General features: G+C 41.3%; 1 protein-coding gene and 1 long non-coding RNA gene across 2 annotated transcripts; both read right to left on the bottom strand.

Annotated features, from left to right (window-relative positions):
* Window positions 1–22,722: 22,722 nt before the first annotated feature.
* Window positions 22,723–117,571, bottom strand: LOC140701680 (uncharacterized). The gene is made up of 8 exons (XM_078386658.1): window positions 117,455–117,571; window positions 83,244–83,553; window positions 69,727–69,823; window positions 68,926–69,033; window positions 67,430–67,575; window positions 38,390–38,561; window positions 37,740–37,818; window positions 22,723–25,602 (listed from the first exon to the last, which is right to left on the bottom strand). The coding sequence occupies exons 1-8, from the start codon at window positions 117,569–117,571 to the stop codon at window positions 25,345–25,347; spliced, it is 1,287 nt and encodes a 428-aa protein (XP_078242784.1). The 3' UTR covers window positions 22,723–25,344.
* A 6,546-nt stretch (window positions 117,572–124,117) lies between these two features.
* On the bottom strand, window positions 124,118–125,728 carry LOC144586985 (uncharacterized). Its single transcript, XR_013542099.1, has 2 exons — window positions 125,520–125,728; window positions 124,118–125,483 (listed from the first exon to the last, which is right to left on the bottom strand). It is a non-coding gene; the product is annotated as an uncharacterized LOC144586985 (long non-coding RNA).
* Window positions 125,729–128,346: the final 2,618 nt, after the last annotated feature.

The raw sequence follows: 128,346 nt of genomic DNA, 5'->3' as shown, positions 1-128,346 counted from the left end.
AGACCATCATCCTCAATGTATACCTGGGCCATGTTTTTGTCTTCACCACTTTTTTAACCTGAGATGTGAGCAGGCAAACATCTTTATAAGGCTTTTCTCAATGTATTAGCAGGGGATATTGGCTTACATAAGCATCGTTATTGTCCCGTGCAATGCTAGTGCATCAAGACAACTTCATCAAAACAAGTTTGGTTTTTGAGAGAATATGAGGATGTGTCTATGAATATTGTAGTATCTTTGTAGACGTCACCGCTTAATGGGTTTGGCTGAATTCATTTTGTGTGATAAATGCTCACATAAAGTTCTCCAGCAAAAAAAGTATGAACAAGCTTCTCATTTGAGTACGTTGCACTGCCATGGCCACTACTTGTTCTGGGCTGACAACAGAAAATTGGGTACTAGATATGTGTCACAAGAATGTGATCGAGGTAAACTGGGAGACTGACATTCTTGGCTATGGTTTTTATTTTCACAAAACTGAAAACCAGAACCAAGGGAGACCTCAACTGCACTTTTCATGCAGCATGAGCGACTATTGCTATATTTGAGCATTCTCCCCCCACCCCCAACATAGTCCAGCATCACTGGGACTTATTAGTGAGGAATACATGCTTTGCTTCATAGCTTCAAGCATGTTGTTCTTTCTTGATAAAATATTAAAAATTGCAAGAGAATCATTTTACTTGGTTTAGTACTTTTTATTTGCAGAAGGAAGGAAGGAAGGAAGGAAGGAAGGAAGGAAGGAAGGAAGGAAGGAAGGAAGGAAGGAAGGAAGGAAGGAAGGAAGGAAGGAAGGAAGGAAGGAAGGAAGGAAGGAAGGAAGGAAGGAAAAATCATCCCCCGCACTCAATTGCCTGAGCTTTTAGCACTCCTGTTGATAGACTGCTAGAGGATAAATGACACAAGTGACACTCCACAAGTGTGGTTCCAAATAAAAGTGGATTGAACACACCAAGTAAGTGCAAAAACAAATATCTAAAGCAAAAAAAAAAAGTATTCTTGATAAGCCATATCTTCCACTGCCAGATGGAAACTTCATATATTACATACTGGGTGCATTAAGGGCAAACTTAAGTAAAACAAATGGCCATGTGCATATAGATTAACAGTTACATGCCATGAATTTTAATGACCCAAATTTCTCTAAATTGTGTTTACTGGGCTTAATATAGCACTGTTAGATGTGTTTTAAACCAATTTTTACATGTATATGCGAATGTGCAAATTGCATGAATGGTGATAGACAGAAAGTGAGCATGCGAGAGGTGTAAATCCACCTCTCTTCTCTTGCTTGCCTGCCATAATTCCTACATTGTTCGCACATCTCAGCTCCCAGAAACCTTTTAATTCCCAATGCACCTTTAGTAATCCTCATTTGGGATTATATGACTGTTATACAGTCGAATCCAAGTTTTACCTGGGTTTTTTATATGTGTAGTTTTGCGTCATAATCTCTGTTATGCTTACAACCAAAATGCACGGCGCATGACAATACCTTTATCCTCACCTTTCAAATAAAGTCCAATATATTTAGTTTCTTTTTAAATTATCGCACACAAGAATGGCAGATTAGAAATAAATTCAAAAATCATTAAATGTCACCTGCATGCAAGTTGCCCAGCAAGACAGTGGATAAAACTTGCTTTGTGTTTATCCATTCCAACAGAAAAGCCTAGCTGGTACTGGCAACAAAACAGTTTAACAAACTAAACAGTCCTTAAAGTCATTTCATTACTCCGGTAAGAGGAGAATATTTCCAAAAACTGATTTCAGAGACCAGTGGGGGAAAAACATTTTTGTTCAGAAAAAATGTGTTCAGAGATAGTACCTTTTCAATAAATATTTTCTGTTCAATTTTATTTTAGAAGACAGTTTTAGATAAGATTCAATACAGATAAAATGCAATGATAAATGCATATGTAGACCCTGGGTGGTTAGAGTTGTGGTCTGCAATGACCATGATTTTCACTATTAAAGATCTCCCAGAAAGAAGTTGCTGCTTTCCTTTATTATGAGACCCTCTACGATTGAGTGAGATATTTTCATCACATCCACTCAATGTGTAATGTGAGCCTTATGTTTTAAACTGGACACTGCATGGACTGCCACAAAGTATTTATTCTCATTTTTTGGGGGTCAAATCCTTCAAGCCATCACCAGATAACAGAACCAAGACCTATTTTTCCTTACTTATAACAATGGATGAAAGGCAGAAATTTAATCCAGATAGCTTTCTCTTTTTCACTTCATATAATCTGCCAACTACCTGGAAGTCTGGGGGCTGTACACCCCCAGCCCCATGCTCCCCCACTCTCAAATATTTCAACAAAAAAGAGAGAAATAATGGAAAATGGAAAATGAGAAAGAAGTTCTTTTAAAATGTTTAAAAATTGGAAAAGGCCACTTACAACCTCAAAGTGGCTGCCAAATATTTGATTTTCAAAAGGTGAAATGAGATGGGGCAGGGGGCTGAGAGGACCTCTGAACACTGCAAAACCCTTCTCCAGAAGGCATAAGAGTTCCTTTGCAGCAATTTTATTTTTGGGGGTCTCCCCAGACGTGATCAGGGACTAACCCATGCCTTGGGTTGTACTTGTGCCTGAAAAAAAAAATGGTCAGTTTGTGCCTACCATGAAATTGTTAATGTTTGAGAAGCTGTCTTGAAGAGTAGTGAACCACACAAGAGGACTCTTAAATTGAACAGACTGTCCAATTGATCCAAATAATTACTCTTTCAAAATCAAACAAATGTCCCCCTTTCTAATATCCTCTGCTAATAATGGGAATTTCATTTATTTTGGACAGCTAATTCTTTGAGAAGCTCCCTCAACAGAGCCTAATAGGTGGGAAAGACGACCTATCCTATGATCCTCTGACCCCCTGTCATTTCCAGGTACCACCAGGGGCAGGTCCCTTCTTCCTGAAATGGGAGCCATGGAAGGAGATGAGAAACGCTCTTCTTTAAACTGCTGTTTCTTGGGTGCATCCCCTTAGATTCTGCCCTGGGAGTTGTTGTCTAGAAGAAACACAAGCACTACGCCTGTCTTCTACTATAACTGTCTCTCTGAATATGCAGAAGTATTAGGTGAAGAACTAGTCTAATCCCTTGTGGTGGCAGTGAATTTGTAAGTTAATTGTCTATTGTTCAACTAAAACAGAAAGTTATCAGTTCCTGGCAGTATTTCCCTTGAAGCCACATCAAAAAACAGCTGTGCAATAGATTGTTTTCATATAGGGCTCTGCCATAATGTACACACAACTGATTTTCCCCTCATAAATGCTATCCATATTTGGGGTGACTTTTCTGGGGAATTTTTCTAGCTGTTTTCCTTTTCATCGCAAAGCCTAAGTGTCCCTCAGTTCACATTCAAGCAGCCCGTGTGTCCTTTGCATCTGGCATTCAAACAGTAGCTCTGCTGCTGGCTTTGCCGTGGCCTTGACCAGCCATGCCCCCTTTCCCATAAATCACCTTCCTTTTCTTCACAGCACTTAGGGTGTCACATTGCTAGTTCAGCTATGTGATGATGTCACTGAAAGAAAAGAAAACTAATTCAAAATAATGGCAGACCTCCTGAAGGGCCACTGCCCATATTACAATTAACCTTCTTTTGCCCCAGTGATATTTTCAAGAAGCTAAATCTGATTATCACTACATGATAATCTTACACTTACCTGGGAGTGGCAGGCAGGTGTGATTAAAATAAGACCTGGGGTTCATTCTGGAATCTTTTCAGCTACCCCTCCCCTCCGTTTCAAATAAAGATGCTTCTGCGCATGAATCATGCTAAAGGCTATAGATGAGTGGTTCCCAGCCTTGGGTAACTCAGACTGCAACTCCCAGAAACCCTGGCCAGCACAGCTACTGGTGAAGGCTACTGGGAGTTGCAGTCGAAGGACACCTGAGCTACCCAAAGTTAAGAAGCACTGCTATAGATTATATGGGTATACATGTAAGTGTTGTTTCCCTTTGTGACTGCTTGCCTGCACACAAGTAAGGCTAAAGTGTGTAGGACATGTGAGGATATACCTAAGCCTTGCATGTCAATATCCTTGTGCACCAAGTTGCTTTTATGTATTGCTCTGTGCAGCACAAGGATCTTTAAAGGGCTCTGTGAGTGCATTAAAAAGAACAAAGGAGTTGCAACAGGATCTTTGGAGAGGCAGAAGCCTCCACATGTGTGGAGATAAGGGGGAATTGGCTGAGGAGGTATGGGGAGTAGTGAATGCTTCCTTGCAGCAAGACCGAGTTAAAAGGATACCTAAAAGAGGCAGTAATACAACTGTTATGTCAAAAGCCATCCTTGGAGCCCACTCTAGTGGACCAGCCACTCTCCAACATTCCACATGGGGGGTAGTGGAGTGTGTGGTGGCTTTCCACCTTAAAGGGTTCTTGGATAAAGCAGATTATAGACACATCTGTATATGGCTTTAGGCCTGATTACAGAATGGAGAAAACTTTGGTCCCTTTGCTGGAGGACCTACATGAGAACCCAGGCAGAAGGAGCCTGCTCCTGGATTCAACTCGGACCCTCGATGGACAGGTCTGAGGGGTGACCAAAAGTGCAAATGCACAGCTACAGTACCTATTCCCCGAAATGTCCGTTTTGGTTATAGTGACACGCGCCTTCATTATTTCTTGTCTGGATTATTGCAACATGAGGCTGCCTTTGAAGAGTGTTCTGAAACTTCAGCTGGTTCAAAATGCTGCAGCTGGTTCAAAGACTGCTGACTGGCACTGGTTACAGGGAGTGTACAACTTCCCTATTGCAACAGCTTCACTTGGTGGCTAGTCTGTTTCTAGACTCAATTTAAAATGCTGGCTATGATCTATAAACCCCTGTACAACTGGGGTTCAAACTATCTGAAGGACTATATCCCTCCCTATGATCCTCTTTGGCTCTTAAGGTCTTCTGGAGAGGTTCGTCTCTCAGTTCCATCACTCTCACAGGTTGATTTAGTGAACAGTCACAAGAGGGCTTTTTAAGTAACTTCTGCCAGGCTGTGGAACACACGCCCTTGGGAATCCAGGTTGGACCTTCTCTCTTGCCCTTCCAATGTCAGCTAAAGACCCTTCTTTTCAGACCAGCTTTTAAGCAATGAGTATATTAGGAATGCTCCATCTATTGAATGTAGAGATTTTTGAAACATTTTAAAAATGTTATTAAAATGGTTTTTAATGATAGTTTTAATACAGCTACATGTTTAATGGTAGCTTTCCTATGGTGTTTTTTTAATGGTGATTACTGTACCATTTTAATCGATTGTGAGCTGCCTAGAGTCCCTTACAAAGGTGGCATATTAATAACATTATTAAATGAAATCAGTAAGTCAAGGTATGAGCATGCAGTAGTCTCAGACTTTGCTAGTTAGTCTTAGGTCACTGTTTCTTCAGGGAAAAGAACGGTACCTGGGAAATGTGCTTGTATACTGTAACAAGTCTGTTGAGTCACCACTGTTTGCGACCATATTAGAAGGAAAACATCTAGAAGCAGAGTAATATTTTTATCATGCTAAATGAATTGATTGGTCAACGTATGCTCTGACGATAGCATAACTAGGGCTGATAAAATATGGGATAATGGGATGCTGTGTACTTTTCACTCTGGAAGTTGCCTATTTCCACACATTTGCTCATTATTTACATTTTCCTGCCTGTTGTTTCCTTTATTGTAAGTATCAAATAGCATGCTGATAGCCTAAGGAATTGACAAAAAAAGAAAAGAATTTTGCAAGTAAGATTTGTCAAGGTTTCTGTGAAAGTATAGATCCAAATATACACCCGCCGTCACTCTTAGATATTACATAATTTTGAAGAGAGTCTCTCACAGTTCCCACAGGCTAAAAACCAACTCATGGAATCTTCTTACATAGTACAAAAAAAGCAGCTTCTGATGGTAAATAGTTGATAAATTAATTGCTTACTGAAGATGACAACAGCTGGAAAAGTATAACAGATTTAGCTAGATCTCAAAATAACAATGTATGACAAATATCAACAGCCAAAGTCTTTTGCTGTCCCAAAGCATGCGTTCACGCACGCACGCACGCACGCACGCACGCACACACACACACACACACCCCGACTTGTACAAAGCCAGAACAGACAACAGAACGCTACTTGTAACCTAAAACTGCCACACAAAACCACTCAAACCGCACCTGTGATCTATCTTCCATCCTGGCAATGAATAACATATTTTACTGTGTATACAAGGACACTTTCCCCAAAAATAATTAGGGGAACAATTGAGGGTTGTTTTATACGTGGAAGGCAGCAGCAGGAGGCAGAGACTGAGGCAAAGAAGCAGCCCGGCTCAGCCGCCTCTGGCTGCTGCCCATTGACTGCTGCCGCCACTGTCTGATTGCTCCCTCCAGCAATCGTCTCCTTGCGATCCGGTGGCGGCAGCAGTCAATGAGTAGCAGCCAGAGGTGACCGAGCCGGGATGCTTCTTTGCCTCAGTCTCGGCCTCCTCCTGCTGCTGCCTCTGCTGCTGGAGCCCTCTGACCACCTCTTTTTCCTTCCTTTTGCTAATCTCTGTGGCTTTGCAAAAGTCAGGGAAAAGCGGTGGTCACTTTGATAGCCGCTTTTCCCTGCCGTTTGTGAAGCCACAGGGCTTAGCAAGAAAGAAGGGAGGTGGCGGTCAAAGGGAGCCCTTTGATCCCTGCTTTTCCCTTCCTTTTGCTAAGCCACGGAGTTCCGTAGCTTAGCAAAAGGAAGGGAAAAGCAAGGATCAATTTTTCTAATCTGGGGTTAGAAAGGGGGGGTTGTCTTATACATTGGGTCATCTTATAAATGGAAAAATACAGTACTTCTCTTGGAAGTGAATGGAGGTCAGAGGCTTCTATGTGCATACAGAAAACTGCCAACTTGAAAAAAAACTACAAACTAGCAATAATAGGCCTTGCAACAGATACCAACAGAGTAATGAACTCTCCTGCAGACTCAGTTGTCAACATTGTCCCAATGTCTACATGAAAATCACTATTACAGGACCTAGTAATACAAGTAAGAATAATTAGGTATGCCACAAAATTCATTGCCAATGCTGATTTCTCAACATCTGGCAACTCACCACTGAAACTCTCACCAATGGAGTTAAGGTGACAAAAATAGGATTCCAATCAAATGATCCGCAGCATCAGAGTAGAGCTGCTTGTCTTCCAATGTGATCTATGCCAACAATGCCCCATGCTATCTTATACAGGATGAGTAGACCTGTCTCTATGCAGACAAACAAATGGACACTCACCTGAAATTAGAAGGGGCAATACTCAGAAACTAGTAAACACTTCAGTCTCCCTGGATGCACTGTCCCTGATATCAAGGTGTCCATCCTTAAACAAAAGAACTTCAAAGTCAAAGGGAAAAATCACTAAACTGTTCAGCTCTGTGTCCTTTGGCTTGAGAGCAGAAACAAAGGGTTTTTTAATCTCACTATGCATGAAAAGCAGCTCATCTGTGCAGATTTGTCCATAACATTACTCAGTAGTTATATGTTTTATGAGGATGGGTCAACATTTCTCTCTCCCTCTGATTTTGGCATTCCTAATCCCTTCTGCCTCTTCTTGATTTCAGCTCTGGACCAACTGTGTAATTCTAGAAGCCAAATTCTTCTGTTGCTCTTGACTGAGACCGAGATGTTGCTCCTCCTGTCATTTGTTAATTAAAGTATCTATGCTTCTGGGATCTCATCAGTCATCAGTGACCACTGAATAGCTCTTAACAGCTATCATTAAGAGCTACATTTGAGGTGGGGTTAAATGATTTGTAACAACGGCCATCCAGACTGTCACTCTGCTGCATCTTTTCCCTTTCCATTCCATTTCATAATCCCTCTTCTTCTGTGTGAATATAAATATCCATATTCAAAAATGTATTTTCAGTTCATCTGATCTGTTTTAAGGAGATAATCTCATCTCTAGTTTTAAGTCTGGATTCAGTTGGCCTATTTCATGAACAGCAAAGGAAAGTTTTACTTAGGAAAAAAACATAGCTTGAAAACATTTGCCCAAACTTCCCCAAATTTGGCATCAAGCGAGAGCAGACTTCTGCTGTGCCTGTGCCAAATTTGATGCTGATCAGAAGTCCAGTTTTCAAGTTACACATTCTTGTTTGGCCTGACATCCATTTGTAGAATGTGCTCTGCCGCAAAATATTATGGATGGTCTATTCTGCAGCTATAATTCCCTTCATCTAAAAGAGAGAGAAGCCAATGAAATCATATGCCATATAAAATTCTTTAAAGCATCGACATGTTATTTGCAAAGTGTTGCACATGCAGGGCAACTGCGTCCCCAGTTTCAGCACTATAACCTTCCACACATATTATGGCACCAAGCACAATCACTGAAGGCTTAGCAACCACTAGGAGTTGTACTCCTAGCCACCTACGTACTGGTGACAGCTCTCCAGAGAGGCATTATAGCAGCAAGGAAGATGACTAAGGAGTGGCCACTGCTTGCTTGGTGGGCAAATTATGGCAATGGTCACTGTGTTGACAGTTATAATTGGGCCATAGGGTTATACCATTATGGAGAGGGGAAATGATTTTATAACCCTTGGCCTCTGTGTGTGTGTGTGTGTGTGTGTGTGTGTGTGAGAGAGAGAGAGAGAGGGGGGGGGAGGGAGAGGGAGAGGGAGAGGGAGAGGGAGAGGGAGAGGGAGAGGAAGATGTCAGAAAGCACGTGTCATGGCCACAATCAAGCATTGTGATTATTTTAAGCCCTCTGAAAGCTGACTGATTCCAACAGAACTTAATAAAGGTGGACAATGTCCCTTGGATTGTGGTCACAGAATGCAGTTATCACTTGATGTGAACAAACTGATTTTTTTTAAAATTAAGGACTGCAAGGAACTGAGCTTACAAAGGCTGTATGTAGTGCAGACCAAGTGCTTCTACTCGCTGTTCTCCACTATATCATCAGCAGAGGAAAGAGAGTTATCCCAATGGGATTAGTTCCAAGATAAATGTATTAATTTGTAGCACAGTGGATCAGAAATCTCTCAGAGTGGGAAGTGACCTTTACCATTACCCTCTGCAGCTGTAGTTCAGCACAAGAATGAACTACCTCAGCTAAAGCCACTGAGAGCAAGAATGTTTTATGTAACTGCTACATTAATATATGCATTACAGGAGACTCTGGCTAAATTCTAAAAGAGTAAGTATTATGTCACACTGGGCATAAGAGTAGAATGACTAGAATTTGTAAAAATGCAAATAAATGTAGGCGTTTAACCTGTGGTGCCAATTTTGTGACAGAAAGAACCTTGTCCTGGTGTTCTGTCCTGCTCATATGGGAGGTGTGGATTTGATTTCTGGCCCACTCTTTAGCATGTCAAGAGGCTGTCAACCTACTGAATATCCATTGCCTTCACTGGCCAATAGAAAGGAAATGCAATTGGACTCTCACCATCCTCGGGAAATGTCTGGGGAAAATGAAATAAACAGGCAGCTCTCTGTGTTCTGGTTGCTAAGCACAGCAAACGTGTTTGCCTATACGTGTGTGGGGATGCAGTGCCTGGAGACTCAGTGGGTATCTGCAGCTAACAAGGTGAAAATGTGCCCATTTCCTTTTCACTGTGTTAACATTCTTTTCTTGTCCCACGTTTGACACTGGATTGTAAGCCGGGGCAACTCATGGTTCAGGTAGGGAAGCTCACTGAAATATTTTATAATATTTTCTGTTCATAAGTTGCCTACAGTTTCCTCCCCCCCACCTGCCATTCTTACAGTACAGAGCTTGGCACCAAAAGGATGATGATCCTGGGTCCAGGTGGGCAGCTTCTGGAGGGGATTCTATGGCTACAGAATGACAACTGAGAGGGTCTTCCACTCCTTCGAAATAACACCGGTTTAGGAAGGCAGGTCTCAAATGTTGATCTCGGGGTATGGACAGGTTCATGTTGAAAAACAAGGTGTCCCAAGACAATCCCGTGCTGAATAAAGCTTAATAGGTTAAATCCAGCATTCTGAATTAGAATATACTGAAGACCTGTCTTTGCCATCAATCTGGCTGCTGGAATTCTCCACTAGCTGCCTTTTCCGTATGGTCTGCAAAGGTAGCCTCACATACAGTCAATCTAACCTAAACACAGAGCAGGGAAACCAGTTGTTGTTGTTTTTCCCCCTAGCTAGAAAATTTTTGCAGTGTTACAAAAATCAGGCACACCTTTTGTAAAGTCAGTACATGTTCCACGCATGAAAGAAATAGGGATGTTTTCAGATTTCCTATCTAACAAAAATCTGTGTCTTTGTTCTCACAAAGCTTTTAATTCTTTTGCCACAAGCTATCCATGGTGTGAATGCTAAGTGATTCCATTCAGAGCAAACTCCATCAAATAAATTTATTTGAAAGGAACATATGAAAGCCCCCTAAGAGAAAGAGGGGGCTTCAACCTGCGAGACTGTGTCTATGTGTTACTGTTGTAAAGGGTGAAGAAAGTTCACAGAGAAGAACTTCTCATTACAACAACTACAGAAAGAGTTGCAACTTTATCTAAAAGGCCACGGTTACATCCATGTTATAACTGAATGGTAGTAGAGAATAAATTCAGTACCCCGCTAGGAAGGTGTTCAAGCTTCAGGCTTTCTGACCCGACAAGAACTTCAGCAATTCACTTTTCATATTTTTAATATATTATGAGTCCTTTGCTGCTCTGTGATTCTGATAGACAAAATACACATCGGTGCAATGAAGTGCACAGTAATGGATCTGTTGCATTCTGATGTCGACTTGCAGCACAAAGGAACAGTTCCCTAACAGAGATGGGAAAATCTAAAGCTGCACTGAAAATGACAAACTAGGATAACGGAGTGAATTTGGAAAAGCGGTATGTGCGTTCCAAAATGAAAAGGGTTGAGGAGACAAGATCCAGATCAGTACCATTCTGAATCTCCATTAGGATATCTGGGGAAAAAAGATGCCCACAGGAGCATTATAGCCACTGTCTTATATTAAGCATGGCTGTTGTAGAAAGAAAAAAGGATGCTCAAACACTGCACATGCTATTTTAAAGAGTGAATTGTAACTTTTTAAAAGAGAGCAAAGGAATTTTCCTTTTTTCAATGCATGGTTGCTATGATGGTATACTGTTTCCTCACGTGTATTAAAGGCATTAAAAATAGCTCTGTCCCCACCCCTTGAATTTAAGCCTGTGCAAAACAAAGAATTGAACTGTTCCACATTTTTCTACTGTACATCTGTAGCTTGAAATAACTGAGGGACTGTTCAATATACACTCTGGGTTCCGCAAATCCTCTCTATATCTCAGACTCCAAAACCTGACACAATATTTTAACTGCACTCATCCTCAAAAAAAAAAAGATAGCCCTCAGTTCACTGATGGAGAACTGAGGGTGAGAGTCAATAGGCTGAATGCAGAGATTAGTATGAATAATGGGGACGATAAAAGACGTTTCCCCTACGACTCTCCATGGCAGCCTCTCCACTGTCTTCTGAAAATGCATTGCTGGGGCACTTGCTAAATGAAATTAGACAGATGTAGCAGAAGAAATCATGGAGGATGCATGGGGAGGGGGGGGCTCCTGAAAATTAGGCTGTGGCACCATTTGTAAACTGTAGTGGGAACATGTTGGTTTTCTGTGGCTACTGATGCAACTGTATGAGTGAGATGCATCACTACACACCATCAATGGACTGTGGATAAACACCTACCTTCCTATTGCATCAGTTTTGATTGGCTATATCAAAACCAGTGGACTAGGGACTGTCTTTCCTATCTCACTACCTCCACCTATTTTCCTCTTAGTGAAGATGTTAAACCCACTGTATGCTGGCTTTGCAGAATTGCTACAAGGATTCCTGTGTGCAGAGGTGAAACCTTCCTGTATATCACATCTCTGAAATTGATTGCATCATGTAGCCCCTCCAGATCATCACTGTTTATTTTTTTCTTTCTTCATGGAAATGGGGTTTTGTTATGGAAATTAGAAAATATATTGATTCCTCTTTTCTTTTCCAATACTGTATTTCTCTAAAAGGCCTTCTTAACTTCAGAAACTCAGAATCAGCATTCTCTGAAAGTAATGCCTCCCAAAATATTAAGCATTGCAGCTCGGAATATTGTCTCATATAAAGGAGATAACACAATGAGCAAGGATGCAGGAAAGTCCTGGAACCTAAAGCTGGGAGTCTAAAGGCCAGCAAGGGGGAAATAACAATGCATCAGCATTCCAACACATTACACCAAATGTAATGTGAATATGGGGTGATCACATTCACAGTATGTCTTTGTCCTTTGTTAAAGATAACTATTGTCCAGAGTAATGTGAGAAGGGTTACAAGGCCATATTCCTGGCATCTCAAGGTAACAACAGTAACATCAGAACCCATAACATAACTCTAGGTCAGGATTGCTTATGGAAAACCAGGACTTGTTGTTCTGCTGTCACCAGCACCATATGATCAGCTTTGTTTTGGGAAGAACCCTATATGGTATGTATGTTCTTCTGTACCAAATTGAGCTGCTTGTATTTTTTTTCTCAGACTAAAGCACTCCGTCTTGCAAGACTATCTTTAAATATACCTCTTTTCCTATTTGCAAATTTATTGTGTGGGTTCTCTCCTGTTCTTTCCTCTTCCAGGTCCTTGCTAGAGGAACAAACAACTTAAATTAATTTTATTTATTCTTATTTACTGCGCTTTTACAAGAAGATCCGGAAGTACACAAATGGTAGCAGGGCCCCAGGCAAGGATAAAATTAAAATTTTACTAAAAAGTTATGGGACAGTGTTGACACCTATCTGTGTGCCCGTTTTTGAGCACAGCCAGCTCAGAAAACCACTACATATTACTCATTCAGTAAAACATGTTATTAACATGTTGCTATTAATGGTAGTGTTATTATTCAACCTCCAAATATTTCTTCCTCTCTTTTTTCCATTTCATTAATCCTTCTAGGTTTGGCCACTGAAAACCATGTGTGTTGTGTCATCCCACACAGTGTTGGTATAGTCTCCATCTCATAGTCACCCTGATAGGTGATTCTGTTGAATCCCTTGTTGATCTCTGGAATGTGGAAATGGCAAAAGCCATCAAAATGATTGCTTCTAAATGCCTCCTCCCTCAAAGTAGAGCCCAACTGGCCCCCTGGTTCACTGGGGAAGATGAAATGAGTGGGCCATAGACTTGAGTGAGAATGGTGGAAAAACTGGAGTGAATCATTTTTTTAAAAAAAGCTAGGGCCCATTGGAAGGCCTATTCCATGGCAGTGGTAGTGGTAAAGAAGTCATTCTTCTCTACATCTGCATGGAATCACCCAGTGGAGCTTCTCTGAATGGTCGAGGTCCTGCTAGCCCCCAAGTAGATAATGCAGATCACACTGTAGGTTGCTGTGAAGAATTTGCACAACACTTTGCAGGCAAAATTGCTTAGATCCGCTCTGACTTGGATGCTGTTGCTATTTCAGGTCCTGTGAATGAAACTGTGGTCCCTGCTTCCCTTGTGTTAATGGGTGAGTTTCAGTTTCTGCAGCTTGACGGTGTGGTCAGGATCCTCAGGGAGATGAGGGCTACCAAGTGCCTGCTGGATCTTTGCCCCTCCTGGCTCATAAAAGCCGCCAGAAAGGGGTTTCTCTGTTGCTTCTCCCAGACTTTTGAAGTCCCTCCTACAGGAGGCCAAACTGCCCTCATCTTTGTTATCCTTCCACAAGCTGGCAAAGATCCTTTTCTTCAGGCAAGCCTTCCTTCAGTAACCAGCTACTCGTGATTTTTCCCCATTTCTCTGAGTGGCATTTTTTAAAAAAATGTATACTTACTGATCTTTGCCTTAATATTGCCCGTTAATGATGCAAGATGCCTCTTTATTCCTTGTGCCTCCTTGGGTTCTTTTTAAAAGAAAGGTGGGATAAGCATATTTTAAATAAATAAATAAATAAATAAATAAATAAATAAATAAATAAATAAATAAATAAATGAATGAATGAATGAATGAATGAATGAATGAATGAATGAATGAATGAATGAATGAATGAATGAATAAATAAATAAATAAATAAATAAATAAATAAATAAATAAATAAATAATTCATTATTTGGAGTTTAAAATATTGTCTTTTAATGATGCTAACCACCATTGTATACTCATATAAATATTGTCTTTCATTGTTGTAAGCTGCCTTGGGTCCTTTACAAGGAGAAAGGTGGGGCAAAAATATTTTAAATCGGACAAATATATAAAAAATAATGAATAGTCAAGGGATAGCAACCGTCTCTTCCCTCTTTCCCAATCAAATCCTTCCAGCCTGCAAGAGGCTATGCTCCTTGCTGCTGATCTCCTCTCTTTAACATCACTCCACCAGAACCCCTGTCTTTATCCAAGGAGCACATATTCACCTGGTTTTGATGAGGTTACACTCACCCAAGGATCAGGTTCACAGCTTGGGGGTACTCTTGGACCTGGCACTCTCTATGGAGGCTCAAGTATCTGCTGTGGCTAAGAGTGCCTTTTATCCACTCTAGTTGATCATCCAGTTGTGCCTCTTGCTGGATAAGAAATGCTAGTAACAGTGGGTCACATATTGCTAATTAAAAAAAAGACTACTGTATAATCTAATGCTTTCTGCACAGGGCTGCCCTTGAAAACACTATGGATACTTGGTGGACCTTCATTGCCTCCCTGTTTGTTTCCATTAGAGATGGAATAAGAATATCCCCATGCAGCTGGAGTGAAGGAGGTTCCAGCCCCTGGGAGCCCCTGCCATGGCTTCTCTCTTCCTTCCAATTACTCTGAAGTACTCTGGAGCACTGCTCAGCACGCTACTTGGCAGCCTTGCATGGAGACTCATCCTCCCTCCCTCTGCCAGGAGCGGCTAGCTGACTGGGAAGAGAACAGCACTCAGGAGCAATTCAAATGATGAGCGGGACCACGAGAACATGTGGTTGTCTTTTTTCACCAGTTATGCAAGAGGCTCCCCCCTCTCCACTTCCATTGCGGCAATCTGCAGCTTGCTTAGCTGTGAACTAGAGATCGTCAGAACAATTATGGAGCATGCCACCCGCACAGCAGTTACATGATGCTGTTGCTAGTAGGGTTCTGCCCATTATGGTGCACATGGGACTGCCACCCAGACCAACTACTTACATGTCTCCTGTTTAACTTCCTGTAACATCTGGCCATATCCTGTGCATAATACAACATAATGTATCCAGGCCTAAAGAAGAAGGCCTAAAACTAAACACGGTTTGTCTCCCAATATTGAAAATTACAGCCTGTAAAAGGTCAACAAACTCTACCCAGCCACAAGGACCAGGGATCATTGCACAAAAAAGACCAGCTAACGACACCCATCAATCACAGTAACAGATAATCTCTCCCCCTTATCACAACAAAAAACACCCTGATCACCCTATCTCCTGAAAAAAAGACAAAAGCTGTTCCCACAGCTATAAATACTCAACTATCCAACAAACAGCAACAGAGCATGGACAGAGTTCCCACTCCAGTCCTCCGAAGATGCCGGCCACAGAGACTGGCGAAACGTCAGGAAGAACAACGTTCAGAACCCAAAAAACCCACAACAACCATCAGATCCCGGCCGTGAAAGCCTTCGAGAATATAATGTATCCAGCTTTGCATTAAGGGCACAGCAGGGAAGGAGATGCATGATTGTCACGGCAACAGTTTTATGTGACTGAGGTGTGTGACTGCAATGCCTTGTCATCACTGAAGTGACACGTAGGTTTCAATTGCAGTCTAATGCATTACTGAGAAGTGCCCCCAAAATGAGGGGGGTGTTGCACCCTCAGTTGATTCCCTTTCATAGAAAGAAATGCTCCTTTCTCCAGCAGTTCTTCTGCATGTTCAGTAGGGGCTCTTGAGAGCAAAATGTGCATCTCCCCTGCATCAGATCTTGGCTAGTGTGGGAAGGGAAGGAAGAAGGAATTGTCCAGAATTTATGGACTGTTCACCACCATGGCACTGAACTTAGGGGAATGTTTTCGGTTCCACTGCCCAAGAAACATTTGGGATAAGAAATTTTGCTTTACTGAAGGAAATCCATACCGAAAGCTTTTGCTTACTTAGGGGAATGTTTTCGGTTCCACTGCCCAAGAAACATTTGGGATAAGAAATTTTGCTTTACTGAAGGAAATCCATACCGAAAGCTTTTGCTTACTTGTTTTCTTAATCCTTTCCAGGGCATTCATGTTCTTTTACTTCATGTTTTCACAAGCTATAAACACAATTTGCATAAACAAAACCAGGGCAAAATCTAGCTGATGTTCTTTAAGTCAGGTGGCTTTCCATTGAGCAAAGCATAGTAGGTAAACTTCTTTTATTAATATTCATAAGCTTCCAGAGCATCAAAAGCCATGCATGTCTGCTAGCTCCTGATAGAACATTTCATTTCAGACATTTGGGGAAAATAGCTTTTATTCTCTTTCATATATTAGAGCAAAAATAAGGGGTGGAAGAGATGACTGTATCTACTGCTTTCTGATTTACGTCTGTTTTACCTTGCATGTTTCACTTGTCTTTTCTTAATTAATGTCTACCAAAACAGCATAATCTCTTTGTGATCCTGGGAGCTTAAATTAGGTTACTAAATTTGATGATATCTATATACAGTACACATGCAGGGGACCATTAGATTTGTTGTTTTAGCAATGGTATAATGACCACATATAATTATTTCTCAGTGTCGTTATTAGAATATAACTAGGAATTACAGGAGATTTTGAATATGCAGTATTCAAAAACAGAAAAAAAAATCAGAAAAAACAGGCAGCAAGTATTTAGTCTGACCTCCTGCACTAGCTGGCACGTGGCTCTCTTAAACCTAAATGGAATGGAACCCTAATTACTGTCATTGCTTACACTTGTATTTGTTCTCCTATTTCATGTCAAAATGACTGCCATGAAAATGTTCTATTACATCAGGTTTGTGCAAGACATGCTTGAGCATTACATATACATGTTGGAGGAATTTAATTCATTGGAAGGTTGCTAGTAAGACCAACTTTCGACCCCATCATTCCATCCCAAATGTCAAAGATCACATAATTTGATAGACATAGAATTGTACTTTTGCATCAGCAATGCAACTCTCAAAGGGAAATCAACAAACTGGATTTCAAGATGTGGTAGTCAAGCTGTTGTGAAGAATTCTGAAGAATCGGGAGGGTTCAAGAACAAAAACAAAAGGTCTGGAAGGCCAAGAAAACTTTCAAAATCTGAAGAGAAGTTCCTCACAGTTTCTTCTCTGAGAGACTGGAGGAAATCTGGCAAGGAACTGGCTCGGCATTTGGCAGCTTCATCGAGATGCCAAGTTGACCTTTTTTACAGTCCGAAGAAGCTTGATTGGGAATGGTCTTTGTGGAAGGGTAGCTGCCAAGAAACCACTTTTCAGAAGGGGAACAAGGTGAAAAGGCTAAGATATGTTAAAGCGGACAAAGATTGGAATGAAGATCAGCAGAAAAGAGCATTATGGAGTAATTAATCCAAGTTTGACATTTTTGGGTCCAGTCATCAGCAATATGTGAGAAGAACAGTTGGAGAGAGAGAGAGAGATATGAAGGAGCGCTTGTGGCTTTCAGTGTAACATAGTGGAGGGTCTGTCCTGGTTTAGGGCTGCATTTCTGCCAGAGATGTTGGCAATACTTTTCGTATTAATGGGTTCATGAATACTGAGAATACAGAAAGGTTTTAATTCATCATGCCATTCCTTCTGGAAAGCGCCTGATTGAGAATGATTTTATTTTCAGCATGAGAATCCCAAGCACACTGATAATGCAGGAAAATCATATTTGGCAAAACAAAACAAAACAAAACCCTGATAAAACACCAACAGTCACAGACTGGCCTCCACAGAGTACACGCCTGAATATTATAGAGGCAGTTTGGGATCACCTGGACTGAGAAATAAATAAAAGACAATCTAAATCTAAAGAAGAACTCTTGGGAGTGCTGAAAGAGATGTAGTAGAATATATCAGACAATTACTTCAGAAAACTTCCCTCCTCAAAAGAGTTCAAGATGTACTTAGTGCCCAGGCAGGTCACACTAAATACGGACTTTTGCCTGAAGAAGCCATTTTGTTCTGAAAATTCTATTTGTTTTTTTTTTAATTTTGTGTACTTATTTCCTGTAATTTCTCTTTGTATCTTAATAAAGAGACAAAAGGATAAATATGGATGGTCATTAAAACTTTGCTACAGCACAATACTGTAGTTCAATGCTGGCCTGCAGCTCTGAATATCTTCCTTGGCTCTGAGGGTTTTTTTTTCACTATTAAATTGTTGATTTCTGTAATGCTTCTCATGATGACAGCAAGTTGCTTTAATTAAAGAGATTAAAATACAAAACAAGGTAGGTGGGCTCCAGCGGGGAGACTGTTTTCCAAAGGTTTCTTCCAATGGCAATCTGCCCAGGATAGCACTGAATTACCGTTCCCAAGACACATCTCACTGTTAGCATAAGCTGAGATTTATGCTAGAGTTTGAGTCGCAGAAAAATGCTAGCGAATGAACAAGGTAAAACTCTGTCATATTCTTTCCCTTCGATTCCCTTTAAAGCTCTGTTGATGGCTTTTAAAGCTCCAAGGGGTAGTGTCGAACTGGGACCCAGAATCTCTGCTGGGCCATAGAAACCTGCCGGGGGAATAACAATTATAAACCACTCTTTGAACAGATCTCACACCTCAACAACTTCATTTCTGTGCTCCAAAATTAAAAGTTACTTGATGATACACAACAACATGATGTTAAACTTATAAAATATAGTTCTGCCCTAGAGAAAAAGAAGCTATGGATGTGTCTGTCACCATTAACCTCCACCCCTTGCTCTGTACACCTTGTCTGCTTAGCTGTGGGATCTGTTGGAACACCCCCATTAGGGCCCAATCATTTGTTTGGATTTGGCTTATTGTTACATAATCTAACAAATCTACCTGACCAATATGGGCTGTTTGCCTCACAGTGATAGCTTTATTTCCCCCAGAAACAGTGTATGATAGATTAAATAACAGGTTAAGGGTGAGATATAATAGCATTGCGTCTGCCCTGGAAGTCTGGCGTCCCAAATCCTCATCATAGATGGAAAGACAAGTGGAAAGTAAATTTGTGAGCAACAGAAAGGACATGAATTGGGGCAGAATGTGGGAGAAAAGAACAACTATGAATGGGGCAACAGTAGTGTGTAAACAATATGTATGTACCCACAGTTCTCTGGATGTAGTTTTGCCATAGCATTCAACAATGTAGAGGATATTCTTAGTTTAATATTTTCTTTACATAATCATGAATAACTTTATTTTACAGTGGAATGACACATATCTGAAGTGTCCAGAATAAAGAGTGCCTTACAGGATCTGCCCCTTTTAAAATCTCAGGTTACTTCTGCATGTATTTGCATTATTCAAAATTCTGTCCCACTATCTGCTTGTTCACTGTGGTAAAACATCCAAGGTAATGGAGTCATGTATCCATCTACAGAGGTCTTAGATAGAGGATTCTTTTTGTATCTTCTTTTCGTTGCTTGCTCAAATGATCTGTATGAGAGAGTATGTATTTCCTTTCATTTACTGTACATAGTCCATATGGATTATGAAAAACAAGAACATAACGTAATTCTGTCCATACTTTCAGGGAAAAGATTGGTTTAATAGCTTGCAATGTTGATGCTAGCTGTTACTGACCTTGCATCAAGAATTACCATAGAACACAATGATAATGGTGAGGTGAATATATCTCATATAAGAAGTTAAGAGGGGAAGTTAAGAGGGGGCAGCCAGGAAGACCTATAACTTATCACATGCTCACTTTCTTGTTTCATATTTATGATACTGTCAAACACTGAAATTTTGTGTGTCTGGAGTGCTAAAATTATTAAGGGGGGGTATAGAAAAAAGTAGCTCTGAAGATGAAAATATTTTTAAAAGCAACACTTGAAAACTATGTCTGATGAAGTGAGCTTGTCCACAAAGCTCACATTTAAAAAATATAAAAGTTAGTCTTTTTTGTCTTATTCAATTCTTTTTTCAACTTTATTTTCACCTATAAAGCCTGCACAGACTAACACGACTACCCCTTCTACAACTACTTCTTGAAAAATAGTTTACTATTGTCATTTCAAAACAACTAGGTAGCTCTCCAGCTGAGCAAGGTCACTGTACCATAACATCATGACAACATGTTTATGCTACAGCTTGTAAGTTACAAAGTTAATAAGTCCTGAGGATGTAGACAAGGCACTTGGATGCTATAAAGCTACAGTACTGCATCTTCTTCAGATCCTTGTTTGTCATGGTTATTAAAATCTGCCAAGGTTAAAATTGTAGAATGAATGAACCACATTATCAATGCTTCTCTTCAGGAAGGTCTTGTTTAAAATAAGCTATAATAAAGCCTATTCTTAAGAAAACAAATTTGGCAACAGATAATTTGAACAACTAAAGACACATCTCATATAATCCTATCTTGGGCAAGGTAATTGGGAGGGTGGTAGCTGATCAGGCATTCTTGAAAGATACTGATCACCTGGATACGTTTCAATCAGAGTTTAGGCTGCAGTACTGAATGGGACGTGGTGGTGCTGTGGGCTAAACCGCAGAAGCCTGTGCTGCAGGGTCAGAAGGCCAGCAGTCATAAGATCGAATCCATGCGACTGAGTGAGCTCCCGTCGCTTTGTCCCAGCTCCTCGCTAACCTAGCAGTTCAAAAGCATGCAAATGCAAGTAGATAAATAGGGACCACCTCACTGGGAAGGTAAAACGGTGTTCCCTAGTCACGCTGGCCACGTGACAACAGAAACTGTCTTTGGACAAGCGCTGGCTTTACGGCTTGAGAAACGGGATCAGCACCACCCCCTAGAGTCAGACACGATTGGACTAAAAATGTCAAGGGGAACCTTTAGCTTTACCTTTACCTTACTGAATGCTATACTGAAACAACATTGGTCACCCTGCAAAATGATCTCCAAAGGGAAACGGTTGGTCCTCCTGGATTCTTCTATGGTCTTTGATACTGTTGACCACTGAATCCAGATAAGACAAAGGTCCCTGGCTGTGGCCAAGATTTTTTCCTGGTGATCTATAGAGTTCTGTAAGATGTTCAGGGATATGTTCAAACATCAGAATCCCTGACCTGTGCCTGTAAGCTTAGGCAGATTTTTGAAGAGTTTTGGTATGATTGCACACAATATACATCACACAAATGTTCTTTCTTTAAAAGATTGTGCAGTATAAATTCGCTGATATAGACATGACAATTTCACTGACAAAAAATGAGTAAGAAACCAGTTTTTGTTTGTCAAACAATCAGAGCAGACAGTCAGGAGTTGAATGCAAATACAGTGGTGCATCGCAAGACGATGTTAATTCGTTCCGTGAAAATCGCTGTCTTGCGAAAACATCGTCTTGCGAAATGTGGTTCCCCAGTGAAATCTATTTAATGCGTTCCAATGGGGGGAAAATCATCATCTTGTGAAAATTGTCCATTGAAAACATCGTCTTACGAAATGCGGTTCCCTATTGGAATGCACTGAAATCTATTTAAAGCGTTCCAATGGGAAATAAACCGTCTTGCGAAGCATCGGTCTAAAAAAATCTTGTGAAGCATAGACCCAAACATAGTCTTGCAAAAATCGTCCATAGGAAAAACCGTCTTGCAAAGCGCAACAGCGATCGCAAAAACCGATCATCTTGCGGATTAATCGTCCCGCGAGGCAATCGTCTTGCGAGGCACCACTGTATATCAATGATCCAATATTGCCTCTAACTTCTATGCCATTATGTACAAACTTGAAAATCAACTTCAAGGAAAGATCAGTGTAGCATATTTGAGCCCTCCCATGAGATGAAATTAGGTGTCTCAAATATTCTCCAATTCCCTATGTCTGTTTTGAAAAGAAGCACATTTCAGTGTGACTAAATAATATATACCTTAAAAAAATGAACTTGTGATACATTCTTGGTGCGCTGTTGCTATTCAGAATATTTTTCATCCCTTGGCTGCTGTTCTCTTCTAACTTTGACTTCATTCTCCCAAGCTTCTTTCCCCATATGGCTGTTTAATTTGATTGGCAGAATTAACCCACATTGTTCTATTTGCAAGCAGTCATGATATAGTATCAGGAGTATGCCATCAGGCATTAACAAAATCACATTGATGACCATACCCAGAAGGAATAAGTAGCAATGTGGTGCAAGCAAAAGGATGCAAGGCCAAAGAAGGAGGGAAATGGCACAGAAAGGTACAGCATTTAACCAATATGAACAGTTACGGATTTTAAAAAATGCTGATTTTTAAATTAATCATGAAAACAAATGCAAAGCAAGATAAGGGATTTCTGGGTGAAATGGCTTACTTGCATCCTATTTAAACAACCCTCGGACCTGGTTATGAAACCTCTTTGGTAGCTTTGGTGAGTAATTTACACCCATTTGAAGCAGGAATATACTCTTTTTGGTTCTGCTGAACTTCATGGTGGTTTTGAGGATTATCAGCTATGATGGCCTTCTATCTTGCCAGTCTGCGATGGGTTGTCAAAGCCCCACTTCATGATGTCTCTTATTCTTCCTGAAGATCTGAATTCAGAAAGAGGTACTGGTGGATTCCTTTTCAATGCTTTCATTGTCGGTTTTCAAGGTTTCATCATTTTGTTTGCAACTGAGTTGCTTCTTTGTATCAATGTGGTTTTAAATTTTATATTTTAATTGAATTAATTGTTGGTGGATTTTTACTATAGATGGCTGCTTTGATTGTCATTTTTTTGGCAGAAGGCAAGATAGAAATTTAATAAAGGGAAAAATAAGCATTTCCTTTAGTTTAGGTTCATGTACAGGTTTTTGTATTTGTTAAAAAAAATAATGAAGACTACGCAAATGTATTAGAGTATTTACCAGACGTATTTTAGAGTTATAATCCACTAAGATACCATTGGCATTGTTCTCAATAATTATATGAAATAAAATTATTAACTCCTTTCAATTTTACTCCACACTTTCAACTGCAGAACAGATAATAGAACCTTGAAATACATGCTTTTAGAAGATTCTAGTATTTCACAAAGGAAATTGTCACAAAGGATTAGAATTCCTTTTTATAAAGCTTTTCAGTATGTGGGTAAGTCAAAGTGGAATCCTGCCTATTCTTTTTATACAAAAAGAATTTGATAAATGTCTTGAAGCAGCCTAGAGAATGTTAAAAGCTTTGTGTATATGAATGTTTTGATCCCTGTAAAGAATTAATTAATTCATCACCACCATTCACATCATGCTGAGCCCTTCCAAATGCACGCCTCTCTCCACTAGTTTTTGTTAAATCTAACTTCCTGCTGCTTCAGTTGAAGGATGTTATGTTTTTACTACTTATATATACAGTATATCCTTGTGTGTATTTCTCTCTTTCTCTCTGTTATATGTCATCGTATGTCATCTGGAATTGACTTATAGCAACTGTAACAGGATTTTCAAGGTTAGATATTTAACAATTGGTTTATTAGTTCCACACCCCCTGCACTGTGAGTTTCCATGACTGATCAGCGATTTGAGCCTAGCTCCCATAAAAGGTAGTCCACCACTCTATCCACACTGAATACCACATATTCTCAGAGTCCTCACTATGTTATTTTCAAAATCTTATGTTTTGAATATATACACATTTGGATGTAACCCTGTCTACCCTGCCTTTTCTCTATTTCTGTCAATGTGTGAATTGGATAGATGCACGGCAGTTACATGATACTCGCCACGCCAGAGAAAAGGGTTATTCTGAATGCTGTGTTTGTCGTGCATCCTGAAATTTTCTTGTGTAGATGATGTCAGATAAATACCTTATAACGTGGAGCTGAACTGATGTAATCCCTCACTGTGTCAATTTAGACAAAAAGTTAGTCCTCCATTGATATTATGATAAGAAGGTTGGTTAGCTTTGCACACTTTCCCTCCCCTCTTTTTCTCCAGAATGGTTGTCCACAAACAATCTGAAGACCCTACTTAGATTTGAGACTAAGTAAAGATTCTGTTATGCTCCAATGCAGGAAACTATTATTAATTAACCATTTGGGACCGCGAGTCACCACAAGCCAGAATTTACATGATGGCATATTATTATTATTCTGAAAGTATGTTTTATGAAACCAAAACAGACAAGCTACAATTCCACATAATCACACATTATAAGGCTCTGTGGTTACACAGAATGAGGGAGTAGATATTTCAGATGACTTTCATGTCCACCAAAGAGGAAAACCCAAAGAAGGGAGAACCCAAGTCCAATTTCCTCACAGCTCATACACAAAAGCCTAAACAATGGTTTAGCGTTATTTCTGTATAGGCCCTTAAGCATTACTCCAGCCACATCAGAGCTGCTTCTCCATGACCAACTCTTGCACTGCTGTGTTTCATGCGATATATTTTGATACTTATAATGATGATTTTATATGATTATATTTTATGATGTTTTATAACTGTTTGTAAGCCACCCCGAGTAGACTCTGTCTAGAGGGGCAGGGTAGAAGTCAAAAAACAAACAAACAAACAAACAAACAAATAAATAAATTTATATGACCCAATCTCTAGCTGGGTTGATTTAGTCAAGGATGTACACCTTTCTTTGTCTTGCTCTTGTGCACAAGCATGAGAATTGTACTTTTCTTATCTTCATTTGTGAAGTGGTGAGATACTTTCCGTTGATTTAAATGAAAGCTTTCACTTGTGCAAGATTTATATTTGCACATTTTGTGCCAGTATTGTAGCTACACTATGACCAAATGTGTTAATGTTTAAAAATTAGAAGCACTAGATGAATGATTTGTGTCTCAATTTGGATCAATCACCCAGCCCTTCTCTGCTTGCTGAGAGAATGTTCTTCATTTCAGAAAGGTGAAAAGCAGTTTTGCACAGATGACAGAGATCTCAACTGGAAAAAAACACACAACTGATTTTTGCACTGTAAGTGGGGAAATCTTGTCAGGGGCTAACAAGCTCTTGATAGACGATCTGCCTCATTAAGAACAAATGATCCAGTGAGATTTCATCCTGTCCCTCTCAGCCACATTGATGGGGAGCCGGAGCCTACTGCAATGATGTTAAGCATGGCATCATTCACTCTGTTGGGAGTGTCTTCGTGATTCCACAATCCTGCTTTCTACATCCATCAGGTGGTTTATTTAAGTGGTAATCCAAACACACAGGAGTTCCACATGGATGTCAAGGGCAAATGAATGGCATTTAAGCAGCCTTCACACATTGCATCAAACAGGTAACTTAGACAAAGTTAAGATGTAGCAATTTCCAGTCATTTATAAACCGCCATTTTTTAAAAAAAGGCATGAAATTCAGTTTGGTTTAGAAACGACCACATAACAAATAACTCCTCCTCTTTCTTTACTCAACCACTTGATGTATATCGATTGCTCTTGTTATAGGCAAGCAAACTACTGACCTGCAATAAAAAGTTCTTCCAGGGCCGTCAACACATTTACCTCCATTGAAACAGAGAGATGAGTTCAGAAGAGGTTCAGTGCAAACATCAATATCCACTTCACAAAATTCACCAGTGTATCCGCTCAAGCAAGTGCACTCAAATGCATTGACCAAATCTTGACAAGAACCACCATTAAGACAGGGAGTAGATTCACATTCCTGAAGAGATAAATGACAATAAATTGATTTTCAGAGCCTTAGCAGTATAATATTGCTTCCTATGAACAGATCTCTGCACTTCACTCAAGATACTGAGAAATATGGTCTTCCTCAATAAAACACTTTTTGCTTAACTTTAGGTACCTAAATAGAGCCACTGATCTTAAACAAGTAAGAAGTTATCAATTTTTATTGCATGGATCTTGGCAAGAATGGAGGATTAATCTCTTGGAGGATGGAATACATAAATAGTGAGGCTTGTTTGTCTCTTTCTTTCTAGTCAATTGAAAGAAAAGCTAAGTAAAGCTTTATACATGGCAACAAAAGCTTGCTATTCACAGGTAACCAGCGGTTTCATTCAGTGGAAAGTGATTTCGGTCTGCACTGCATGAACACTATGTGGCACTGATTAGAACTACTGTGGAGATTATTATGCATTATTCTTATGAGCATTCAAATTCCATTTTGGAAATGATACATAGTTTACAATCAGCTGTTACAGAACAGAACACATGTGGTGAAATCCAATTGTTAGTTCCAACTAGTGTCAGCCTTCAGTATCACTTGATCATAACTTGACAGTTAAGCAACTGAATTGATTTTTCTGGTTCTCTTTAACTGGGACTAGCACTTGGATTTAGACTATTGCCCAAATTGGTGGATCCAGGGGTTTAGAGATAGGATCTTCATAACAGACCCTATCTGATTCCATTGGCAGCATCCACTCTAGCCAACAGATCTGTTTGCAGAAGACTGAAACCACCATCTGCTGAAGAATGAAACTGTATTTGGATCCTTTTTTTTTTTTGGCTGGGTCAGGGCAAGAGTTAACCAAGGAAAGAGATAAAAATGAATATCAGCATTGCAAATATTTTAAGGAGAATAAAACTCCAAAATTAATATCCATACTGGAGAGCTATATAGATTTTCTTCCAGCGAGCTGGTATTTACTCATTTATTAATGCAGCAGATTCACTCCAAACAGCTTTGTTTGGCATGCTATGGGGCTTTGGCGCAGCCAGCAGGGATTTGCGGTCTGTTGTGAACAGGAGGAGAAAATTAAGTCCAATGTCCAGGCATCATTTATGGAGTATTAAAATATGTAGGAAATTATTATGTGGGAGTTTATTATTCTTATTAGGGTTTTATTATTGTATTAATAATGAAAACTATGTTGTGGAAGTACTGAGAGCAGAGGACATTTTACCAAAGTTAAAAGCAATGTAACAAATTCTGCATATAACAAGACTCTATAGATCAGATTAGTATATTAATGGAAAATTGAAAAATGGCTTCCTGTTCTAATCACTAATCTTTCAAGTCATATAGATTTACTAATAGTGACATAATAAGAATGTTGCAAATGTACTTTCATTCTCCCAGAGCATTAGTCATAGTGCTTGATTTTATTTTATTTTTTCAGTTATCTTGTTTAGTCCAAAATTATGTGACATGTGAAGACTGTGAGCATTCAAAGAAAAAGGCAAGGCTATAGAAATATTCATTCATAAGCTAGGAGTGTGGCATATGGCTACTTACTTGCTCAATTGTTTAATTTATATACCACCTGATTAGTGAATTCACACTACTCTGGGTGGAATACAAACAGGCAAAACCCTACAACCACCATCCACTTCATTCTCATAATAACCATCAAAATGGCACTATAACCAACTTGAGTATGGTTTACAGAAAACCTAAACATGATATGTTAAATATCTGTGAACATTTCAGTCATCCAGGTGTGGTTGTCTGGAAGTTGAGTCATGACAACTGGACTTCTTTCTTGTTAGGTTGAAATGTTTCGCTACTCATCCGACCTAACAAGACAGAAGTCCAATTGTGATGAGTCAATTTCTAGATCAAACGTTAAAATTAACATCATTTGAGGGTATGATGTTTTTAATGGCTGCCTTATATCATTCTGCCTTGAGTAATTTCTTGAATATTGGAAGGAATGAAGCCTGATGCACCTCGACTGGCAATTTGTTCCACAATGTAGGGGCTATTACATCTTACAATGTGGTTGAAATCTCAATGTATAGTCCTAACCTTAAAAAAAAAATCCTGCACCTAATCCAAAAAAATGCAAGCAATGGCAGACAGGACACTGTCTGCTGCGGCATCCAGACAGTAAAAACCTTCTGTCTTTTTCTTAATAGATTGAATCTCTTGAGGAGAAACAGAGCATTCAGAAACTTGCATCTCCTACTTGTAACAAGTGACAAATATTGTGAAGGACCATCACTGGATGCCTCAAGTTACAGTGAAACACCATGTGTAGGGTGGGGTCCCAAGGAGCATCTATTTTGCCACCATGCTTAACATCCAAGTGTTTCCCATTGAGGGCATGCGTTGGGCAATGTTCAGAGTGCCATATCAGAACTATGGACGCTTAGTCCTAATCACCTAACGATTCAGCTCACTGAATGACATCAGGGCTGGAAATGGCATTCAGCTGCACATAAATTAGCAGTTTCTTGCTAAGAAGGGAAATATTAGAGTCTTGTTTTAAAGATAAGGTGGGGATTCTTGTTAGGGCCATTTTTTCATGCCGCTAGCTAATTTCACTTCAATGCAAATACCGGAATTCAAAGGGAATCATGTGGATAACATGAGCAACAAGGAAAACAATGTGCTTCCTCTGTGGGCACTCCAACTCCAAGAATGATTTATTAGAAACCATTCTACATAGTAATTGAATTATGTATCCCAAAGGAAGAACGGGCTGTTTTATACAGTACCAAAGAAACTAACCTAAGGTTAGCAAATTAATTTTTCACTAAATTCATTAAAATACCTAAAGGAATAGACCAAATCAATAATAGGAAAAAAAAAGGCCAGTCTCCTGTTTCAAGTTAATGGTGTTCTGTTCTTGTGTACTAAAAAAGGTGGCTGTTTCCAATTCTTTACACTCATCATCCTACAGCTTGTTAGTACTTCAAACTATTCTTGTAGCTTTGTTCTCTTTATATTCTGTACAAAATTTACGGGGAAAAAATCAACCTAAAATAATAGTTCATTGGAGAAAGCATAAAAATCATTGAGAAGTATCAAAGTTATATATGAAGCTGAGAATAAAAACTGGCATTCAATGCAGGAGCAGAATTCAAACTGCATTCATATCAAACTTCGAATGACTGGATCAATGTGCCGGGAGCATTACATCAGGCATTGGTTGGTCAAGATTTTGAGTTTTCTTGATGAATTTCGGAAACTTACAAACTTGCTGTTGACTTCCAAAATTTCAACCATTATTGGGAAACAACAAAATATAGTCAAATATGACGGGAGATGTATGGAGTGGGATGCAACCCTAGTAAAGGACATTGAAGTCTCACTGATTCTAAAAAGGAAAGCATGCACCAAATACTTTTTCAGTTATCAATATAACTCAATTGTTTTTCATTTTGGCTATACAACATTATTAACTCTTGCACCATCTCCTGCAGGATGGCTATGGCATTCCATGTTGTTAAAGAAAGCAACAAGGCTTTCTTTTCCATTCCCCTCTGCAGCCCCCACACCCTGAAATCTGCTTCTTCAATTGAATGACATATGGCTTCAGTCAGCAGATATTTGCATACAATTGTATAAATATGTGCCTACTGATGGTACACTGCATACATCTGAAAAACCAGGTGGCCATCCACCAACATTTGTGCCAAGCAAACCAATTACATTTTCAGATGCTATGAGACGTTTGTGTCTATTCCTCGGCATTCTCTTAACATATTTCAACAGCTTTTCCTCTTAGTGTGTACTTGGGGTGTGTGTGTGCTAGGAAAACTTTTAACTTTTGGTTCATTTGGCTGATTGAATGCTGTTTTGCATTTTGAGGGATCTTTTTGAAACTCTCAGACAGCTTGATTTTTTCAGTCAGATCAGATCAAAGGTTTATGCAGTCAATATTCTCTTCACACAGTCAGTTGCCACTGAGGAAACCCACCAGGAGAATATGACTGCAATATTTCATTCTGCATATTATGTTCCCCAGCAGACATACTACCTGTGGTACTGGAGGTGAGACATAGCTATCATGATTAGCAGTCACGGCTACCCATGATGTCTGTGTTTCTACACCTCTTTTAAAGGCATCCACATTGGCAGCTGTCACTATGACTTGTGACAATGAATTTCCACTTTGCCCAGGCCATGCAGCTTTCTAAACATTTTTGTTATGTCTCTTCCTTGCCTTTCTCCTAAATTAAACTGTGCAGTCTTTTGTCACAGGGAAGGGGATCCAATTCCTTTTCGTTTTGGTTTCCCTTTTCTGCACTTTATCCAGCTCAACCCCTTCCTGAGTGTGGCGATCAGAATTCCAACCAAGGATCTGCACTGTTCACCTGTATAATCACCATATATGATAGTTTTCATTCATGTCCCAATTATGCCCATTCATATAATTGAGCTATTTTAAAACCAGCAATACACTAAGTAGATTAACATTTCCCTCAAACTCTGTATCAAACCCAAGATCTGTTTCTTAATCAGTTGGTGGCAGCGTAAACCCTTCAGTGTATATGCAACGCTGGAATTTTTCATCGCATTAAGTATTGCTTTATACTTTATGCACTGAATTTTGACATTTTAAAGCTGATAGATGATTCTGGATGTGATGGTTGTTGTGGGTTTTTCAGGCTCTTTGGCCGTGTTTTGAAGGTTGTTCTTCCTTACGTTTTGCCAGTCTCTGTGGCTGGCATCTTCAGAGGACTGGAGTAGGAACTCTGTCTGTGCTTTGTCTTCTGAAGATGCTGGCCACAGAGACTGGGAAACGTCAGGAAGAACAACCTTCAGAACATGGCCAAAGAGCCTGAAAAACCCACAACAGCCATCAGATCCTGGCTGTGAAAGCATTCGAGAATGGATTCTGGATGTCTTTGTAGTCTGTTTTTGTTCTTTCCACAAAACTTAGATAAGTAAATTAGTAACCAGTAAACATGGCCACTACACCACCTACCCCTAATTCCATGTCTTATGTGAGGAGATTCTCTGCACCTCAGCCTTGGGAAACATGTGTTACACATTTTCTTTAGAGAATATTTGGCCCTTTTTTGTACAGGGCAAGATATCATTGTAACTTGTGCTGTTAAGGGGGTGACTAGAGATAAGTACAAACCACACGTTGGTGCAGCTCAGCAGTTCAGGCCCACAAGAAAAGAAGAGGAAGCAGCTGGAAGTCCACATACGTGTTTTGTTTTGTTTTTAAAATAACATCCAAGAAGAAATTTTTTGAAATAAATTCTAAGGAAGCAGGAATGGGACTGAGCCTTGATTAAAAAGATCAATGCTGTTCTTGGAAGCCCCCAGAAGCAACTATTCTCCTTTCAATGAAAATTTCATTTCAGTATACAGTATATGAGATAGGATTTAAACCTTGGTGGACAACCTACACCAGGAACTGGACAAGGGGAGTGTTCTGGGTATGCTGGACTTTCAGTGGCTTTCAATACCATTGGACAGGATATCCTTCTGGCCTGTCTCTCTGGGTTGTCTGGCGTTTTGGTGTTTGATGACACCAAAATCTCTCTCTCCTTCCTGTCTAAATCCAAGGAAGCTTCTCTCAGTTCTAAATCAGTGCCTGCTGTCATTAACGGACTGGGTGAGGGTGAATAAACTGAAACTTAATCCAGACAAGACAGAGGTGCTCCTGGTCAGTCGAAAGGCAGCTCAAGGAACAGGGCTGCAGCCTGTACTGGATGGGGTTACATTTCCTCTGAAAACACAGGCATGCAGCTTGGGGATGTTCCTGGATTCATCTCTGAGCCTGGATGCCCAGGTTTCAGCAGCAGCCAGGAGTGCCTTCGTACAGTTAAAACTATTGCACCAGCTGCACCTGTTTCTTGAGAGGTCTGATCTGGCCATGCTGGACACATGCCCTAGTTACATCTTGGTTGGATTACTGTAACACGCTGTATATGGGGCTGGCTTTTGAAACTGCATCTCCCTCTATGAGCCTGCCTGGGCTTTCAGATCATCAGAGGGGTCCTTTCTGTCAGTCTGACCTACCCCAGAGGTGCGCTGCAGTCAGTACAATCCAGGCACATTTAAACACTTTTAAAGTGCATTGCTTTCAGAGGAAAATATTTAACCACATGCTTAAGTCCCCCATTTGACTTGATGGAATACAGAAATGCTTAACTTTGGTCGGAGCATGTCCTGAATATTTTATATTGTAAAAACATCAGGACTTCAAATAATGCAGGCAGCCTACTGTGCTCTGAGATGCAAATAAGACTATACTTGAAATCTCCTCTATTTGCTTTTGAAACTCTCTTCCTCTTCCTTCGTTAACTCAGGAAACAATGCAAACATAAAACAGTTCTGCTAGTAGTTAAAGAAGGAATCAGCATCTGTTCCTGAATGAATTAAGTTACAAGGTCTGCAGAAAAGTTAATGCCTCTTTTGGAACAAATGAGAATGGAAAATCAAATAAGTCAGCCTCCCTAAAGAAAAGTCACAAACATTAAATGAAGATAATTACTCAGGGACATGTTTTTGAGGAGTAACAAAAATGCCAGGCTGGGTAGGATTATGCAGATCACTCCTGTTTCAGGGACTGCTGAATTACTTTAGCATTTCTGATTCCTCACCATCCGCCTGTCTCCAATTGTGAGGGAGGGCACCATTTGCACCAGTGTGATTGTGTAATTATTTGTGCATAAGATGTTTTTATACCACCCTTCAGTTATATTCCCAGGATTGTTTGCGAAAGAACAAACTGTAATTTAAATTTTGAAATGATAAACAAAAAGCTACAGAACCATAGAAATGTAGGACAATTAGCAATATCAGGGCCTGTCTCACCATTAGTCAGAGTACATTTTGGGGTATCATTGAAGAACAGTGAATTATCCATTACTTATTCTATTTCTTACTTCCAGATGCAATTTATTTATTTATTTATTTATTTATTTATTTATTTATTTATTTATTTATTTATTTATTTATTTATTTATTTATTTATTTATTTTCATTTTATTTTATTTTATTTTATTTTATTTTATTTTATTTATTTATATCCCGCCTATCTAGCCAACCCAGGACCACTCTAGGAGGCTCATGGAAGAGCTCATGGGATTTTCTGCCAAAGTACTAAAATAACTTATTAAAGATGGTGATCTTAACACAGATTTCAAGATACTAGTATGTACAGAAGTCACTGCTGGTACCTTGGCAGGCTGTCAGTCCCCACCCTATGAACCAGGTCAGAGTCCTTGAACTGAGCTACCACTGGGTCCGAGCAGGTGCTGAGCAAGGTCATCCAACCTGGGAGGGGTAGGAGACTGTGGGGGATGGAAGGCACCTGGAGAACAACAAGGAAGGGGGAGGTGCAGTCTATCAACTGAGGGCCATAACGGAGGCCTTGGGGGATACTGGGGGGAACAGAGGAATATATGGCACAGGAAGGGGAGGAGGAAGCAGAAACCTCAAGGACAGAGGAAAATAGAATGTGGGAAGATGTCCTAAAGCAGTCCAAAAAGGAACTAAGCACAGAGGAGATCTGGGACTGCACGCAGTGGGAGGACCCCTGGATAGGGGCCCTTATCAGTTCTGATTTCCTCACAGGCGAGGCAGAGGGTGTGGGGTGCTTCACTCTGTTCCCAACTCTCCACCACTACACGGTGATTGCTGCCGCTGCCCACATCCCATGAAGGGACAATCAGGCCATACACTCCACTTCCAGATGTGATGCTCGGGCCAAAAAAAGAGGCAATGGAACCATCAGTGGTGCCTCCAGTAGCAGCATCAGCAAGAATTGTCCCCAGGAAGACACAGATTGGACTGGGGATGGGGCCATATTGTAAACTGTCCTTAGTCTGAGCAGCCACATTGCAGAATGTAAGAGCTGGGAAGGATACGGAAGATAATATGTTTTGACATATAAAGCCCTAAACGGCTTGGGCCCTGGATACCTGAAGGACCGCCTCCTTCCATATGAGCCTACCCGGCAGTTAAGATCTAGCCAGGGGGCCCTTTTGAAACAGCCATCCCTCAAGGAGGTAAGAAGAACGGTTTGTAGACAAAGGGCCTTTTCAGCAGCTGCTCCCAGACTATGGAATGCCATCCTGAGTCAGATTCGTCTGGCACCGACGTTGATAACATTTTGGTGCCAGGTCAAAATCTTCCTGTTCCAGAAGGATTTTAATTGAAATAATATCAACTGTGGGTCCTGATGGCAATTTTTAGAGTATCTATTTTTCATTGCATTTTAATTGCTTTATCTTTTTATTGTATTTTAATTGTATTTTAATTGTTGTAAGCTGACCAGAGACCTTTGGGTAGAGTGGACGGCATATAAGTCAAATAAATAAATAAATAAATAAATAAATAAATAAATAAATAAATAAATAAATAAATAATCAAGGTGAACCCCTTGCTAAAGAGACAGTTGAATGCCTGACTTTAAAAAGACAGAAGTAAAAAGAAGCCATGAGCTTCTCAATGCATACTTGTATAAGATAGAGTGTTGCCTGTGCGCTTTGGGATTTGGATATTTTGAACCTTACTGACACTTATCTGGGAAGTAGGCTCCAGAGCACATAGTCTACAGTTTACATTTAGATCCTATCTTTCCTCCTGTGAGATCAAAATTACGTGCATAACCCTTTCCCTCCACTTTCTCTTCACAACAACCCTATGAGATGGGTCAGGCTGAGAGAGGAGATCTCAGAAAATGGCTGTGCCTGTATTCTTCCTTCTTCCATATTCCAGAAGGGTGGTTAGATATCAATCCCACCACCATCACTGTCAAGCACCCTGCACCAAAATTATCAAGCTGAGCATCCAGATGTTTTTTCAAAAGATATCTCAAAGTCTTTTGCAAGGCAAAAATACCCCAAGGCCAAGATCTCTTTCACGGTCCTTATGAAATTAATGATGTACTCTGAAGTATCATCCAGGAAATACATAATAATCATTCTCTCCATGGCTCTGCACTCTCTCCTTTTCTTTCTCCATCTATGACATCTCTCTTTCTCTCCCTCTTGCTTCCTCTCTCTCCTTCCATTGTTCCTCTCTTGCTTTCTCACTCTCCCCACCCTGTGGCTACTCTGTGTATGTGTTTATTTGTTCAAAGAATTGTACCCCTGGGGTAAGGCTGAAGCCCAAGCTACCATACGGGCCAGAAATAAGCCCCTTTCACCTCAGTGGGACTCATTAGTTTCTTGAACCACTGACAAGATGTTTGGGCAATGGCTAAGGAATAGTTCAGTGAGTATTCCACCTATTTCTCCTCCCATTTCTTTGTACCATGAACCACCCATTTCTCCTCCCATTCCTTTGTGTAACCAATGTTATAAAAGTCCTAGTATTCTTGTGCAACACACGGTTGTTTCTGCTTACACTTGGAGGCATGACTTCTGTCACGTTTTTTACTTAGCTAAATAAAACAGCAACCATTTGAACTCTTTCTTGAGTGAAGATTTATTGGCAATTAATTTTGACTTGGAAAGTCTAGGGGCTAGCCCAGACTCAATATGTGCAGCCAAACTCTATGACACACTTCCTATGTAAAATAAGCACTGTGTCTTCTAAACAACAGGGCAAAGCAAGTCCAATGTTTGCTTGTTTTTTAGGCTGGCAATAGGAACCATTTTCTTTTGAGGAAGCAGTGTTTGACATTTGAAAATGGCACAGGGCAACGAAAAAGTAGCAAAATGTGTGAAGGGGAGGGGGTTGTTGTTTTTTAAATCTGAAAACAAATATTGTCCAGTCTTCTCCAAATTTGGCACAAAACAAGCCTGTACCTTTTACAATCGCTTTGCCAAATATGGTCCCGATTCAAGAATCTATTCAAAAGTTAAAATATTTCATATTATCAGACATGGCTTACAGAATGTTGTTTTCACTGGTCACATAGAGAAATGCACTCCCGTACACCTCTAAAGAGAAGCAGGTGTGTGTGGCTAGAACATTCTTCCTGTTCAAATTAACCTATTCTGACTGAATAGGACTGGTGACTCTTCACATCAACCAATAACTTTGTAGAAAACAGTTATCACAATGCAAAAAGAGCCTCCCAAAATTATTTTGGGAAGAGAAAATGGGAGAAGAATATTTACTTATCTGTTTATTTATATCCTGCTTTTCTCCCAAAACTGGGATTCAAGATGGCTCAGCAACTGAACAGGTCCTGGTCACATGACTATATACGGATTATATGGCCATGGTTAATATACAGTAGGGCTCTTCCAAAGTGGTAACAGCATCAGAGAAGTGGTTTTCAATACACATTTCATTCTAGAACTCACTTGGGTGCTGAGAGGGCAACGTGTTACAACATGGCATGAAGCACAAACTGAATTAAACTGTATGTTGGCTCAAACAGGTTCTATTGAACATCAAAAGAAATACAGATGATCAAAAGAATAAAGAAATGTATTCACCTGGAATGTTGACTGCAGGTAGTAAATAGAAATTGAATAAAATTCTTAAAGCTTATCACATTATTGACTTACTTAACATGGTAAAAGGTCTTCGACATGCCTGAATACAATTATAATAAAAGTGCAATAAAAGGCCTTCCAATACTAATAAATTACTTATATAGCTAATTAATGCTTCAGAAAGAAATCTGAAACAATTTGGAAAAGACCATAGGTGGCCCATATCTGCATTCCTTACTTCCTCTTCTACAAACAATGTCTAAACAAAAGGCAAACAAAAGGATCAACATGTTGTGCCTTTCCAGCAGAATTGCTGAAAAGATATAGCTACCAGATATGATGCCCCCACTTTTTAAGAAAAAAGGAACAGCAAGGATTAGGACTCTGACACAGGAATCTGAATGATCCCTCCATGGACCAAATCTGATTTGTGGAGCCCAAACCAATTTTATTTGCCAAAAACTGGTGTTTCTTTCCCCCACAACTAAATTGTAGGTCTAGGGGCCTAAGCCTTAACAACAACATTATGGGGGCAAAGGTTCAAGCTCCTGTCCCTCATCCTAAGGTTGTTTTTTAAAGAAACTTTTCAGTTAAAAAAAGTGAAATAAACAAAAACATAAGGACATAAGAAGATAAGAAGAGCCATCTGCTGGATCAAGCCAAGGGACCATCTAGTCCAGCTTCCTGTATCCAACAGTGGCTCCACCAGATGCTTCACATGAGACAACCAGATACCTGATACCCGTCCCCTGCATCTAGCATTTGGAGGTACCTTCCTTCTAAGCCTGGAGACTGTACATCACCATCACGGCTTGTAACCTGCAATTGACTTTTATTCCAGAGATCTGTCCAATTCCCTTTTAAAGGCATCTGGGCCAGATGCCATCATCACATCCTGTGGCAAGGAGTTCCACAGACTAACAACACATTGGGTAAAGAAATATTTTGTTCTAATTCTCCCAACACACAATTTGAGTGGATGTCCCTTGGTTCTAGTATCGTGTGAGAGGGAAAAGAGCCTCCCTCTATCCACTCTATCCATTCCCTGCATAATTTTATATGTCTCAATCAGGTCCCCTCTCAGGCGCCTTTTCTCTAGATTAAAGAGCCCCAAACGCTGTAGCCTTTCCTCATAAGGGAGGTGCCCCAGCCCAGTCCTCATTTTAGTTGCTCTCTCCTGCATCTTTTCAAGCTCCACTGGTAACTATCAGACGAAGCTGATACAGTGGTGCCTCGCATAGCGAGGTTAATCCGTTCCGAATTAACCTTCGCTATGCGAAAACATCGCTAAACGGGAATAAAAAAGCCATAGAAACGCATTGAACTTCGTTCAATGCGTTCCTATGGCTTTAAAACTCACCGTTAAGCGATGTTCTGCCATAGCGCTGCCATTTTCGCACCCTCGGTAAACGAGGGCAGGGCGCGAAAATGCAGCGCGGACCTTCCGGCGGCCATTTTGGAACCGCCGATCAGCTGTTCTCCCGGCTTTGTTATGCGATATTCGCTAAGCGAAACGCTTAGCGAATATCGCGAAGCGAAAAATCCCCATGGGGCCATTGCTGAGCGAATGCTCCAGCGATGGCCCAGAGCTCCTCGTTAAGTGATTTCATCGCTCAGCGAGGCACTCGTTAAGCGAGGCACCACTGTAGTCACATTTTTAAATAAGTTATTTGACATTTGGAAAATATGAATGGGTTCTAGTTTTCAAGCTCAAGAATATGTATCTTCTGTTTCAGAGTGAAGACTTACATCAACATTGATGCTGCATCTTGAGCTGGTCCATCCGGTTTCACAGTGACACTGATAACCATCTATGAGGTCAATGCATCTGCAAGAAGAAGTTGCATTTTGTATACCATTTGACATTACTTAGACATTTCATCCAACACATATTGCTCACCTCATTCTGCGTTATCTAAACCGTACAGTACATGAATTTCAGACTAAGCCTGGCTGTGCCCCATTAAACATAATAGAAAATGTACCTACAACTTTATCGTGTTGTGATGGAAGTCCCTGAAGTATTTCAAATGCAGATCCACATGCCAATCCTTTCTAAAGCAAAGAACCTTCTTTTAACTTTCTGGAATGCAAAGACTGAAGAACTCCTTGTAAGCATATTAGGGTCTAATTGATGCACAGTTATTGAAAATTGCTTTATGTTATTTCACTCAAATGAAAAAAGAAATGAGATAATGTGCCACTAGATTGCAACAGTTTAAACTGGCAACATCTGTCATCCTTCAACTGTGCATGTACTTTTCATTTATGAAACAGCATAATTAGAAACGTCTTCAGCAACCTTCCTAGGCATTAAATCTTAGATGGTGCATATCTGTGTGTGTGTTTGTGTGTGTGTGTGTTTTCATAGGAGCAATGATGTGTTTTTTTAAAGCCACCTTCCATGAAGACAAGGAGCTGACAAGCATTCGTCAGCATTTGTTTCACAGTTTATCCCAATAAAACCACTCCGGCAGTAACATGTATAGGAGTTGATGTCATCCACACAGCTTCCATTGTTGAGACAAGGTGCTGAGGCACATTCATTTATGTCCACTTCACATTGGCTGCCTGAAAAACAAAACCACAGGAGAAAACATAAAAAAAAATGCTAAGAAACTGTAAGCTTTTTTCTCTCATTTTTCCTCTCTGTCCTGTTCTGGTTCTCTGTAAAAGAACTCCTCCATACATTAAAACATACAAACAAACAAATCCTGCAATTGTATGACTTAACTGTGCAGTTAAAACAGAGCATGGAACAATAGCAGAGGAAATTCCTTTCAAACCCATAGCAGTAGTGCTAGTGGTAAACTCTAAGAAATCGGTACTGATTTTGCTTAGCATGGAATCCAGACACAGGAAAGTTGTAAATACACTTTTCTGGTAACATCTGAATTGGGTCTCAGACCTTAAAGTATAAGATCTGAGCCACATGGAAGTACCATCTGTGCCACTCTTGATAATAAATAAATTGGACTCACAGATTTGGAGCTGAAAAGACATTTGTTTAGTGCCTCTGGGTTTTGTTCTTGCTATTTGTTTGAACTTTTTGTTGGCCTTTCCACAGAATGGTTTTGCTCATTTACTTAATACTGATTCACTTTTTTCCCCCAGGTACTTTTCTGCAGCTGAACTATAGAGGATATATGGGTGGATATAATCTTGCATGTATGAAAAAGTGGTGACCTTTGGTTCCTCTCAACTTGATAAGCTAACCTGTATTGCTTGTTCCAACTACATTAGACCCATTAAAGCAACTGCTCAATCATTGATTGAATGCAACTAATCATTGATTCAATGCAACTAATGTAGTTTGGAACATTAATAGGATTCTGGCCTACATTTCAGTGGGATATATAATAGATGTAAAGAACTACTGGAGCCCTATTTAGATGTTCTTAACCCATGTACCCTCCATACGTGAAGAATAGCGATGAATACTGTACTTCAGTTGTACCTCTCCATTGCTGCCTGCAGTGCAGAGAGCACTCAGTCTGTGAAACCTTTTCAGACAACTTAGAATGATGATTTTTCCAGATTCTTTTTTACAGATTCAGTAGCAAATCACATTGAGAATCTTTATTGATTGAAAAGTCTCCATGTTGCAAATGGCTGTCCATTATAGGTGGGAGATTATGAGAATATCAGTGGAAGGGGGAAGGGAACTAGCTTTATCAGCTCCTTTCTCACTTCATATGGGTAGGGTTTTCCACAAATTCAGAACAGCAAAAAAAATCAATTTTGCGTTCTGGAAGATCACACAGGTTTTACTGAGTTACTGTGAGCCATGAGCTATGAAAACCAGCCAAGGATACAGAAAACAGAGCAATATGTGGAAGGAAAATCCAAAACAAGAGAAGAAAATGGCCTGCAACAGACAAAAACAGACCAATGAAGAAACTAGAAAGGAGATAAATAGCTAAGAGTCAGCTGGGAAGAGGTGCAAACAGTGGAGGACCTACAGATTTTGGGCTGCAACTCCCACAATCATTTATTATTGGCCATGCTAGCTAGGATAGCCGGGAAGTCCAAAACATAATGAGAACCAAATCTTCATTCCTTGGATGCAAACATAAGTGAGGGACAAAGAAGCTGATTAAGACCTAGAACGTGGGGAGTTGGGAAGTAAATGTGCAAGCCTCCATGTTGCAATGACATAAATAGTTCAGATATACTGAGCTAGAAGACAGAATGGAAGGCTGATGGTTCATGTTTCACCAGACACTGGAAAAATTACCTTTTCAGACTACAACTGCCATAATTGGCCTTCCCAACATGTGGCCATCTTAGCAGTTGCATTCTGTAAGCATCAGTTCAAAAACAGACTTTCTAGCCACTGCTTTTCTCTTGACAAGCCAGAAGAAACAGTGACAGATCACATATCCTACCCCAAATGGTAAAGAACATCCAAGAAAATCACAACTCAGAAGCTTGAAGGTTTGAAAGCAGGAGGGAAGCAAAGGCTGGATTCTCTTAACCCAGCTCAGTTTCTAGGAGAGAGAAGAAACCATTGTACATTGAGTGCAACAACTGGTCCATCTACCCCAAGACTGTTGACATTAGAGTGACTCTCCAGGTTTTCAGACAGGATATATTTTCCTATAACCCTTTTTTCCCCTGTTGGTTCAGGAAATATGTATATTGCTGAACCACAGCCCAAATATCTGCATTCATTGTCCAGGTGCCAGGGAGAAAGATATTGAGTGGGGTTTTCCAACATGGAACAGTCCCACCAATTTCTGCAAACCGCCCTGTCTCTACCCACTGGGGATGCGACAATTTCTAATGTGTCATGTCTGCTGAACAGATCAAACATGTACTTTCTCCTCCTTTGGTACTGTTAAATAGAGAGGAGTTCCCAAAGAGATTTCATTAACACGTCGGTCAATCATACTGGACAACATATAAACACCAACCCTTTTATTTGAGATATCATCTCCACATGCTCTCATATAAAATTTATACTAAACAATCACATCTATATGCTCTCCTGTGTGCCAAACAAACTATATTTCCTATTAATAATATATCAACAAAGCAGGAGAGCTTTAGGATATTCTCCCTTGGAACTTGCACTTCACCTGCATAAATGCTCAAGTCTTTCTTTTGAAGTCATTCACTTCCTTACATCAGAGGATTGAGGACCCTTCTAGAGTGCCAAGAGTCTCAAGCTTGCAGGGGACGGGACTTCAAAAGACAAGCCACTCCACATTTTACATCTTCTGTCCTCTATTTAAAGGGCTGCCAGAGGACAATCTCCCTTTTGATGTGTCTTCCATTTCGAGGCCTGTCCAGTCCAAGTCTGATTAAAAGTTACAGGACCTATAATCAGGGAGATCAGAGACCTTGGCCACCCACAATGAGCACTAAAATCAGAAGGAATACAGTACAGGCCTTCCTTGCTCTGGTAAAACACACCACAGTTTTGACTAATTTATAAAACCCATTTGTAATGTGTAATTTTATGTCTGTGAGTATATATTTTTATGCAAAACAGCGTCCTCTTTTGTCCTTTTTAGTCATGCATGCCCTTGTTCGTTGATGTTTAAGTGGTCGTTTAAGAATACAGACCTTGGCCCCAAGTTTTCTGTGTTATTCAACAAAGACAAGAGCGCTACAAGAATTGTTGCTACAAGGGAATAAACTCTCACACGGAAGGAAAGCATGACCATAACTAATCAGAAAAATCATGAACGCATTTCAAGTCCTCTTACTATGTGGACTTGCAGAGACACTGCTCCTCTCCTTCCCATTAGCTGAATTAATGGAGCATTTAGTATACAAGGCAGAGGTCTGTGTTTCTGAGAATTGGAGGTGCTGAGTTCAAATTCAATCATTTACTCTTGCTGCTACTAATATTGGTATAACCATTAATCACTATCACACTCGATCCCAGCTTCCATCCTCCTGTTATTTAATCCTGAATGCTTTTCAAGGCACATTGCCAACATATGACTGGTCTTTTATCACTGTACAATTAAAAAAAGTTGTCTAGTACAATTCCAGTACAAAGTACCAAGAGAGCTGAAGAACAAAGTTAAAGAAACACCATTAAAGAAATGCAAACACATTCTGATAGCACATTCCTACTAATGTCTTTCGGGTGACTTTAACCATTCTTATTTACGTGGAAGCATATGTAGGATTACTGCAAAATGCAGCCTGTTCAAGAAAACTGGTAAGTACTTTTCTATGATAATAATATCAGTGCACAACAACTCAACCTAGTCTGATTATATAATCAGAATCAGTATACCAATGCTTTTCAAGAATATAAAGGAAACACTGTGCACATTACCCTCTAAAATATGTGTGCAAGATTTCTTCTCCCAATGCACCAACTCTGGCATTCAACAATTCATTCCCTCAGAGATGGGCATAAACCAGTGATTCCCAATCTGGAATACACATATCCCCCAGGGGTGCAAACCCGGACTGTAGCGTTCTCTATTTATTAGGTCTATGGTTCATGTTATACTATGTAATAGTTCATGTTTGTTATGTAATGTAATGGTTCATGAATATTAATGTTGCTGAGAAACAGAGCCGAGAGAGATGCTATAAGATGTGGAGTCAGAGAGTCAAGGGGTAGATTGAGTAAGTAAGAGAAATGTAAGAGTCAGGCAGTAGAGAAAAGTCAGAGAGGGTAATAGAGTGGTAGTTTGGGAAATTCTGCGGTGTGATTAGCTGCTGAAGATATTTATGAATCAATCTCTGTAATCAATAAACCAAAGTTTTATTTAAAAGAACTTGAAGTGTGGATCTGAATCTTTCTGAAGTAATGGTGATTTAGAGATCACCTGGTGGCAGCAGTGAAAGGAGATAATTGTTTGCCTTCATGTGCTTTGGGGCTTGACAGTCAAGCAAGGGGCACGAGGGTGGATGCCACAACTGGTGACCAGCGACAGGATTCGAAGAAATCCAGTGAAGCCTGAGTTGAACTCAAAGAATTCCAGTCAAGCCTGAGTTTAAAAAGAAGTTTTCTGGAGTCAAGGGTACCTTTTAGACAGAGGTCTGTGGCAAAGAAGTTTGGTACCTCACTAGAGCTTTTGGGAAAAGCTTGGTGGGGGGGCTTCTGAACCCAGATCTGGGGGGGGGGGGGTCTAAGTTAGGGAACGACTCTGAAAGAAAATTCTTGTGTTTTACTTCAGGATCTGAGGACCAGAAGGCTAGCTCAAGGCTCAAGGCTCTAAGAGTAGAGAGTGCTTGTGAAAAAGCAGAAGCCAGGGGTCAGAGCAGATCTGAGGGAAGAGAGGAGAAAGCCTTTGCTTGAAGTAGAACTATTTTAGTGACTGGAAGTAAGAGAAGAAAGACAGGTCCTTTAAAAATAAGTACACACTCTGTAGTAATCATCCCAGAAGTAAATATGCCACCCAAACGTTCCAAAAGGGGGAATCCCGAGGCTGAGGTTTTACCTCAAGAAGTGGAGGGAAAGAGTGGCCATTTCAGTGACCCTTTATTTGAAACAGAGCAAGAGGAATTTGATGAGGGTGCCTCAGAGAAACCAAAGGAATTAAGCGCTCAGGAGTTTGAAAAATGGAAGCTGGAACAGGAATTCAAGCAACCCCTGAACACCCAGAGAAATCTGCGACTGACATACGATATATGAAAAAAAATTAATCATGGTGGGGAAAGGCACATACAGCAACACTGTAAGACAGGATACAAAGTGAAAGTTATGAAATTAACTGAACATTATGATGAATGGTGGTGTGGGTTTTCTTCATTATTTAACCTCAAGAAAAGCCCTGTTCCCTTGCTTTGTTATTTTGGTGAATGGTGGACAGTCCCTCCCTAAACTATGCGAAAATGCCACCACAGCAGGCCTGCTCAGCAGCATACTCCTCACAAGTTCAGCTTTCACTCTCCTCCACTTTGGAACATTTGAGTGTTGTGCAGCAACCTTATTGAGTGTTGTGCAGCAACAAACATTTTGCTAATATGAAGGGTACAAATTATGGAAATTGGCTACCAAGGGGTACACAGGTGAAAAAAAAGTTTGGGAACCACTGACATAAATGATAGGTTTGGCCTAGTAGCTCTTAGAATCCCCCAAGCAGCATGACTTGTGGCTGTGCTGGTTTGGGGATTTTGGAATCTATTTGGGAAGCAACAAATAATTTTTCCATGCTCATAACCCTTTCATCATGCACAAAAACCACTCTGGAAAGCAAAATGTCTTAGGTACTCCATTAAGCAGTTTATCCACTGTCCATTATTCTGGCACATAGCTTTTTTAAAACAGGTCTTCATATCATTTGCTGTAACATTTCCATTAACTCTTAAATGTGCAAAGATATACAAAGACAAAAAATAGTGATGGTTTGTACTGCCATTTGATAATGTGTTCAGTGTAATTCAACTCTACAGTATACTGAAATACCTGCAACCACCACCAGCTGTCTTCTGCTCCCTCAAATAACTAAAGGATACAATATCTGTTTACAGAGTCCCATCTAGTGTGGCTTGGAGCCCTATCAAAAATGAATTAATAATTGGTATTGATTAATATTAGACATCATATTAGACATCGAAATAACTGATAAAGAATTTTGGAGCAGATAATTGGGGCTCCATTAGGGGCACCGCTTGGTGGCCTGAAGGGTTGAGGAGGTTTGTTTGTTATTGTTTTTTTTTTTTTTTTGGCTTTTAAAAATCTTTTGGTGGCAAGTAGCTCCGTATACATAGATACTGATAACTTTTTATATTTATATTTTTATTTAGATATATAGATATAGATATATAGATGCAGATAGATAAATAAAACATAAATAAATAAATATTATATACATATTACTATATAGTTAGATACAGATTGAGGCTAGTGGAGATATATATACTTAATGTATAGTCATGTGACCATAGAGGCTAGTGGTTAGCTTTAACAGGAGTGTGGTTTAGAGGTGGGATGGCTTCTAGGAAAGGCCAATGTACCAAGAAGGGCAAACAGCCACGAAGAAGCATGTGGCTCCTCCAGTTTCTCCTCCACCATCATCTTCAGACAAGGAGGAGTGGCCCATATGACAGCAACTCCAGAATAAAATAGCAGCATTAGAGGCTGAGAAAGCAGCTCATGAGGCCACGCCGCTCAGTGCGCCACAGCCTCGCCGTTTGGCCAGGAATGTCAATGTCATAGGAAGGCTAAACTTAAGGCCCTTGCAGAGGATTTATTGTCTCATTTTTCAGCCTTAGAGGAGGATTATGTGGCATCAAAAACATCAAGGAACGGATCAGGTGCTTTGGTAGCTACTCTTACGCGCAGAAGTGAGGAGGAGGAACAGGGCATGGGACACGCAGAAAAGGGATGGCCAGCTGCTCAGAGGTTACACCAGGTCCAGGGGCTACAAGTACACCATGGCCAAGTGCGAGCACATTGTTAGGTACTTGGGCTTCCCCGTATTTGCAGGTTTCCTTCCCAGTGGTCTTAGGTCCAACTGTGGGTGTAGGTGTATGGCCATATCCATCAGTCCCAGACATGGGCTATAACACCATTCCCTTGAAGGCTTTGCCCTTCAGGGACCATGCTATCGCTTTGGGGGACCATCTGACACCGGTGACAAAGGAAAAAAATCTGATTAGGAAACTATGTGGAGCTCTTTGAGTTCCTTAATAGAGAAGTAGATAAGGACTGATAAGGAGGATGAGCGAGATAAAGAAAGATGCAGGAGGCATAGGCCAGACATGACCTAGGCTATCTGGTTACCAGGCTTCTTGTCTATGCTGGGGTAATTGTGAGAGCTCAGCCTTGGTGGGCTCAGGCCTTGTTCCAGTATTTGGATTTTATTTACAGGGCATATACGAACCCAGCCAGAGAGAACGGAGGGTCAACGAAGCTGGAGTCTCTGACTCCAAAGGGGGGAGGGCTTAGCTTAGTAGAAGGGTGTTTCTTTTTTGTGCTGATGTTTTAGTTGTATGTTTAGTAGTTTATTAAATCAATAAAAAATACAGGGCATATGTGGACTTTGTGTGGCAGGCTTGGCTGATGTATGGTGAATCGTTCTGTATGCAGAGTGGGATTCATCCAAATTTGTGGTGGGATGAGCCGTTTCCAGGCCTTTGGTTACTAGTTATGACACTGGCCAGGCCAAACCCCGGAGATAGGTTTGATAGTGGTCATCTTATCCATAAACCAGGTCTGAACGTGAGCTCCTGTGCTGGCATGGGGCAAGTGGTTCAACCCTGCTTGCTCTGTTGGAATTACAATGCCAACGGTACCTGCTTGCATAAGGCATGTCGATTCAGGCATAAGTGCTCAGTTTGTGCTGGCCAGCACCGCAACACCTCATGCTTTAGAGCCAGGGCACAAAGAAAAACCAATAAGGACCCAGGAGGTAACAGAAAGGCGAATGGGGGAGAGGGTTCTCTTAACAAAGGGCCCCAGTCCAATTAAGGATGAGATGCTGAAGAACTGGTTAAGAGACTATTCCTTTTCAGCTGTCTTAGGTCCAACTGCAAGCATAGGTTTTTTTCCAGGAGTAGGTGCCTTGTGGCTGTGGGCACATGAATGGTCTAATTCAACAGTATGTTTCTGGTGTGACATTCAGGCAGTTGTCTACATTGTGAACAACCTTATGTCATGCTCGGAATGCGTTATGGCACATGTGTGTGCATTCACATTATGTGCCTTGAAATTTAACGTTCTGATCCAAACAAAACACATTCTGGGACTGGATAACAGCTTGGTTGATCCCTATCATGCCAACAGATTGCTCGGTTCAGGGAGTTAGACCCAGCATCCAGCGAACTTCAAGAGAAACTACCAGCAGAGGTTGCAAATTGGCGGGATGACGCGGAGAGAGCAATAGGCTTGGCCCTGGCCCCGAGGACGTGGAAGGCGTTCCTGCCAATGAGTACAGAGTTCCAGGAGTTCAGGAGATCAGTAGATTTGGACCTGATTTGGCTGGCTCCTGTGGAACATCTACAAAAATTTATAGTGTATTTAAACAGGAAAGGATTAGCACTGAGATCCATCCAGGGTAGGATGTCCACTTTAGCTTTTTATGCACAGATCCATGGGTATCAGGACTATACCCATTAACAAAATATCAGTATTGGAAGATGACTGATTTGGCTTTAAGCAGGGCAGGGATCCAAGGCTTGAGGTTTGGCAATCATTCTTTTAGGGGCAGCTTCAACTGCAGCTGCTTTAGGTTATCATCCTGACAACATAAAACAATTAGGGCACTAATATATGTGAGCCTCACGTCTAGGTAGGTGCCTGGCTTTGTTTTTGCAGGTCTGCTATTGATGCGGAGATGGTGCCAAGTCATGATACTTAGCCACAGCTGCATTTTCTGGGCAGCGAGATATGCTGCTCAGTCATATTGAGGGGAGCAACTTGGGTCTCGGAGATAGGGCCCAAATTGTGTAGAAAAGGATCCGTGGATTGCTGTGGAGCCAACAGTGCAGAGCATGCATTTGGCTTGCAACCCCCAGATGTGTTGTGTATACATCTGAAAGGTAACAACCTGGCCAAGCATGGTGGCAAGGCCTTGGTTTGGATGTCCTTCAAGACTTCAGATGGCTGAGGACAACGTATCTGGAGATAAGCATTATTTGGGCCACGGTCATCCCTCGGCTTGTTTGGTGCAATGAACACCAGGCCCAGCATGTTAACACTGCACAGAGGAGTGTGAACAGAGAAGTTTGTAGAGCGGTATGTGATGGCCTTGGATTGGTGATTGGTCACTGGGAGATCTGCACTAACAGGCCTGAGCTCTTTCAGCTGGATAGACCTTACAGACGGCTCCACTTACAGACTTTTCAAGTTACAGACTTCTCTGGCCGCAAAATTTAGGTTCGACTTGCAGCCGGAGAATCAACCTACAGACCGAAAAAAAAAAAAACCAAAATGGAACAAAAACGACTGGTTATGGATTAATTGGTTTTCAATGTATTGTAGGTCAATGGAGCCTCGACCTACAGACTTTTCGACCTGCACTGTTCCAATACAGATTAATTCCGTAAGTCGAGTGTCCACTGTACACCTCTCTGATAGAGGCTTGGAGATATTTTTTGGCAGACCTTGGGGGGCATACTTTTGGAGCTTGAGAGGTTCAATGGCAGGCATGGGCCTTAAACATAGCTTGCCCCTATGCCGTGGCGGGTAGTGTGGATAACACAGGTTTCGGTGAGTACCCCTCACAAACACAGGTAAGGTATAGCTTATATGATCTCCTAGCGCTGCAGATCGTGTGATTCTAGTGCTTGAGGGAGAAGATCCGCTGAGGCCACTCCTGGACCAACAAGTCAACAAAAAGGGAGGGGGACTTGAGGTCCGGGGATGGTCAAATTTGGGCCGGCCGGGTTCTCGCTGTCTTCACAATTGCGAGATCTTGGAGCTTGGGATTCACCCATTGTTTGGTTAGGGGTCTGTTGAGACCCTTCTGCAGAACCTGATTCCACACTACAGCAGGACCCCCCCCTTTTTTTTCCATTGAGGATAAATATGAATATTTAGTAAAGTATGGTCCATGTTTTATTCCATAACAGTTGTCTCACATCTTTATGCCGGGGTAAGGCAATAATGTGCAGTGGTGGTGATGGTTCCTAGTTTGGTCACATTATCCAAAGCAATCAGTCAGACTTTTATCAAGCACAAGATTTCAATACTGAATACAGTATTGACACCTTTGCAGGAGATTCTGCTGAGAAAAGAAGTTTAGATCACCTGTTTTTTAAAAAAACATAAAAGAACTTTTGGCATTTGAACTGCCCAGGATGAAAAAAAAATCTGAAGTTAACAGCACAGTCCAATGTCTGTCTGTGCAGAATTAAAATCCATTGAGTTTAATAGAGCTTACTTCTGAGTATGTTAGTACAAGATTGGAAACTTAATAAACAAATAACTATCAGTGTTTCGGAATTCAGGCATATACGTTTGATATTAGTTGTTCCTGCTTCACAAGTCAGCTGCATTTTCACTTCATTGTTCTCTGGCAATTAAGTCCCGGGGCATGTATCCAGCAACTTGTTCGAGCAGGCAAAGTTCCATCTAAATAGACCACTGGCGGTATAGTCAGCCAGATACTGATGTTTGGTCATTGGGTACCAGAGAGTAGAGTTGGGATTGACAAACACACACAAACACATCATTTAAAACCAACAACAACAAACAAACCAGGAGAGCATTTCTATTATCCTTATAGCATGGTTGGAGAAATATACTTGCATGTTCCTAATAACCTAAGTGTCAGCCTGAAATTCATTGTTGTTGTTTTTAAAAAAACAACTCCTTAAGCTCCAAACAACACAGTTGAGATACTTCTTTGAAAATAAAGGTATTCACCGGGAATATGGACCAGAATCACATAATTCCCAGATTCTGAATTGGTTTTGAGGTCACTGGTGAAGCAGCCAGATTAAAACATTGCCAGATTTGATTCTCCAGCACAGCAGAGCAAAATTACATGCTGATTTGTGTTTGGAGCACTATTCTAATCAGATGGATGCACAAATCACTTCAGACTGTTTTTTAAAAAGCAATTTGGCGAGCTTACTCCCTTCCTTAAGGTCTATCAAGACATTAAATTCCATAAATATCACTGCAAAAACAAAAGCTCTATAGCCGTCTTAGTTTTCCAATGCAACTCAAAGGAAGGCCTACAAATCCACTCAGATCTTGGCCAGCATAGGTTCACCTAGGATACCATTCCAGACTCCAAACTGGCCTCCAGGTTGGACCAAAGCACCCATGCAAAACAGTAATTCTCACCATATTATGCCTATAAAAAACAAGAGTCACATATGCATTCAGAAAAATCACCTGATACAGTTTGAGTTTCCTAGTACAGTAATGATGAACCATGTCAGAGTACAGCAGGAGAGAGAATCCATTACAGTAGGACCCCTGTATCTGCAAGGGATCAGTTCCAGCCCCTCCCCCACCACGCAGATACTGAAAAATGCAGAGTATAATGAATATAGAGTATAGCATGGTCACTACCTCCCTCTAGTTTGGTGAGTTGACCAACATGAATTTGGCCCAGCTCCAGGAGGCAGTGGAAGACAGGAGGGCCTGGCGTGCTCTGGTCCATGGGGTCATGAAGAGTCGGACAAGACTAAACGACTAAACAACAACAACAATTTCTCTAATTGTGTGTGTGTTGCTGGTAATGGCAATGCCAACAATTAACAATGCACAATACATGACTTTCCCAAGTCATGCTCTGTGTAGATTTGCAGAGATCATTCCAGCTTTTACCATTCATTCTAGAGTTCTAGGCCAGTATGAATTTTTTGTGCATTGTGACTGCACTATAGCTGATATACGCTTGGATACATTCCTGAATATGTATTTCTACTCTCATTCCGGCTCACCTAACCTATCAAGTGGAATGAAACAAGTGCAGAAATCAATGCAGGTGCCCCAGAAACACTCGTGTATTGCAGCTTTCATGAACCTTTCCTTCTCTTAAACTGTATATACCCTTTGAACAAACAATCATGAGAATTTATTGAAAAGAATGTCTTTTGGTTTGGCTCAGCAATCACTTGTACATCATTTAAAAGACAGTAGTGCTCAACATGCCTAACAGACACAGAATATATGGTAAAATTTTCACAATCTTAGTTTTGTCCTCATGCTGTTGCCAGAAAAGTAAAGAAAGAAAGAAAGAAAAAGAAGGTTAACATAAGATGACTGTGATTAATGTATTGTTCCAGTGCCAAATCTGCCACATAATGCCAACTCTTTGGCTCCTTTCCTTTCACTGAAAGCACACTGGCGGCAGAATGAAACAGGGCTATTAAGAAGGCAATAGCAAGATTTGCTTGCACTACCAGATGAATTACTGAGAAATTAAACTTGGAAACATCAAACATATGCTATGCACAAGGTAATGGGATGCCAAACCAGGTCATCAGCATAGTGCCACTGTTGTTTTACTTTTAACAATCCACCCAGTTAGGCAAAAGGCTCCACCCAGTTGCCCTTATGGTAAGGTCATTGAGTATCAGAATTATATCTTTATTTACTTGCCCTGCCTTTCTCCTTAAAAAGATTCAAGTGGCTTACATGACTGAAAGACATTATTTAAAAGCTAGAAACAGCAGGTATAGCAGTATTTAAAAGAATCAAGCAAACATCACACTAAAAGAGTAAACAAAATCAACACCAAAAACAGATTCAAAGGAAAAAAACACAATACTCCATTTAAAACACCCTCTCAGACAGCCGTTTACTAAGGGAAAGCCTGTCTAAAGAGAAAGGCATTTGTCGGCTTGCAGAAGAACAAAGATGAGGCCAACCTGGCTTCCTGTGGGAAGGAGTTCCGGAGGATGGAGGAAGCAACAGAGAAGACCCTCTCCTGTGTAACCACTTGATGCACCTATGAACGTGGTGGAACTGAGAAAAAGGCCTGTCCTGATGATCTTAACACCTGAGCAGGCTCATAAAGGCAGACATGGTCCTTGAAATAGCTTGGACCCAAGCCATTTAGGGCTTTATAGGTTACACATTTACAGATGTAAAGAGGGGGGGCAACCTTTTTGCTAAATGAGGGGCTTGAACCTCAGTCAGTATTTATACATTTAATGTTATTTAAAATATTTTTATCCATCTTTTTCCTTAACAGAACCCAAGGCCGCCAGTACATGTTGCTGGCTGCTTGACAGGAACATTTGAAATACCAGGGAAGGTTAATTGATGCACCACATTTCAAGAAAACACTGCTCCCCAAACTTATCAAAATGTAGCCAGATCAGAAGCAGAACAACTGTTTCACCTCAGAGTTTCCTTTGGTCTTTATATTCCCTCACTTATAAAGCGGATTTTCATAAATATCTAGAAGAGACTCCTGGGGGAAGTTTGGAAGCCACAATCAATACTGTCACTAAGTTGTCACATTGCCTGGAGTAAATTTGTATTTGTGAGAGAGCCTCCGGCCTTAAGAAAAGCAGAGGGGAGCTGAAGCTGTTGATGGGAAATGGAAAAGCACTTTGACAATATAGTTAAGATACTGATCTAACATATTTGGCCTCTGGTCAGTTGAGAAACTTTCAGTTTACAGGGTCCCTATGAATCCTGAACTCTGAAGTACCTACCTAAACTAACAAGCTATGCCTTCTATTAAATCTAATGCACCGGAAAATGAAAATCACTACTGTGGGAGAATACTCTGGACGTCATGAAAAATATATATATCGCAGCTCGGCTCTTGTTGCAGTTCTTAAATGATACAAAAGAAATCCATAGACGTTTTAAGAAATGTAGAATATGGTGTATCTTCCTATGGACAAAAATGCCAGGTCTGTATTCTGAATTTTTTATTCATGGATGCATTGTTCAATGTCACAGATTAATTTTGCAAGCAGACCACTGTGTCACATTGTCAAACTTATTAGAGATCAAGCTGGACTTTTTCTGTGGAAACGCTAGAACTCTGAAACGCCTTCCTCCCTCAGTGCCCTGTTCATCTCCTGTCATCTGATAAGGATACTCATGAATGTGTTATGTACATTAGGGATGGCTCCTCTGTGGACTGCTGTACACATTATCATGAAGCCCGACAATTCAAGTTGTGATGTTGCAGGCCAGGGAATGCAGCTATATTACTCAGTTAGCTGGGTTTTGCCTGGATTTTACCAGTATCTCTCTAGATCATAATCTGGACTTTGAAAGAAAGTAAGTCTCTTGAAGAATTGAAAATATAAGGTAACACATGCAATAACTCTTTAGCAAGAAAGATTTTCAGTGCAACTAGCCAATTAGTAAGTTTGATGGAATGAGTTTCACAGGATCTCATATATGTGTAAACTAAGTACATAATTTCAAGGCAAATGTTGCAGTTAGAGATGGGCATTGATGGGTGCCCACTCAGAAGCAGTGCCCAGAAGAGGCACGACAGGGTAAGTGAGATATTTAAGTAGTTTTACACCCTCCATGAGTTTCCATGGCTGAGTGGGGATTCGAACCCAGATCTCTTGAGCCCTAGTCTATCACTCTATCCACTACACCACACTCACACTGGAAATCCATAATCCAATTGGGCCATCTAATCTTGCCATCTCTGATTTACTTAATATGCAGATTAGGCTACCAGGATTTGGAAAACTAGAACATGACAACCCTAGCTATACCTTTAGTCTGCTGATGTAGCAAGATATAAATCCAGCCATATCTTCTTTTACTTATTTCCTATTATTTATTTTATTTTATTTTATTAGATTTCTACCCCACCCATCTAGGCCAAATGTCTACTCTGGGCAGCATTACAAATTTAAAAACAGTTAGACCAATAAACATATACATAAATCCAAGATGGCAAAAATATAGAATTTAAGATGTGGCAGGAGGGAAAGCCTGCCCAAATAACCAGGTCTTAACTTTATTCCTGAAGACACCCAGAGAGGAAGCCAGGCAGATCTTCACGGGCAAATTGTTCCAGAGGCGAGAGATCACTGTTGAGAAGGACCACTTCCTCATTCTTTCTTTCTGGACCTCCCTCGGCGTTAGGCTCCTCAGCTGCCCGGCCCGGCTAGAATGAATGACTCTGGCAGAACTGAGCGGGAGGAGGTGTTCTGCCAGACATTGAGGTCCTAAACCATTTAAGACTTTATATGTCATCATTAGGACTTTGAAATCAATGTGGAAGTGAATGGACAGCCAACACAAGGCAACCAGAGTGGGGTAAATATGGTGGTATCTTTTAACCCCTGTAAGAAGTCTTGCCACCGCATTTTGCACCATCTGGAGTTTCCATGTCAGTCTCAAAGGCAGCCCCACGTAGAGCCCATTACAGTAGTGTAATCTCGAGACTACGAGCACATGGACCAAAGTGGTGAGTGCCTCCACATCAAGATAGGGATGCAGCTGGACAATCTGCCGAAGATGGAAGTGTGCAGAATGGACCACTGAGGCCACCTGAGTTTCCATGGTGATCACCGGTTCCAGATGTACACCCAATCTGCAAACCTCACTCTTGGTGGTAAGAGTCACCCCCCCCAAAAGACAGAGAGTTTCCCAAACCACTGATGTCTGGGCCACCCACCTGAAGGACAGCCATCTGGTTTGGGTTCATTGAACCCTGTGTCATCCACTCACCCCAAGCTGCTGTACTTGATCAGGGTTCCAAGTATGACAGATGGCAAGTGTATCAAGACAGTGGGACCTACCTCCCAAAGTTGGTGTGAGGATGAAGTGGATAGAAGGAAATCAGTGAAGGGTAGCCTGAGCCTGCTGGATGCAAGGTGGAATTTAAAATATTATGGTTGTATTGCTACTTAAAGAGGATAGATAGATAGATAGATAGATAGATAGATAGATAGATAGATAGATAGATAGATAGATAGATAGATAGATAGATAGATAGATAGATAGATAGATAGATAGATAGATAGATAGATAGATAGATAGATAGATAGATAGATAGACAGACAGACAGACAGATAGATAGATAGATGGGTAGGTAGGTAGGTAGGTAGGTAGGTAGGTAGGTAGGTAGGTAGGTAGGTCGGTCGGTCGGTCGGTCGGTCGGTCGGTCTGTCGGTCTGTCTGTCTTTCTGTCTTTCTATCTATCTATCTATCTATCTATCTATCTATCTATCTATCTATCTATCTATCTATCTATCTATCTATCTATCTATCTATCTATCTATCTATCTATCTATCTATCTATCTATCTATCTATCTACCTCCTCTTGAAGTAGCAATACAACCATAACATTTTAAATAAATAAATACAGGAAGGAAGGAAGGAAGGAAGGAAGGAAGGAAGGAAGGAAGGAAGGAAGGAAGGAAGCAAGCAAGCAAGCAAGCAAGCAAGCAAGCAAGCAAGCAAGGAAGCAAGGAAGCAAGGAAGCAAGGAAGCATGCAGAAAATGTTATGGTTGTATTGCTGCTTCAAGAGGATAAAAGATATATGAGTGTCCTCCAGACGGGACCCTGGAAGTCCTACCTAAAATATCAGGTGGATGTCACCAATCTTCATTAATATATACAAATACAGCCCAACTGCATGGGTGACCGCTTTATAAACATGGTAGACTGGCACTGGAGCATCCATGGTGGAGTCAGCAATCTAGGTAAGCATTCATACAGTGGTTGAAAAAGTTAATAGCAGTAAAAAAGTTAGGGAAATGGATAAGTCAAAAACATAAAATATAGTAGAAGATGTTTGTGCAGAAGATCACACACAGTTAGATTCTAGTGTAATAACAGTTGGTAGAAACTCAGGTCTTATTGTAAACCTAACAAACATTTTATTACTTTCCCTTTTCCCTGTCTTTTATGTTGCAGTGCTTGAGACTGAGGCAAGTGGCTGTGTCAACTGATTACAATGCCATGTGGCATGGCATGCTCATTAAAGGCAAAGCTAGAAGAATAACACAAGCTTCCGTGTGGATGATTGGGTTGGAATGAAAAATGCTCCAAGAGAGATGTAATTGGAATTCTTTCATTTTTCTAGAAACTTTTGCAAGAAGAGGCACACATTTGGCATGAAAGCAACAGACTCCAGCAGAAATATATTTGTGTCTAAATGCAACAAGGGCAGCTGAGGCAAGTGCTTGTAGGGATGAAAAATTACTCTTTAAATCAATAGCTAGTAATATACAGTATTGCCGAGGGGCTGATTAGTGTTCTATCATTAAGCAGAAGCATGATGTCACATCAAACTAGAACATTTTCAACGGTGTATGCTCAGCAATGCATAGAAAAAGGTACTGGAATTGTATGACAATGAGGTAGAGGACATCTGGAGGCTAAGTGATATCGTGTATTTCCTAGCAAGGGGACATGACTGTCTGCCTCTACTGGTGGAGGACATCTTTATCCCTCATAAGGGATAATCTGCAAATCTTCAGGTTCAAGTCCCAAGTCCAAGTCTTTGGTACCAAGTCCCGAGTCCCAAGTTCAAGTCCCTATTTTTTTACAAAAAGCTTTTTATACCCCCAGGAAAAAAAAGGGAGGGATCACTGGGTTCAACGTTGTGAGTTGATCCAGAATCATTGAAAAGAAAATCTGAGTCAAGTTACCAGTGCAACTGAAGTGCGACTTGACAGTGAGTCCCATGACTCTAGTCCTCATGGGAACAGCTTTCCCAGAACACAGTCAGAAATGTCCAACCAATTAATTTAAATTCACCCACACAGATCATTATGGCCTCTCTGAAGATCAAGAGCCAGGAAGGTTACATGGACAACAATTCTGGAAGAATGAAAATGGTTAACAGGACTTCTGAAGACTTCACTTCACTATTAGTTGTTCCATCCCTTATTCTCAACAAGGAAATAACACTTGCCTTTAGAAGTAGCACTCCACTGCCTCCTCTCTGACTGTATGCACTTTTCCCCCACAAAACAGGGGGGTGGAAAGTCTGTGCGTCTTATGGAGCGAAGAAAACAGATTATATTTTCCTGATTTCTTCTCCTAAAAAATTGGTGCGTCTTATGGAAAGGTGCGTCTTATGGAGCGAAAAATACGGTAAGTACGAGTTGTCCTTTTTCATATATGTTGCAGAAAATGTGGTTGATAAGGTTGCTGAACCTAATATCCTATTGATTTAACCTTTGGAAGATTTGTTATAGGTTAATAGCTAACTGTAAAGGCTTTGAATTTGTATTTTTTTGGGGGGGTCCATTTACAGATTTATAACAAGGAGTTATTGTAGATTTGCTATATTAAATCAAATTAAATGGCTCTTATACAGTGTGGAGAGGTGAAATTTTAACTGCTGGGTCAACTTGGAGGTAAACATTTTTGCCTCGACTTTGTAAAGAATAGTCTTACTTTGTCCAGTTTCCACAAGGAGGAAAAATTAAGTAACTTTGCAAGGAAGGGGAAGGATAGAAATACCAGCTTTTCACAGAGTTCACGTACAGTGATAATTTTTAAAACACTGATTTAAGTTAAATGTCAGATATTGCCCACAGAGCATCCCAAGGCTAGATTTGTCCTTTAATCTGAAAAGTGGCTGCACGAACAATGTGATTTTTATCAGCTGAAGCAACTTTCAACGTATTCTTGTAAGCTTTTCTTTCCAGCAATATGACACGAGATATTTTCTTGGGGAAAAGGAACATCTCCATTATGTCAAGATCATCCATATTTTTTACTTGGTGTGCAACTTATTAGATACTTTGGATTTGCATCCTTTGACCCACAGCTGGACAAACACCTCTAATAGAAACACTCCAGGGAACGATTCAGCACTCTTAAGCCCCATGGATGCATTTTTCCAGTGAAAATCAGTAGGACTTGAGGAGTGCTGAGCTTCAGCTGGATCACCCATGCTCGCTTTCTCACATGTGATCAGTTGGGTGCTCTATTCTCTCTGAGTACATAATTTAAAAAACCCTTGAATATAGCTCTAGCACAGGATTTGACACACAGGATTCATGCAACTTGCTACAAATACAGTGGACCCTCGACTTACAGACGGCTCGACTTACAGACTTTTCGAGTTACAGACTTCTCTGGCCACAAAATTTAGATTCGACTTGCAGCCAGAGAATCGACCTACAGACTGGAAAAAACCCCAAAATGGAATAAAAATGGAACAAAAATGGCTGGTTATGGATTAATTGGTTTTCAATGCATTGTAGGTCAATGGAGACTTGACCTACAGACTTTTCGACCTGCATTCACCGTTCCAATACGGATTAATTCTGTAAGTCGAGGGTCCACTGTAAGCAATTTAATTGGAAGAGACATTGTGTTGTAAAGAATGGCTCTTGCTAATAATTTATTTAACCATTGCTTGATTCATTCATTTATTCTATTTTTATACCGATCCATAGTGAACAGGTGCTCTCTGGGTAGTGTACAAACGGCAAGGGTATCATATATAAAACAACAACAGAACCAGCAGTTAAACATGTGGTCACTATACTTAAAGACTAATGAAGACAATTGTACATAGATTTGCTAAAACTCATGTGTGCGTGTGTGTGTGTGTGTGTGTGACCACCCTCCACCCCCTGTTTATTCTCACAAACAAAGGAATGAATGGGAGGGATTGTCACTGAGAAATGCTTTGCAGTGGAAAAAGTTAAATCTCCCATCTGTCATGTCTTTGGGAGTGACACAGCATACTTTTGAACACATGGCAATGCAAATGTTTGATTTATAGTATGAACAAACTTTTGCACGACAATAGAGCGTGCAGAGGTTTAGTTCAGTCACTTTCAAGAAAATTGCCATTGGGTCTATCTGAGCTGCCAAGATGCTTGTGGACTTGCAGGGACTGTAGGCAAGAACTGATTAGATAAACTGGCAACATCTTTAAGAGTCTATAGATATGAAAGCTATAATTTGTGAAAAGGCAGCTGCTTAAAAAAGAATGCTTGCACACATGATGGCAGCTGCATTATATGACTCAGGAAAGAGCTTGTTGACACAAGCAGCATCTCCAGACACATAAACCCTTTTAGCTCATCACCAGAGTCTCTCTCTCTCTCTCTCTCTCTTTCTCTCTCTCTCATTCTCTTATATTATACGGAATTTTATACTGAAATTAAGCAAACATCCCAAACGCCATGAATTAGCATGCAAATGCAGATCTGTCTCTTTTGGTGGGAAGAAAAGAAATCTGCATTAACCAATTTCCTTCCTTCCTTCCTTCCTTCCTTCCTTCCTTCCTTCCTTCCTTCCTTCCTTCCTTCCTTCCTTCCTTCCTTCCTTCCTTCCTTCCTTCCTTCCTTCGAATGGAATTTGTGGTCTGAGGAAAGGTTAGTAAAATTTTATCTTTCCATTTCCTATCATTAGAGGGGGGCGGAAACACACGCAGCAGGCTCACCTGCCCAACTTTCTGAATTATACGCAAGGAAATGCACAAAATGGAAATGTGGATCTTTAAAACATACACCCAAATGGGAAAATGTGTACAAGATGTGTATGTAAAGAAAAATGCATTTAAAAATATACATGTTTGGGGGAAAGGGCATACCAAAATGCAAGCAAATTTCCATGTGTATTGTCTCACAAAAAGTCGGATGCCCCAGTACAAAAGCAAGAAAGGGGAGGAAAGTGCAGGTAGGATTCAGGGAAAGGCAACAAACCTTAGACTGCATGGTTTTCACATCTTTGGCATCAGGTAGGGCCATATGAATTCCTAATCCCATCACTACAAAAGCAATAGTGAGTAAACTGCCTTGCCCATCTGTCCAGTAGCAAGCTTTTATCAGTCATCCAGCATATAACCACTTAATTCAGAGTGCTGACAATGTTTCAGAGGGACATTAGGCTTTACCCCCCACCTCCATGCATTGTTCTTCTTCAAAGCTGTTAGAAACAAATGCACTCCTTTATCTTCTACCAACATTATGCTTCAACCTTCAAGAGATGACCTTGACATTTTCAAAACCATGTCCAAAGCAGTGGAAAATGTATAGGTGATAAACACAGAACTTTGATTGGAAAACCCAACTGATTTTCATTTTGTTTCTCATCTCTTATCAGCGGAACTGAGACAACGGGCATTACGCTGAGGCAAGAACTTAACTGTTGTAACTTGAACTTCAACTGTTGCAGTGTGCTCTACCCTTAGAAGTGCTTTAACAGTAGCCTTTGCTTTAATATCTACTGAAGAAGCAATGGACCGAATAACAGATTTTCATTCCCGATGCCCTGGTTACAACTTCAGCATCCAAGTTCATAAGCATAGTTAGTATCATCTGAAGACACATCAGAGGCCTAATTTAGCAGAAAAATGTAATAGTACTGCTTCAGCAGAGGAAGCTGACATAAACATGCCTGTGCTAGTAATAAAATTTTACTGTATGTGCTATGTCCTTTAATATCTTCACTGGATGTCTATGGATCAATTCAGAATATGTACATACATGTCATGTAAAAATACAGTACTTGATTCTTCCATTTTCCATCCTTATTACCTGGTCCTATTATTAATGAGGTAATTTCCTCAGACAAAAGATGATGGGAAGTGATGGCAAATCAATGGTAAAGAAAGATGAGCATCACATAGCATGCTCTGTGATCCCAAGGTTGCCTGTTCTTTGGCCATGATGCAAAATGAATTGACTGTCAATCCAGTTAGCTTTTATACATGGAATGGAGGAAGCACCATATACTTCTTTAGAGCTTCATAAAGTTATTTTGGCCAATCACTTAGATCTTTCTGCCAACACCTCTTCCTTTGATGGCAGTGAGGTACAATGGCTGAAATCCTGGTGATGTAACTACTCTGATGGAAGGTTAACGGCATCATCAGGTTGGGTCAATTTTTGAAATTAAGTAATGCCATCATGTTGGTGGATTTTTTTTCATTAATTAAAGACTTCATTCTACTGACTTGCGGCTCCCATGGCTTTCATATGATGAAAGGGATTACATGGGAGTCATGGTACAGGAATAGAAACTATTTTATTTCAGCAGATTTCTCCTCCATGCTGACATTATCTACTTCTGCAGGTAGAGAACTTGTCAAAAATAGCCATGAAAAATTCTTCCTGCTTTGATGAGAAGCAGTTGACTGATGAAAGGTGTCAGGTTATGGGATTTTCCCTTGCTTGGTGTCTTTTCTGGATGGTAGTAAGCACAAGAGGGGATCCGACACACCATCTTCACTGCTGATATTAGTGGTGTCAGCATTCAATCTGGCTTTTGCTTTGTAAAACTTGGCATTCTTTTTCCTGCTGGCAATGTGGGCACGATATTGCAGGACAATGTTAGGCCATTTCATGGCATTTTGAAACATGGATATAGAAGTAACATTGTGTAATACCCGAGCCCCGGGTCGCGAGGTGATGTTAGGAGTGCCGTCTCGCCCTAAGGCAACCGCGGGTACACAAACTGCTCCCAGACCGTTCCCTCCACGGATGCTCCATCAGGCCGTGGATACTGAGGATCTAACCCGGGAGCTGAAAGGGTTAAGTGTAGCCACCCAGACTCCTGCAGTTTGGGCGGGAAAAGAGAGAAAGGAACCAGAAGAGGGAGCTGTGGGAGAGGTCAGTCGGGGGAGAGACAGAGGGGAAGACGGATGGGAATGGGTGTCGATCCAAGACCCCTGGACGGGTAAATGGGAGACGGTGCGTCTCACCCGTAAAGAGGCTGAGGAGAAGAGAAGAAGGGAAATGTCCATACGACCCTCTTACTGAGGAGAAAGAGAAACCCGTGAGTGGCGTCGGAAGTTAGCTGAGGAAAAGAGACGGGTAGAAAGAGAGAGAGAGGAAAAGCGCCTATGGCTTTTGGAGGAGCTGAGGAAACTGGGTGGCTACCCGGACCCTGGGGCTACCCCGAGGGGGAGGACCACGTACCCTGGGGATACACAGGGCATGAGGAAACAACCCTACTTCTGACGAGGGAAGGAGACGACCTCGTACCTGAAGACACCTCGCCAAGACCACCAGGTCTAGGGGCGATGAGGACCAGTAACCCTTTTGTTGAAGATTGGACACCCCTGAGAGAACCATTGTTCGACCAGGAGAAGTTTTGTGCAAACTTGATTGACACTTCTATACCCTTACCCCCTTTAATAAATGAAGACAAATTGTTTGGTTTAAAAGAGTCTCCGAGTTTATTTGGTACGGGGGAGGTGAAGAAAAGCGAACCCTCACACATTCATAAACCAGAGGGTTTTGTTTTTGAAGGATTAAATGGCAATTATGATGCAGTGATTCCCTTTTCCATCTTTTAACAGAAATGGTTTATGTTTGAGTCATATATATGTTAGGGCTGATGGGAGATGAATAGCTAATGCGCATAACACCCAGCCATTGTGTTCATTCCAACTATACAATTTATAGTGAATGTGCAAAATGTAGTGAAACTTTTTGTTCTGTGAATGTCAGCATTCCCAGATCCATTTATAAATGAAAACAGATATATGTGTGGCGATTCTGAACATTACAGCTAAAAGGTTTTTCAAAAAACCTATCTCTTCTAATCCAGTTAAGAGATACTGTGGTCCCCTTGAAGGCAAGTGGGGCATGCTCCACCTGCCTGCAATCACACACCACCCTCCCGCAAGCATGGGGGGTGCCCTCTCACGCATGGATCCTGCCCCCCAACTGGTCTGCGATTTGGAAAAGTTTGGGGACCACTGGTTTATATCATCATCATAACTGAAATCTAACAATCTAAACATTCAATAGACCAGTCAGAAAATGGGTATTATTCATTTTGCAAATCATTATTTAAAAATAAGGTTTCTTTCTGCTCTCTGCATTATTTTTATCTTTCATTAATATTTGACTATACTTTTTGAAGGCAATCTTGAGCTTTGTGGGTGCTAAGCCCATGCCCAATAGTCAAATTGGCAAGAAAGGCCACAATTGTGGTCCCATTCTTTGCCAACAATACAGAAGCGACCTGCAAGTGCAGAACCATTTTGCAGGAGCAGTCCTCATTTCCATGGGCCAAGAGTAATATCCTATGAATGGAAGACCTAGTGCTGGAAACAAATGAAGTCTCTTTATAGCCTAAAGTCTTTTTATTTCTGACCCACATGGGAAGAAGGGTGGTGGACCAAATGGAACATGAGTTTATTCCAGCAGAATAAGTCTTATGTTGTTCTATTCATCACAGTACAGTATGTGATAGGTTGATTGCTGTGGCCTAGCCAACCTTTAGAGCAGTGGTTTCCAACCTTGGGTCCCCAGACATTCCTGGACTTAAACTCCCAGAAGCCTTCACCACTAGCTGTACTAGCGAGGATTTCTGGGAGCTGCAGTCCACAAACTTCAGGGACCTAAGACTGGGAAGAACTGCTTTAGAAAAAACATTATTGCCATTTGGAAAGACGATTTCCTTTCCAAACCTTGGTTTTAATATTTTAAGGAACACATATACTTACACATACCTTAAGGAGCTAGATCAGTGGCTCCCAAACTTGCAGGTCCAGATGTTCTTGGACTATAATTCTGAGAAATCCTAGTGAAGGCAACTAATGGCCAGGGCTTCTGGAAATTGTAGTTCAGAAACATATGGAGCCCCCCACACTTGGCAACCACTGAGCTAAACCCATAAGCGCACTTTCCACTATTGTGGGAGACATGGCATTGTCTAAAAAGGACTTCCATCTTCTCTTGATTATTCATTGATTATTTATCTCTGCCACCTGCCATTCGTCCAGCAAGCACAAGGCAGTATACTTGGATTTCCTTCCACTCACCCACCCCCATCATTCTACTTTCCTCCCTGTTTCTGCTACTCCACTTGAAGTGTCCAGTTTTTGTTACTTCTGTCTTTTGTCAGCTAGCTTCTACTCCTGCAGTAAAATGGCCAGGTACAAGCTGAAGAAAAGCATTAGCCTACAGCCACTGTGACATGATAAGGGAAGTACTTTCTGCAATACACACTTAAAGATATTGTGTCTTTGCTGAGCTCCAAAAATATGGAAATAAGTAGATAAGGATTATACTTTGAGGACCTATGTGAAACAAGAAGAAACTTCTTCACATCAGGGATGACTCCCTATGGTTATTATTAATAATAACATATTATACACTGGAGGATTAATTTCCATTTGTTAACTTTCTTAGCATTTGTGGATTTCAGTTATAATCACTTCCAACACATTTGATTAACTTTGGTAAGTAGCTCGGGTATACTTGATTTAACTATCTTAATTGTCTGTCTCTGCTGTAACAACAGGTAGTAAACAATGTACCCATCTTTCAAAATGTATATAAATATATACTTGTTTTATTTTTAGGCTTTTAAAATATTAAGGTTTTAATGAAAGTAGAACTCAACTGAATTTTTCTAAGATTTTTTTTTCTGAGAAAACTTTCCAGATTGTTTAATCCCCCCATCCCAATCCAGAATATGATGGCTACATTGTCCAATTCACCATCTTTTTTGGGGTGGGGGTGGGATAGAGGCCTCCCTCAAGAACCTCGAATGATGCTAGGTTTGGAACACTATAAGGCAGTGGTCCCCAACCTTGGGCCTCCAGATGTTCTTGGACTACAACACCCAGAAGCCTCCACCACCACTTCTGCTGGCTAGGATTTCTGGGAGCTGAAGTCCAAGAACATCTGGAGGCCCAAGGTTGGGGACCACTGCTATAGGGAACTAAAAGGAGAGCCAGACTGTGGCTACAGCTGCTGTACTTACTTGCAACAGTAGCAGCTCCTGGGTTGTTGTGTTTTTTTTGGTGGGGGAGGGAAAGAATCTGTGCTACTGCCACTGTAAAAGGAGAGTGCCACCCCTCAAAAACTGAATTACTTTTTTGTCAAAAAAAAATCAGTTGAAGAAATCTCTCTAGTTTCTCTGCTCACAAGTGTCAGAGAATGCTAAGAAACCACGTGCCCATAACTCCTGATGAAAATGGTCATTCAGTTGTCTAGAAAAATGTCACTGCACATCAGTATAAACACAGTTATGGTGATGAATCACTTTCAAGCAACATATATGTGACAAAAAGTACTGGAGGCAAAGTCTGTCTGTCTGTCTGTCTGTCTGTCTGTCTGTCTCTGCCTGCCTGCCTGCCTCTCTCTCTCAGAAGCCTGACTTAGATCTGCTCTATAGTTGTAGCAAAACAAAGTGAAAAAAGGCTAAAGCGGTCAACGTGACAGAACATCCTAAGATGTTCTTTAAATTTCAGCTGGTCCAGAGCTGTTAGAATGTTTTTCAGGACCCTATTATGACCCATATGGTAGCAGTTGCACAGGGCACTTATTTATTTGTAAGATCAAGTAGAAGCAGGATTTTAAATTTCTTATATCTTAAAATATATTTGAATCAAGTATTTGATCCTGTTCTTTGGTCTGCTGGTAAATCCCACCAGGAGGGTAGATATCAGAGAGAATAAATTTTCCATAGTGGCCCCACAGCTCTGCAATTATTTTTCTAGAAAGGAATGTATAGCCCTACCAGTAGTAGAATGAAAATTGACTCAGCATACATATTCGGTGCAGTCTGTTTTCTGCTGAAGGGTGGTGTTGTGGTTTTTTTGGGGGGGGGGCCCTCCTGCTGTTTTCATATTGTTAAATTTTTTTATAATATACACAATTGTTCTATGCCATTTTAGTATCCTGAAATGCCTTGGCAAGACTATGTCCTGAAAGGCATTTTGAGAGGCCATTAATAGAGAAAGACCCAGCATGTATGTACTCCAGATCTCCCCAGTGCAAGATATGTATAGATATATACATGTATATTAAATTGAGAAAAGGCAGATGGAAGTGTATTTGTTTTTTAATCAGCTAAATATATTGCCTGCTTATATCCCCATAAATTTGCCGCCTTTAAACTGCTGACATATTGACTTTTTAAATTGTCTTTTTCATTATCCCAAACGGAGAAGGTTGGCACTCTTGCAAACAATATGTTTTCGTTCTTTATGAATTAGGTGACATAAAGCCAATAAAACACAGAAAGTAGTCATGCATCATCATAGCTATACAGTGCATTTCTAAAAATACATGTTTCTCAAATTTTCAAGCTGTCGATAAATTGTCTGTGGTGCTGAGTGTCAGCCTGCTGCAGGAATTGTGAGCTTCCCTTCATTCATTGACATATAGTTTGTAACCTTCTTGAAGTGACATTCCCCCCCCCCCAACTTCTAAATGACAACACTTTGCATTCTGTTTTGCATAATTCATCACAATCTATATAAACGAAAAGTAATGACATCAACTGTGGTTATAATATATGCACATATATAATATATGTGGTTAGGAATAAAAAAGGGAACCAGCCGGGAACGTTATGAAAGGGACATGGTTAACAGATCAAAATAGGAATACAAAGCAAAGCCACTAAAATGAAACTATAGGCCACCATATAGAGAGACATCCTGAACAGGACCTGAATGAAGCCTACTGCCCGTGCAGAAGATCTCTTGAACTCTTTGCATTAGCCCTGAAATGAATCCCACATAGATGAAGCACACATTCTGCATTGTACGTGCCTCTGTCAAGAGGGGTAAAGTGGCTACTGATGATGGTTATCTAGTCTGTCCATGGCGATAAGATTCATGAAAAGAGACTCTGGAGCCAGAGCTCCACTGAAGGCAAGTCAGCAGTGTTGATGTAATTAATGCTGGTGAAGATCTTCTCAACACAGGCAAAGCTTGAAGAGTCACAGGGTCAGAGACCCAGGCAAGGGAGGGCAGACGATGGAATTCATGGCAGAAAGGAAGGTCAACCAGGGTGCTACTTGATACGCTGCTTCCTCTTAGTCACCATATGAGACCTTTCATTCTCCAGATCATCTCTGACAGGGGACAAAATCTTGCACAAGTGCTTGTACAAGACTCGCTGCAGTCCTGTGATTCCCCTCTGCACAATCCCATTGCAGCACATTACATAAAGCGCAACCACCTGTACACCCTTCCACAAGCACAACAATCACTTGTGTAAATATTCTTAGGCTATCATCCCCTAGGCTAGAATCCCTTAGCACTGGCCAAGCTGGGAAGGGTCAATTGGAGATGAAGTCCAAACCATCGGAATGGCCAAAGATTCCCCACCTTTCTAATATTTATTTATTTATTTATTTATTTATTTATTTATTTATTTATTTATTTATTTATTTATTTATTTGCTTTACTTGATTTATAGCCCACCCATCTGGCCTATAAGACCACTCTAGGTGGCTTCCAATATACTATAAACCACTGGTTCTTAACCTTGGGTTACTCAGGAGTTTTGGACTGCAACTCCCAGAAGCCTTCATCACCAACTGTGCTGGCTGGGGTTTTTGGGAGTTGCAGTTCAAAAACATCCAAGTAACAAAGGTTAAGAACCACTGCTATAAACAATAAAATAATACAGAATTACATAAATCATACCATGACAATATTATGGTATGATTTATGTAATTAATATTATATGTATATATCTAGTACTTAATTTTGAATGATCCACTATATATGATCACTATAGGATCATTATGTAGGATGATCAATGTACTTCAGTACAGCTCTGCTTAGTAAATAAAGCTCTCAAAATCTGTGCTAAGTTTAAAGATCACTATGCAAACTAAGTTTTCAATAGCACAGTTTAGGGAAGCCAAGCATTCAATAATTACACACACACACACACACACACAGAGAGAGAGAGAGAGAGAGAGAGAGAGAGAGAGAGATATTCTGATTTATTTATCGTTCAAGTGCCTGGATTTATGTTGATTCACGAAGCATCCAACTATGATAAAAACTGGCACAACTGAAAAAGGGGACTGTGATATATGCATTTGCAAAACTTACTCAGTAGCTATACTAATAATGATTTTGCTTGGCTGAATTCACAAAATATTGATTTTTGCTGTGCACTGTGTAACCTCTTTTTTAATATAATTCAGCTAAGTATCTGGATTGGTAAAGAACCAATAAATCAGATATGACATAAATAAGGTCCAGAGGTGCTTAACAAGATACAGAACCAAGAATTCCTGGGGTAAACATTAATTTGCTTTTTCATATGCATGTGACCTCTTTCGCTCAGCAGCAACCTTTGTGTATGCTAAAAGGTTTCCAGATATTACGGTAGCAGCTTGGTATGCTTCTACAAAATTTTGCAAATCTGCTATACCTGTGAAGCCAGGAGTACAGGTGCACTGGTACCCGCCAGGCTTGTTGAAGCAGCTTCCTCCATGCAAGCAAGGTCGTGTTTCACATTCATTCACATCCAGCTCACACCGTGAGCCATAGTAACCAAGTGGGCAGTTGCAGAGAAACCTGTTAGGACAGGAAACCAGAACATGTCAGTGGACAACAGTGAGCAACATGGCTTTTATATTAAATCATGAAGCTACCTATTGCATCCAGATGCCTAGCCTAAAGCAAAGGATTCATGGGAGACAAATCGGCACCAGATGTACTAAAGATGTAACAAACACTTGCTGATTGTTTTGTCCTTAAAGTAAAAGGCTGTCTTGGCAAATCATTGAGAAAACAGTGAAAACGTTGTGAGATTTTTTTTCCTTTCCGCATGAGAGCAAAAAGACCAATCCATTTTTTTCATTAGCAAAAGACTGCAGACCACTTGTATTTTCTGCTCAGAACACTTGTATTTTACATGAAAATTCTTTTGCATGGAGAGCCTTGTGTTTTACTCCAAACATCACCAGGTTTTTGTGGAGAAAGCATGCAGGGATTTTGTGCAAAAAAGTGCCAGAATTTGTAGAATTTTGGGGTGACGGTGCCCTAAAAAGTCTTATAATCCTGCCCAGCAGAGAGAAAATGTTTGACATTTTTATTTCTTACTTACTTGCAAGAATGGAATAAGCAAAGATTTACATCCCTAATAGCTATACCTGTATCATTAGTGATAGAAAGAACGGTGATCATTAGATAAAGCTAAACTGAATTCAATCTGCAAAAAAGGAATACAATAGAGATTTTTAAAAGCATGCTTCAGTTCCATTGCATTTATTGGTTAGTTCGAAGCGAGGGGATTCTAACCAGTTGTGTTCTTCTGTTTAGGAAGGCTCTTTGATGCAGTGAAGGCTTCCATGAGGAGAAGAGCTGGGGGTGATTTTTTTTTTTTTTGCCATTTCCCTCTTTCTGTCATCTCTATGCTCTTCCAAAGGACATTTGAAACCTCTAGAAAGAATTTGGCAATGGGCATGGTGAATGACGGTGATTGGAAAAAGGAAGGGGAAATTGGGGGGGGGGGGGAAGAGAAAAGAAACCCATTCCACAAATGGAAGCTTCAGTGGGATTAGAGCCAGAACTGTAACCAAAAAATGTTGGCATCTGTCTCTCACCCACTCTCTCAACCCATGATTGATGGGTTCTGGCCCCACCCTGCAGGAAAAAGGAAGAAGAGAATGTGGTGCTCTGTGAAAGAGAAAGTGAACGTTTATGCATTAGAATAAGGGAAACTGAATTCAGGAAGTGCTGGGCTACCCTTGGCTTGTGGAATTGACACATTCTAAAATACTTATCCAACTTTTCTCAAAGAAAAGAAAACGGAAATCTACTTTTGGTGATAGCATCAAGGAGGCCATACTTTTGGTGAATAGCATCAAGGAGGAAATAATACAACATGAGCGTATGCACAAAACGTGATTTTAACTCACAGACCTGTTTATAAAGTCTATGCATGTTCCACTATTTGCACAGGGACTTGATGAACACTCATTAATCTCCACTTCACACTGTGTCCCAGAAAAGCCATCTCTGCAGAAGCACCTGGGAAGAAACACAGCATCTTAGTGAACTGCAAAGAATCTTTGGCACCAAGAGAAACAAAAAGGAAGAAAAATGCAATATTTCTTTTAGACTGTTTATTCCAACATTATCATCACTGGCCAAAACTATACAACAAGTAAAAACTGGGTGGAATTGGAAGCTACATTGGAAACTTCGTATGACACAAGCCGTACTACAGTTTAAAATGGCACCCAATGCACACTATTTTAAACTGCAGTAGGGCATCCCCTGCAGACAGCTGGCGTGAGAGAGCCCTTCCTTCTTCACATAGTTTGCTTGTCCAGTGGCTGGATGATGGCGATGGTCCGGAAGCATTGTGGCAGCAGAGGTGTCTTTGGTGGCTGGGAAGCCCAATTGAGTGACAGCAGGGGGAGGTATTGTACTTAACACACCCACTGCTTAAATGCAAGAAATGATCTTAAAACAGAGGGCGTGTGTTTCAAGCAGGCTTATGCCTGTCTGCTCAAAACCCACAATAAAAACATTTGCTCTGGATTATAGCAAAAGAGACCCCACTCTCTCATGGTTGAGGAGAAAAATCTTGTGATTCACTGTCTTTGCACATGTGGATTTACATCCTTACTAAAACCACATCAACAATACACTCTTACAAAATAGTCTCAGAATCCATCCTAATAGTTTTGTACCTCTCTATACTTTTTTCCCCCTCACCTGTAGCTATTAACCCCATCCACACAGTGACCATGATTCTTACACGGGCTGGAGATGCACTCATTGTTGTCAATTTCGCAGTAAGTACCTCCAAATCCTGAAAGATAGATGAAACAGGTATGGATCAGTGATCTCTACGACTGAGCTTGAATGTCAGGATCAGTGATAACAATAGCTAAGGTGAATGCTTTCTAAATGGAACTTTAAAACACTTGAAACATTTTTATCCCTCTGACTTAACAGGCAATGTATCCCCTTGGAGAATAGCACATAGCTGATAATGCTTCAACGCTGGGACAGGAATAGGATCGAATGCAAGAAATAAGCATCTAGATAAATCTGTTGGAAACTGTGGCCTCTTTTAAAGGCTTGGATATGCTTCATTACAAAAAAGGATAATATCACCAAAAGCAAGGAAAATCTGTCAGATAGTAAGTTTTAATCTGACATCTCAGAAGTGACTTATTGGAGTCAGGAAATTTCTTTTCCTTCCAATAAAGATTTTCCTTTATCTTTAACATCACAGGAGAGAGTATTTTGAAATGGATGCCAAAAGAGGTCAGTCTTTAAACAGGAAATGTTCGTTTTTCAAAGAGACAGAGTTTGTGAAGAGTATCTTCCTCTGGTAATGTAAACTGCTACATCTTGAAAAGTGTCACTTTTGTTTATTTATTTTCGTAGTTAATGGTCAGTGACATGTTGTGTAGCTCTGCCTGCACAACACGCATGATATCACCAGCAGATTGCTCCTAATTAGATACTTTCTTTTTATTTTCACAGTGTGCACCATTTTGTATCATTGTACATAAGCAGAACATGCCCAGATTTTTTTAATTGATTCTTTAATTACTGGCAATATGTCAATGCTTGCAACATCAACCCTGTTACACAGGCGGAGCTACACTATAGGATACTGACAGCTATTTTCATAGAATCATAGCATCACAGAGTTGGAAGAGACCACAGGGGCCACTGAGTCCAACCCCCTGCCATGCAGGAACTCCATCAAAGCACTCCCGACAGATGGCCATCCAGACTCTGCTTAAAAACCTCCAAAAAAGGAGAATCCACCACACTCTGAGGCAGCCTTTTCCACTGCCGACCAGCTCTGACTGTCAGAAAGTTCTTCCTAAGATTCAAGTGGAATCTCTTTTTCCTGTAGTTTGAAACCACTGCTCCTTGTCCTAGTGTCTGGAGCCATGGAAAACAAATCTCTCCCTTCCTCAACATGACATCCCTTCAAATATTTAAATATGGCTATCATGTCTCATCTTAACCTTCTTTTTGCAAGGCTAAAGATTCCCAGCTTCCTAAGCCACTCCTCATAGGATATGGCTTCCAGATGTTTGATCATTTTGGTTGCCCTCCTCTGGATATGTTCCAGGTTGTCAACATCCTTCTTGAATGGTGCCCAGAACTTGACACAATACTCCAGATGAGGTCCGACCAAAGCAGAATAGAGTGGTACTATCACTTCCCTTGATCTGGACACTATACTCCTACTGAGTATACAACCAAGAATTGCATTGGCTTTCTTGGCAGCCACATCTCACTGCTGACTCATGTTCAGCTTGTGGTTTACCAAGACTCCTAGATCACTTTCACAGGCACTGTTGTCTAGCCAGGTGTCTTCCATCCTATATCTGTGCAGTTCATTTTTCTGCCTAGGTGTAGGACCTTACGTTTCTCCCTGTTGAAATTCATTTTCTTAGTTTGGGACCAGGACTCTAATCTGTCAAGGTCATTTTGAATTTTAATCCTGTCCTCTGGGGAATTAGCAACCCCTCTCAATTTGGTATCATCTGCAAATTTAATCAACCTACTCTCTTCCTTCATCCAAGTCACTGATAAAGATGTTGAATAGCACAGGGCCCTGAGACACCCCACTAGTTACCTCTCTCCAGGATGAAGAGAAGCCATTGGTGAGCACCCTTTGGGTTCAGTCAGTCAACCAATTACAAATCCACTGAACAGTAGCACTGTCTAGCCCACATTTTACTAGCTTCCTTGCAAGAATATCATGGGGAACTTTGTCAACGGCCTTACTGAAATCAAGATATGCTGCATCCACAGCGTTCCCTCCATCTGTCAAGCCTGTAACTCTATCAAAAAGAGAGAGATCAGATTAGTCTGGCATGACTTGTTTTCGAGAAACCCGTGTTGACTTTTATTGATGACAGCATTGCTTTCTAAAATAATAATAAACTGTCTGTTTAATGATTTGCTCTAGAATTTTTCCAGGAATTGATGTCAAGCTGAAGGGGCGATAATTATTTGGGTCTTCTTTTTTTCCCTTTTTGGAGATAGGGAAAACATTTGCCCTCCTCCGGTCCGTGGGGACTTCTCCTGTTCTCCAAGAATTCTCAAATATTATTGCCAATTGTTCTGAAATTACTTCTGCCAGTTCTTTCAATATCCTTGGATGTAATTCATCTGGCACAGGAGACTTAAATTCATTAAGAGTAGCCAGGTATTCCTGTACTAATTCTCCACCTATTCCGTGCTGCATTTCCTCCACTACATCGCCTGCTGTTCGCCCCTCAGGTTGAGCACTATATTCCTTTTTTAAAAAAACTGAGTGAGGCAAAGAAGGTATTGAGAAGTTCAGCCTTTTTCCTGTTGGCCATCTTCTCCACGCAGCGACCTTATCATTTCCTTGTTTTTTCTTTTGCTATGGGCATAACTTTAAAAGCCCTTTTTATTGTTTTTAATCTGTCTGGCAAGCCTGAGTTCTTTTCTTACCTTCTCCCTATACTGACCATTTGCTTGTATTCCTCTTTGGTGTTTTCCACATTTTTCCATTCCTTGTACATGTTTTTTAACACTTACTGTATTTGCTGGTGTACAAGACGACTGGGCTTATAAGACGACTCCCCAACATTTCCACTCAAAATATAGAGTGGACGGCTCTGCTGCGGCACCGGCACCGGCTGCCCAGGGCTCTGCCCGGGCCCGCCCTCGAAGTTCATGGCCAGGGACGAGGAGGGCGAGGAGGGGAAGCGGCCGGCTGGGCGAGTGGGCAGCTGGCTCAGCGGTGAGGAGGGCGAGAAGGAGGGGAAGTGGCTGGGCGGGTGGCAGACGAGGAGGAGGGGAAGTGGCTATCCAGTGGCGGGCGGGCGAGCAGGCAGCTGGCTCAGCAGCGCGGGATGGCAGGCAGCCCAGTGGCGGGCTCTGGCTGCTCAGGCATGGCCGGCTCTGCTTCCTTCCCTCCGTCCAGACCGACTGACTGACTGACTGCTCGCCTTCCTTCCTCCCCTGCTGGCGCAGCCACGTATCACTCACTCAATGGCGGCAGCGGCGGCAGCGGCTCCTTCCTGGTCCAACTGAAGTGCACCCGGCGTATAAGACACCCCCCCACTTGGAGGCATGTTTTTGGTGCCAAAAAAGTCATCTTATACACCAGCAAATACAGTAGTTCAGTTGAAAGTTCTTCAGTCAACCACTCTGGTTTCTTTAGACATTTCCTGTTTTTCTTCATATTAGAACAGTTTTAGATTGTGCCTTTAGTATCTCCCTTTTAAGAAATACCCATCCATCCTGAACTCCCTTCTCTTTCAGTATCTTTGTCCATGGAATTACAGCCAGTATTTCCCTAAATGTACTGAAATTTTAATAATTCATAGTTTTATATTCCGAACCACATTTATTTATTTTTATTTATTTATTTGATTTTGTGTGGAGCTGTTTTCATATATTTTCAGGAACAAAAATAAGAACAGAAATAATATGTATCAGCAGTCTATGGTCTGAGGGAGCAGGACACAGTGAAAAGACCTCATTGCTATTGCCTCCTGCCAGCCTTACAGTATTTGTGGTATTTATCTAATTCCATCAGATACATCTATTAGCAGCTCATACACACATTTTAGTCAATGGTGGAATGGGTGAGGGAATTAAAATGCCACATGTGATTATCATATTAAACACAAAACATATTGGTGGTAACACAGACATTCTTGCATGGTTGAGCTTACTAACCTAAATAGGCTGACATCCAAGTCACAATCAGATTAGGTCCATTTAGCCAACAGAACGTATAATGGAGTTGTCTCACCAAATTCCCATTGATTCAATGGGTCTAATCTGATTGCAACTTACTATTAGATTTCAGCCACTTTTTGATAAAAAGGTGTTTGTCAATATGCAAAGTATAGGAAGCATAGCTTAACTTCCTCGTTAAGTCTTGTTCAGCTGATGCAAGTTGGAATCGAGAGAGAGAGAGACGGGGGGGATACTTGAGGATTTAATCAAATATTTTATGTCCTTTCATTTTTCTGCATAGAGCAGAGTGGAGAACCTCTAGCTTCCAGGCCTAATCTGGTCTTCCAATGGTCCAGGTGAGACTATTGGTGAGAGTCAGAGACCTTGTCCACCCCCTTTAAAGGTCCCAGCCCCTCCCAGATGGAGAAGGGAATCATTCCCATCATCTCTGATCAGGCATCAATGGCATCAGGAACTCCCTTCCAAAAGCTCTTTTCACATTTGTCCCCAATGTTCAATATTGTAGTTATGTAAATAAGCAAGCCCAGCAACTACTTAAAACCTGTGATGGACATTTCATATAATCAATTGCTGTTCTGCTGTTTTCAGAGGTGTGCTCGAATTTGTTCCAGGAAGATACAGTATCTATGAGTGCTGTGAAGATTTAAGGACTTATCTTGGGAGATGGCGTGCTCGGTAAAAAGAGCTGAGACAGGCTGTCTGGGTGGAAGAAAGTAAAGTCTACTGCCAAATGAGCATTCGAAGTTCAGGGCAGTGTGCTTTATGACTATGGAGCGGCAAACAGAGAAAGATAATCTCTAGTACTAAGTCAGTACTTCAGTGTGAAATGACATCCCTCCAGGTTCTTTTCAACAAAAGTGGTCCTTATGAAAGGACCAAAATCTATTTCTGAACAATATAAAAAATAAGTAATGAAATTTATCATGGAGGCATGCCACCCCAGGATAAAGATAGAGAATGGGGCACAGAGAGTGCGAAAGAGAGAGATTTATTTTCTATATATATAGAAACAGTGAATATAATCTAATTGAATTCGTTCTCCACAACTTTAGAAAATAGGCTAGGTTTACATCTTGCTATTTTATCAGCAGTCCATTTCTCCTTCAGCAAAGAAAGACACTTGTTATATTTACAGTCTCATCTCCTTCTGAATGCCCCAGTGAATGAACACTTGATGCAAGCATCGGAAATTGGGACGCAGGATCTCAGTGCTAAGCACTGATCTGTGTTTCCATTATACCTTCCCATTTAGTTAGTCATTTTCATCTCCTTTGAAGGTGCAAAGGCTGGGAAGCATGGCATCACTTGTTTGCAGGAGCAATGAGTGCTGTCAAGTTACCACTATCAGGTGTTTTTATTTTAAGTTACTGTTGTTGTTGTTGTTGTTGTTCCCAGCTGGCTTTCAAGAAAGATCTTAAACTGGGTATTTTATTGGTCGATTTGCTGGTATACCTCTTTTATTATAGAGTGTATTTGAATTGCTATATAGTCTATCCTTTTTAAAAAACATTTTGATTTTTCAATTATTGTACAGAAATGAGATTATTTCAGTTGTATTTTATATTTTACACCACTTAGAACAAACTAGCCTGGGACTTGAAAGGTAACATGTCAACTCTGCTGATACAGTTCTGTTCTGTGTGCCAACGCCTTCTAAGGGTCAAAAATTATATTAAAATAATCCAGTCATTAGAAGGAAAGCTCCCTAGAGAGGCTATTTTCTTTTGTTTTGTAAATAAATCCCTAGTCTAATGTTTTTCAGCTCTCTTTAAGTTTCCAAGCAGCTTTTTTTTCCTTAGTGATTTGTTACAGTGAGGTCTCGACTTAAGAACTTAATCCGTATTGGAAGGTGGTTCTCAAGTCGAAAAGTTCTTAAGTCGAATCTGCATTTCCCATAGGAATGCATTGAAAACCATTTAATCCGTATCTGCTCTTTTCTGTCCATAGAAACTAATGGGAAGCTGCTATTCTGCCTTCTGCCACTAGAGGGGGATATTTTCTTTCTTTTTTCCCCTTAGGTTCAGGGAAGGCAGGGAACACTAAAGGCAGCACTTTAGAACTCTTTTTTTTTTAAAAAACGAAGCCAATTTTAAATAATGTTTTAAAGCATGTTGTGCTGATTTTTTCAGCACAAAGGCACTCAGGCAGGCTTTTTAGGTGCTGAACAAGCCTCCGGAAGCCTGCTCAGAGCCAGCCGATCAGCTGTTAGGCGGGGAGAGGAGCCGGGAAAACCACAAAATGGCTGCCAGGCTCTTTCTGGGTGTCGGCTTTTAGCTCTTTCCTGCTCTTTTTCCTGTGGTTTGGGGGCTACCAAGGCCTGGTAAGTGACTTTATTTAACAGTACAGTATTTATTTTTAAGTTTCTGACCCTTTCCCCCCCCTCCAGAAGCCTCTAAGGGGAGGGAGGGGGGACTTTTTTCCCTGTTCGTAACTCGAGGGAAGTTCGCATGTCGAGTCCTAACTTTCCCTATAGGGCAGGTTCGTAACTCGAATTGTTCGCAAGTCGGGTCGTTCGTAAGTCGAGACCCCACTGTATATGGATATAAGCACAAGCTCTATTTGCAAACTGTGTAAAAACATGAACTTTGAAAAACTGTGTCTTTGGAGGGAAAACGTTACAACACTATCGAATTGCAAAGCTGGCATCTCATCTAGTTAGGCCCAGAATTAATGTCAGTGGTAAGATTTTCTGGCCTCACTCTCTTCTTCTTTGCTGGTGACTTCCTGGCCTTTGAAGACATACCGGTAACTCTTTCAGCAAGCTGGCATTGTGTTAAGTGGTTCTTGTATAGTCTTCCTCATTCTGTTTATATATACTGTACCGTTGCATGATGCATCTTTTGATTGTAATGATCTTGATTACTGTAACTTTTGTTTAGTGATTTTTTTTTTCCTAAACTGGATTCCTTTGGTGGATTTCTTTGACTACTCCAAGTGCGTTCATTAGGAAAGGAAAAATTTAGTGTTTTTTTGGTGTACATATACATGTGTGTTTCTTTTTGCCCACAACAGTGGATATGATAGTACTCAGCACTAAAGATGGGCACAAACCACCATTTTGGCGATTTGATGTGGTTTGTTTACCAGCCCGACAGGTGGGCATCCACTCAAGGGCAGCACCAGGAGGAGGTGGGGCAGGGAAGTTGGGTCACTGCTTTCTTGTAGCCTTGAACAACCTGCATACTTCTGAGAGCATCCTCTGAAGAAGGAAATGGTAAACCACTTCTGAATACTCTATACCAAGAAAACTCTGGAAAAGGTTGCCATAAAACAATCAGAACTGACTTAATTGTGCACATGCGCATGCACACAAAGACATGTGAAAAGAGAAGAGTACAGACTCAACAACTCTTTTCATACATGGTCTGGCTGACTGAAGTTGTTCAGCATTTTTATTGTTTAAATTTTTTTAGCCACAATGTTACAAATTAACATTGATTTGAAACATCTAAAGCATTTGCACAAAAAAACAGCCTTTGGAAAACATCACCATGTAAATCCCAATTCATGTCTGGGGCTGAGAATATAGTTCATTCATTTAAGTCATTAAACAGAATGATTTTTATTTTTCAGGAAGCTGTTTTGTAAATTGGCATATTAATCGGGTGCCTACAAATATACATTTAAGGCTAATGTATTGTTATGGTAATGATATTCACCAACGTATGTACTAGAGTAATGGGCACATTTAAATGCAACTACTTGCTGCTGGTGGTCATGCAAATCAGTGTAGCTCAGGATACAAATTATAAATCAATAGTGCATAGAAATGATCTGATACAGCCCTGGAGACCCAGACTGTGAAAGAAATACAACAAAATAACTCTCACACACTCACAGAACGTGGCTTTTTCATATTTTCTCATTTCCAAACAAAACAGAACGCTGTTTGGAACAGACTTGGGTTTGTTTTCTCTATTATATTTTTGAAGATTTCACCTTGCAGCTATTTTTCTGAGTAAACAGGCACTGCCTACTGAATTGGCACCAGCCTTGTGAACTTTCAGATGCAAATATTTACTTAATCAAGAGCAAATAATAAATAGCACTTTGCAGTTGGCAGAAGTGACAGAAGACAAACAGTACATATGGTCAGACTCAGACCTAAAACCACACTGAATTTCTCCATGAGACACTGCATCTTTCAAAGAATCAAGGATTTTCGTGATAATAAGAAGTAGTCCACTGTTAGTGTTCCAACCAATCTTAATTGCTTACTTTTACGGAAACACACTCTTAGTGCAGTTTTACATTGCATTGGCCCTTTCCAAGATTTTTGGAGACAGGGTAAGTTGAGGTACCTGATGATCACATCCATAAATTGACAGAAATCACTAAGGACTGCATTGTGTGTGTTGCATGCTGTCAAGGAGGAACTGACCTAGAGTGACTCTACTGGGGACTGTAAGGAGTGGTTTTTACCAGTGCCACAAACCCCTAGTGAGTTTCCAAGACCAAGGAGGGATTTGAATCTTAGTCTCTTGAATCCTAGTCTGTCACCTAACCATTATAACAAACTGGGTATCTGCACCACACTGGTATCTATGAACTGAAACAACAGCAGCAGCAGCAGCAGCAGCAGCAGCAGCAGCAGCAGCAGCAGCAGCAGCAACCGCAACCGCAACCGCAACCGCAACCGCAACTGCAACAGCAACAACAACAACAACAACAACAACAACAACAACAACAACAACAACAACAACAACAATAATAATAATAATAATAATAATAATAATAATAATAATAATAATAATAATTCTGACTTATAGCAACCCACTCCAAGGTTTCCTAGGTATTGAATAGTGAGAGGTGGTTCCCCATCCCCTTCTTCTGGGGGTGCCCTGGGACTGGGCACCTTGCCCAAGGCCACACAGGCTGGCTCTACTTGCAGGAGGCACAGTGGGGAACTGAACTCCCAACCCCTGGCTCTGCAGCCAGATATCTAAACCACTAAGCTATCCAGGCAGCTATGGATTGCAATAGGCTCTGTTAACTTCATGTTAGATATACTCATGATTAGAGATGGGCACAAATCAGAAAAATTATGAGTTATTTTGATTCGTGATTCCTCAAGGTCAATGACCCACAAATTACAAATTTACATTTTTTTCTGACAATTTGTCAATTTATTTTTTATTTGAAACATTACAAAACAGCCCTCCAAGCACCCAGATATACCAAAATTGCAGGAAAGCTCTCCCTGACTCACCTCTACAATCTCTCCATGTTTGGTGAAGACTGGGTTTCAGACATCCAGCTTATACACCCACAAATTGGGTCTACTAGGAAAATTATCTTTAGCAGCTTACTTGGGGAAACCCAATCTTCACCAAACCTGGACGGATTGTAGAGGAGAGTCAACTGAAGCTGTCGTTTTGGTGTCTCTAGTGCTTGGGAGGCCATTTTATAGCCCAACGAATCAACAAATCAAAAATTGCTAAAAGAAATTGTGGGTTCTTATTCATTGGGGATATTGATTCATATGAATGCAAATTAATGAATTAGTAGTTTTTGAACAAATTTGGTGATTCATTTTTTTACTTGTGCCCATCTCTACTCATGATTGATTTGTCTGTGTCACTACCTGATCTATGGCTATAAGCCTCCAGGGAGGCTTTCAGGAACACTCACAATTACAGAAGTCTCTCAGGAATATCTTTGTTGACCAAAAATGCTGACTGATGCTCTCTTCAGCAGATTCAGTTGAATGTGACAGAATGTACCAGGTAAATGTAGCTAGCAGCCTTAAGAAAGGCCTGTGGCAGCTTTGGAGGGGAGATAAGAAATGCATAAGATGTGAAGATATTTCCCATACCGTGTGTGTCTGTCAGAATACAACTGAAGAGGGTTTGTGTGTGTGTGTGTGTGTGTGTGTGTGTGTGTGTGTGTGTGTGTGTGTGTGTGTGTGTGTGTGTGAATTTCGTGTTGTTGATTCTGGGATGCTGCAACATGCTGTACCAAGAGGCAAGAAAGTTACTGAAGGCAGTTATATTTCACATTAGGTAAAGGTAAAGATTCCCATTGACATTTTTTTAGTCCAGTCGAGTCCGACTCTAGGGGGTGGCGCTCATCCTGCTTTTCAAGCCATAGAGCCAGCGCCTGTCCGAAGACAGTTTCTGTCCGCATGTGGCCAGCGTGACTAAGGAACGCCATTTTACCTTCCCACCGAGATGGTACCTATTTATCTACTCGCATTTACATGCTTTCGAACTGCTAGGTTAGTGAGGAGCTGGGACAAAGTGATGGGAGCTCACTCCGTTGCGTGGATTCGATCTTACTACTGCTGGTCTTCTGACCCTGCAGCACGGGCTTCTGCATCAAATTATTATTCTTGTTGATGGTGTGTTTATAACTTTTAGTGTAAAGATTAAAGGGGTTTAGCTTTCAATTTTCAGTTTTCAACAGCTATCTATATCTCTGATAAAATATTTTTAGCACAGCCATTAGATGAACAGGGGAAGGTGAAAGGAGTACCGCCATGAGTGCCTATTTTGGCAGAAAAGAGAGACATAATTAAATAAAAGTGAAAGAGGGAACAAAATGAACAAAACACTTGCAAAAATATTCCTCAGAAAAAAGTACAGATTACTGAAAACCCCAAGCCTTATTCACCTTCCCCAAAAATATACAGTTTCTGAATGTGGGATTTTGTGCTTGATTCATGATTCAAAATGCCAGGAAATGGCTTGATATTGCCCAGGTTGTGTCCACATTGGCAGCAGCAAAAAGGATGCCAAGCTTTAGATAGCAAAGGTCTACAGGATATCCTCTTGTGTTCACTACCATTCACAAAGTGCCACCAAGCAAGGGGAAATCCCAGAATGTGACTCATTTTCTTCATTAGTTAAGCACTTTTTCCCAAACACAAAGGAATTGTCAGGGCTGTTTTTTGTGTAAATAGTAGTGAACTGGGAGTTACTGGAAACCAAAGTCAAAATCATCCATACCGTGTGAAAAAGACAGTGAAGAAAGACATGGGGGGGGGGGAATCCATTCATTTGAAATGTGGTGTTGGAGGAAGACCATACACATACCACAGCCAGCCAGAAAGGTACAAAAGTGGCTGATTAATAAGGTCAGTAGGGCAAAAAAGAGAAAACTGATGTTATTCTACCATGCACATACAATGAAAACATAGAACTGACCAGAAAAGGAAAAATTTGCCGGGAAAAGCTGGGACAGTAAGAAGAGAGGAACGTTTAATATGAGCCATATTGTCTCAATAAAGGAAACCACAGCTGTTAGTTCGCAAGACCTGAGTAGAACTTACTGGAAAATATTGCTAAGAAGAGCAGGATGAGAGAACAACCTAATATGAGATACTATTGGTTTGCATGATCAGAGCAGAGCTATTAATGATATTTGGGAGGTCATTAACTATTATAGTCACCACAGATCAGAAGTGACACTTAACATCTTTGACGTTCCTTTTTAATTACCATCAAGCAATTGTATAGTGTGGCAAGATGGGTGGAATGGAGACTATAACAGGAGACTATGACAAGATATAGGCACCAAAGCTTTGCTAACATTGAGTAAGACCATCCCCAGCTACAAAGCAAAATGAGGAGGAGGAGAAGGATGGAGATGATTATTTCACAGTTTAAATAAGCGAGCTTCTGAAGATTTGTTCTCTACTAGTTTTAAAATATCTTTTTAAATGTTTTTACAACCAGACATAAATTCTCTTTTCCACCTCCAGGGCAGGGAAGGAGTTAAAACATTCTCCTCCTGGTAGGCAGCTAAATGGGTCTTGACTGACAGGGTGAAAAGTTCAGATTGTCACAGACCTGGAGCTGGTTTCCCCCTGGAAGACTGGTGTCAGGAGCCTGGTCTCAGAAATCGTGAGAGAGAGTTTACTGAAAGAACTCAGGGCTGGGAAAAACACAACTGCTTTGTGTTTTTGTAATAGAGAAATATTTTGAATATGCCTTTAAAATTGTATGCTACATAATTCTCTGAAGATGCATGGTAAAATGCCCCTTTCTGGAGGCCTGCCACTCAATTACTTTCTTTAAAGCAAGCCTGTTGTTTTGAGTCATCAAAGAAAACATATCTTTTGATTGTTTCTGTGACCTTCCATTGTCCTCCAAATATCTCCCTTTCTAGGCCACAAAGATGCATCAGTTTATTTTCTTTGGAATACTCTTGCTGGTAAGCCTGTTCCACATATGCTCAGTGTATAACAAAAGCATTGCTTTACTCTTTTGAAAGGTTATTTTGAGGGTCGGTATTTCAGCCCCTGCAGCCTTCCAAACAAACAAAAGAAGAGCCGATAAGCAAGATAGATATTTTCAATTTATTTTATCTGTTTTAAATCTGGAGACATCTAAGTCAATTGTTCCTGTGGAGAGGTAAAGCAGTTTTACTTTTTAAAAAATCCAGAAGTTAAAGAGTGTTTGCTCAAACTCCCCCCAAATTTAGCACAAAGTAAGAACAAACTACCTACTAAATCTGTGCCAGATTTGGTGCTGATCTAAAATCCAGATTCAAAGTTACAATCTCTGCCCCTATTTTTAGAATTGCCTTGTAGAAAATAGATTTGCTGTGTTGCACAACAAAATTACTGCACTTTCCTGCTGTGGTAATATCCATGTGTGCACAAGTTGTTTTTTTTAAAAAAATGCTTAGAAATGGGAAAATTCCATTTTTGAGACTGCATCTCACTGAATGCAGTACCAATAAGGAATTTTTCCTATCTCTAATCATGGTGCCCTCTGCCCCCAGTTGAAGTTGGCCCACTGTGAGTCAGGCATCCTGGCAGGTTTCTCATTCATTATTCTGCACATTAGCACATGTCTGGAGTGTTGCAAACAGGTATCAACAAGGGACAGGCTGTGGTACCAAGCTGTTCAATGGCCTCTGCAATTTGGATTCCTTTCATGAATTTTAGTTCATGCAGAGGTGAGAGAGAGATTCCTGGGTCAATGTTCCTGTGATGTATACCCTATAGCAGTGATGGCAAACTTTTTTCGACTCAGGTGCCCAAACTTAATAAATAAATAAATAAATAAGCAGGTGGTGGTAGTGGCAGAAGTGGAAGTGACAGTGGTGGAAGTGGAGGAAGAAGGGGGAATCCAGGGCATGGAGGTTCCTTGAGACCCTACTCTGGATCTGCCACCGGCACCAGCTGTTCCAGATCCTGGCCCGCCGCTTGTCGTAGCGCCAGCACCGTGGCTGCAGCCGTCTTCTCAGGTTTGGCTGCGGGGGGGGGGGAGTATCGATCTGGTGACTTATATCTTGTTTTCCCACAGAGAGAGCTCTGTGTGCCAGCTGTGGCAAGCATACCATATGTTCGCCATCACTGCCCTACAGGTTGGTGCCAAAGACCAAATGGAACCTTTTGCAACAAAACTGTTTGGGTACCTGCTACTTAGCATGAATGCTGTTTAGACTAGATATCTGTTGCTTTAAATACTTGTTTTGCTTAGTGTGATTCGGCTGACAACAAAACAGATATAACAGATATTTCACAATGAGTGTACAGTAGTATGCAACAGATTTGTAACATTTACCTTTTGGACAGATGCACAATGGCTTCCCATCAACCTGTGCCAAACAAGTAGAGTTGTTGATACATGGATTGTAGGGTGCATCACATGGGTTGTAGTGATACTGGCAAATTCGTCCAATATAAAATGGAGGACAAACACATAGAAACTGGCCATGAACAGTGGACTCATAGCACGTGGCTCCATGCAGGCAAGGCTCTGAATCACATTCATTTATATCTTCAGTGCATTGTTGTCCTGTCCAGCCTGCTGCACACACACAACTAAAGAAACACAGAAACCAGATGAAAGCATTTTTCTTTGTAATGCTCCCCTATATCTAGCCCATTATTTTGATTCTGTTTTTACATGTACTGGCTGAAACATTACCATGAGAGACTGACAGATACTCGTTTCAACAAACTTTAAACATATAAAGGAAGGAAAGGATAATGTAAATCCGAGGAGCATTTGTGCCACAAAATAAAATATCTATTCATTGATAATTTGTGACTATTTGCATAAATGCATAAACAAATATGTTATATATGTGTCTAAATAATGTATATCCTGCTTTAGGACCCGAAGGCAGCTTATAAATGCAATTTAAAACATTATAAAACAGCAACTGTAAAACAAATTGAACAACAAATGAACAAATTACACAACACTGCCTAAAAACAAATAGGCAGATAATAGCTAAGGGTAGATGAATATTAATTGTTATTAAAGGCTTGACTGAACAGAATGAGCATGGCAGCTGGTAGATAATAAAAACGATGTCAGGGAATTATGGTTACTGGGGAATTTCATAGTTAGGGTAGCAATGGAGAAACTATCTTATCTCTACTAGCCACCTGGATATCCTCTTAAGCCACAGATGATGATCTCAGCTGATGGGCAGCTTCATACAGGACAACATACTCCTCTATATCCCTTTATCCCATGTCAATAAGGGCTTTTAAAGATTAAAACTAGAACTTTGAATTCATCCTAGAAATGAAATAGAAGCGCTGAAGAACTTGAAGTTACAGTTAACATCTTGGCTGCTTTACCCAGAGTTAGTTAAAATTTCCAAATGCCTTCATTTATGCAATTCTTTATTAAATTTATATCATTTCTGTTAAAAAACAAACTCCCAAAATGGTGAACGATAACATGCTGATAAAAGTAACAGTTATGATCAAAACTCATTAGTTAGAAATACATCGAGTAAAGCACATGAAACAAAACACACTTGTATCGACACTAGTTTGAACCCACTTGGCTCAGACACCCAAGCCCCCTTTGATTCACGTGATCTTTGTTTGCAAGCAGGAGGACAGGAGACACACAGCTAGTCTGTGTTCCTTGGCCAGAGAGCTCCAAAGCTTTGGAACAGACATGCAGAGGTCCCTTGGCAGTGCTGTCAACAGTGGTGGGACATCCTGAAAGCTTTTTCCCAGAACTGTAACCAACCAAAGTCTCAAAGAGGTATAACAACTGGATGTTGCCACTGAATGGCAAAGATGTCATATATCAGAAACGGATCGTTGCCCATTGCGGGGGGGGAAAAGCCAAAACAAAATAAAATGGAAATGTGAGGAAAGACAGGAAAGACAGATTATGTAGACATTTATTCATGCCAACTTTTTTTTAATGTTATAGATTCTTATAAAGGAGTGGGGATTAGAAGTGGAACCAAGACAGATTCTCACAATCATATCCCACCTTGGAAACTGACATTTAGTATGCTTTGCAGCCTTGGTACCATTTAGGTGTGGGTAACCGCCAGGTCTTTCTCAGTTTCTTCTCCTCACTTCTGGCTTTTTGGCACAGTGACATAGGGCCCATCGTTCCATTTGGAGTAAGACAGGGAGCAGAACACCAGCATGAGCCTTCTTGTTGCCTAAGTCCTGGCAGGGCCGACGCAAAGCTTGGGATAGTAGCCTGTTGTGTGGTGTCACAAATATCTAACTCTTCATTTCAAGTTTTGGCCCTGATATTTCAGACACCAAAGTGCTGCTGACTTGTACTTCTAGTAAGGAGGTCCTGCAGTATATGATGAGGATTTTGTTATACTTACGAACACAGTCATGGCGGGGGGGTGGGAACTTATGTGTTTACACAAAGTTTTCTTCATAGACACCCCCAAAGTTTGGATGATGGGTGATCCACAGGAACAGAGGTGGAGCCAGTAGCCTTGGCCACATTCCCCTTTCTTCTTGATGCTAATCATGCTTTGAAAAAAGCTTCTTTCTCCTTTCTTTAGTATCACTGTAGGTTTCTTTCCTTTCCCGCAATCTATCTCACTTGCAAGTGCTGTGCTATGAAAGGGAGCAGGGGAGTTGAAGCAGGGTATGCAGAGTCTAAGTTCCCTTCCATAAAAATATTTGCATGACCTTTGAATGGCAGTATTGACACAAATTATGCAACACAACTATGGAGTGCTTTCAAAGTATTTCAACGACAGCCATGGCACGTTAGAAAAAAGTCCCTGGATCTGATGGCATTTCGAAAATACTGTATTTTGAATGAAATTTTTACGAGCCAACTGCATCTCCACCACAAGTTAGAAAGTGTCCAAGACCAGGGGGATAAATCCACTTGGGAGACGGGGATAAAAACATTTCAGCATATTTAAACATAAAATGCTGGGGAAACATTTTGTGAAGGCTGCCCTTTTCTGACTTACAGTAATGAGGCAGATGACGATAATAAGATGTGCCTGTGTTTTCTCTCAAAATAACCTTCATGGTCCTGTTTATATGACACTTCCATAATTTAGTTCCCTAAATTTTAATCAAGCACTACGTTCAGGGGACATTTGCTGCTAGTGTGGCAAAATCAGATAGGGATGTGCTTCAGGAGGAAAGGATTTCTCTGTCCTCTGCTTCACTAAAGCCAAAGTCTGGATGAAATGAACAGGATTTTTCTTCTCTCTGTCCCAATGTTATGGGAGATAAATGTTGACCTACAGTTGATAAGATTCGTCACAAATTATGCTACAATCTGAAACGTGGCAGCACTGAGTTGCAGGATGTGATCTTCAGATTAAAGCAAAGAAAAACAAAACCTTTAAATAAATACATCGTCAAATCTTGTTCATCAATTTAAGCCATCAGTATGGTGTCACTATCCATATTTTTGGTGGGAATCTTTGGCTGCTGCAAGAGTAATGTCCATGATGGGATGAACTACTGAAATGCCAAGGATGTAGCAAGGCTGCAAAGCATTCCTGCAGTAGCAACACCAAGGATGTTGCAGTAGGAAAGACCTACTGCAACTATTGGGACAACCCTGGGGGTGAAATCCTGTTGTGCAGCTCCGCATGTATAAGTGAAAACTGCAGCAATATTAGACGGAATTGCTCCTAGGTGGCATAGGTGCATTCCTGCAAGTATCTTCTCCACTTCTTTATGCTACAATAACTGCAATCAATCCTCCAAGATCAGGCAGTCAGAGGCAAACCTCTGCCCTAAAATGGAACTGCTTATCAAATCCTACAAACTGAACTGCAATATGGCAGTGTCTTGGAAAAGATGAGTCCTTTTCTATGTACAGTGGTGCCTCGTACAACGAGTGCCCCGTTTAACGATGAATTCGCATAGCGATGGCATTTTTTGCCATCGCTTTTGCAATCGTATAACGATGTTGCCTATGGGGAAAAATCGCTTTGCGATGTTTTCCCCATAGGCACCATTTTCCCCCAGCTGAGCGGCGGGAGCCTCCGAAGGCCACCGCTGGGATTCCCCTTCCCCGCGGCCGGCTTCCCCGGCCATGGTCGGACTCTCAGGAGTCCGACCATGCATGGGGTAGCCTGCCGCGGGTCGGATCCAAGCCGCGGGGAGAGGGTGGGGGGGATCCGGATGGATCCCACCACCCTCCCCCCGCGGCCTGAGGAGGGTGGGAGGCATGACCGGACTCTTTGGCAGTCACTGCGGCTCGGATCCGAGCCGCGGCGGCTGCCGAAGAGTCCGGCCATGCCTCCCACCCCCACCCCCACCTCCTGCGGCTTGAGAAGGGTGGGAGGCATGGCCGGACTCCTCGGCAGGCACCGCGGCTCCGATCCGATCTGAGCCGCAGTGCCTGCTGAGGAGTCCGGCCATGCCTCCCATCCTTCTCAAGCCGCAGGAGGGGGGGGGGGTGGGAGGCATAGCCGGACTCCTCGGCAGGCACCGCGGCTCAGATCGGATCGGAGCCGCGGTGCCTGCCGAGGAGTCTGGCCATGCCTCCCACCCTTCTCAAGCCGCAGGAGGTGGGGGGGTGGGAGGCATGGCCGGACTCCTTGGCAGGCACCGCGGCTCCGATCCGATCTGAGCCGCGGTGCCTGCCGAAGAGTCCGGCCATGCCTCCCACCCTTCTCAAGCCGCAGGAGGTGGGGGTGGGGGTGGGAGGCATGGCCGGACTCCTTAGCAGGCACCGCGGCTCAGATCGGATCTGAGCCGCGGTGCCTGCCGAGGAGTCCGGCCATGCCTCCCACCCTTCTCAAGCCGCAGGAGGTGGGGGTGGGGGTGGGAGGCATGGCCGGACTCCTTGGCAGGCACCGCGGCTCCGATCCGATCTGAGCCGCGGTGCCTGCCGAGGAGTCCGGCCATGCCTCCCACCCTTCTCAAGCCGCAGGAGGTGGGGGTGGGGGTGGGAGGCATGGCCGGACTCCTTGGCAGGCACCGGGGCTCAGATCAGATCTGAGCCGCGGTGCCTGCCGAGGAGTCCGGCCATGCCTCCCACCCTTCTCAAACCGCAGGAGGTGGGGGGGGTGGGAGGCATAGCCGGACTCCTTGGCAGGCACCGCGGCTCAGATCGGATCTGAGCCGCGGTGCCTGCCAAGGAGTCCGGCTATGCCTCCCACCCACCACCCACCTCCTGCGGCTTGAGAAGGGTGGGAGGCATGGCCGACTGCTTGCAGCAGCGGAAGAGGTGCCCGGTGGAGGAGAAGGCAGGAGCTGATCTGTCATTTCTCCTCCACTGGGCACCTCTTCCGCTGCTGCAAGCAACTTCGGGGCAGCCCTTTGGGAGGAGCCGGGCTGTGGAGAAGAAAGGGAGAAGCCCATCCGATCTCCCCTCCCAACCATCGGGAGCAGTGGGAGAAGCTGCCCGGCGTGGAGGGGGGGGAGATCGGATGGGCTTCTGCCTTTCTTCTCCACAGCCCGGCTTCCCCCAAAGGACTGCCCCGAAGTTGCTTGCAGCAGCGGAAGAGGTGCCCGGTGGAGGAGAAATGACAGATCAGCTCCTGCCTTCTCCTCCACTGGGCACCTCTTCCGCTGCTGCAAGCAACTTCGGGGCAGCCCTTTGGGAGAAGCCAGGTGGTGGGGGAGAAGGCAGGAGCCGATGCCGTCTTCCCCCCTCCCCCGAGGCTTCTCCCAAAGGGCTGCGCCCGATAGTGGGGGAGAAAACCGGATAATCCGTTCCTATTGGAACGGATTATCCGGTTTTCAATGCATCTCTATGGGAAAACACGTTTCACTTAACGATGTTTTCCCATAGCGATGTTTTTTTTGGAACCAATTAACCTCGCTATGCGAGGCACCACTGTATAATGCTTCATAAAAAGTTCACAATGGGTTTCCAAGGGGTTAAAGGTTCAATTTACAGGACAGTATGTTAATAACCATCAGAACATACAGAGTAACTTTTCCCGGATGCTACTTGAAGACTCAGTGGATACAGCAAAACAAAAACAAGAGCAAGCCCACCCCCCACCCCCAAAAAACAAAGTACCTTCCTCTCTCTTTGTAGCCTGTCAGGCTGCATCCACTTGGTGAATAAACCAAATTATAACCCCCTACTTCTGCTAGATTAGATGCTACTCTGTCTCTGTGCTGTTTCTCCTCATCCCGGTAAGTCAAAAAGAAACTCCATGTTTCAAGCAGGCAATGTGAATGTCTGTGAGTGTGTATGAGGGAAAATCAAAGAGTACAGTAATTGACAACCTTTTGGTCTTAAGAGCAGGTGTGTAAAATTCCAGCCTGACGACAAAGCTGCTCACAATAGCAGCCTCAAAAGGATTTAATATCATCTCTCAGAGATGTGTACCTTTAATTTCTTGACTACAATTTTTCTGCACTATCCATGGAGAAGTTGTACTAAGTATGAAAAAGTGGAATTTTATTGAAGAAAATGTGCACTTTGGTTAACTTTTATGGTTCAATCAAAGGTATCACACACTCTTTCATACAGTGTTAAGGAGTCACTCAAGTGTGATCAGGCTGATTATCTACCACATCTCACTATCTCACAGTAAAGCAAGGGCCACAACAGGATTGCTACCTTGAAAAATCCGAGTGCATACAGGCATCAGTGACATTCCATTAGTCTCCACGGAATGCAGGATCAGCCAAATAAGACCACTACCTCTGCAGGAGAAACAGCTACTATGAATCTAAATCTTACCAGGAAATGATCTGACCACCACCACAACAGAATTAATCACACATGCACACAACAATCTGGAAATTGAGTCCTAGCAACTGGACTTGTTTTTAGTTAGGTTAAATCGTTTCGCTATTCAGCCAAGTAGCTTCTTCAGTCTGAGGAGTGTTGGTAGGAGCTCCCTGATATATCCTCCACGTTGGATTCACTTCCTCCTGGTCTGAACAGGCTCCTTAGAAGGACAAAGGACTAGGGGTGAGGGATAATCCCACTTCTGCAGTCCTTCTCCACCCATTATCATAGGTTGTTAACAGTTGGAAAAAGAAAATAGAGGGCCAACTCCCTTTCTTGGATGTCATGGTCATACATAAAACTGACCTCCTATTGGGACACAAGGTCTACAGAAAACCCACCCACGCAGACTGGTACCTACACAAAAACTCCAACCACCGCCAACAGCAAAAAGAGGCATAATCAAAACACTGGTAGACCATGCAAATTGGAACTGTGAAGCTCAAATTCTCAGCACCAAACTCAGCCATCTGAATTGGGTCCTACAGGCAAATGGCTACTCCAAAAATGAAATCACAAGAACCATCAAACCAAGAAAACAACACCAAACTGAAGAGGAAAAACAGCCACCCATAAATAAAGTATTTCTGCCATATATCAAAGGGGTCACGGACCACATGGGGAAACTTTTGAAAAAACACAACCCACAAACAGTAGTCAAGACCACAAAAATACAACAAATGTTACGGTCAGCAAGTGACAAAAGGGACCTCCTCACCACTGCAAGAGTATACCGGATACCTTGCAGTTGTGGCCAGGTATATATTGGAACCACAAAATGCAGCATCTATACCAGAATCAAAGAACATGAGAGACACTGCAGACTAAAACACCAGGAAAAATCTGCAGTAGCTGAACATGCCCTAAAACAAGCTGGACATGAAATTCTATTTCAAAATATCGAAATACTGGACAGCACCAGCAATCATTACGTCAGACTGCGCAGGGAAGCCATTGAAATCCACACGCACCAGCAGAACTTCAACAAAAAAGAGGAAAGTTTAAAACTCAGCAAAGCCTGGCTCCCAGCACTTAAAAATACAGCCTGCAAAAGGTCAATGAACTCTACTCAGGACCAGTGATCAAAAAAACACGCTGATCACCACAATCACCCATCTCCTGAAAAGGACAAAAGCTGATCCCACAGCTGTAAATACTCAACTATCCAAGCAAACTGCACCAGAGCACAGACAGAGTTCCTACTCCAGTCCTCTGAAGATGCCGGCCACAGAGACTGCCGAAATGTTAGGAAGAACGACCTTCAGAACACAGCCAAAGAGCCTGAAAAACCCACAACAACCACTGGTAAGTGGAGACAGTTTGTTGCTTTCCAGCAAAGACATAATGAAGACTTCCTTCTTTAAATCTGTTTGGAATGACTTAAGAATTATGTGCCACGAAGTCAATTCCAACTTATGGCAACTTTTTTCCAGAGTGTCTTAGGAATACAGTACTCAGAGGTGGTTTGCCATTACCTTTTTCTAGAGGGTGCTCTGGAACTGTGCAGGTTTCCCAAAATCACACAAGCTGACTCTTTTTTGAGATGCACGGTAGGGAAAAAGAACTCCTGACTGGCTCCACAAGTAGATATCTAACTCATTGAGTTATCCAGTCAATATTTTTAATGAATTACTTCAAGACATAATATTGGTACCGTCCTTCAATATTCACCAAAGTATATACAGAACTGTTGGGAGTTGTGCAAATAGGTCTAGAGGCCAACTGCACTAATTGTACATCACTGGCACCTGTTATGAGTCCCAACAGAATTCTTCTATGACTTCATTTCATGAAACTTTTTGTTCCTAAGCAATGCCAGCACTGTAATGCAGGTTTTCTCCTTGAGATTGTCTTGGCTGCAATTCCTTGTTACATAGCAGCTGTTGAAAGTGTTTAATGAATCCTTGGGTTGCTGTTTACAATAATGTCAAACTACTATTTGTTGAGACAGATAGCGGCTAAATACTTATTGTCTTGGAAATGTTCAGTACCTTTTTAGCCCAAGTTGAAAAGCAAATGCACTAAGTCTCTGCCAAATAAAATCTGTCTCTGGTGGTGGCAGAAAACATGTGACATTAGAAAGAAATGTTGCCGGCTTTTGACAAAAAAACCCTCATGAAGCCAAGCAACATGACCACATCAAGTCCTTCTGGAGAAGCAGTGTTGCATTCTGTTGCCTGATGGGATACAAACAAAAGCAAATGGAGTTCTCAAATTGATGTTTCTGCCAAGCTTGCTGTGGAATCAATTAAAGCACTTGTTTTCACTATGGCTAAAGACCCTTCTGCAGTATGAAGTGTTCAAAGCTGAAACAAACGGAAATCCTGAAATCTGCTTCTCGCTCAACATTCTCAGAAGCACTGAACTCTTATGCTACATACATTTGAATTAGTTCTATTGATGCTGACTTACTGGATGGTTCTCTTTCTGTTTTCTTCCCACCACACCTTCAAAAAGTTTGTATTGAAGGGCTGGGAGAAACCTTGGTCCAGGGCACTTGGTCCAGGGATGGGGACTCATGAATCATGAGTCACTGTCGTGTCGGATTTAAATCACACTGGTGACTTGACTCAGATGTGACTCGTATCCATTTGTCCAAGTCACCTTGAGTCCCTATGAGCCCACTGTCTCTGAGCAGGCATACATGGGGGTGGGAACGTGGTGGGTGGTGGTGGGGGTGGAAGGTGGCGGGCTTGCTGCCTCTGTGCATGTGCTGGCAGACCAGCTGGGTGGCACATGCACAGTCTGCATCCCAAGTCCCAAGCCTCAGGGGGTTGGGGCAAAAGGACTTGAGACTGAGACTTGAGATGTGGGACTCTGACCCAAAGACTCAAATTTAGACTTGGGACTTGGGCCTCAAAACTCGGACTTGGGAGTTGGGTCCCAAGACTTTCCAACAGCCTCGCTTTCCATCCAACTAGATGGTAAGGCGATTAAAGAGAGACACTGAGTCTACTTGCAACATTTCAATAGCTGTGCAGTATACACTGAGTTTCCTGAGCCTGTAACAAATTCCTTTGTAAGCCAGTGTTCTGGGCAAATCACAGCTTTCCAGTGTCCAAGTCATTACCAGCTAAAGATAACTCTATTAAAATAATATTTCAGGCCACTTCATTAAAGATATACCATCCATATTCTTTTATATTAAAAAGTCTACATTCTAAAAACCTTCATGTATAACTTATTTGCATTTTTTCCTTCTTAAACATGTATATAAGGGAAAGTATAAAGCAATTATACTTCATAATAGAGTTTTAAAATAATTTCTCTGTCACTTACTTTTTAAAATGTACTTTTGTTATTAAAGCATCTCTTGTCATACCCTTGGTATTCATTCCTTTTTTTAAAAAACTGGTCTGTATATTTATAGCTGATCTTTGCCTTATGCTGAAGTACAACAGCATATCCACATTCTTTACCTTGAGTTTCAAACCCACCTATTATACATTTTAAAGTTCCAAAATTCACAAGGATTAACCCTTTTTGAAGTGTATTCCAAAAATATTTTTTTAAAAAAAGAGTTCTCATCCAAACACGGGTATTTCTATCATTTCAGTTTCTTTGCAAAGCTGAAGATAAAAAAGGATATTGACCCTATATGAGCAGAAAGGCATTTGTGAAGAGAAAGCTGGAGACAGAGATAAAGGAAGGCTCTATTATTATCACAGCAGTGTAAGTATGTGCCTTTATGTGTGCAGTCTTATACAGGGAAACCTTAGAGGGCTTATGATTTTTTTTTTGTTCCTTCCAATTTAATTGGTTCATCCCTTTTTTTAATGTGCCCCTTTCCCAATTGCCTAGCGTTCATTTCCCTTTTTTTTAAACACATTTCCCATTATAGTATTCTCAGTCATAACCTCTTCTATAACAGCAACAGACACATATATGTTTAATAAAATGTCTATTAAATGGCACAGAAGGAAAATGATGATAGATATTTCTATTCATTCATTACCTTACCTTTCCAATCATTGACAACATGTGTAGACAGGGGTGGCTAGCCCTGTCCCCTCCGTCACCACTTTGCTTATTTGAGCAGGAATGAGTCTGAAGAGGAGGTAAACTCTACACACGGGTTTCTTGAACATGAGTAGGACCTACATGTGAGCAGGAGTGCCTCATTTTAGTGCCATTACTATGTGAGTAAGGGCATGGTGGAGACATCAGGACTCTCTCTCTCTCTCTCTCTCTCTCTCTCTCGTGTGTGTGTGTGTGTGTGTGTGTGTGTGTGTGTGAGAGAGAGAGAGAGAGAGAGAGAGAGAGAGAGAATGATGCTGGAAAAGATAAGGATGGAATAGGACTCCAGTTTAAGCCGAATCCATACACTGGGCGTGGAAGAAATGTACAGTAAATACAGCAATGTTCCTGTGTTCACACCTGGAGGAGCATTGCCTTGACCCATTCCAGTCTGGACTCAGACCGTAACTGGGTGCTTTAAGATTAGTCAGTGCCATATTGTTTTCTTCACCCCTTTTTTTCTTTTGTTTTATTTATTTATTTCTCTTTTTAAAGGGTTTTTGTTATCAGTTTTAATATTTCTATTTTCATTTGTGTTTTCTATTTTATGAGATTGTAACCCGCCCAGTGTAGTGCTGTGGCATGAATGGGAGCTGGATATAAATTGAATGAATGAATAAAAGAGGGTTGTGACATATTATTAGAAAAAAAATACATTATATTTGTTTGCATTTGTGGACTGCCACCCTCTTCATCATAGGGAGTCCAAAGTCCAATAAAACCTGTTACCGTACTTTTTGCTCTATAAGACACATATGACGATAAGACACACCTAATTAAAATTTTAAAAAAAATTTAAAACAAAACTCCACCCCAGCCAGCTCATCATCTGGAAGCGCTCCCTGCCCTGGGAGGGGAGGAGAAGGGCGGCTTGGTGGCGATGGCGGTGGTGGGAAGCCAAAGAAGATTTGTCTCGATCGCCGAGTAGGTTGGGAGGGTAAAAAAAGACTGGCGGTGGGGGGGCATATGGAACAAAAAATACGGTAATTGTTTTCTTTAGAATAAATTAGAATTAAAAAAATAAAACTCCGCCCCAGCCAGCTCACCGTCCAGAAGCGCTCCCTGCCCTGGAAGGGGAGGAGAAGGGCGGCATGGTTACAATGGTGGTGGTGGGAAGCCAGTATTCGCTCCATAAGATACACACACCTCCCCACCACTTTTTTTTGGGGGGGGAAGTGTGTCTTATGGAGCAAAAAATACGGTAGTGTTTCATGTGCCACAAAACTCCGTGTTGCTTTTCATCACCACTATCTTAGAACTGCAGTCCTTGTTTTAACAGATAACATGGCTACCCTATGGACACTCCTGAAACTGAAGTATCTGAACAACTTGTCACAAAGTAACACCACAGAATCATATTACATTTTAAGGGGATTGCAGAGGTCCTCCCATTAATCTGGTTTTCTTCCTACAACAAGTTTCCCTTAGAGATATGTGCATTGACATCACTTGCTAATAAAATCAATGTTTTCCTTCCAATGGCCAAACACACAATAAAGCACATTAAAAGTAAGCTATAGCATTGACAAAGGTAAAGGTAAAGGTTCCCCTTGACAATTTTTGTCCAGTTGTGTTCGACTCTAGGGGGCGGTGCTCATCCCTGTTTCCAAGCCATAGAGCCAGCGTTTTGTCCGAAGACAATCTTCCGCGGCCACATGGCCAGTGCGACTTAGAGACGGAACGCTGTTTACCTTCCCACCGAGGTGGTCCCTATTTATCTACTCGCATTTGCATGCTTTCGAACAGCTAGGTTGGCGGGATCTGGGACAAGCGACGGGAGCTCACTCCGTCACGTGGATTCGATCTTACGACTGCTGAGCCATCTGAGCTGGGTAGTGGGATAGGACTTTTTTTACGGATAGGATTCACAATATGGTTAGGAGATTCAATTTTCATACTGCAGTTTTCACAGTGGTGTGTGCTTCAAGAAGAGCACACTTTTAAGCCACAGGGAATAGCACTTTATTTCAATAAAACTACCTTGTCAAACATGTACATTAGTTTTGAATATGTATCATTATTTCTAGAAACCTAAATCCCCTCAGTGGGGATTTATAAAGTTATGAATTAAGAAGAGTTTCTTTATGCACAGTAATGTACTTTGTAAGCATTGGCCCAGAGGCAGAGTCTTCTCAAGTGATATGGATGCTTCTCCATTGTTTGTGAGAAGAGGGTTTGGTTCTCAGCACAGCAGGATTCCTGTTGAAAGTATTAGGAGCATCTTAAAACAAATAATGTAGAGGAAATTAAGGCAGAGGAACTGAAACTCCCTCATTCCCATGCTTAAAAAGTGAAGGTCACTCTAGAGCAGTGGTGTCGAACTGTGGCCCTCCAGATGTTCTTGGACTTCAACTCCCAGAAGCCTTCACCACCACCTCTGCTGGCCAGGATTTCCGGGAGTTGAAGGCCAAGAACATCTGGAGGGCCACAGTTCGACACCACTGCTCTAGAGTAAGATCCTTCAAAGATGAGGCCTGGACAAAGTTTAACCACCACATTTGCTACAGTTAACTCTTCCTTGACAGTTTCTTCATTTATTCCTGCTGATATACATATTTTGCCTCTTTTTATTGGTTGGTTCCAGAAAGAAGGCAAGGATTTATATTTTGGTTGGGGAAAGGGTGTGAAGACCATGGAATAATAGACACCCACACTATTTTTAGTAGTTTTGCTGTCCATTGAAATAGTCTTTTTTTAAAAAACAAAACAAAAAAAACTTTCCTGCACTAATGTTGAAACTCCCCTCAGAAATGACTGGCCAATCATCCTCAAGATGAGTCATTTTTCATCTTGGAAGCTGGCAACCAGACTTGCCCATGACTGTGGTGAGAAACAGACAAGATAGCAGCTTCTCATTTAGAGGTGGAGCTTAAGAATTAAAGGATGCTTATTTTTCCAATTGCAAGTCGACACAGCTTCATTAATTGCAAATGAGCTTGCGTTTGTTCTGTTGTTGACCACTGGGAATCACTGGAAGTTTACTGTACAGATCAAAAGCTCTGGGGGAAAAACATGCCTTTGGATGATGTTTTGCACATCACTGCTTGAACATTTTATCAAAATGGCTGCTGAATCAGGTCATTTGTTTAATGCATGGCATTGAAAGTGATACATCCTTGGCTGGAGATCTGTGGCATTGCATTTGAAAGTTATCCAGTTCTAGAATATTTCAAAGACTGTCTTAATGATAAAAGTGATCTGGAGAAAGCCTCAGGAGAGGTCAAAGTTGACTGAAGAAAGTAGGGTTTGATGCCATGAAGAAGAATAAGTGGACTGAGGTTTTGATTAATATATGCTGCATATATTTTTTGATCGTGTTTTAAATTTGTTTTAAACAGTGATTTTTCACATTGTTTAGGTTTAATTGTATTTTTATATTAATATCTTATTTTACTGTGATTTTAAACATATGTGTTTTAGCTGTTGTATGCTGCCCCTTCACGGATTGCGGCCTTGTCATGGCAAATGGGCTTGAGTAATTCAGAGAAGCTCTGGGCTATGCCGTGCAGGGACACCCAAGACAAACAAGTCATAGTGGAGAGTTCTGACTAAACATGATCCACCGGGAGCAGGAACTGGCAAGCCACTCCAGTATCTTTGCCAAGAAAACCCCATGAACAGAAACAAAAGGCTAAAAGATATGATGCTGAAAGAAGAGTCCCTCAGGTCAGAAGGTGTCCAACATGCTACTGAGGAAGAGCGGAGGACAAGTACAAGTAGCTCCAGAGCTAATGAAGTGGTTGGGCCAAAGCCGAAAGGACGTTCAGCTGTAGACGCGCCTGGAAGTGAAAGGAAAGTCTGATACTGCAAAGAAAAATACTGCATAGGAACCTGGAATGTAAGATTTATGAACCTTGGTAAGCTGGAAGTGGTCAAACAGGAGATGGCAAGAATAAACATCAACATCCTGGGCATCAGTGAACAAAAATGGATGGGAATGGGCAAATTCAGTTCAGACAATTATCATATCTACTATTGTGGGCAAGAATCCCATAGAAGAAATGGAGTAACCCTCATAGTCAACAAAAGAGTGGGAAAAGTTGTACTGGGATACAATCTCAAAAATGATAGAATGATTTCAATACAAATCTAAAGCAGACCTTTCAACATCACAGTAATCCAAGTTTATTCACCAACCACCAATGCTGAAGAGACTGAAATTGACCAATTCTATGAAGACTTACAACACCTTCTAGACCTGACACCAAAGAAAGATGTTCTTCTCATTATAGGGGACTGGAATGCTAAAGCAGGGAGTCAAGAGATAAAAGGAACAAGAGGTAAGTTTGGCCTTGGAATTCAAAATGAAGCAGGGAAAAAGCTAATAGAGTTTTGTCAAGAGAACAGGCTCGTCATCACAAACACTCTTTTCCAACAACACAAGAGGCGATTCTACACATGGACATCACCAGATGGGCAATACCAAAATCAGATTGGTTATATTTTCTGCAGCCAAACATGGAGAAGCTCTATACATTCAGAAAAAACAAGACCTGGAGCTGATTGTGGCTCTGATCATCAGCTTCTTATAGCAAAATTCAAGCTTAAATGGAAGAAAGTAGGAAGAAAGGAGGAAGTAGATTATACCTGGGCTAGTCAGGTATAATCTAAACAAAATCCTTTATGAATACACAGTGGAAGTGAAGAACAAATTTAAGGAACTAGATTTGGTTCTAGTGCCTGAAGAACTATGGCTGGACAGGAGGCAGCAACAAAAACCATCCCCCCAAAAAGGAAATGCAAAAAAGCAACAGGGCCTTACAAATAGCAGAAAAGAGAAGGGAAACAGAGTGCAAGGGAGATAGGGAAAGTTACAGAAAATTGAATGCAGACTTCCAAAGAATAGCAAGGAGAGACAAGAGGGTCTTCTTAAATGAACAATGCAAAGATATAGAGGAAAATAACAGAAAGGGAAGACTATCTGTTCAAGAAAACTGGAGCTATTAAAGGAACATTTTGTGCAAAGATGGACATGATAAAGGACAAAAATGGAAGAACTGGAAGACAGGAGGGCCTGGCATGCTGTGGTCCATGGGGTCACGAAGAGTTAGACATGACTTAACGATTAAACAACAATGCTGCCTTGAGTCCCTTCACTGGGAGAAAGGTGGGTTTCAAATAAAGTGAATAAGAATAATGAGTAATAAGGGTGGTTGGATGCAGGGGTGGAGATGGAAAACATCCCTGCAACTGGAGATAAGCAGTTGGTGGTTAAAATGTATGACAATGCTTAGACAAGCATGAGTATAAATCTCCAGTCCGCTCACAAATTTAATCCCCTTTGAAATCTCCAAGACTACTCTGGGCGAGTTTTTGGCAGTTCCTATTTCTCAGCTTAAAACAATCTCAAAAGGATGTTTGGGGGAATGAAATTGGGAGGAGGAACTTGTATGCCATCTTGACCTCCTTGGAAGAAAAGTGGGAGATAAATGTATACCTAACAAATAAATGCTCTTCAGACATTTAGAGCACTTTGGTGGTAGGAAAGTAGGAAGAAGATGAGGCCCAAAAAGCTGCAGAATCTCTGGAGTTAAAGGAAGCCTCAGCACTCCTACACTATCACTATTGTTTCACTGTTTTAGCATTGCATTCAAGCCAACGCACAAATATACCCCAATCAGCACCAGGAGCTGGAGCCAGGAAATATTACTGTTTTGAACTACATCTCTCAGAATCCTTCAACTATCATGGCCATATCATATCATATCATGGCTGAAGAATATTGTGAGTTGCAGTAGAAAAAGTAATTTTCCCCCAAGTGCTGTGGCTTCTGTTCAGACATATTATAAAGAATGACTACAATCTAGCTTCTGTAGCAGCACAAGCGTTCCTTTATACCTTTTGGTCTGGAAAAACAACCCCCAACTCTGAAGTTGCATTTAAGAATTGGGGGGGGGAGAGAGAGAGCAGATCTAAGGTTATTTTTCTCCTCTCTGTCATCTCAAAAGGCTTTGAAGGGATCCAGATAAAACAATATAACTGAAAGGGTCAGCTGCTAGCTCAGAGAGGCCCACATTAATTAGACATGAAACAACTGCCCTTCTGTTTTATCATATACCAAATTCCAGTAATGAAATGTCACACATTTTTACTGAAAATGTCGATTTTAACAGGGTTTGAAAGGCAAGTATAGAATTACGTTGTGCATTATATCTGTTTTATGGTTTGTAAGGAGAGTTAAGCATTGAAAGTATATTAAAAATGAAAAAGATACCATTTGGTATGTAGGAAATTGTCTCAAACACACAACAAGTACATCAATTGTGATTTTTCGGAGGCTTCTTCAGCCATCCAAAAAGAACACAGTTGTTTCCTTTGCTCCTCTACAGAAAGAAACAGAAACTCATGGAATCTTATGTAGGTATGTCACATTTTGCTTTCTTATCCGATAACTCCCTCAGCATTACCTTATTTCTGAAGCCACCGCACATATTCAGTATTAATATTAACCATATTAAATTTGCAGCTAGGGTGGCATGGAAAAAAAATCCTAAAATTGTGTGCATCTAGTTGCAACATGCTTTCTAAACACAGGGGACAGAAATAACATGCAGATGTGACAACAGATAGTGGTCAAAATCCTCAGGCACAGCAGGAATGGCATCAGTTGCGTATCGGGCCATATGACTCAGATACAAAATGGGTAATGTTTATGCTGATTCTATTAACTTGGGGCAATTTGCCTCCAAAAGTTATGTCATTTGCATAGCTACAACAAGAGGATATGAGCCAGTGTTTTATTGTGCGAACTGGCTTGCACACAAACAGCTTTGTGTTTGCTTTTCTGGTGGACATCCAAGTTTGAAGATGGGGAGTAAAGAGGAGTGTTTTTGATTACCTGTCTATGCATATGCGTTCCCAGTCTATCAGACGGGTGAAGAAAGAGCCACTGGGACAATACATTCCTGCCTTGCTATGTCCCTTGACCTATTTTCACTTTCAGCACCTACTCACACTTTCTATATTCATTATGGGTTTCCAGACTGGATAGGAGTTTTTGACTTTCTCTGTTTCTCTGTTTTTCATCTATTCAACCAGGTGGAAGAGTTGGCTTGCCTTGTTTTGGTCAGTTCAGTCACATTTGGTTGGCATGCTTGTGTGTGGAGCCTGTAGAGGGTCAAGACACCTTGATCCTGATTGGTGGTTTTTTGAGATTCCTGCTGCTCAGTTCAAGAACCAACAGGTAAGGTGGAAATCTGTTTGAGAACAACTTAGCTTTTTCCACTCAGAGTTGTGAGACCATGATAAGTGAAGCATGAAGATCATCCATTATGATCAACATAAGAATCATAGGAGACTTTCCAAATACGGTAGTTGATGTATTTACAAGAGAATGTTAACTTTTTCCTTTGAATACATTTTGTAATCCTACATGGATGCTATAATAACATGTCCTGTGACGTTACACTGCCAAGAGGATTGGATAATTGTGTACTAGACATTTATTGTCACATAAAAGGAGGTATATGTCTGAATTTAAATACATTTAGAGTCACTGGGTAAAATTATAACATTTGAAAAAACAACAACAGCCTCACAACTAAATTCCAAACATGTGTGTTTTTTCACACTGTGCAGGAAAGATTAACCTGAACTGTTAACAAGATTTACAAAATGTCATAATTAACGGAGCATTTAAGTCCTCCGTAGATACTTAGCATTTTAATAGCAAGTTTGTCATTCAAACAGCAAAGTGAAGTGTTTAAAAAGAGAAGCCAGTTAGCTACAGGTCATATAAACATAAGGTAAAAGATGTAAATATGAGCAGTACTAGAAGGGAGAAAAATAATATTTGTGTTGCATAATGTGCAGTGATATGCGTAACAGAGTTAAAAGATAAAACAACTCCAAGCTGGATGGAAAATTATTTTTTCTAACGACCCCTTCCCATCCGTTTATAAGGCAGATTTCATTAAATTAAGCACTGCTTTTGAGAAGGCTCATCTTAAGCAAATACAGGGTCCCTAGATGAAATTATATTCCTGAAATCCCAAGGAGAGAGGACAAAATAATGATGATACAAAAGGAGAGAAGTGGTAGGAGGGGAAAAGCAATACCTTGGTCATCAGGCTTATGGCAAAGGTAGCTCATGACTAGGGGTGCCTTTCCCTGAAATTCTGTGGTAATAAGATCCAGTCTGATAGTCATTATTCTTGCTGGAAATAAATATTTTTTTTTTAAAAAAGAAGAAAAATATTTACAGCCATTTCTATTTGCTCTCTAGGAGCAAGTTGCACTTTAACTTAAAACAACGAACAGCCCAGTAGCAGCTTATAAACAAAAGCATTCATTATGGCCTTTTATTTTAACCTCTCTTTGCTACCTGCCACAATAGAAATAATACCATTTTAATTCAGGATTTCTTTATACATTATCTTGGAAGAGTGACCCTCTCAATATTTTATTGGTGCTTCTTCCAGACATGAAAGAAGAGATGGAGTGATGGGAGGGGTGGATAACATTTTACATGGAGTCCCCCCCCCCGCCTGCTTCCTAAGCTACGCAGATAAATTCCTCCTTTTAAAATCTTTTATGGCCTTCTTTATACAGCCAAAGAGGCATTTAATGGAGGCCAATATGATAATTACACATTCTGAATGAGCTTGCCTTTGCACTGGTAAAAAAGAGTCTCTTTTTTACATAGCAGATCTGTACTAATACAATGTTTGCAGTAGCCATTTTCTATAACACTTATTGATCTAACATAATAGAACAATTTAAATTGTACCCAGAAACAAGAGAGTTATAAAATAAAAATCAATTATCTTCAAAAACCTGGTGGGGAGGAGGACATTGATTTCCCCCCTCAAAAAAAAAATCACTTGTACTGAAAAAATGTCACATTAGCAATATAGTCTGTTTGCAGAGCAAACTAATCTGTACAGTTTCTGTGTGTATCTGTGCTAAATGCACATTTTTGTTTCCTGGAGAATGATTAAAAAAAACCACACACAGAGAGGTTTCTGACTAGCGAAAGTAAAATTGTAAAATACAGTGAATCTGGTAGACACAAAGTAATGAGAGCTACCTGCTTATTTTTTTCTCTCTAATAATAACCAACACCCTTATTATTGAAGTTGAACAAGGAGTCACTATGAGGAATCCACAAAGGGTTTGCTGTTCCTTTTGGCCACTTTTAGTTCTATCGGAATGCAAACATCAGTGGTGAGTTCTTTAAACCCTATGAAGTTAATGTGGATTTAGTTGTGACTGAACTTTGCCAGATTCTTTGCATCCTTAGCAGTAATAGCCACAAAGAGAGGAGAAGAAGGAAATAAAAGGCTAGACACCCTCTGATGATTTGGAATGACCCCATCTATGTTGGTTACAGATTAGGTAGAGTGTTGGTACTGCACAGAACATGGACCCACTCATCAGTAAGCCTATAAGCCATCTCATGGATGCCCTACTCCACTTGCTATGAAACCTACTGAGAAGCTGAGATCAGAGCCCATTGTCATGTGAATTGGTACAAGTCTCTCTCCCACAATTTATGCTAGCACTGAAGTTGATCTGCTACCTTATACATCACTTCCACAATCTCCTAAGATGATTTCCCTTTGAGAAGTGCATAAGCTTGCCTGCTCCTCCTAGCCCTTTCTGTTTCCTTTCCTGTGCTTGCAATGCTTCACACTGATTTCAGTTGGATATTTTGTTGGACACATCCATGGCACACACACTCTGCAACGTGCAAAACCATTCTTTAAAAAAGGAACAAAATATTTGTGCTTCCAGATCTGTGCTTTCCATTGTGTCTCCATAACAAGGCGGTAACTATCGCATTTCTGGAGAATTTGTGCAAAAATCATTCTAGCAGTTTAGAAAAAGAGGGAAATGTGATTTAAAAAAAAAGCATGTATACAAGAATGAGACTAGCAAGGATCACCATACTTAAAGCAGATGGATTTGAAGCCATATCATTCATGTAAATGAACAATATTCAAATCTATAAAAGATTGGCAGAAAACCTGTTCCTAGAGGAAGTCAAGTCATAACTCCTAATCTATTTCTCTCCCAGGTAAACAAAACATCCTTACTGCAATTCTTGAGAGAACTGACTTCTTGCATGCGCAAATGCCCCCTGAGAATTACAGTGGGAATGCATTGTTTACCAGGGAGGAGCAGGCTAAAGGCCTGTCTGTCTCTCTGTTTGTTTAATTTTTTTTACTCCTCCCATCAAGTGGCCAGGCCACTACTCTATAATAAGTATCAACAACATAAATTAAAATTCAGCAATAAACAACAAATATGCATTAAACAAGAGAGCAAACTAATCTCAACTTAAGTAAAATCTACATTAAGATACAAGATGGTGACAGACCAATCAATCATAAAATAATAGGTCATCAAAAATTAGAGACACACATACATACACACATTAATTAAATTAAATGGGGACAGGAGTATGGAAAGCCAGAGAAAAGAGGCAGGTCTTTGCTATTTTTCTGAAGCCAAGGAATGTTGGGGCCTGACAGACTTCCACTGGAAGAGAGTTCCACAGCATGGCAACCACCACCGAGAAGGCCCTGTAATGGATGTTTCCTAGTGAATGTTTCCTTATGAATGCTTCTTCCTGGCTTTCCTTGGAGTGGCAACCTGTAGCATCATTGCTTGGGAAGTACGGGTGAGATGGATTACAGTTTGGCTTATGCAATGGGAGAAGCATTAATAAGCCCATCGTGATTCGTTTGCTTTCATCTAGTCTGTGAAATTTGTGGTAAAAAAAAAGAGAAAAGAAGCTGTGTGACCCTTGCAAAACATTCAGAAAGAAGAGTGAGTAATACCTTTACTGGGTCACTATACAGAAATATTAAACATAAAAGGGCACATCTGAGGCTGTCATACTGAAGGGAACATCATGAGAAGACAAGGCTCACTGGGGAAGACAACAAAAATCAGGGAAAGTTGAAGGTATCAGGAAAAGAGGAAGACTGACTATGAGATGGATTGACTCCATGAAGGAAATCACAACCTTGAGTCTGGAAGAGCTGAATGGGGCTGCTAATGCTAAGACATATTGGCAATCACTCATTCATTGTGTCCCCATAGGCTGGAAGCAACTTGGCTACATGTAACAACAGCAAAATATTAAACACAGACAAGGTTAATAGGGCTCTTTTTCAGGTTGGTCATTGCAGAACTTAGGGATAGGAGAGGAAGAAACAGAAACAGTCCCAAATTCATCCCAACTAGATAAACCAGTGTCCCAATATAGAGACTGCAGGTTTATTAAACTAGCCTGCGGTACCACGTTTCCCATGAGACAATGCAGGATCAGTTGTCTTTTCCCATCTATATAGAGAAAGGATTGCCAATCTTCTGCACTGCCCAGCTTGAAGAAGAGCCCTGCTGTATTCAAAAGTTCATCTTTAAAAAAAATAGTTGGCCCAATAAAGGTATTGCAGAAACTTTTTTCCCTGAGATATGTAGCAAGCAGATGAGCCCTTCCTGCAGCAGTGATAGAAACTCTTCCCATTGGCCCTCCTGTTGTAACTTTTTTCATAGCTCACCAAGGTGGAAACAGCCAGTGGGAGTGCATCAGATGCTGCAGAAGTGTGTATGGTTGACCACGGATGATAGTGTGGTTAACGGTGTGATCAAGTGTACAAATATTTGGAGGCAGTATTCTGGGGCAATGGGAACCATGGGAAATGTAGTCTCCAGGATTCCCAGATTCTGTGGGCACTGTTATCCTTGTTCCCAAACAAAGGACATCCCACAGTGATCAAGGTAAGCCATGGGCACATACCGTATAAACGGTTGGAAAACTAAGGGAATTGATATATCAGGGAAGGGGCAAAGGGGTTACAAAGGATACAATTAGGAATATGCTTGTACTTGACAAAAATCCAAGTCCAAAACTAATGGGATAATGGCCAAAGACCTCAGGATTACAGTGCTCAAACCCTTCTAACAAGTAACCTGCCAGTTCCCAGAAATGCAACTGCAAGATTTTATTAATGACTTTTTTGCGAAAAGCTAAGCATGGCTTTTACAATCATTGTACATACTGTACATTTACATGAAATTGCTTATTACTCATTCGCCATGGTTCAATAGGATTTAATGCCAGTGGCAATTCCCGTAATACTCTGAAAATTTTGCTTCTTTGTGTATGCCATAGACATTGGCCATGCATGAAATATCTCATCTATACCAAACACTGATGGATGGGTTTTCCTTTCATTTCTAATGAGCCATTGTAAAGTGCCTGGGCCATTTTCTATTTGTTTGTTCAAACGTCATATTTTACCAAGATTTCTCTAAAGATGTCGCCGTGCTTTCAGAAAACCATTGAATCAAGGGCAAAAGAACAAACAAAATTGATTTTGTTATGACTCATCTGCAGTAGACATGCATTACAATGGTTTTAGATTAGAAATAATGAGGTCACCATGTTTCTCTTTGCGCACTTTTCCATGTTTTTTTTTAACATTTCCCATTCTTACGTGCCGCAGTTTTAACTTTTGTCACATCAAGAAGCTCTCACCTGGCACTAATTGTGAATTCATGTAACCAAGTCTTTAATTTATTGGATAATTTAATTTGTTGGAACTGTAAGATTACCACTTTTCTGTGGATGGTCCTTTGCCACTGTGATAATGTTTGAAAGATGGAAGCATGTTGGACAAGAGTCTTACCTGTATATTGCCTACAGATATATATTGCCTACCTCTTTGTTTGGCCAAAGCATTGTGTCTTTTTAACAAGGCATTGCCACATGCACGGGTACTTAGTGTGGAGCACTGGATAGAGTAATAGAGTGGGACTCAAAGACCTGGGTTCAATTCCCTGGCTACGCCATTGAAACTCAATGGGGGTGCAGGTGGAAGTGGTAAAACCGCTTTAAATGCCTCACTTACCTTGAAAACCCTATTAGGGTTGCTACAAGTCAGTTCTGACTTGATGGCCTATAGCAAATGATGTCTTTCAAATAATTATATTCACCTATACCTTACTGAGTGATTCACTGTTCAGCAGAGAAAGTGTCTCTGTTTCCTTTTTAGAACAATTAACAGTACTGAACACAGTTGGAAGCATCTTTATCCAGTGGTTCACCAAAGGTGTGCTCCAAACGGTACCAGCTTTCCAGAAGTTATATATGTATGTGAGAATTCCAGTCAATATATTCATTTCAAAATAGACATGGGCATGGAGCACTTCATCGCACTTCAAACCAATTCGTATACACAGCACCACAAGTGCTACATGTTCCCTTCCCCGCCCCTGGCCCTCAAGCCAGCTGCCTCACTCACAAGCCTTTGTGTGCTGGCCAAGTTGTCTTCCTGAGGTGCCTGTCCAGTCTGGGCAGGAGTCCAGCTTCTTTTCCCCTCCTCCTCTGGCAGCCAATCAACCAACGGCTGTGCACCAAGAATCACCATCCCACCTCCTTGTCTGACTGGTTGGTTGCTAGAAGAAGCAAGGAAGGGAAGCCTGATCTCCTGCCCAGATTGGATAGCCACCCCAGGAGGACAGCCTGGGCAGCACAGACAGGCTTGTGAATGGAGCAGCCAGTGGTGTGTGTGTGTGTGGAATGCATGGCACCTGTGGCGCCATGCATACAAATTGAGCCAAAATGAGACAAAGCATTTCTTGCCTATGTCTATTTCAAAACAATGTGCTGACAAAAACAAATTAAATGCCAATATTAGTATGTAGAACAGTAAGGTTTGGACTCAATGGCCTTATAAGCCCCTGCCAACTCTATGATTCTATGTAAATCCACTAAATGTATTACAGTTCCAGAATGTCCTGCTGCCATATGAGATAGCCAACAGAATATATATGATATATTATAAGTATATATATATATATATACACACACACAAGCAAACACACACACAAACACCATAATAAAACGTGCCATGATGCTTGTTTCATTACTTAAGAGAAATTTCTTTGTTAGCTTTTTGTACTACCCAAGCAAGTCTGGTTTCTTTTATTTTTTCCTAAAACTGAGAAATGGTTGCTTTGCAGTTGGCATGCTGTTGTACACCCAGGGTTAGCACTGTATGGGTGAGCATGAATAAGTCTGAGCAAAATGTTAGGTTCACATGCTCTCCACTGCCTCTCTTCCTCCTGCAAAGCTGAGAGGAGAACTTTGCCAACTTTTAATTTCATTTTTATAGAATCTCAGCCCAGAGATATGAAAAGGAGCATGAGAAAGTATGCATATGCTTTGTACTGCTTTTCAATTTGTACTCTGAGGACCTGCTTATTCAAATGATAGTATAGTCAACTGAAGTTATCGACTCTATTTGATATGCAGATGATACAGTACTGCTAGCTGACAATTCATGGTGTGCAAAGGTTACTCAATAAATCAGTGATGTTAAGTAATGAACACGGCCAAAGAAGGAAGATTAAGAATGTAATGTACAAGGAAAAAATAATAATGTTGGCTTTGAGAAAGAGGACTGTATGGTTCTGTGTATTCTTAGTCCTACTGCATGGCATGGAATCATCAATTTTAACAGTGGCAGCTCTAAACCAGAGGGAAGCATTGTAGCAATGTAGGTTCTAAGATGCAAAGAAGGCTTGGCAGGATGCTCATAATTACTTGGATTGACACAGTGACTAGCAAAGACATAGAAGAGCAAATGAATTAAAGACCAGAGACAAAATCTGGTGGTAAAGTTATGCTGGATCCCATTGCTTTTGCCAGAAGTGGCAATGCTCCCTTCTTCCTGAAGCTTCTCATGCACCACAAAACCCTCTGTAAAACTCTCTGGATCATAGCCTCCAAAAGTCTGCACTTGGAAAAAGGAAAGAAAGACCCAATTCCAATGTTGGTCATTTAATAAGAAATGAAAAGTATAATTGGCTACATCTGATCATTCAAGGTAAAATAAATGAGGAAAGAAGTATTGATGGACTTGTAGGCTCAACTTGTAGACCGAAGAACATGGGGGACTGATTTGCATGCATCACATCATTGTTTAGAACTGTTACATCTGGAAACAAGAGAGTATCAGGATGGCCAACCTCCAGTAGGAAAGGAACAGCAGGAAGCAGCAGCTCAGTGTTTTGTTCAAACCTAGGAGCCATGCTTAAAACAAATTCTAGCCAGTTGCTAAATGAGTCAACTTCAAATAACACATCCTACCTAAAGCTACAGGGACATGGTGGCGCTGTGGGTTAAACCACAGAAGCCTCTGTGCAGCAAGGTCAGAAGACCAGCAGTCGTAAGATCGAATCCATGCGACGGAGTGAGCTCCTGTTGCTTGTCCCAGCTCCTGCCAACCTAGCAGTTCAAAAGCATGCAAAAATGTGAGTTGATAAATAGGTACCACCTCCATGGGAAGGTAACAGTGTTCCATGTCTAGTCGTGCTGGCCACGTGACCATGGAAACTATGGACAAGCACTGGCTCTGCAGCTTGGAGACGGGGATGAGCACCGCGCCCTAGAATCGGACATGATGGGACTAAATGTCAAGGGGAACCTTTACATGCCTAAAGCTAACCTAAACTACACTTGGTTCCGAGTGCCAAATACAACAATCTACTGTAACTTGCCCACCCAGCCTGAAATAAAGAGGCGAGACACAGTTGCCCACCCAATCCCGGAATAAAGACGCGAGACAACAACATTGGATTAAATATGAGCCACACTTTATTGAAAATCAAATTGAAATTGCAATTGCCAAACAAATGGCCAAATACAAGGGGCCTGCTGTAGTGCGGAAAAGGTGACAGGTAGGGGTAACCAATACCTCTTGATCATCAATAGGGCAAGTCCCCGGCCCCAGGTTCCAGCGGTCTATCAGACAGCAGGAACCCGGCAAGCTGCTAATTAAACACCCCCAGATCTCAAGACATCTTTACTTGATGACTATTGGTCCGGAAGTGGCCCAGCACATCCTTCCCACACCGGCCCTGTAATCGCATGATCCGCAGAGCCGGGAGGTCGGATGCGCTTACCTGAAATTACAATTGGGACACACCAAAAACACCAGCTTTTTCTGCACTACCTGCCACAGCATAGGGACTAGCATACCTAAGTCCCATGCCCGCCACAGAGTCTCTCGAGCTGAAGAAGCAGGCCCCTTCTGATGTCATCAAAAATATGTCCAAACCTGTATCAGACAGGTGGACACCATCACTGTGAAGCAAAGCAACAGCACAATTGGATCCTATGGTGACAATTCACCGATCTGAGGTTGCCAATGCAGACACCTCCACATACTTCACGGTTAACATGCCAACGGGTTGTGTTAACATCAGCAATGCTCCAGGCGCCCCAACAGGCTAGCCGTGGAATGATCATGAACCACACAATCAGCATAGCAGGTGCATGAGGCAAACCGTTGCCGCCCAAATGCATCAGCAAGACATCTGGTGGGGACTGGTCAAACACCACTGGCCATCCAAGCTGGCTCCATAGTGAGCTACACATGCCTCTCAAGGAAAAATGAGCATGGGCACCAAGCCCCAAGAGCAGTCCCCAAGTGGGACTTGGCAGCACGAGGTTCTGCCCAATAACAAAGCCATGGTGCTGGTCAACGCTGTCCGCTGTCCAAGCTGGATCCAAAGCAAGCCGCGCATGCCTCTCAAGTGAGCATGAGCATGGGCACAAAGCTCCAAGAGCAGTCCTCAAGTGAGACTTGGCAGCACACGGTTCTGCCCAATAACAAAGCCGTGGCAGATGATCATAGCGCGTCTTTGACCTCCAGTCCCCGCAGCACCTGAAACGACATAATAGGCCCTGCCTACACATTAGGTAGTGTTCTGATATACCGTTGATAGCCATATGAGAACCAATGTCCCAATTGCTTAATTCGCTCTGTACTGTACCTGAGAGCAGCCGCTGTGGATGAAGCCCCAATTCTAAAAGAATGTGTCCCGAATCTCAAACTCCCAACACCTATTCTGTCCAATGCCTTGTCCGTGAGCTTCCAAAATCAGTATCTCAGTAATGGTGACTTGTCTGCATGCTGTAAAAAGTATCGCGGCCCTTGACCTCTACACTCCATGAACAGGACAACTACTCCTAATGCCACCAACAATCTCACTTTGCCTTATCTGGTCGTTTGTGATCATCTAATTATAATTTTTACACTGTTGTCCTGGATCATAACGTCACCTTGCTGCGGTACATATCTAGAGGTGTCTGCACATCCTGCTGCAACCAACTCACTGACCCGAAGGATTCCAAAAACAGGGGGTATCGAAGCAGCTGCTTTAAACAAAGCCACTTCATATTGGTCCCCACATAAACTCTCCAATTGATCACATAATTGTTCAAGAAGGAGTGGGGAGATCAGTCCTGGAATCGTACACCCTCCCCCTCTCCGTATACCATCATTCCAACAGCTACCTTATCCTGTAATCACTAGTAAAGTCCTTATGGCCGTTACTCGTCGCAGAAAAGGCCAGCGCCAATGGTTTACCCTGAATGGTGCTTGGCGTAAAACCTCTACTATGAGGAACTATATATTTTTGCACTTGTTGTACAAGAGCCGGCCATAACTGCTCCAGCTCTGTGGAAGCCCTAAACTCCTGGAACTCGCTGCATGTAATTAGATAACCCTTCATAGTCCTAGGAGCTAACGCCATACCTATCACTCTCGATGCTAATTCAAGCAATCTGCCAGATCTCCAGTGGAAGAACTTCTGACAGGTCCCTGGTTCCTTGAACCGTTCGATCAGAGTACCCAATTGACGTCCTGGGTACGTCACCACTTAGATGTGCTAGGCCCGGCCTCCTCTGTGAAGTCACGCTTGTCAAGAGCTGCAGCCATTGCTTCTTGCATCCCCGTGGTATCTTCGTGGTTACTCTGTGACTTATCATGACCTAGGTGGTGGCCAAAGACCCTTCAGCCACTGCGCATTCATCATTCACTGAAATCTGCGTGGACTCCAAGGCGACAAAGCAATTCATCAGGTTCTGAGCTAAGGCCCTTAATTCGGTTGGTCTGTGACCCTTAGTTTCCCTAGCTGAAAGGCCATTGGATACCTCACTTTGTTGTGGTATCTGTAACGCAACCCTCTGTGCCTCTAGTGCAGACATTTTCTCCTGCAACTCACGCCAGATAGGCCGATTCATTGTCAGAGGAGGAATGGTCTGGCAAAACTTGTGGTACGGGTCTCTACTTTGCTTGTGTTATACCTCTTACCACGCTCCTTTCAAGAAGCCATTATAACCTAGGTTGGTTCAAGCGACACCAACCTAAGCAAAAATGCTCTTTTCCAAAATGTTCCTGTTAGACCTGATTAAATCTATCCAACCTCTAGACTGAACAGCAGATGGTGCCCTACAAACCAAATTATACAGTAATTTTTAACCAGTCTCTATAGATTTGACCACAGATGGCACCCTATCACCCTCTCCTTATCCTTCTATGAAGAGCTAAAAGACTTAAAAGGAAAAAAAATGCAAAAATCCACAGAAAATTCAATTGAATACTCTTAATAAACTCACTAAAGTCGGGAGTCAAGAGATAAAAGGAACAACAGGGAAGTTTGGCCTTGGAGCTCAAAACCAAGCAGAGCAAAGGCTAATAGAGTTTTGTCAAGAGAACAAGGTGAACATCACAAACACTCCTTTCCAACAACACAAAAGACTACTCTACACATGGACATCACCAGATGGGCAATACCGCAATCAGATTTATTATATTCTCTGCAGCCAAAGATGGAGAAGCTCTATACAGTCAGCAAAAACAAGACCTGGAGCTGATTGTGGCTCTGATCATCAGCTTCTCATAGTAAAATTCAAGCTTAAACTGAAGAGAGTAGAAAAAACCACTGGGCTAGTCAGGTATAATCTAAACCAGTGGTTCTTAACCTTGGGTTATTCAGGTGTTTTTGGACTGCAACTCCCAGAAGCCTTCACCATCAGCTGTGCTGACTGGGGTTTCTGGGAGTTGCAGTTCAAAAACACCTGAGTAACCCAAGGTTAAGAACCACTGACCTAAACCAAATCCCTTATGAATACAGAGTGGAAGTGAACAACACATTTAAGGAACTCAATTTGGTGGACAGAGTGCCTGAAGTACTATGGATGGAGGCTCATAATATTGCACAGGAGGCAGCAACAAAAACCATCCCCAAGAAAAAAAAATGCAAGAAAGCAAAGTGACTGTCCAACGAGGCCTTACAAATAGCAGAGAAGAGAAGGGAAACAAAATACAAGGGAGATAGGGAAAGTTACAGAAAATTGAATGCAGACTTCCAAAGAATAGCAAGGAGAGACAAGAGGGCCTTCTTAAATGAACAATACAAAGAAATAGAGGAAAATAATAGAAAAGGAAAAAAGTTATCTGTCCAGGAAAATTGGAGATATTAGAGAAACATTTTGTGCAAAGATGGACATGATAAAGGACAAGAATGGGAGGGATCTAACAGAAGCAGAAGACATCAAGAAGAGGTGGCAAGAATACACAGAGGAATTATACCAGAAAGATTTGGATATCCCAAACAACCCAAATAATGTGGATGCTGATCTGGAGCCAGACATCCTGGACAGTGAAGTGAAGTGGGCCTTAGAAAGCATGGCTAACAAGCCCAGTGGAGGTGATGGCATTCCAGGTGAACTATTTAAAATCTTAAAAGATGACACTGTTAAGGTGCTACATTCAATATGCCAGCAAGTTTAGAAAACTCAACAGTGGCCAGGGGACTGGAAAAGATCGGCCTGCATCCCAATCCCAAAGAAGGGCAGTGCCAAAGAATGCTCCATCTACGGTACAATTGCACTCATTTCCCACGCTAGCAAGGTTATGCTCAAAATCTTACGATATAGGCTTCAGCAGTATGTGGACCGAGAACTCCCAGAAGTACAAGCTGGATTCCGAAGAGGCAGAGGAACTAGAGACCAAATTGCCAACATGCGCTGGATTATGGAGAAAGCCAGAGAGTTCCAGAAAAATATCTACTTCTGCTTCATTGACTATGCAAAAGCCTTTGACTGTGTGGACCACAACAAACTATGTCTAGTCCTTAAAGAACTGGGAGTGCTTGACCCCCTTATCTAGCTCCTGAAAAATCTATACGTGGGACAGGAAGCAACAGTTAGAACTGGAAATGGAACAACTGACTGGTTCAAAATTGGAAAAGGAGTACGACGAGGCTGTATATTGTCCCCCGGCTTATTTAACTTATATGCAGAATACATCATGCGAAAGGCTGGACTGGATGAATCCTAAACCGGAATTAAGATTGCCGGAAGAAATGTCAACAACCTCCAATATGCAGATGGGAAGGGGAAGATATGGAGGCAGTGAGAGATTTTACTTTCTTGGCCTCCGTGATCACTGCAGATGGCGACAGCAGCCACGAAATGAAAAGACGCCTGCTTCTTGGGAGGAAAGTGATGGCAAACCTCGACAGTATCTTAAAAAGCAGAGATATCACCTTGCCAACAAAAATCCGCATAGTCAAAGCTATGGTTTTTCCTGTAGTGATGTATGGAAGTGAGAGCTGGACCATAAAGAAAGCTAACCACTGAAGAATTGATGCTTTTGAACTGTGGTGCTGGAGGAGGCTCTTGAGAGTCCCCTGGACTGCAAGGAGAACAAACCTATCGATTCTAAAGGAAATCAAGCCTGAGTACTCACTGGAAGGGCAGATCCTGAAGCTAAGGCTCCAGTACTTTGGCCATCTCATGGGAAGAGAAGACTCCTTGGAAAAGACCCTGATGTTAGGAAAGTGTGAAGGCAAGAGGAGAAGGGGAATAAGATGGACAGAGGATGGATGACAGAGGATGAGATGGACGGACTGTGTTATCAGAGCTACCAACATTCATTTGACCCAACTCCGGGAAGCAGTGGAAGACAGGAGGGCCTGGCGTGCTCTGGTCCATGGGGTCATGAAGAATCACACATGACTAAACAACAAAATGAACTCACTATGATTCCCCCACAGTGTTAATTTATCCAAATTATCAGCAAATAAAAACATTTATATTTTTAAAACATTTATATTTCTTATCTATTTATTACTACTAATATATATGTATATTATATTTATTTGTTTTAGATTCTATTTATTAACAATTTTATTTATTTATTTATTTAATCTGCAGATGCCTTTCTAATATTAACTAACTATATCACTAATCCATCCTAACTTATCCAATTAACAATGAAATAATATAAAATCATTGACAACCCAATATACCAAATAATAATGACTATAGCTAAACAGGAATAGAATTTATTCTAGGCAATAAGCTGCCAAATATATATGATCTTATTTCTTCCTTATTAAACAACCTCTAGCCAAATGTATTATGTAATCCAGAATTAATACTATTATCTTTAAACTATTGCTTCTAACTATTTGGGCTTCAAGGACTGCAACAGCAGTCAAATGTTAAAATAAAATGCCGGGCGAGAGAAAAGGGCACGAAAGTGAAGAGAAAAATGGCGCTCCGTGAAAATACAAACCTCCAAAATTAAGAAGTCAACCAGAATTAAAGGAAGATAAAACTTAAAAGTAAGCAAGCATGTAACAGAAGTAGACAAAAGAGGCATACCCATAAATCAGATAGAAAAAAGGTCCTAGCCTCGCCATGGCGGGCGGGCGCACGCACGCGCCCGCTCACCGCCTCTCTCGCCCCAGAAAACAATCCACAGGTTAAATGAAATAGAAATTAAATCTGTAGCTGTAACTAAACAACAATTAAGGCTTAAGCAAACCTGAGGAGGGAGCGGAAAGCTTTCCTCCCGCCTGTATCACAGTCCGTCTGTCCCCCCCGCTAGCTCGGAAGCAGCAAAAAGCCAGCCCTCACAATCAAACTTCTTCACAAGCTCTCTGACGACAACTTTTTCCTCATTGATGCCCCAAAAAAGGAAAGAGGGCGAGTGCAGGGAAGCACTTCCTTAAATATCAGGGCTTCCCTGCCCACCCCTCAAGACCTAATCCAAACCTTCCCCACTGCAAATGCAAAAAATTACTCACAAGCAGTTTCGTAGCTGCACCTCATAATAATAATAATAATAAGCCACCTAGAGTGGTCGGAATGACTAGATAGGTGGGGTATAAATAAATAAATAAATAAATAAATAAATAAATAAATAAATAAATAAATAAATAAATAAATAAATAAAATAGGAGCAATTGCTTAACTGATTGCACTGTTGGCTTCACTCCTCCAATGCTCCATACCTCTTGCTGCAATATCTCAGGCTGGGCCTCATCTCCCAGAGCCCATGCCCTGAACCAGTAACCAGATGCACAAGTCCTCTTTATCCCCACTGAAAATCACTGTCTGTGGTGCGGGTTTGTTAACCCACTCAGGTTTCGCACAGCGTTCCAAGAAAAAGCCCTGTCTGGAGCAATCATTTTGCACATAGAATTGACATGACCTACTACCTCTTGCAGCTCCCTCAATGTAACTCTGGTTTGTTGTAACTGGTCCCGAATTCAGATCCTGAGGTTCACTAATTTTCTCTGGCAATCTGCTTGATTGCTGGATGGTGTCCAAAGCAATCACCAAGAAGGTAATTACAGTTCAGGGCCGTTCTGTTTTTTCTTCGCTAAAGGAACACTGAGTTCGCTTGCCACCATCTGAAAAGCCCCGCCTTGCACTTCAGCTGAAACTCTCAAGTGCAGTGCTAGAGATGGAAACTTATTGACATTGCCATCTCCATATAGTATAGCCCTTTGAATGGAAAAAACTTAACAACTCAAAATCTGCTGGGTGAATGGGCCATAATCAAAAGGCTGACCTAATGTCATATTATGCAAGCGCTGCTCCATTGCCACATGATCTAACCATCCAATTGGCACTTCAGATGAAGTATAATGGACTGTGCAGAGCTCCAGGGGAATCTTGTTGTTGACTTATTCCCCAGCCTGATAAGATTGATGATGAATGGTAAAACTCACCCAGGACCTTTTCAGGGGCCACCCCCGATGGGGAGAATCGCAAATTTGGTACCAATGGCTCAGTGGAAGTTACAGCCATCCGCCCCTCAGCAACTTCTCTAACAACGTCTTCTATACCTTTCACTGATTTCAAATTGTTTGCCGTAGTAGCCACCTTGACTACCTGCACAGGCATCCTAAAGCCAAACCTGAAACCATCCTGTAGAATATCAGGCTGTTTCTCTATCTGGATATGAAATCAACCAGGTACTAGTGTTGGCAGGTTAATTAGTTGGACTGGGGCTCTTTTGAAGAGGCAGATGGGCCAGATGGTTGCCACTTGGGACAACCGGCATCTCAGTTGCAAACTTTAGGATCCCTGTGCAGGGCGCCCCTGAGATATGTGGCTGAACCATGAGGCACTCCACATATCAATTGGTGACAGAACCTGCACCGTTTTCAGATGCAGGACCCCTTAGTATAATTCCCAGCAAACAGGTGGGGTTGAACTACCTGTCCTGCCAGAGAGCATGGGAAAAAAAGGACTCAAAGCCCCTACATCCAGGGATTGTGCAGCTTGCCCAAGGCCACAGTGGTGGCTTTACTTGCAGCATGCACAACAGGGTATCAAACTCCCAACATCTAGCTCTGCAGACAATAATCAGACCCCTGACATATTTTATTTATTTATTTACTGCATTTATACCCCACCTATCTAGTCGAACGACCACTCTAGGCGGCTGGCGTTTGACTAGGAAGGGACTGTCATGTATAAGGTGCCGTCTAAGGTTTCAAATCCGGTACAGGCACTCCCACTGCGGGTGAACCCCTCCCTATGCTGCCAGGCAGTAAACCGGCAGTCATCCGAGGCTAACCTCCTCCAAGGCCACATCTCTTCTATATGTGTTACGTGTGGTGTGATTGCTGCCTCACTTGCAACTGGCCGTGCTGGTACTGCAGCATTGGTGGAAGGTACCTCTGACCTGTTGGCTAGTGCCCGCTGTGGCCTGGTCACCCTCTGCCTGCCTGCCTGTTGGTACCCAAGCGTTCTGGCAGATCTGCTCCTCTTCACTCAGCTCCTCCATCTGCATACTCGCCATGGCCTGAGGCTCAGGCCTCTCGAAGACGAATGGTCTGGAGACCACTGCTGACTGTTTCCCTGAAGATGCTCCCGCCGAAGCGGAAATAACTATAGAAGAGCAATATATGATAACATTACATCACCATTTAGGCAACTGCCCCTTCACTAAGTCCTTGAAACCAATCTTAATTATAATAATTAATTTAACCCCTCTGCTTTTCCATTCCAAACTCCTTTCCTTATTTTTCCTCTTCTTCTTCTTTTTTTACAAAAGCTTCTAATTTAATCACTCCCTGCTAGGGGAGGGCTCCCCCAACATTCCCCTTTCACTCCAGCAAGCCACAATAACAAAAGCAGGGGCCGTGGCGTTGTACGACCCAAGATCCGCAGGCTTCCCGGACCAGCCATGTGCAGAAAAGTAAAACCGCTCTGGCGGATCCGTCCGTCTTCCCTCTTGCTTGGCTGATGGAAAAAGAGGCCGGGCAAGAGAGATGCCGCCTCTTAAAGGCTCTGTTCCTCCTCCCTTCCCTGAGAGCGGCATCATCACTCTGTGACGCCGTTCTCTGGGCCAGCGGGCAAAGCATCCCCACCACCGCAGACTTTAATTAATACACATGACAGCTTGGACTACTGATACTAAAGCCAACCAGTGGGTTAACAGATTCCAGTCTAACTTCTTTATTTGAGTCTGAATGACTATGGGCGAGGTCCATTGTAGCCATTTCATCAGTGGAAGAACTTCATAGAGCAACCTCTGCTCCTTCCTTGAGCCGACACTCCTTCCGTTCACCATTGGATCCCATCCTACATGCTCTGGGAATCAAACAACAATGTTATTTGTTTCATCCTCCTAATGTTTGTGATTCCTGCAGCCATCACTCAAGGCAGTGACAAATGTTATCATTATAGAGAGCTTATCTGAAATGTGCAAGGCAAACATCACTGCAGCTTTTTGTATGAAATGGCTTATATAGGTCATCTCCCTTGCAAATCCATGCGTTGCAAGCATGCGTCTCCTTAAATGAGTGGATTTTTCGCACCACTACAGAGCTGGAAAGTAAACTGGAAAATAAATGTTAATTTTCATGCTGAGTTCAGCTTGCCTTCTGCTGTTACTGGCACTGCTTTAAGCTGCCATTGCCTTCCTGCTTTCAACGGCACCCTCCCCGGCAGCAGTGAACAGCTTCAGCTACAGATGGAGAATCTGTGTAGTGCTTACTGGTCCCAGATGCCAAGCTCTGGAACACTTCTTGCTAGCAGCATCTGGCTGTTTCTCTGGCAATTCATCTATGCTTCACGGCCAGCTCTTATTCTGGTTGTGTCTCAGACTGTTTTATAGCTGGGCTATAAAAACTCCCGGCTGGCCTTTAGATATGCCCACAGTGGAAATGGGTGGTGGGAGGGTAGGGGGAAAAAGGGGGGAGGGGAAGAGAACAAATGCAGATACAATTCCAAAGAGGCTATAACTTCATTAATATGCATCTCAAATTAAGGGGAAAATATCTGTGAAGTAGCCACACAGGCAAGAGTAGCTGACTGGAGCCCAAATACAGAGGAGGTTATAGAAGAGGCACAGTCTTCATCCTTTCTATGTGTTTAAGAGAGGGTGGGAGGGAGGTGGAGAGAGAGAGACAGATTTGAAGATCTGCAGGTGCCTTATCGCTTTTCTCATCTGTGCTCAAATTCCTACTTGTTTCTAAAACATCAGCATTTATACATTGGGGACCGGCAGGCAGAAGGTTTGTTTGCTTGCTTGCTTTTTAAATGGCATATGCTTCACAGTGAGCTGTTATCACACCCCACTTTTTAACTGTCAAGCAATGTAAAAACCTACTTCAGTATGTTTCAATGTGAAAACATTGAAGTCCAAAAGTTCTTGGAAAGATGGATTTTGCTAGGCGCATCTTTCTTAGATGTAAGTCAGGGAGGATGCAGGCTGGATTAGAGTGGTTGTTTTAAAGTTACAGCCGAGGCCGCTGTGGATTGGAAACCACACCCCAGTTCTTTAAACAAAGAGGTACAGGCCATGCACACACACACCTTGCCATTTGGCCTTTCTTTGCAACGGACATGTCTCTGCTTGGCTAGTGAAGGGGGTGCTATTATGACCTGTCTCAGTATTCTATGGATATGTTTGTTCTGTTTTGAGCTGTGATTATGCACTTCAGACATGATCCTAGTGAGTGTCACCATCTGTGCAAGGATGCATTCTTTTCATGAGCAGATCCTGATTTGTATTGCCAATCTGCTCAGCTTTCCTCTCCTACTCCGGTGTTGGAGCTTTTCCTTCTTCGCACCACAGCTAAATCTTGCTATATCTTGCTTAATCTAAGTATACTTACACATTTCGAGTGCAAGTCCACTCTTTTCCTCCCTCCTTGGCATTGACTATGTGTGCTGTCAAGATGACATGCCACCAAAACAGTGTGAAAATCCTTACCAAACATGGCTCAAGAACCCAGTGTCAGGTTCCAGCCTCCTGAAGTATGTTAGATTTACAGCAGTTATTCCTTGACAGTATAGTGACATGATGATGTGATGACGATGACATGATTCATGAATGATCACAACTTCCCTGTGCCCCTTTCAGCCAATGTTGGTGTAAAGAAAGTCCATGAGTCACATGACACACAACACATACAGGGGCGGTGAGGCTTTGGCAGCCACAGGCATGGCTTCGCTGGCTGAGTTCCTTAACACACCCACACAAGAGTGGCAGACAGAAAGCAAACTGAAGTTGGTCTCTGCTTCAGATCTGAACCAAAGTGTGATCGCAGTCCAAGCCTCCAGTGAAAACGAGCATTCCATCCAAACCACCAAGGTTGATTTGAAAATCATTCCCCACTGCATGTGTCCTGATAGGGCAGGCAGAAGTATGTAAATATTAAAGGCTGGAGGATAATTGCCTTATGAAACCAGAATTTTTCTTATGTAAATGGCTCAGAGGCAGGTGTGAACACCACAGTTCCTTCAAGATAGACCAAGCAGAGATCAGAAAAGTGACTTTTTTTGGATTATACAGTATCCATGCTGATTGTGGGATTTTGGAATTATAGTCTTAAAAAGTAACTTTTTTCACCTACGAGACCTGTCAGAGTTCAAGAACACATGTCACATTGTTTTCAATCTCTAAAATTAAGACATGGGAGTCACACGCATACAAATCATGTTCCTGTTTTGCCCCTAGAAAAAGATGAGGTGACACCCCCTCTTCCTCTCAAAAGTGAGAGAAATTGAATCGGTCTGACTCTTTCATTGACCAAACCACTATTTACTTGTTTCACATACACATTTGTTTACTCAGATTGGATGGCTGTTGACCAGGCTAGCTGGCTTGTTCAGCTGCCTCAGTAACATTTGACAAAATAAATGTCTGATACACCCGATACCTTTGATTTCCAATTTGGAATGGCTGGTTGCATTCTCTTACAAGGACATTACCAGACCCAATATTACATAACATGTTTGGCTTATTGTGCCTCACTGCAACCTGCATCATTTTTGTAGATCTGGCTGTCTGTTTCAGAAGATGTAACTTACACATCCAAGCTCAATGAGTCATATTAAACAACCACTATATTGCTTCCCGCCTGGTGGGTATATTTTTGTTTATTTTTTCAGCGGTTTCTCCGAACAGTGGCATTTTTACATAAAAAGCGCCAGTCAAACATAAAATTTAAAACAACCTGCCATCAAAATGTGGTAAACATTTTTCAAGCCAACGTTTCTGCTTTTATCTGCCAATAAAGCAGAATGGGTGCCCCCCCCCAGTATCTTGCATGAGGAAATGATAATATTAAGAGTGCCCTATTTTACTCCCCTTCAGGTGGAGAAGCAAAGGAAATGGCCGTCTCGGTAAGCACAGGTTGAATATATTTGCTTCAGGGGTTGTAAAAGTGCATTTACATATATTTGTATAGTCTTGTCTCAGATGGTTTTCTATAGCTCCCTAGTGCATGCAGATAGTTGAGAATTCAGTAATCTGAAGGTAGAAAAGAAGTTCACAGAATGCTCACTATGCCATCATCTGAACATTCAGAAAATGAAGAATAAGAATGGATCTATCTGATTTATGTATATCTCATGCTTCCTCATGGGAGCTCAGGGCAGCTAACAATTTAAATTAAAAAGAAAGATGAAAATCATGTTACAGATACCTAAAATCAGAAATCACAAATATATAAAGTAACAAATGCAAAGTTATAAATACAACTAAAATCATAATTATTTGAAAGCACAAATAACAGATTGCTAAAAATATGTTAAAAAACACAAACAAGCTTGATGTACATACTGCTTATTCTAAAAAGCTTGTACAAATAAATATGTTTCAAACTGGTGCTAGAGAGGCAAACATTTTTTGTGTGGGAGAACTAGATATCTGATGGGAAGGAGTTCTATGATTAGGGTGCCATCATCAAGAGAACCCTGCAAAATGTGTGATAGCCTTGGAGACCACAAGGTTGTGGGCAACAAAAAAAATATTTTATTCCTGTATTATACACTGCAAAAAAAGAGAGAAGAAAAATGAAGCAAGAAAAGAAGCTGGTATGTATTATGTTTGTGTGGGTACATTTATGTGTGGTCCGTATAGTTACCTAGCTATCATTGTCTATTTGTCTGTCATCTCTTCTCAAAGAAGTAGTCTTTCTCAGCATATTATCAGAGAGAGAGAGAGAGAGAGAGAGTCAGAATGTTATAGCACTTTAAAGACTAGAAAATTTATTTCAGTGTGAGCTTTTGTGGCTCAAAGTCCATTTCCTCAGACACTGGAGTGGAAATTCATGATGAACATATTTCAAAGTGTTGCTCGTTATGTGGGGGGGGGAGTAGAATTAGTGTGTGGGGGGGGGGAGAATTACAAACATAGACAACAAAGCCTGGCTACAATGACAAGTTTGAATATATTTCTAAGGGCCTAAGTACAGATCAAGAATTTGTATCCTATATGTTGTCAAGTTGGAACTGATATTGATCCTAATAGAATTTTCAAATTATGTGGGATATTTAAAGAGGTGTTTTTTTCCCCCAGTGAAATCCCACCCCTGTAAGCGTCCATGCTGAGCAGGAACTCAAATCTAGTTCTCCTGAGCCCTAATCCATCGCAATACCCACTACAAGATATTGGTCATTACAAGAGTTTCTTAGTTCGCTACATATAACAATACAGCCAGTTTATGAATGTGGGAAATTGTGATTCTGTATGCATGATTGAAAATGCCAAGAAATGGCTCAGTATTATTCAGTATCATGCCCATGTTGCCAGCAGGAAAAAGGATGCTGAGCTTTATAATAGCAAAGGGCAGCTTCACTGCTGATGACACCAATGTCAGCAGTCAAGATGGTGTACAGGATCCCTTCTTGTGTTTGCTACCAATCACAAAGAGTCATCAAGCAGGGGAAGGTCTCAGAACTTATTCTTATCTCTTTTTTCCCCATCAGACAACCACTTCTCATCCAAATACAAACAAATTGTCAGGGCTGTTTTTCAATAAATTCTCTAGCTATCCATTGCACAGAGCAAGAGAAGACTCATTGTTACAACTGTGCCAAATTTCGTGCTGGATATGGACTAACACAATATTAAGTGTTACAGCCAAATAATGCATATTAATGTTAATACAAAATTTAATGTCAATATTAATATCAATGTTACTGGTCTTTCGTATCTAAATCACTTCTTGTGGAATAGATAGGAGAAAATGCTGCTCAATGCTTAGTTGTGATTGCAGCTTCAGCTAGTGGCTCAATCTGGTGGACCTCAAAGTTGTAGTGAATATCCAAATGAACTTTGGAATTGTCTATATGGACTCAACTGGAGCAGGCTAGATCAAGCAAAACAGGGTTGCTTAATGTCAGGCAGGGGTCCGCTATGCCATTTCGTGAGATCTTTGCATGCAAATGGCATATACATTTCAAGCAACCCTATTTGGTCTGGTTCCTTTAAGAAGGTGAAAGGGAAGGAGAAAGGAATTTCTGTCCTTGCCCTCTCCTGTCTCCTCCTGCTTTAGAGGGGGGGATTTTAAAAAAAATTATGTAAGTGATATAGTGCATTAGCACTGCCCTGATTAATTTTTAAAAAGTGATGCAACCTCTGTCTGATGTATGATCCAAAATTAGACAATGTTTTGGCTGAGCTTAGAAAGATGTTAACTTTTATCAAGCAAATTAATCCATAACAAATTATTTTTAATCGTCATTCCTGTCTCCTCATGCTTCCAGGAGGAAGATTTCAGGAAATCTCACCTACATTTCGAAATATATATATATACAGTTGTGTTCAAAATTATTCAACCCCCACTGAAATTGAATGTTTTGGCCATTTTGACATTGATTTTGATCATTCAGTCATCTTGCTTACATTTACATGAAAGAGGCACTTGTAGGTCAGAGAAATATAACCTTAAGTTTATAATGAAATAACCACAAATGTCTTTTCTGTGCTCACATCATTATTAGTTTTTATTCAACCCCCAAGTGACATTCAATCTTAGTACTTAGTACAACATCCTTTTACAGTTATAACAGCTTTTAAACGTGAAGCATAGCTTGACACAAGCGTCTTCATGGGCAAAAGCCTCCAGTTCAGTCAAATTCTTAGGCTTGCGCACTGCAACTGCTTTCTTTAAGTCCCACCAGAGGTTCTCAATCGGATTTAAGTCTGGTGACTGCGATGGCCACTCCAAAATGTTCCAGCCTTTCCTCTGCAACCATGCTCTAGTGGACTTGGAGGTATGCTTGGGATCATTGTCCTGTTGAAAGGTCCAACGTCTCCCAAGCCTCAGATGTGTGACGGACTGCATCACATTTTCATCCAATATCTCCTGGTACTGAAGAGAATTCATGGTACCTTGTACACGCTGAAGCTTCCCTGTACCTGCAGAAGCAAAACAGCCCCAAAGCATTATTGACCCTCCGCCATGCTTCACAGTAGGCAAGGTGTTCTTTTCGTCATATGCCTTGTTCTTCCTCCTCCAAACATAGCGTTGATCCATGGGCCCAAACAGTTCTAATTTTGTTTCATCAGTCCACAGAACACTATCCCACAACTTTTGTGGTTTGCCCACATGACTTTTGGCATACTGCAGTCGACTCTTCTTATTCTTGGGAGACAGCAAGGGGGGTTCTGGCATGGAGACCTTCATTATGCAGTGTGCGCCTTATTGTCTGAGCTGAAACTTCGATACCCACATCTGACAAATCTTTTTTCAGTTCCTCAGCAGTCACACGGGGACTTTTCACCACTCTACGCTTTAGGTAGCGCACAGCAGTCGAAGTCAGCATCTTCTTTCTTCCACGACTAGGTAGCATTTCAACAGTGCCCTTTGCCTTGAATTTGTGAATGATGCTTCCTATGGTGTCTCTTGGTATGTTTAACTTCTTTGCAATCTTCTTATAGCCATTGCCCTTCCTGTGAAGACAAATCACCTCTTCTCTTGTCTTCCTGGACCATTCTCTTGACTTCACCATGTTTGTAACCACACCAGTAAATGTCTAGAAGGAGCTGAGTATCACAGTCCTTTTAAAGCTGCCTAATTGGTGCTTATTATGCTTGATTGGTGCTCGGTGACATCCACAGATGTTTTCAATACCTGATCGAAAACACCTGAATGAACCTCTCTTCTTCAGAGTGGTAGTCTTTAAGGGGTTGAATAATTGTGGCAATGAAGAAACCACGAAAGAAACATTTACTACTGTATTACATAAATAATTGATGTTATTTTAGTTGCATTTGGTTCTTTAAAACGTCCTTGCAGGATTTCATTCTGAATACAATTCCAAATGTACACTAGCAGTGGTTCTTGACCTTTTTGAAAGAAACGCCCCCTTGAGCCATTGAGGAAGTTATCATCGCCCCCCTCCCTGAGGTGATGATATCTTACCTACCTACCTACCTACCTACCTACCTACCTACCTACCTACCTACCTACCTACCTACCTACCTACCTACCTACCTACCTACCTACCTAGTCTCCCTCCCCACCCGGGTGTGAGGCAGCGCTTCACGGGGCAAGGATGAGGACCCAAGAGACCCTTTCCTTCCACCCAATCCACACTCAGTGCTCCCCTAAAGGAGAAAGGCAAGACGTGGCAGATAGAAAGAGCTGGATCATCTGGCGGCAGCAGCAGCACCGGATCTACTGCCAGCACTGCAGCTGCAGTCACCTTCACAGGTTTGGCTTGCTCCAGCGCCCCCCTACTGTTCTTTCGCCCCCACACCGCCCCTTTTCATTCTACCGCCCCCCTGAAAAATGAAATCGCCCCTTGGGGGGCATTATTGCCCACGTTAAGAACCACTGCACTATAGTCCCTAAACCCCTTTACAGCATTGGGGGTTGAATAATTTTGAACACAACTGTATATATATATATATATATATATATTAAATAAATAAATAAATAAATAAATAAATAAATAAATAAATAAATAAATAAATAAATAAATAAATAAATAAATAAATAAATAAATAAATAAATAAATAAATCAGTGCTACCCTAATTGAGTTTTAAAAGTTTTTGCTTCCTCCCCCTGCTCCATGGAGGAGCAGAGGAAGGACGGTTTTAAATTTCCTATTTAGTTTCCCCATAAGTGGTTAAGATTTCCGTTTAATCCTCCAGTGATAAGGGAGTATTGAAACTGAGCTCATAAATTAAAGCTCTGATTCGCTATCAGTGATTGCATGCACTGGAAATGAACCAAAATGGAGTTATCCTACATGCAGCAAAAAAAGGAGTAGCCCCTGAGAGGAACCCAGAAAGGTGTGAGTCGGAACACTCAAGGGGTGGGCTGGTTTGCTTCAGCAAATAAGTAGTCTGATCACTAACAAATGAAGTGAATCAACCCGTCCTCACAACAGACCAAACAGATGACTAAATGTCCATGTAATCACCCTCTTTGGAAGCTTAACATCTGCCCATTACTGTCTGCTACGTTATGTTCATGTCCTCATGAATCAGGCTAACTCTAGTAACAGGAAGAGTTTCCTGGTGCAAATTTGTATTGCCTAAAAATATAAACCAATTGAATATTTATTCCCCTTTAAGGCAAACAAACGCAAAAAACCTTTTAGTACCTCTGCTCTTTTTCTTCTCTTTATTTCAGTAGTCTTTGATTTCAAATCTCATTTAAGCCCAGGAGAAACAGTAGAGCTGGTGAAAATAGGAAGGAAGGAAGCTTTGGTAGTTGTGATGTTTAGTGCTTCATGATATGCTATGCTTTAAAAGCACCAGATGGAGTACATAATTTAGTATTAGACTGCTCATAAGCATGCTACTTTCTCTGCACCACCTCGAAGAGTTGCCACACACAGCCACTATTCATATGCAGAATGACTTACTCTATGCTCCTTGATTAGTTTCCTTCAACAAGATGGTTTAGTGTGCAAATTATATCATCCCTCTTGATTTATTAGAATGGCTAGGGATGATGGGACTTATGATCCAATACATCTGGAAGGCAATAGTTTGGGGAAGGGTTATTGATTTATCTTCAGTGAAAAAAAGAGTAATGTAGGCCCACAACCATGACCACCAATATGTGACTCAAAGTACAATATGTATCATCTTTGGGTTGGTTTATAGGTTGTTGTTGTTTCAGGTTGGAATATTCATCTTCAAGAGTAAATATAACATGTACTCTGATGATACACAGATCTCCTCCAAGGTCAGCTGTCTCCATTTCTAATTACAAGTGAGAACTGGATGTTAATATTTAATGGAGCTAAGCTTTCCCAGGTATGCAGAAGCACAAGTCAATCTTACAATCCAGGGAAAAGGGGATAGGTGACCTTTCTGATGGTCTTCAGTAGCTGAAAAATAATCCTTCTAATACTTTGGCACATTTTCACATGCTGCTCAGGAAGCAGAGGGGAGAGATGGATGCATAGGAATCTGCCCAATGGGTGAGACTTTATCAGCTGACGCATCCTGAAAAATGTTAGCCAGATCATACTAAAGAATCATGCAGATCATGATGCATTTTTGCTACGCAGTCAGGCTACCAGAAGGAAGCCTTGGTTCTAAAATCAATGACTCTCCTTCTGTACATTTCCAGACTCCAATTTCAGCTCATAAATGCCAAGGATGTCTCCCCATTCAAGGATGTTAGTCACAGATTAACTTTCCCATCACACAGTTTAAGTGCTCTAACAAATACACATACACATATTTAAATCCCAGAACATATATTTAAACGCATGGTGTGTGGAAATCCTAACTAGCTTAAAGTATTGGAAGAATTCTTCAGTTTGCCTCCTGAATAAAAGCACTCATTTGCTACTTTAAAATATTTCATTGAGGACCTATCGCTAGACAAATGAAGTCAATATTATTTAACAGTGTGAAAAATCTGTCAAATTTAATTGCACTGTTCCTTCAAATGTGCTCTGCATTTTTTTCCTCCTATCCTTATTTTAACTGTGCTAGAAGACTTCATGTCTCTTTCCGTACTGGCATTTAAATATACAAGGAAAAATCCATTTTTCCAAATTTGTGGATTTCGTTGTGCATTTTATTCAATTCAGAGCCCATTCCTACTGACAATAAGAACCACTGTTGAATTGCATTTTTCTTAAATCAAATTAGTTTTTAAAAATCCTGACAAGAGAGGGAGGTGGCTGGAGTGACTGAGAGACCCCTTCCAGCCCCTCCTGCTGCCACCAAAGAAATAAAGGGGTGAAAGGAGAAACATAAGCCTTACATTCCCCCACTACAAGCCTCCCTGTCTCTTTCCAAATCTGCAATCCACTGTGGCCACGTGATTTTTATGTAGGATCGTACCCAAATCCCTCTCAAT

This window comes from Pogona vitticeps, chromosome 1 (genome assembly GCF_051106095.1).
Source record: "Pogona vitticeps strain Pit_001003342236 chromosome 1, PviZW2.1, whole genome shotgun sequence".
NCBI lineage: Eukaryota > Metazoa > Chordata > Lepidosauria > Squamata > Agamidae > Pogona > Pogona vitticeps.
This window is presented reverse-complemented; position numbering and strand designations above follow the sequence as displayed.

What these genes read in the sequence shown, in the direction of transcription:
- LOC140701680 (XM_078386658.1), bottom strand. Translation starts at nt 117,571, where the DNA reads ATGGCGAGTATGCAGATGGAGGAGCTGAGTGAAGAGGAGCAGATCTGC. An exon ending in GATGGGGTTAATAGCTACAG is followed by an intron (nt 69,034 to 69,726) that starts GTGAGGGGGAAA and finishes GTTTCTTCCCAG; the next exon opens with GTGCTTCTGCAGAGATGGCT. An exon ending in GATGCAGCATCAATGTTGAT is followed by an intron (nt 25,603 to 37,739) that starts GTAAGTCTTCAC and finishes TTATCTCTTCAG; the next exon opens with GAATGTGAATCTACTCCCTG.